Source organism: Peromyscus californicus, unplaced genomic scaffold, assembly GCF_007827085.1.
Source record: "Peromyscus californicus insignis strain IS unplaced genomic scaffold, ASM782708v3 Scaffold_16__1_contigs__length_79575227, whole genome shotgun sequence".
Classification (NCBI taxonomy): domain Eukaryota; kingdom Metazoa; phylum Chordata; class Mammalia; order Rodentia; family Cricetidae; genus Peromyscus; species Peromyscus californicus.
This window is the reverse complement of record NW_026294458.1, coordinates 16551054-16695232: the sequence shown is the minus strand read 5'-3', so window position 1 is coordinate 16695232 and position 144179 is coordinate 16551054. Positions and strand designations below refer to the sequence as shown.

Genomic DNA, 144179 nt, shown 5'->3' with positions numbered 1-144179 from the left:
TCTCCTAAACATTCCTGAGGGCCTTCAAAAATCACACGTCCTCTGGGCCCACCTCTCACACATGCTTCCTGGTTTCTGCTGGTCCCATATTGAGTGTCTACTCTGTCGTGCCCAATTTCCCGACCTTTTCATTTCTTCCCTAACAACTGCCTGGGCCATGCGGGCGCTTCCATTTCAGGACCAGGCGCTGGCTGCCACTTTTGTTAATCAGAAATTACAGGATGGCCCCTGATTCTAACGGAGCTTCTAAACAGATCTGGCTAAATCAAAACGGAGTGGCCCATGCTAACACTGATACCACCACCCTGAGACTAACCGAGCTTCGAATCCGATCTTCCTCACAACCAAGATGACTGCAGAGATAACAGCCAGTTTCAGTCACACCGGTGTAGCGAATGTTCTTCGTCTAATTCCTTATGCGAAAGAGGGAACTTGAAACAACCGGACCAGTTGCCTGTTTTGTCTCTGTCCCGGTTTCTTAAACGGAAAGTAACTTTGAAGTGGCTAGCCTGCCGTTTGGGTTTGATTCCGGTTTGTTTGTTCTCAGCCTTTCTCTCTATTAAACCATCCTCTTGGAACTAGAGCCTGCAAGATGGCTCAGTGAGTAAAGGTACGTGTGCAAACCTGAGCTTCTGAGTTCGAACCCTGAAACCCACATAAAAGTGGAAGGAGAGAACCAACCCCAAAGAGGTGTCCTCTAGCTTCCATACGTGTTCTGTGGCAGTGCATGCGTGTACACACACACACACACACACACACACACACACACACACACACACACTATTTTCTAAATAAAAAAAAATGGTTTCTTCTGTTTCAGCCCATGCCTTACTCTCTTTTATGGAAGGAGGTGCCATCTATATCCAGGATTGAACAATAAAAGTCAATTAAGATCCCTAAACCCAGGGGCTGGAGGTTGGCTCAACTGTTAAGAGCACTTGTTGATCTTCCTGAGGGGCCTCAGTTTGGTTCCTCAGCCCCACCAGATGGCTCACAACAATCCATAACTTCAATTCTAGAGGATTCAATGCCTTCTAACTTCCACGGGCACCAGACACACACTCGGTACACATACAATACATACATAAAATAAGATAAATCTAAAAATCCATTTTTTTTTTTACTGAAGCAATTGTTAACATTTATTTAATTGAATCTTTTTATATTAAAGTAGTTTTTTTCATATAAAAATGATTTCCTAAACTCAGTAGCTGCAATTTTGGCCTTTGACACTGTCTCCGGGCTTCTAAATCCCACTACAGAGCTGACTTCACCTTCTTGAGGTCTCTGCCGGGGTGCTAGAGCCGTCAACCCTGAGGAAGTCCCTCTCAGCCAAGTCTTCACTATGCAGGCCTTACCCCCAGCCTCCTTGATCTAAGCCACTGGTTGCGTTTGCCGAAGAAGCTCCAGGCTGCACGGTAAGGCAAGGCCTGGTGTTTTCTTTACCACGTGGTCTCCATTTTATTCTCGCTCTTACTTTCTGAGAACTTAACCCATCACCCCAGATTTAACAAGCAAGCTTTGTCTCAGGCAGTTGCCTGGGAGTCCTGGGGTGTGGCCTGAGATCCAGCGACAGAGCTGTGTTCCTGACTCTTGCACTGACTGGTGTGTGCTGGGAACAAATCCATCTAGCGTAGAGATGAAAACAGAAAACCAACCTTTGTGGAAAGATATATAGCAAAGGGTTATGAAAGATAACATAAAAGCTAAACAGACATTTAGTGGGTTCAAAACCAAACACCCCTCCTCCTCCCAAATGACACACATTTTCATTGAAAACAGGTTGGGGACAGAGCTAGGGAAGCATCTCCAGGCAGCAGAGGAGAATTAAGGGGACACCAAATACTTATTTGATTCAAAATCTATGGTCCACTTTTGCTTATCTCACAGTCCATAGTGTTCCAGATTCTGCCAAGAGTGGAGGGCAGGGCAGCTGACAAACTGGTTCTGAACCACTGAACCGGCTTTAGAATTCAGAACCATACTGAAGGGAAAGAAGAAACCCCAGGCAAAGCGTACTGGCTACCACATCCAGACTTCTCAAAAGTTCCAAATCAATGGCTTTCTTCGCACACAAATTCAGTTCCACATCCTTCTAAAAATGGTTTGTCACTAAGGAAGGAGGGGCCTTGTCCTGGCGTAACTGAATATAAAGGGCTCACAATAAACACAACCAAGAAACAGAGTGGAGAAATGTTTATGACTGGGGCGAGTAACGAACACACTGGAAACACCTCTGTGAGCAGCAGGATCGAAGGGCTTTTGTTGAGGGAACTGTCACATTGTGCCTATAGAAAATCTGGTCACCATATGTAAAGGTGGGCATATCTCTGAACATGCTTTGTTCCAAGTAACACATTACCCCTCCCCCCCCCAAAAAAAGAAACAACCAACCAACAAACCAGAAAGGGGACAATAGGAACTCCTGTGCATAGGGAATCTGGTATAACAAGAAACAAAATGTATTCTAGGTCACCTAAAAAGAATGTCACAATGACCCAGAAGTTTTTGGTTCCTTGAAGGTTTCTCGGGGGGGGGGGGGGGGGGGGGGGGGGACTTAAATGGAAGGTAGGCAACTCTGAAGGAACATTGGCAATTTTAAATTCAAAGGGGCAGAAGGCCCCTCCCGACACCGGGAGACCCAGGCAGTTATCCCTAAAAGTGCCGGCATAACCACAGGGGCGAAAGCATGATCCCCGTTCCAGGAGGGGAGGAGGCAGGTCCTGTGATCACAGTGTGTGAAACATTTTTTCAAGTCTTAGTCTGTTCTAGCAAACACTGGAAAACTTGAGTTTATGACGAGGGGTTTGAATATCATTATCTCTCCCACCTTATAAGACTTTCGTGCAGTTTTAAATATCCTCCTCGTCCAATAAAACTTTTGTTTACACGAAGACCCTGCTGCCTTCTCAGAACTGAAGTGACGTAAGTGGCCCACCTCTTCCTCCTTTCCTTCAATTCCTCTGTGCTGATTCTTTTAGAACTAGTCAACTGAGAAAGACCAACAGTCATTTAAAGTGTGGCAACTTGGGCAGGCAAGGTGACTCAGTAGTTAAAGACACTTGCCACCAAACCTGGTAAGTACACACACACACACACACACACACACACACACACACACGCACGCACACGCACACGCACGCACGCACGGGCACACATTAAATTTTTTCTTTTAAGTGTGGCTTAGAGCAGGGGTGGGGTGGGGTGGGGGGTATGGAATTTGCCTCCTTGACTAAGGAAAGATGCTCAGGACAGGTGTGTGGTAGGGGTGTCCCTGCATGGAGCCCCAGTGTGAAGCTGTGAAGGTGAGGCCTGGATTGCCTTGGAGACCCCAAGATGCTGGAGACGCCAGAGCTGTGGGATACCTGCCAAGGAGAGCTGCTAGCAGGGAGTGGAATCAGCCCAAGAGAAAGAGTGTGTTGCAGTCAACAAAGCTGAAAGGAGTTGGAGATCTGAAGAGTGTTTTGTCATCAGACATGGAGATGCGGAGTTTGGAGTTTGCCTAGCTGGCTTTTGGTCTTGCTTTGGTCCAGTATTTCCTCACTATCCTCTCTTCCCTCCATTTTGAAATAGTAATGTATATCCTGTGCCATTATAGGTTGGAATTATGTGATCTGGTTTTTTAATTTTAATTTTATTCAGTTTACAGTTAAGCGCTTGCATGAATCTCAGTAGAGACTTTGAACTTTGGACTTTTAAACGTTGTTGAGACTGTGGTAGAGTATGGGGATTTTTTTTTTGTTTTTTTGTTTTTTTGTTTTTTTGTTTTTTCGAGACAGGGTTTCTCTGTGTAGCTTTGCGCCTTTCCTGGAACTCACTTGGTAGTCCAGGCTGGCCTCGAACTCACAGAGATCCGCCTGGCTCTGCCTCCCGAGTGCTGGGATTAAAGGCGTGCGCCACCACCGCCCGGCGAGTATGGGGATTTTTGAAGTTGGACTAAATGCCTTTTGCATTATGCTATGGCTACAAGCCCGGTACTTCCCAATCCTCCTGCCTCTGCCTCTCAAGCGCAGAGACCGCAGGGTCGCACCAAGGTTTTTGACTATTTTTGGTGGGTTTTAAGGAAATGCAAGTCCAACAGCCACACCTGGAAGGAAGGCAGAGGCACACCTGGAACGAAGGCGAAGCCAGGAGAACCGAGTCCTGAGTTTGCTTCTTCCTTCCAGGCCAGGCAGGGCCCTGAAAACAGCCAGAAACTGGGGTCTCACACCCGCAGAATGATAGACTCACTCTGGCAGGTAGGGCATTTGAATATCTAAGAAGTTTCTGGGCCAGGCAGTGGTGGTACAGGCCTTTAATCCAAGCACTCAGGAGGCAGAGGCAGGTGGATCTCAAGGAGTTCGAGGCCAGCCTGGTCTACAAAGCGAGTTCCAGGACAGTCCGGAGAAACCCTGTCTCGGAAAAAAACAAAACAAAACAAAACAACAACAACAAAAGAAGTTTCTGGATGAGGCTGAGGCTGTTGGCCAGTCCCCACCCTTTAAGATCCCAGGGCCTGCAGAAAAAAAAGCTGCCTTTGGTGTTGGAACTCAACTAGCCCGAAGGCCTGTGTCCCTGGAAACAGACTGGGACCAAACACAGGTGCCCTGTTCTTTCCAGTCAGGAGTGACTCCAACATCAAAGAGGCTTTGTGTTTTGCTGAAGTAAAACTATGCTAATGACTCTTGATGTCGATAACTTCAAATAACCACGTTCCTGAGCCATCTGTAAGTACCCTCACTTACTTACCAGGCCAAGGTCACCCGATATGGCCAAGGGGAGTGAAACCAGGCTCGGGTTGGAGGCTGTGACATTTTTATTGAGAGCAATTAGACTTTTTAATACCTTTATCAGAAACAGATCATAATGGTAATTGCCAGGATCAATAGAGTGGGAGTTGCCAGGATCCAGTGCAGTTTGCAGGGTACACAAGATTATTGTCTAAGACCAATTATTCTGTCAAGCTTCCATGCCCCTTACTACTGAGGGAACATACAAAGAGACACAAAGTGGCCTGAACGATTCCCTGCCTGAGGGAGTGCATTGGTTTCTCAGGAACTGGAAGGCACATTATGCCCCAGAAGCCACAGACGCTAACCTGAAAAAAACCTATGATGCATGCCTCTCAAGGCAGCTAGTCCAGGCCAACCCCATGTTTTCCTGCAAGTCCCCTTTTTAATTTTTTTTTTTAATTTAGGGTATGCAAGGCAATCTTTAAAGCAGACATGGAGCAGCAAATCAATCTTAAGGCTATAATGCATCCCAGTATAACTATCAAAAAGCTTCCCAATGACGTTCCTGTGGATAGTTTAGAAGCCCAATTGGAGACAGAAAATAATGACCAAAAAATCTTTGTCAAGTTTTGTGCAGTAATAGAAGAGGGTAATTCATCTAACTTGGAATGATGAATGGTTACTATTTAATTATGCAAGACTTGAACATCAATACTCAAACTGTCATGTGGCCATCTTCACTGTGAGGGACAGGATGATTAGCACTCAAGATGTCCGAGTCATTGACATAAGCAGGAATGTTACTCCCTTGGCAGTTAGCAAAGTGAGGTACAGGTTGGTCAGGTACAGCAGCCCCACCATGTTGCTGCAGTAACAGATGCATTCTACAGTGACAGACAGCAGAGCAAGGCACGGTCACTCCCTCCCCTGAGATTCCACCCCGTCTTTCCCTTATGGTGATACTTTATTTGCGCTGAAATGTGATTGTATTTGTATGTTAATAAATAAAGTTGCTGGGAGATCAGAGGTCAAAGCGAGCCATTTAGCAGAAGTCTGGCGATGGTAGCACATGCCCTTAATCTGATCACATGGCAGACAGAGTCGAGGAAATCATGTGGTTGGGTTAGGAGCCAATGAGAAGGCAGAACAGAAAGGCAATAAAAAGACAAGTCAGAAAGACACTCTCTGGGGAAGCGACAGCGAGAGGTGGTAAGATAAGGTAGTCAGGACTCTCTGATCTCTTTGGCTATTTACCTCTGTATTTGGCTCTATGTTTCTTATTTAATAAGACTGTTTAGAATTTCATCTACATTCCCCCAAGTCACTTCATCTGAGTCATGGTTGGTAGGCAGACTCTGCTCTTCATAGTTCGACAACTCCGTCACCCCATACCTTCCTTTTCTTCAGGTGTAGCCTCTGGAGACACTTTGGAAGCCCTTTGTCCATCTTCCACAGGTTGAGTCAGTCTTTCTGGTGTCCAAAATGGCTTTTCAGCGCCCTGAGGGAAATCACAAACACAGTCTTGGCTCCAGTGAATCCCAGGATCCGGCTGTTCCATTGACCTGAATAACATCTCTCCAAAGGACCATGACCTTGAACTTTTCCAGAGGGGCCTAAAAAAACATTCTGCAACAGTGAGGCCATCCTTACCCAAAATCTGAAAATTTAGAGTATATATAATACAAGATAAAATATTGTGAGGAGTAATCATACTACCTCACAAAAAACTGGCTGAAGGTTATATGGAATGCCTGTGATGTGGGTTATATCAGACTGTTGGCAAAATTCCTGAAAAGGCTTAGCAATGTATGTAGGAGCATTAATTTTTTAAAAAAAAAATATTTTACAGGGGCATAAAATAGTAAAAGCCAGTGAGTGCTAAGTCATCCGAAATATTTAACGAAAATTTTAATATTTTTTCTCACAAGGACTACACATTTAAATGATTAGTCCAATTTTTATTTTTGTAAACAAATTTTCTAGCACTTTATTGTTTTTAGCAGAATATCATCCATATATTGTATTAATAAAAGCAAGAGGAAATAGCTCTTTAGCTCTTTTTAAAGCAGTAGCGACACACTTTTGACACAAAGTTGGACTATTAGTCATTATTTATTCCTTTTTCCTTGTTGAATGACTGCCAATAGTTGAGGCATTGTGTGCCCTCGGAGGGCCATAGCCAGGGCTGACCCTTGAGTATATCAGCACAGAGGCAGATGTAACCATTAATGTCTCTTTTCTTTCGAAAGGAATGGATAGCAGTCTGGCATGTGGCATTAGCATTCTCATAGGCCAGTTGTTTAACCGTAACCATTTCTACCTCTTATCAATCATCAGGCAATTGACCACCTGCAAATAATGGGGAACAAAATCTTGATATGGCTTGTCAGGCCCCTGTCCAATTTTAGAAAGCTCCTCTGTCTCTTTTCCAGAATCTGATAACTTATGCTATGCCTAAAAGCCAAAGCACTGATTTGTGCATAAGCCTCAGGAGGATGTGTGATCTGTTGTTGAGCATTACTGTACATGCCTTCTACTTGTTAATGTTATCATTTCAAAAGTTATGGGCACATTATTTTGTTGCTTTCAATAGCTTGGTCCTGACAGCTTTCTGAATAACCAGTCTTTCACAGTAAATGTTCACCCCAGTAAGACAAGCCTTGGAGAAGATCCTTTAGTCAGAGGGAAGAAAAGCTTCCCCAGAAGTAGCATCAAGGAGAGACAGTGGGAAGGAGCAGTTGGTCCAGTACTGAGCACAAGCCTGCTGAAAAACCTTAAGTCTTGCTGGGCAGTGGTGGCACACGCCTTTAACCCCAGCACTCAGGAGGCTGAGGCAAAAAGTGAGTTCCAGGCCAGCCTGGGCTATAGAGTGAGTTTCGCGACGATCTCCAAAGCTACAGAAAAGCTCTGTCTCGAAAACAAACAAACAAACAAAAAGAATCTTAAGTCTTCAGTGAAAGGGGTATATAATTCCTAACTCTTTTGTCCCAGCTTATTAGGATCAGAGGGTTCACTCATCGGGGGAAAAAAGAATATCATCTCAGATCTTCTCCCGTCTCCTGGCACCATGCACAGCCCACAGCCCCTTACATCGGAGACCTGTACCCTGACTTAGAAAGAGTTAATTCTCTTATGGAGTGGGGGAGGATGAGAGATAACCTCAGTGAGAGATGAAGTAAAGCAGTGAAAAAAAAGGTGTCATGCTGTTAGCATTCAGACCCGCCCCTTGGGGACCCACCTGGCATCCTGACGTCATCTTACGTAAAGTCCCCTTTAAGAGAAAAAAACAAAACCAAAAACAACCCTCCCTTCTTCCTCCTTCCATCCTCCTTTTTCACACCATGAGGTAGTGCACAGCTCCACTTTCTCTCTCTCTCTCTCTCTCTCTCTCTCTCTCTCTCTCTCTCTCTCTCTCTCTCTCCTTCTCTCGATTCCCTCCCTATAGCGAGAAATCCAAGGGAGTCTGCTTAAGGGGTATAGAGAGTTTATTCGAACATAAATCGGAGAAAACAACTCACTAAACGGAAGAGGCAAATAGTTGCAGGGTCCCGGAAGGCTGAGGTCCTGTCCCACGCTGCTCCTGCCGCCTGAGTCCATCTGCACCATCCAAACCACGAGGGAGAGAGGGGCCGGGTGTGTGTGTGTGCCCCTCAGCCCCTCGGGGCTGGCACTTCAAGGTCATAGGTGGAGCAGGTACCCACTACACTTTCCCCTCCCCCTTTAATAATAAAACTTGCCGGGCGGTGGTGGCGCACGCCTTTAATCCCAGCACTCGGGAGGCAGAGCCAGGTGGATCTCTGTGAGTTCGAGGCCAGCCTGGACTACAGAGTGAGATCCAGGAAAGGCGCAAAGCTGCACAGAGAAACCCTGTCTCGAAAAACAAAAAAAAAAAAAAAAAAAAAAAAAAAAAACAAAAACTTTCCACAAGGATGCCGCATCTGCATGGCGTCTGTCCGTGGGGCACCTTGGATCAAGCCACCAAGGCCTCTTGAGCGCTGCTTTACAAAACATGCTGTCAGGAACTGCACTTGATGGGTAGGTTTTTAAGAGCTGAGGAGATTGGAACTGGGGGAGTGGGGACACGACAAGGAGGGAAACCCTCAACCCCATCACAGAGAGAGGAGACACTAGATCATATCTCTTCAGGTTCTGATTTTTCTTCTGTTCCCAGTGTTAGTTCTGATTTTTCCTGATCACTTTCATTTTTAATTTCGACTGTGCCATTTTTTTTTTATCTATTACTGTTTTTATTTCTTTCCAAAGACCAATTGTCCCATCAAGCGTCCATGTTTCCTTGACTACTAAGGGAACAGACAGAGGAACACCAAGTGGCCTGAATGCTTCGCTGCCTGAGGGTGTACATTGGTCTTCCAGGAACTGGAGGGGACTTTGTGCCCCAGGAGCCATGGAGTCTAACCTGCAAAACCTATGATGCGTGCCTCTCAAGGCAGCTAGGCCAGGCCAACCCCGTGGTTCCCTGGATAGCCCCCAAATCTGTCACCATGCCTGCTATGGTCCGAAGCACAGGCCTCTGGATTTTTTCTGCCTCAGCTTCCCACCTCCTTCCAGCTTTTCCGGCACCACCAGTGCCCACAGCAGGTCTCTGCAGGCAGCAATGGGAGTTCATTAACATTAAGAATTATACAGAGGTGCCCTGCCCCCCCCCCCCCCCCCCCCCACCAGCTGCGACAGAACCCAGGGCCTTACACAGAGGCAATATCTGAAGCTGAGCTTCTGGACTAAGCCCTCAGCAAGCATCTTGTGGCGTCTTTTGTAAGTAGCTGGCTGTTCCACACCCTCCCTGTCTCTCGGCTTCCTCATCAGTAAATGAGAGGTCTGAACAAGATGAGATGAGGGAAAATGATGACTGACATGTTGAGTTTTACACGTTTCTTGTCACCTGTACATGTATTATTTCTGTTAGTCCCCGTGAAATAATTTTGACTCAATCATCATTTTTTCACAGGGAAAAAGGAATGGAAAAATCAGTCACTATATATATATATATATATATATATATATATATATATATATATATATATATGTCACATAGAAGAAATTAGGAGATAACTCAATAGAATGATTGACTCACAGGCACAAGGTTTTGATCCCCAGAACCCCAGAATCTATGTAAAATGTCAGCTCTATGGTGCCCTTGAAAGCTTAGCACCAGAGAGACAGAGACAGACAGATTCCAGGGCTTGCTGACCAGCCAGCCTAGCATAATTCGTGAGCTACAGGCCAACGAGAGACCCTGTCTCAAAGGAGATGGACAGCATGCCTGAGGATACCAGAGCTTGCCCTCTGGCCTCCACACACATGCACCAGCACACACATGAACATGTGCACACACAAACATGCATATACACAAATATATACACATATGCACATACACACACACACACACAACTTTTTTTAACGGTCACTCAGAAACTTCCACAGAAACTATGGCCAGGGACACGCTCTCTTATGTTACTTAGTGTCCCTTATGTGATAGATTAAGTGAAAAATTCCTCCTAAAAGTCAGTGCCTGGTAACTGTCCCCTCAGAAGCTATAATATACGCCATTATACGAGGCAGAACTAAGTTTCCAACTCTTTACTTTTGTCCTGACTCCCAGGAACCTTGCAGCTAATTACAAGCTTATAAAAGACATTTGACACCCAGCAGTGATGGTGCAGGCCTTTAGTCCCAACACTCAGGAAGCAGAGGTAGGTGGATCTCTGTGAGTTCGAGGCTAGTCTGGTCTACAGAGCAAGTTCTGGAACAACCAGGACTACATAGAGAAACTCTGTCTTGAAAAAACAAAAAGCAAATAAATAAAAAAGAACTAGGTGGTGGTGACGCACACCTTTGATCCCAGCACTCGGGAGGCAGAGGCTGGTGGATCTCTGTGAGTTCGAGGCCAGCATGGTCTACAGAGTGAGTTCCAGGACAGCCAGGGCTACACACAGAGAAACCCTGTCTAGGACGACACGCCTACCCACCCATCCCCACTCCCATCCCCCCAAAAGAAAAGACACCTGGGCTCTTGACAGCATTCTGTTTAACCTGTGGCCCCTAAGCTTGTAGAGAGTCCTCTGAACAGAGAGACTGTGCCACCCACACTGAGTGGGACCCCTTTCGGAGGATAACGCCTTAAAGACATCAAGGTGGCAGGTGCCAACTGGGACCGTCCCAGACAAACCCTGCCTGGGACTGAAACAGGTGGCTGAGGCTGTCTCCAAGCAGCATTTGAGTAGGCCCTGTTGCTGCAGCCTTTTGGAGGGCGCATTAAACGCAGTGACTGCACAGAGTTGGAGCAAGACTGAAATTCCCAGAAAACAGTCGCTGCAAAGAATCTCCACAGTATCTGCAGACCTGGAGAAGGCAAGGGCAAAGCCTCTCCTGTCCTGCATCCGGAACCGCTTCATTTCCCAAAGACCTCATGGTCAGCAGCATTGATGCCACGTCTGGTGGCCAGGTCCCTTATAGGAGGAGGGGTCAAACAACCTTTTAAGAAAGGCATTGGTCCATAATCTCAGCACTCAGAGGTCGAGGCAGGGTGTGTGCATGTGCGTGTGCGTGCGTGTGCGTGCGTGCGTGCGTGTGTGTGTGTGTGTGTGTGTGTGTGTGCGCATGCGCATCATAAATTCTAGTCCTGTTGTGCTACATGGCAAGACCCTGACTCAAAGCGGGTGGGAGGTGGCTCAGTTGAGTTCCCAGCACCCACACTGGGAGGATCGCAGACATCTTTAACTCCAGCTCCACAGGATCCGAGGTGCTCTTCCGGCTACCTCGGACACTTCAACTCACGTGTACATAGTCAGCACAGACAGATGCTTAAGAATTAAATCTTAAGACAAAAACGGTGGTGGTGAGACAGCGTTGGCTCACACTCCGCTAAGCTCCGCCCCCAACCTGCAGAACGACTTTCTCACTTCTCCCTAGCCACGACCAGCTGAGCCGCTTCGCTCCCACTTTCTGGCAGGACAGATCTCAGAGGACCTCACAGAAGCAGGAAGAGGGGACCACGCTTCTCCCAAGAACCGACACTAGAGGTCGCCCTTCCCCAATATTAGACGAAAGGCAGCCTGGGAGGTGAGCCCTTGGCCCTTCAAAGGTGACGGGTGGGAAGTGTTGCTGTGGGTTAGATAAGGCGACCGAGTTGTCCAAGTTCCAAGGACGTTCTAAGATTGCTGACGAGTGGCAGCGATGGGCAGGACACAGAGATGGGTCAGTCCTGTCTCTCCTCAACCCCCCTGCCCCTTTCTCCTATACAGCCAGCCACCTCCGTGGAGAGCATGGGGTGCTGTGGTGTGGGGCAGGGTAGAAAAGACATCCTTTCCGTAGTGATGAGCTGGAAGGAACAAAGGCAGGCTCTTTAGAGCACACACTTGTGTGTGCAAAACTGGAGGGCGCGGTGCAGACAGCTGGACCTGCACCCATTTCTCACTAGCCTGATCGTCTCTGCAGACACAGACACTGTGTTAACGACGCTTAGGGGTCTCATGAGAGCCCCAGAGGCTGATGGAACCTGGCTTGTGTGCCAGTTTCTCTCCATTGTGCTGTTCTTGGCCAAACTTTTCTTGTGGAGGCCTGCTTGGCTGTGTAAACACAAGAGTGCTTCTAGAAGATAATACTGTAATCTTTCGTTCTCTAGCCAGATGCTATTGTCTGCTGGAAGCCGGTAGGTCTTGGTCTAGCTGAGGGTTACAGGTTAAATGCCCAGTTCAAGTCACTAGGCCTTGTAGAGTAGGAGTCAGGCTGTTCACCCTCAGCAGTGATGCCCAGCTCACATAGGAGAGCTACCTGCTTCCCTCAGCAAACCATTCGGGTTTGGAAAGAAAACTGTCACTGGCGGGTAGGGATGCAACCAGGCACGGGCCCGGCTGCCGTTTGGGTACTCAGTGTCCTTTAGAGACTGGTGGATAAAGGTGAGGTCGCTACCATGACACTGCTGAGGACTGTTGGGTGGTGTCTTGTGGAAGGTCTCAGGTCATTGTGGGTGTGCCTACCAAAGGGATTGTGGTCCCTTCTTCTGCTCCCTGGCACATGAAGTGAGCAGTTAGTTTCTCTCAGCCACACCACATGCCCAACTGATTACAGACTGATACCTTAAAAAAAAGTGAGCTAAACTAAGCCTTCCCTCATTTTCAGTTTCAAGCCTGTGGTAGTTTGAAAACGTTCCTTACAGGCTCCTATGCTTGCATGCTTGGTCCTCAGCTAGTGGAACTGTTTGGGGAGGATTAGGAGGCGTGGTCTTATTGGAGGTGGTGTGTCGCTGGGAATGATGGGATTTGGGGTTTCAGAAGCTCATGCCATGCCCAATCTCTGTCTCTGTCTCTCTCTTTCTGCCCACTGCCTGTGGATCAGAATGTAAAACTCTCAGCTACTGCTCATGTACCATGCCTATCTGTTTCCTGCCATGATGATCATGGACTAACCCTCTAAAACCGTAAGCAAGCCCCCAATTAAATGCTTTCTCTTGTAAGAGTGGCCATGGTGTCTCTTCACAGTAACAGAACAGTGACTAGGACAATACCTCGGGTATTTTGTTATAGAAACGGAAACGTGACTGGCACAGTCCAACAAAGGGAAGCATTGCTTCTGGTTGTGCGAGCCATCTCCTGGTCTCTCGGGCAGAGGTACCCACTAGCCCTTTTGCCTCGGCCTTTGGGAAGAGAACAGCACCCTGACCCTTAACACTCCGAAACTTTCAGATGTCAGGTCTCGGTGGGGCTGGTCACACCCTGGTGCTGGGTGTGACCCAAGTGTAGTGCAGTCATTTGTATCTTCAGCAGAAGGTAGAGTTTTGTCTCCATGGAAAGCCCGAGGTAGCCAGCTTGCCATGTGCTGATTCTTCTTCCCACTGGAAGGAAACAGTGCAGGAGCCGTTCCTCAGCAGACCATGAAAGCCAGACACCCCCAGGTACTGAAGGGCACAGTGGGAGCATAGATCATAAAAGCACAGCATGTCACATGTGGCCAAGTATCAGTGCTGGAAGTACTCACCCAGCTGTGCACTAGCTCTTACTGTGGCTAGAAAGACCTGGGGCAGGGGCAGGACTGTAGCCGGCCCCTCCCAGGACCCCTGTGTGGTGGTTTGAAAGAAAATGGCCCCTGAAGGGAGTGGCACTATTAGGAGGTGTGGTCTTGCTGGAGGAAGTGTGTCACTGTGGAGGAGGGTTTTGAGGTCTCATATAAACTCAAACCATGCCCAGTGAGACAGACACTTTCTGCTGCCTGCATATCAAGATGTAAAACTCTCAGCTCCTTCTCCAGCACCATGTCTGCCTGCGTGCCGACATGTCCCACCATGATGATAATGGACTGAACCTCTGAAATGGAAGCCACCCTAATTAGATGTTTTCCTTTATTAGAGTTGCTGTGGTCATGGTGTCTCTTCACAGCAATAGAAACCTTCAGATACCCACCCCAAGCCCAGGTAAGAGAGTGGTGGATGCCCTAGGAAAAGATCTGCCCATCTTACTCTCGAAGATTGACCTCTCCACTGAGCTGAGTTTAGCCATGGCGTGTTCTCTGGAACACAGGGAGGAGCCTTAGATAGTGCAAGTGGACATTTTGAAACATATTAAAGACATCTGTTTAATTCTTTGAAGGCAACTGATGCAAAGTAGGACCTTCCCCAGCAGGACCGTCTTCCCAGGAGCCCATGGTATCATCATCCTTCTTGGTTCTTACTCAAGAATGATAGCATTTTTCTAAAGGGAGTTCCTGCCTTCCATAGTGTTCTGTACCTTGGGAGGCTGGAGAGGGGGGTATAACAATGTGAGCAAGCTGGCATTGTGCTCTCCTTGACCTTGAAGACAGTCTTTAGTTTCAGGAATAAGACAAAATATTCCTGAGATGTCCATGAAGTGCCCTTGCTGGAGGATGTACGCCAGATTCCTTTTATTATCAAAATGTCCCTGAGCCCCAGTCTGCAGCTTAAGGAAGGTTCTGACCACACAGACACACATTATTTTTGGTCACCCTATTCCTACCTGCTGCTGATTCAGGATCTTGGTGTCCCCACCCGATGGCTCCCCCGACTCTGCTTGTTTCTGGGACTCCCCAAAGCATCGTAGACATGCTCTGTGTCCACTCCCTTGGCCTTCTCTCCATTCTACCACACCAAGGCAGGCCTGCACTGGAGGAAAAGGATATTTAAAATTCTCACCCCAACCTTGGCTTTTCTTTTGCTCTCTATTAGAAGTTTCTCGGGCCGGGTGGAGTTCTCCATTGTCCCCCAGGACCTCTGTTTTCTGGGAGGTTCATTTGACGGCCACATGGTAACAGCTTTGCTCGTGGCTCTTATTTCCTTGAGAGCACCTTGCTTGGGGTCACTTCCGGCATCCCGGGACCACTTAACACTGATCACTGCTACTTTTCAAAAACTCTCTTGCTGCCTTCACAATTATTTTAAAGACGTGTATATCAAGCTGAAGGATATGTGACAATTAAGCCTGCAGAGAGAGTTTAGACTTGGGATGGTTGCTGGGAGAAGCACAGCTCACCCCTGTTATTTCCACCCACTGGTCCCAAAAGGGGTGTGGTATCTCCGGGGTGGGCATGCAGGGATGGGGGTGGTCAATGTTAACCTAATCTCCCTCCTCACACACCCACCCAGGAATCCTTATATCGGGGACTAAGGGGGTCCAGCCCCTCGATAGTCCCCTCCCAGGGTCCGGGAAAAATCTACAACCAGCTGATAATTAATCTTTGATGAGGAGAAATGAATCTATGTACACGAAACTCCTTAGTCCATACACTTTATTATTCTGTGTCAGTTACAAGCTTATATTCTGCGCTCATATTTAGGTCTTCTCTTGCCTGATTTCTCTCTACACTTGTCCGCGGTCCCCTCTGGGTTCTATCTTAATTCCTTCATCTTGTTCTGCCCCTTCTAGGTTCTCATCCATCTTGTTCCTTCCCATATCATCTTTTCTCCCATCTCCTTCTCTCTCCTCATCTCGTTCTTCCTCATCTTGTTGTTCCCCATCTGGCTCTTCCTCATCTTGTTCTTCCCCATCTGGCTCTTCCTCATCTTCCATCTCATTCCTCTAGTACTCTCTTCTAGCCCTTCAATCTAGTTCTTCCCCATCTCAGTTTGTTCCTCTCAAGTTCTTACCCGTCTAGTTCTTCCATTCTCTTTTCTCTTCTCTCTTCCCCTGTGCCCTGGAAGTCCTCGTATACATACACTTACAAGCAGTATTCCCTTAGCAGTGCAAAACTAGGCTTCCAGGGTCAAATGGAAGGGTGATAAGAATCACATAGGGAGGCAATAACCGTTAATTATCATTTGCAACCCCAAAGGGAAGTGACCAATGGGGAAATGAATTAACTAAAGGCTGAATTCAGGTAATATCTAAGAAGAGGGCTCTTATGTGCTCAACTATAATCTTAAACGTGACTGGTAGAAAATGTTAAGAATCTATAAGTTGCTAGGTCAATGGGAGAAAGTAAAACTGTCTTCTTTTTTCCTGTGGCTCCTATCTGTTCAAGCTATCTGCCGTTTTTCTGCAGGGTGGGGGAAAGTGTGCTCAGTCGCTAGGCAACCTGTGTACAGCTGGATGCCTCTGGTGATAGTTAAAGGGAGATCTGGAACTGGAGGTAAGATTTGGGAAAGGAGGAAGTAACGCTTAATTGGCACATCCGCCAGGCCTTCTCAAACAGGTAGCCTGGATGGTTAAGTCTGTTCTTAGAGAATACAGAGGTATCTCTGATAAAGTACTCTCCTCCATCTGGGGATGGACCTGGCCGGATGCTGCTAATGATGATAATTACAGGGAGGCTTGAACTGGGGTTCTGGCTGAGCATAGCTGTCAGGGCAGGAGGTTATCTAAATATTCCTAGAAGTGGTTAGGTGAGGAGTTAGCGGTCTATAAAGTTAGTAAGGCTGTAAGAAAGAGGGGTCTGAGCTGAATTGTGTAAAGCTATTACTTAACGTCCACCTGACCTAGGTGGTGTCTCCTTGTGGAATTTACCTTAAATCAGGAGACTTGCATGTGGACTGTTATTACTGCTAGTCCTTGAAAGTGGCCAAGGGAGATATCTGATTCCAGAGAAAGCCTTTCCTGAGGCTGTTCTCCAAATACCTGGAATGTGAATGTCCAGAGAGTGATCAGTCTACACTGTTAGCCCTTCTTAGGGGAAAGTCAATTGGGAAAACTATGAAGGCACACATGATTTTCATAACAGAAGACAGCTGATATATAACAAGCAAAGTAACACCAAAAACTCCTTGGGATTTGGCTTCCTCTGGAGGAATTCCCTGATTCCTCCAGGTAGTGACTTTGCCATAACCAGCTGAGTTCTTATGATATATTCCTGTGGCCTGCAGCATCCTTATCTGTTGTCACAGATTGCTCAACCAAGAGACGGCTATCTCTGGTGGTATTTCTCTTCCCCAGAGTAAAAGAGGATGTGTGTGCTGTTCCAGCCGGTGTCTGAGTAGCCCCATTTTGGGGATGTAAGAGGCTTCCCTGGTGGCCTTCTGTTCTTTCTTGCTCTCAGACTGGTTGCAAACTTTCATAAGGCCGGATATGGTAGTGCACGTCTGTAACCAGTGCTCCTGTGGTGAGATGGGACCACATAGTAAAATGGACCTTGTCTTCCTCATCATTCTGACTCAAAGACTGATCCCAAGTAGCACATTCTAAGCCCCAGTGGTGGAGGCAGTAGTCATAGTGACCAGGTAACCATTTAGGAGCTGCCCCTGTGAAGGGTTTCCCCATTGTTATCAGCAAACTCTCCCCCAGCTCGTGGACTACAGTTTTCAGAGGCACCCAGAGAGCCAAGTGACTGATGGGCTCTCGGACACTCTCAAACCCTGGGCGGGACAGAGGAAAGACATTGGGCACTCAGCACCTACTGTGTGCTATAGCAAACTTTCTTGAACTGCCAGCCCCCAAATCACGACTTGGAGACTTATTATTAGTTATGAATGCTCGGCCTTAGCTTAGGCTTGTTTCTAGCTAGCTTTTTTTTTAACTTAAATTAACCCATTTCTATTAATCTATGTGCTGCCCCGAGGTTTGTTTACTTCATCTATGTACTGTCCATCCTGCTTTCCTGCTTCCTCTGTGTCTGTTTGTCTGGCCCCTGCTGGCTAGTCACCGGCTAGCTGGCTGCCCACCAGCCCTGCCTACCCCTCCTCTGTCTATTGGTCGTTCAGCTTTGTGCCTTAGGCAGGCAAGGTAAAACGGCAACACATCTTTAAATAGTTCAACAAATGAAGCATAAACAAATGCAACACATCTTTACATAGTGAAACAAATATTCTATTCCACAACAGTGTGCTTAGTGTTTAAATACAATTCAACCATTCTGGAAACACTGAGAAGTAAGTCCATGGTCATACAGTCCACCACTAGAGCCACAGAGGTCTCCAAGTAGGCAGCTAGTGGTAGGTTGGGAAAGCCCTGGCTGGAGCTGGAGCTTGGGCTCTTCTAGCCTTACATGATACAATGCTTTCCAGTCCTCTGAGCCTTGGCTCCTTCATTCCAGCAGTGGGGAGGATGACCAAGACGCTCCTCCTTGGCTCCCACGGAAGATTGTATAAAAATCGATCAGCGGCTGGGTAGAGGGCTTAGTCACAAAGTACCTGTTGGGCAAGCAAGAGGACCTGAGTCCTAGCACTGAGTGAGAAGACAGGAGTGTCCCTGGAGCTTATCAGACAGACAGCCTAGCCGAATAGATGGACTCCAGGTTCAGTGAGAGGGCCCTTCCAAAAAACCGTGACAGATCAACTGGAGACACCTGATGTCAACATCTGGTCTCCACAGGCAAGCACACACACATGTGCACTTGCACCAGCACCTGCACGCACACACACAAACAAATGCATATACCACTTATAAGAGACAGCAAGAGCGCTGGGCGGTGGTGGCCCGTGCCTTTAATCCCAGCACTGGGAAGCAGAGGCAGGCAGATCTCTGTGAGTTCGAGGCCAGCCTGATCTACAGAGTTCCAGGACAGGCACCAAAACTACATAGAGAAAGAAACCCTGTCTCAAAAACCCCCTAAATAAATAAATAAATAGATAGATAGATAGATAGATAGATAGATAGATAAATAGATAAATAAACAAATAAAATAAAGAGAGAGCAAGAGCAATGGAGAGGGAGGGAGAGGGGGGCGCACATATTCAAGTCAGGTAACGTGCGTGTGAACATTTTCTCAGTTATACACACAGGTATAAATAATGCCCAGGCTGAAGGAGGTGATCCCTGAAGGGAAGATGCTGTCTTGCCTGTAGTATACAGCCTTTTCATGTCCCACGTCCTGCTTCCTTTCCCAAGTAGCAGGGCAAGCGTCCCATGTGGGGTATTGATAAGTCACTATGGAGGATCAGCATGGACACTTATTCCCATTCTTTACCCCACCCTTCATTTGCCTTCAATCTTTACAGTCCCTCAAAGGTAAAGGACCTTTTACCTTTTTCTCTCCGGCCATGGTGCCTGGAGCCATTCCATAAGAACATACTGGCGTTTTAGAGACAGAGCCCCCTGGGGAGACCTCGTTTAAGATGGGTAGGGTAACATGAGATGATCACAGACTTTGCACGAGCCAGATTGAGATGTAAACATGCGGAGAAGACGCACCCGCTTAGGCATTGCCTGAATAGCTACTGCCCCTAGAGCAGCGGTTCTCAACCTTCCGAACGCTGTGACCCTTTAATACAGTTCCTCAGGTTGTGGTGGAGGGGGAAGTGTGGAGCATGCAGGGAGTGTGAGGGGGCTGGGGAGGAGAAGGGGGACCCTCAACTGTAACAGTTTCATTTTCTTTCAAACCTGTGGACAAATGTGGAGTCATGGCTGACTGTGCGAGCAGAGTGGATTCTTAGGGAATCATTTCACTCAGTGCGTGGTACATATTTGATGTTTCCACAAGTTTCAAAGCTCTTTCTTAACAAGGAGAAAACACCGGGCGGGGGTGGCGCACGCCTTTAATCCCAGCACTCGGGAGGCAGAGCCAGGCGGATCTCTGTGAGTTCGAGGCCAGCCTGGGCTACCGAGTGAGTCCCAGGAAAGGCGCAAAGCTACACAGAGAAACCCTGTCTCGAAAAACCAAAAAAAAAAAAAAAAGGAGAAAACATTCTCTGGAGATATGGCTAACCCGACTCAAAAATAAAATTAAATAAAATAAAAAGAATTAGAAAGCGGCATAGGAAAGCGGAGTCCTGAGAAGCCGTGACCACGATTCTGCCACGTGGTGGCGCCACATACCGCAGGGAGCCCATGGGTGGAGCAGGCGAACCGCTGGAGAGCTCTTGCCGCAGGAAGTTGGAAGAGCTTTCAGAGGGGCAAGTGAGAACATCCTTGGGACATCTAAAGTAGGGTAGTGTGGTGCCTGATAAGGAGGTGGGAGCGAGAGCAGCTGATCCAAACGCGATCATAGACCAGCTGCTCAGCACGTCTTCCAGAGAACTGAACCCGGGTCCTCTGGAAAGAGCAGCCAGTGCTCTTAACTGCTGAGCCATCTCTCCAGGCCCCTCTTTTCATTTTCTTAGTAACAATTTTAAACAGTAATTTTTTTTTAATTTGATGAGATAAAACTGATAACTTCTCTTTTATATTTTCTGATTTTTTTTTTGTATGTGTCACAAAGATTTTCTTAAAGGTGTCCTTCTAGACCTTTTAGATCTTGTATTCAGACTTCAAGTGAATTTTTATATGTGGCTTGAGATTGGGATAAAAGTTCATTATTTTCCGAGTGGATACTGATAACTTGTTAAGACTGGTAACAGCTGAGAGTGGTATAGCACAGGCTTGCAATCCCAGAATTTAGGGGACCGAGACAGGAGGATTACGAGTTGAAGACCAGCTTGGGAACATAACCTGATCCTGGTAAGAAGAGGAGGAGGAGGAGGAGGGGGAGGAGGGGGAGGAGGGGGAGGAGGAGGAGGAGGAGGAGGAGGGAGAGGAGGAGGAGGAGGAGGAGGAGGAGGAGGAGGAGGAGGAGGAGGATCATTGACTATCCTTCCCCCGTAGAGTTACCTTAGCACTTTAGTCAAAACTCATCCAGCCACGTACACATGTTTATTTTTTCCCTGATCTGCACAGCTATCCTTCATGCTACTAGCATGACTGTGGTAGCCCTAAGTATACCTGGAAGTCAGTATTAATTTTTTATAATTAAAAAAAACAAGCTAAAATACAACCTGCAACCTTTGCATTTTAATTAGTGTTTAGACGATTTATACTTAATATAATTTTCAGTAGAATAAGCCAATACAATGGAACTTTAGGAACTATTTTATCTAAAAGAAGACGCTAAGAACTCAGGCATGGGGACACACATGTCATCCCAGCATTCAGTTGACCAAGGTGGGGGAATCATGAGTTTAAGGCTAGCCCGTGCTACCTAGTAGTGAGTCGCAGGCTGGCTTAGCTACACAGTCAGGTCCTGTCTCAAAAACAAATAAATATATAAATAATAAAAAATGTAAAGATGCAATACAACAAAAAAGTAAGAAATCAGAAAGAGAGAGCAGGAGTGAGAATAGATAAGAAACAAGCGATTAGAAGATTTAAATAGAAATTAAACCTAGACATACATTTTGAAATATTATCAGTGGGTAAATAATTGTGGTTGAAAGATTTTTTTTTTCTTTAATTACAAACGTTAAAGGTTCAGCTTCCTTGTTTCTGGGCTGCAACATCCCTGATGAGAAACCTGTTGTCAACGCTACGTTTCCTCTTCTGTATTTGCTATGGTTTTTTTTCCCTGAACATACGTCTTTATATCTTTAATTTTTATTGGATTATGATGTTCCAAGAAAGTGATTCTTGCTTGTATTAATTCTTCTTCTTCTTCTTCTGGTATTGTTTTTCAGCTTGCTAAATTCTCAGGGGTTATCTCTTCAAATATTTCTTCTTCCCATTTTATGCCTCATATTCTTGGGGGGCTGGTGACATGCTGAACACTGGTCCTGTCCTAATGCTCCTGAGGAGATTTCTGTCCCCCTTCCTTCTCTTTGTGCTTCCGTTACATAACTTCTCTTCATCAACCTGTACACTCAGTGACTGTTCTCTGTGGCCCTGGCTGTCCCGGAACTCACTCTGTAGACCAGGCTGGCCTCGAACTTAGAGATATGCCTGTCCCTGCCTCCCAAGTGCTGGGATTAAAGGTGTGTGCCACCACTGCCAGGCATATTCTTATCTGTCTGTCTATCTGTCTATCTATCTATCTATCTATCTATCTATCTATCTATCTATCCATCATCTATTATCTTGGTGTTTTGTCTGCATGTATGTCTGTGTGAGGGTGCCGGATTCCCTGGAACTGGAGTTACAGACAGTTGTGAGCTGTCACGTGGGTGCTGGGAATTGAACCCAGGTCCTCTGGAAGAGCAGCCAGTGCTCTTAACTGCTGAGCCATCTCTCCAGTCCAAAATAATTCTGAATTTCTGATATTGTTTTCCATATGAAACATTTCTGATTGAATAACTTCAGCAGTTTATTTCTTTGTTTAAATTTTTCTATGCTGTACATTTTCTAATGTTTGCTTTAAACTAGTAATTATAGTAACATATTAGCTTCCTGTTGCCATTACAACAAATCACTAAAAGCTTTAATGGTTTGAAACAGCGTAAAGTCATTATCTTACAGTCCTGGTGATCAGTAAGCGGAAATAGGTCTTATGGGGCTAACACTGAAGTGTCTGCAGGGTTAGGGCCCTTTCAATTCGGGGAATAGTTGCCAGTGGTCTCTAGGAGTTCTCCTCTTCATTTACATATTCCCTTTAATCCGAATTCCAACTCTTGTTCCTGTTTCTTCCCCCATGTAAGTAATCATTCTAATGTGGTGGGGGTTTTTTGTTGTTTTTTTTTCAAGACAGGGTTTCTCTGTGTAGCTTTGCGCCTCTCCTGGAACTCACTTGGTAGCCCAGGCTGGCCTCGAACTCACAGAGATCTGCCTGGCTCTGCCTCCCGAGTGCTGGGATTAAAGGCGTGCGCCACCACCGCCCAGCTCTAATGTGTTTTATGTGATCGTTTTTGTGTTTTTTTTTTTTTTCAAATGTCTTTTGTTGCTTGACATGACACGTACTTTAACCAGATGAAGAGTATTATGGGTTATATGTCACTCATTTTCCTTCTCCTTTAACTCAGCACTGGGAGCTGAAGGGCACTTGCTGCTCTTGCAAAGCAAGAGGTTCAGTTCCCAGCATTCCACAGCTGCCTCTAACTCCAACTCCAGGGGATCGGAAACCCTCTTCGGGTCTCTGAGGACACTACCAGCCATGCATATGGAACACATATATACATGCAGGCACTCGCTCATACACACAAACTGAAAATAAACAAAGCTTGCAAAAACCAAAAACCATTTGAACTCAGCACTGTGTTTTAAAGGTCCATCCATGCCATTGTTGTTACAACTGATCTCTTGCTTCTGACTGCTACATAGCCCTTCAAGATGTGTGCCTACTGTAACTCCTCCTTTGTCCTCCAGTAATAGATGGCCTGATTACCTCCAATACCAGCAAGAATGCTGCCATGAATTCCCTGTGGATGGCCCCTCTGGGGCCTCTGTAAAATGTGCATTGAGACATACGAGGACAGAAATCACTGGATCATATGGTGTACATAATCTCACTAAATCCTTCTTCTCTCCAGAATTGCCACAACAAAACTCCATCGTACCACAGTGCAGGGCGTTTCCTGGGTCCCACAGCCCACATTTAGCATCATTTTGCTTTCTGCCCCTGCCTGCCAAACTGGTGAGCTCTTTGCCCTTTTACTGTGCGCTGCTTAATGACTGGTCCAGTCACTTCGCCTTTTATCTGGCTTTTTCCATCTACAATGTCCTTGGTTGAAAACTGTCCCCAGGCCTCCCTCGGATCTTCCCACAGGTATCATTTGTCCGTCATTGTCACTGATCCCAATCACTGGCGACTAAGGGTAACTGTTTCCTCCCTGGCCTGCATGGTGCTGTGAGCATAAAGGACCCTGAATTTTAAACAAAAACTGCTCTCAGCAAGACTTCTGGTACCATATGTTTGTTTAATTTTTAATTTCAGTCACAAATAAAACTTGGATATCCCTCTCCTTGGGACCCAGTACTCAAGGTGTGTGGGGGCGGGGGTCCATTCTCCCCTCTAGGTATTCGGAGTCTTCAAAGTTGCTGTCATCCTGTCTTTCTTGGGGAGATAAGATGGATGCAACTCGTGAATGGTCTGTGTCAGTGTGGCTGTGACTATGAACCTGTATGAAATCTGGTCGGACCTGGGCTATGGAAATCACTGGCCCCAAAGTGGAATCTGGAAAACAAAACCTCATTCAAATTCTCTCTCTCTCTCTCTCTCTCTCTCTCTCTCTCTCTCTCTCTCTCTCTCTCTCTCTCTCTCTCTCAGTAACAAACCAAAGACAAATGGCACAGCTTTCTTCTGTGACCTTTAACCTTTCTATACCAGCTGACTGCACGAGGTGAGCAGGGTCAGGATTGAGCTGCACAGCACGAGAGTGAGTTTTTCTAAGACCAGGTGTGGGATTGCGGTCTGCTTCATGCCTCCCAGTACTTTTCACACCAAGTCCCCAAAACTGTCTTTGCAAGTATGAGTCATCCCTTCCTCCAGGCTTCGGTCAAGTGCGCTTCCGTCCTGTGTTTCCTGGATTCCGCCTCCCACGGTGCAGTTCGGTCTTCTGTACAACAGGTTGTCTTTGCTGCACCGTGAGGTCCATTGGAAGGACCCTCCCCTCCCCCACCGCCACCAGTACCTCAGTTGTACATGTGCCAGAGAAGAGAGGGCTGTCCTGATTTTAGAGGAAGGAAGGGAGGGAGGGAGGGAGGGAGGGAGGGAGGAAGGGGGAGGGAGGGAGAAAAGGAAGGAAGGAAAGAAGGAAGGGAGGGAGGGAGGGAAGGAGGGAGGGAGGGAGGGAGAAAAGGAAGGAAGGAAAGAAGGAAGGAAAGAAGGAAGGAGGAAGGAAGGAAGAGAAGAGGGAAGCAGAGAGCGGGGAAGTAATGAAAAAGAGGAAAGGGAATCAGGACAGCTGTCTGGGATAAAGCACAGAGACCAAAAACAGCATGAGGAGGAAAGGGCTTATTTGGCTTCCACGTCCTGATCACAGTCCTCTATGGGGGGGAGTCAGGGCAGGAACATGGAGGCAGGAACGTAGAGGCAGGAATGTGGGTGGAGGCAGGAACTCAAGCAGAAACCATGGAGGAGTGCTGCTTATGAGCTTGCTTCCCATAGTTTCTCAGCCTGCTTCCTTATACCACTCAGGACCACTGTCCAGGGGTGGCACCACCCACAGTGGGCTGGTCCCTTCCACGTTCATTATTAATCAAGAAAATGTCCCACAGGCTTGTCCACAGGACAACCGGATGGGGGCAATTTCTCCGTTAATGTTCCCTCTTCCCTAGTGACACTAGCTTGTGTCAAGTTGACCAAATGAACCAATACACTGTCCAGCTTAAAAAAAAAAATTATACAGAACCTAACTATGTAATTGGCCTGAAACTCTCTATGTAGACCAGGCTGGCCTTGAATTCAGAGACCAACCTGCCTCTACCTCCCAAACTCTGAGATTAAAGGTGTGCACCACAAGCTGAGTGGTGGTGGCACACGCCTTTAATCCCAGCACTCGGGAGGCAGAGGCAGGCGGATCTTTGTGAGTTCGAGGCCAGCCTGGTCTACAGATCCAGGACAGGCACCAAAACTACACAGAGAAACCTTGTCTCGAAAACAAAAACAAAAACAAAAAACAACAACAAAAAACGGTGTGCACCACAATGCCTGGCTCCAGCCAAAATATTTTAACCCTTATGCCAGAGTCTAAAAATTCAGTCATAAAAATGTCAAGGGCCCTGTGCCCAGTGACCCTGTCATCTCTCCAGCCGACAGGCCAGGCACCAGCTGTAACCCATGAGCAGAAGGCGGAAGCTCTCTGTAAAACAAGCAGCTCTGGAGGGAGGAGAGGACTGAGGCCTGGGCTCTGAGGTGGGTACAGGGCAGGGAGGGAACTGCTGAGGTGTACAATGAAGAAGAATGTCCCAGCAGGGTGGGGATGCTTGGGGGAGGGGTAGTGCGCTGGAGGTGAGGACGCATGTGGGCAGCGGAAGGCAAAGACCCCGGTGAAAGGGACCGCTATGACCCTCCCGCATCCCCAGGGCAGGTTCAGACCTTGACACTGTTTCATACCGCACGCCTGAAGGATGCCGGGAGTAGCCTGTGTAACGTTTACTCACCTCTTTCAAATTCTGCTCTGTGTCATCTTCTCAGGCAGGCCCTGCTCCTTCGGGTGGGATGCTCGCACCCCCTCCCAGGTACTTATTGATGCCTAATCCCCAGTGGGACGGTTTCAAGAGGCAAGGCCTTTAGGAAGTGACCTGACCATGAGAAAAGACGGATTGCCTTAGAGAAGAGCTTAAGGAAAGCAGCTAGACCCTCTGTCTTGCCCTCTGTCCCCTCTGCCATAAGGGCACAGTGGTTGTCCCTCAGGCACCGTTTTGGAGGCAGAGAGGCAGTCCCTGGACCATACCTGCCAGCACCATGATCTTGGGCTTCTTCACCTACAGGTCTGGGAGGAATAAGCCGCCATTCTTTATCGACTACCCAGCCTCAGATGTTTTGTTACAGTAGCACGAGATAGACTAAAACACCTGTCCTGCTCACCTGCTAGGAAAATGAAAACTGGGGATGTAGCTGAGTGGTAGCCTGGTATTCGTAAAGCCCTGGGTTCGAATCCAGAAACAGCAAAAAAAAAAAAAAAAAAAAAAAAAAAAAAAGGGCAAAATTTTAACCCACTTCCTTGGCATTTTCCCCCAGGGTTGCTCACCTTGAACGTGAGTTTCTACTATAGCGTTTGGTGATCGAGTGTGGACGAATGGGTACAAAGATGACTTGAAGGGTAGGTGATTAGATGGACAGATGGATGAATGACAGATGAAGAATGACTGTGTGGTAGGCAGATGGAAAGGAGACAGAAAAAGAGATAGAATGTGGTAGTAAAAATGAGAGCAGAGCACCTAGACAGCACGTCTGTGGCTATCCGGGGTGTGGGGGCTGCAGTCGTGGCTCCCAGGAAGTGGGAAGGTAGAAGGGGAGTGACAGGTCTGCTCACAGCCGTCTGCCTTATTCCTGGAACTGTATGTAGGTTGGTGCCTTTCCATGACGGCACTAACATCCATTAAGGGGGCCAGGGAAAGCCATCTCTCTTTCCCTGCACTTCCATTTCCTCCTTAGGAAATGAGAGTGGAAGGAGTCACGTGGGAAATCTAAATGGCCCATCCCGGCAGCCTCCGAGGCCTCCGCAGAGCTGGAGTGATTGCTAAGAGGTCAACTGAAGCATAAAAGCCTTCTCCTGTAATCCCTCCAAGTCTCCAAGGATTTAGGTAACCAAGAATGATTAAGGTCCATCGTGCAATGAACCTTGAGCTCCAGGCTAAACTGCCCTCAACTCCTGTTGTACGGAGGAGCCAGGTACAGCAGTCAGGTAGCTCCTGGCCATGACCTGAGTCCACAGGAGAGTCCAGATTATGGGTTTACCTCAGTGCTGGAGACATGATCTCCAGTGGGTGTTCTGTACTGGGAATGTGGGAAGACTCATCATGTTTCCACCCAGGAAAGCCATGGGAGTGAAGATTCGACCATGCCTCCAGCTGAGAACTTTACTGCGTGATCCCAGGTTAAGCCTCCACACATACACATACACACATACACACACACACACACACACACACACACACACACACACGCATACGCACACGCACACGCACACGCACACACACCTGTTTCTCTTTTGTTTGAACCTCTGTTACTTCTGTTGTCTTCCAACCCCTAACAGGCAACTTCTTTTTTTTTTTTTTTTTTTTTTTTTAATCAGTTAAAGGCCACTAATAGCCAAAATGAATAAATTGTAACATGGTCACACCGGAGGCCGTGGCATTTCAGTCTTCACTGACTGTGACCTGATAGAAGAGTCCAGGAACGCCACTGTTAAAGACTGTGCCTTTTGCCTGGGGTCATGTGTGTGAAATCCTTCATATTTAGAAGCTATGAAATCTTGGGTACCTAGTCTCCTGTGACCATAAAAACTCTGAGCATGCTCATGCAAGGAGGGAGGGGCCCCAGGCAGCCATAATCTTTCAAAATTTCAAACTTGGATTTCTCTTCCTGTGGTTGCTTTACAACCTGTCAGCACAACAGTACGTAGCTAAGTGGACTTAAAGAAACCCGAGAAGCCAGGCGTCAATGGCGCACACCTTTAATCCCAGCACTCGGGAGGCAGAGCCAGGAGGATCTCTGTGAGTTCGAGGCCAGCCTGGTCTACAAAGTGAGATCTAGGAGAGGGCACCAAAACTACACAGAGAAACCCTGTCTTGAAAAACAAACAAACAAACAAAACAAAACAAAACAAAACAAACAAACAAAAACAAAAAAGAAACCTGAGAAGGTGATGGACACAGAGACTAAGAATCAACAATTTATGCAGGGCCAGCACCTCTCAGGAGAGAGGCTGAGATGTGTGGCTAATGTCAGACCCTAGAATGGACTTGAAGTCACTGGACCTTTTTATTTTCTCCTCTACTGAAGGTGGCCACGTTGAATAAATGTCCCCTTTCTGCTTTACCCATTACTTGACTCTTTAATTGACATGGGGATGAGTAGCTGGATCCAGCCTAAGGAGACTAACCCTGGCTTTTGCCTTTAAAACTCTGGTAACAGGGCTGGGGAGATGATTCAGTAAGGAAAGCTCTTGCTTTGCAAGCTGAGGACCTGAGTTCAGTCCCCAGGATCCACATGAAAAAGTTGCGCGTGGGGCTGGGGAGATGGCTTAATGGGCCAGAGCACTTGCTCCCTAGCGCTCATGGGAAAAAAGCCAGGCAGTCATGACTGTGATGTAACCCCAGAGCTGTAGGGAGAGAGGGAGGAAATGGTGGAAACAGGAAGGCGGGGCTTCCTGGGCAGTCAGTCCAGCCCAAACCTATGAGCTTCGGGATCATTGAGAGACTTTGTATCAGTAAGGCCGAGTATCACAGAGCAGGACACCTGACATCCTCCTCTGGCCGCTGCATCTGCTCACACACGTGCTCTCACACACACACACACACACACACACACACACGCTTACACAGCTGAGCAGAGTGGCATGTGCTTGTTTGTAAACCCGGCACTGGGGAGGTGGGGACGGACAGCTCCTTAGGGTTTGCTCGCCAATCTTGCCTACTCTGTGAGTTCCAGGTCAGTGAGAGACCCTGACTCAACAAATAAATAAATAAATAAATAAATAAATAAATAAATAAATAAATAAATAAATAAATAAATAAATAAATAAATAAATAAGATGAATGGTGCCTGAGGAACAACTCCCAAGGTTCACCTCTGGCCTCCACACTCACGTACACTCGCTCGCATGCATGCATGCATGCATGCACGCACGCACGCACGCACGCACGCACGCACGCACATAGAGCGACGCTCTTCCGGTAACACCACCAAGGTCCACTGGGAAACTCACCCTTTCACTGGCCACCTGACTCCTGCCTTAACTGAAAGGTTTCGATGGTGTTCCCTGGGGCTCCCTCTCAGATAACTCCCTCCTTTCGGTAAGAGCCAAACTGGTGATTTCTATACATTCCCTTTCAACACCAGAACAAAGCATGTCCCGGTTCTCACTGAGTGGCTGGCCCTCAGTTCCCTGGGCACAAGCACTCCTCCAGTCTCAGCCTCCTGAGGCTATGAGATTACAGGCCTGTGCCCTGGCCCACTTTGCAGAGCCGTGTCTAATTGACTCCTTTCCCCCTGAGTCCAGATCTCTCAGACTGCTAGCTTCCACCTCCTCTCGTATCTTCTTTGAAGAGATTCCCCAGGGTGCTCTCCAAAGAGAGGAACATTTCTTTGGAAAACATTACTTCTTAATGGGTCCATTAGATATTCTAATAATTAAGAATGCATGTGGAGAAGAAGGCCTCGCCTGACCAGCTACCACTCTCCACCCTTGTGGAGAGAAAATTCACTAGAATTTTCTCATGGCTCCCCTTGTCTGTTTGTTCTTTATTATTTTAAGGTGTGCATGCGTATGTGCATGCATGCGTGTGTGTGTTTGTGTGAGCACACGTGTGCTCGTGGAGGCCAGACGTGTCAGATCCCCCTGGAGCTGGAGTTTCAGATGGGTTGGTCATAAGCTGCTCGGTATGGGTGCTGGTAACTGAACTGGGAGATCCCCAGCAGGAACAGTGTGTGGCCTTAACCAGTGAGCACAATCCCCATTTGCGTTTTAAAATCTGCTTTTTATTTCTGTGTTTATCCACCTGCAGGCTTCTTTTTGGTTTCCACCTGTTCTACCCCTTCAGACTGTGAGCTCCATTTATGGAGAAAGCATGCCTACTGTGTTTTCCACGGTGGCCCCCAGCGCATAGCAGAGCTCCTGCCCCAGAGAGGCATTGTTAAACCCGTCATTGAGTGGGTGGATACAGTAGAATATTCGTGATAAGTGATGTACCGTGGTGGCCTTGGCTAGTATTAACTGAAAGGCATGGTGCAGCAGGGTGGGGCAGGTGATGCTGGACACACGACACCTGGGTTCTGGGGAGCAGAACAGAGTGGGAAGAAGCCAATGGGCATAAAAAGCATCCTTTATGATAGAAATGGTTGCCCACAGCTGGCCGGCGTGGTCTGCATCCAGAGCGGGCAGAGCAGCTTCAGGCTACTGGTTCGTGCTAACAAAGCAGACCAGCAGGCTGACGACAATGCCCGCCTTGTCCATGGGGACACCTGGCAAAGCCACTACAGCCGGCATCCACTACGGCTTAAAGAATGCATGCATGGATACGCTGGACCAACTGCAAGGATCACCTAGTCATCCAACCCCTTAAGATGGAAGGAAGCTCCATGAGTGTTGTCTGAGTTTTTGCTGGATTCCCAAGATGAAGGGTGCCTGGTGCCAAGTAGGTGTTTAATATGACTTTCATGGAATAAATACTGAGGACTCTTGTCCAAAGTCAGGAAAACCTATATGAGATAATTGGAAGATGGAGTAAAAAAGTTTCTTTTGTGCAGTGTCTGGGAAATGAAGTTAGGAGCGATTTTATACATTTAGCACAAAGGGGCTCTGCTGGTTAATCTTGATTATCAGTTAACTGGACTCAGAATGCCTAGGAGATCAGTAAGCACACCTCCAGTGCCTCTGTGAGGGCATTAGACCATGATGGTTCTAGCCTAGTGAAAGGTTTGATCCACGAATGGAGCCTAAATTTGAATATACTATTAGGAGGGGACAGAACTGTGGGAGGTGGGGCGTGGCTGAAGGAAGTAGGTCTCCAAAAGAGCCTCGGAGGACCACATCTTGCCCTGGCTCTTTCCAGTGGTTTCTCTGTATCTGGTTTGTTGTGATATGAGATGTCCCACCACCCCCTCCCAACCATTTTAAACCTCTGAAACCATGATTGAGACATATCGTTCCACGCGACAGTTGTTTCTGTAACATCCTGGGCCATAGCTATGATATGACGACGAACACAGGGCTATAAAATGGAACAAAAGCAAAACATAATTCTTTTTCTCATAATATTCCCCCCTGGCTATGGAGAGCAGTGTTTTTAGACTTGTAACTTCTAGCTGAGGGAGTAAGAGGAGAGGTCAAGGTTCAAGTTGGAAACCACAAAATGAGGTAAATCTTTAGAGGGGCGTTGACTCCTGGGACAGCTGGACAGACAAATTACTCCCGACCAGATAACCACTAGAGCCAGACTGTGTGGTTAGAAGGTCCATGTCCTGGAACTCAGTCTCTAGGCTTAGCTAGCTCAGTTGTCCCATGTCTCATCGTGTTTCTTGCAGGCACATGAAGAAACAGCTGTAGCATTTCTTGCTCATGCTGTTTACCTAGCTCTCCATAGTTTTAGGAATAGCTACTGGATTTCTCTAAATTTAGTGGTGAATTTTGGTAAATTTAATACAGTCACTCAATTTGGGACAGTTGTGGGGAGAAGGACACATAGGGAAAGTTTGATTGAAGGGTACAAAGTTGAAGTTAGGAGGAATAGGCTTACACAATCCAGCAGAGAAGTGATGACAATAAGTAATAATGTGGTTTATATTTCAAAATTGCCAAAAGGTCACATTTTAAATGTTTTATCCCAAAATTACAATTACATGGGGATAATAGATTTGGTTACTAGCTAATTTAGTTATCTCATATTGTAAACATATATCAAAATACTTTGTTGTACGCCACAAATACATTCGATTATTAGTTAACTTACCATAAACTTCTGAAGACTTGAATTTGTCTGATTAAGAAGAACCCATTTCAGCCTACTCTTTCTTGGCTACACCCCAATCTCTAACCACAATTAAATGGACTAAAGGAAAAGGTTCTTTTTCAAGATATGATTGGATTTTACATGCTTTGGTCCCAGGTCGTAGAGAATTGGGTTGGGTTAGGGTTAGGGTTAGGGTTAGGGCTATGGTTAGGGTAGGGTTAGGGTTAAGGTGGTTAGGATTAGGTTTAGACTTAGGCTCAGGGTTAGGTTTAGGGGGTTGGGTTTTGGTTAGGATTAGGGGTTAGGGTTAAGTGATAGGAGTTAGTGTTAGTGTTAGGGGTTAGTGTTAGAGTTAGGGATTAGGGCTAGCAGTTACGAATAGTGTTAATCTCATCAGACCAATCAGAATACTTGTATCTGATAATTACTTCATTCAATAAAATCATTGGATTTTTTTTGTTATCAAATGGTCAGCTGGGCTATGTGCCAGGCAAGCCCTTGAGAACAGACCCTGGAAACAACACACATTTGAAATTCTTTTGTATCAAAACAAGCTGTGAGGACAGGATGCAGTTGGAGGTCACTCTCTCTCCTCTGCCTGGACCCGGGTTACTATAGTTCACCAGGAAATAGTTTGGACCCTGAAAAAGCTCCAAGTCCTGCTTCAGGGAGCTCATGCCTCTTGGCTTCCTTGCTGCTCCTTTGTGACCAGAAGATGGCTGCACAACCACATGCTGGGCCACACTGCTCCTATTGTTCCCCTCAGAGCACAGGAGAACCCATGCTCACTGGTTCCTGATTCAGGATGAACAGCCTCCTGTGAAGACAGCCCCAGATGCCTGGCCTCCAGGGTGTGGTCCCTCTGCATCCTGAGGCTGAGGACCCGTGGAGACAGCTGCATGCAGAAGCCCCTTTCCCATGCCCTTCCTCATGCACACGCTGCCTCTCAGTCTCTCCATGTGTGGTGAGGACACCCATGGAGAAGAAGTGACAACCTGTGAGTCCTGCTGCTTTCCAGGAGTCCCCAGGGCCTGGTAGTGTGGGAGGTAAGGAGGAGTCAGGGGTCTCCTGACACTGACAGATGCCAGCTGCTGTGTGGGACCAAAGGTTTTTAATGGTGCCCAGTGTGGTTTGACCCTCCCCTCGCTTCCTTTATCATTTCTTCTGTGCTTTGGGATGTACTTGTTAATCAAGGGTTGATTCTGAAAACAGGCAGGTTGGAGGGGAGGCCAGGAGAAATCTCAGGGGAACCTTAGAAAGTCTCAAAATCATTGGCTCATCAGAGAAAGTCACTATCTAAGACTCAGGTTCCAATTCCATCCCAACCACGGCTTTGACACATAGTACCAATGTAGTGACAGTGGCAGCTGCCCAGTTCATACCCAGTGAGATGATGGTCTGACCTAAGGCATCGCCACTAGGAAAGAGTGAATGAGTAGTAATTTAGGAGCCTCAATATTTGGAGGTAGATTCTGACGATTTTCTTACGTTGAAGGAAGATGAAGAGAAAGTGGGCATATGGAGGGACCACACCTTCATCACAGGGATGCTTTAAGAAGTAAGTAGCATAGATCCCTGCTAGGTTCTTTTTTTTTTTTTTTTTAAGATTTATTTGTTTATTATCTATACAGTGTTCTGCTTGCTTGCATGTACCTGAACATCAGAAGAGGGCACCAGATCTCCTTACAGATGGTTGTGAGCCACCTTGTGCTTGCTGGGAATTGAACTCAGGACCTCTGGAAGAGCAGCCAGTGCTCTTAACCTCTGAGCCATCTCTCCAGCGCGCCCCCCCCCCCCCAACTAGGTTCTTAAAGCTCCTGTCCCCTCTCATTTTCTTTAAAGGCAGGGTAGTTCCGGCTCTACCTGCCCCACCCCATCTTTCTATGACTGACTTAGCTGTAGTGTGGCCAGGCTCCCCTAGTCCCCACAGAATAGCTGGAAATAAACATGGCCTCTCTAGTACTGCTTAGGGAAAATCCTGAAAGCCATTATCTCGTGGACAGAGTGTTTCCTTCTTCCTCTGACACAAAACTGAGAACTCTTTGGGAAATGGAAAAGACAGCCTAAATTACAGCTGAGCAGCTGCTATGGGAGAGAGACTGTCTGCAGTGGCAGCCAGGGCTGTGGCGGCTGAGTCTTCAAGTCCTTGTGGTTCTGACTGTGACAGCATGTGAGAGATCTCTTTTTTTCTAAAACACAGCGAATGAATGGACCTGCAAATGTCTGCTTCACGAGCAACCTCGTCTCTCCTCAGAAACACACAGACTGAGATTTTCCGGGATTGTTCTGAGGTCTGGAGGAGCTGGCAGGAACTAATTGTGGCCTTGTTTCTGATTCTTCGACCTGAACATATCTTCTGTGAGAATTCCTAGCCACTCCCCCAGCTCCATGACCTCCGGTGTGCTGGCAAGATGCTTAGCCATCCTAGGGCCTTGTGTCCTACGTAATCCGTGTGCTGCGTGATCTTGTAATTTGCAAACAACGTGATCACGTAATCCGTGTGCATGTGTGCTGTAGCTAGGTAAGCCGTATGTGCATGTGCGGGAGCAGGGAATCTATAAAAGCAGGTTCCACTTGTTCCTTCCCTCTCTTCCTGCATAGTCGTTCCATAGGCCGATGCACATCTTTCCTATTCCCTTCCCTTAATAAACTCTTATAGTGGGTTTTGTTGTACCTCGTGGCTTTTCTCTCACGGTAAACAGTGCCGCTTAATGAATAACACTGCGCCTCATAATAAATAACATCTTCACGCCCTTGTTTATTCCACAAACACTTACTGAGCTCCTTCGCTGTGCAAGGCCCTGTGTTGGAAGTCCCGGGGAGGGAGCAGAAAGGACATCTCAGGGCAAGTGAAACCCACTGTGTCATGGTGGGCAAGGCAGCCAACATCTGTGAGCCTGTCCTCTTGTCCACAGCTGCAGGTCGTAACCTACCTCACATCGCCCCCACCAGGCCAACATAGGTAATGCATGGGAAGTGCATCCCTAAGTAGCGTCCAGTGCCCAGCAGCTGGCTGGTCGGTCGGAGACACTGTAACCAGAGTTTTAGGGTAAAAGCCCTGGCTGCTGCAGCTCTAACAGGCTGAGACAGAGAAAACATGATGAGAACAAGAAAGGGGGTTCAGTCAGCGTGCATTTGTAAGAGGAACAGATGAAGGCTTCCCACACTCATCTTCAGGATGCCGATGTGCACGGTAGATTTAAATAGAGGAAGCACTGGGGTAGGGAACCCTAAAAGGTGTGATCCCACTCCTCTTTGTTATGGCTTTGGTGCCACAAGGTGGTCCCATCTGTCAATTCCTTTATCACACAAAGAGACCCATCTGGTCAGGAAGTTGGTTTTTATTCTAACACGATCAGATTCCTACAAGATGATCTGCTCCAGGGTGAAGTGTCTCCATCACAGAGGAAGTAGACTGTCCTGCCTGGGAGGCTTTGTTGTTTCTTGGGGATCCAGGGACAAGTCCATGCTTTTGGACAAAGGCAAGTTCTAAATGCCTGCTCAATGCATTCAGAACTCCTCCGGGTTTTTTCTAACTTCACATTTCACTGTCTGAAACTGTATCCACGTATAGAAATGCCCGAAGGACAGTCATGTAAGTCACCATCTCCACCCCCACCCTCAAGCCCTCTCACCTCCCCCCTTCTTCTCCCCATGCTCATCTCTCCTTCCCCCTCCCTTCTCAGACTCCTGCTGCCCTTCTCTCCTTCTCTGTCTCCTCTCTCTCAAGGAAGGGCACAGCTTCCAGACATCTCAGGCTGTGGGTTACTCCCACCCCTCAGGAGAGATCCCCAAATCCACAAATAAACATGAGCATGCCACAGTCTCTCTACCCAGATGGTGATAAATTCGAGACCTGAGAACCTGGGTCTCTCCTTCCACGGTCTGGGGCCACAGACCAATAGCCAAGGCTCTATCACCTTCCAGCATTGAGAAACTTCCCTTAACTCCTCCACACTCAGAGGACTTGTGTAAAAAAAAAAAAAGTTGAGGTTCTAGGGTGTGATGGAGTGAAAAGTCATAGATTGTCAGTCAAGTCAACTCTAGGACCCTAAAGATCCTCTGGCAGAGTTCCCACCCTTTCTGTACCAGGGACTTGTTTGGCATCGATGATGATGTTGATGATGATGATGATGATGATGATGATACAGGATCAAAACTATAGCTCTACCTATCTTCCTGTGGGGATCATGGGTTCCAGATTATAAATCCAAAATAACAAAACCTTTTGTAGAAATCTTAAGAGCATCTCTCAGGTCCTCCCATGTAAGTAAAAGCCAGAACAAGTCATCTCCCTATTCTTGGACAATCAGGAACTAGTTGGTTTATTATTTTAGGAAGTTTAGAAAAACAAAACTCATCTTACTGCTCCTACACTGCAAAAGCCTTCACTGGTTTCCACATGGGAAGGTGTGGAGTTACCCGGCTGGCCCTTTATGTATATACATGAGGCTGACCTTGCTTCTTGAAGGATTGCAAAACCAGACAAGTGTTATTTCCCATAAAACATCTGGAAAAGCTCCCAGCCACTCTAACTGAACTGAGGATTCAGCCAGCACACCGAAAACCAGCTGCAGGAGTCTCGGTTCTTGGAGCTGGATGGAGGGCAGGGTTGAAGAACTGAATGGACAGGTTCAAGTCTGCTGTCAAGTAAGTGACCTTTGTCAGGAAGTCTGGAACACTGGTTTCTCAGTCTGTCCCAGACAACTCAGCCTGAACGGTGAAGGGCCTGGGTATATAGCTCAGTGGTAGAGCACTTACCTAGCTTGTTGGAAGTCCTGGCTTCCATTGAAGAAGGGGTCAGGGAGGCCCAGGGAGCTATTGATGTCATCCTTACTCTGCTACAGGAGGAACAGAAAGTCTGACAGAACTCCAGCATGGAGACAGGGGGTGGGCTCAAGCTCCCACCACTAGCTGAGGAACTGTTGGCATTCGGGAGAGGTCGAGTCAGTTTTCTTTAACGATGTGACCTCTGCTAGGTCGACCACATGCCAGGGCAGGCCCCACTTCCGAGAGTAGTTGGGTGGTACAAACTGGACTCGGTGTTGAGGGGAGGGCTCAAAGTTGGGTGGGTGGGATTGTGAGGGTGGAGAAGGTGGATTTGGGAAGAACTGGGGTGATGGGGGTGATCCAAATGCATTGTAAGAAACTCTCGCCGGGCGGTGGTGGCACACGCCTTTAATCCCAGCACTCGGGAGGCAGAGCCAGGCGGATCTCTGTGAGTTCGAGGCCAGCCTGTGCTACCAAGTGAGTCCCAGGAAAGGCGCAAAGCTACACAGAGAAACCCTGTCTCGAAAAACCAAAAAAAAAAAAAAAAAAGAAAAGAAACTCTCAAAGAATTAAAATATTTAGAAAAAAAGAAACTGAGCAAATACATAACCTGAGGGCAATGACTTCCGAGCAGCTGACCTGGCCTTTCTTTCCATGCTGGGGTCACAGAACATGGCTAGATAGAGGAGTTTGGAGCAAGTTTTAGATTCTCACTTCATGACTTTAGAAAAGTGCTGTGGGATGTTCTGTATGTCAAATGTGTTGCTGATTAGTCAATAATTAAAACACTGATTGGCCATTGGCTAGGCAGGAAGTGTAGGCGGGACAAGGAGGAGAATAAAGCTGGCAAGTGGAAGGCTGAGTCAGAGAGACACTGCCAACCACCACGATGAGAAACAGCATGTGAAGATGCCGGTAAGCCACGAGCCATGTGGCAAGGTATAGATTTATAAAAATGGATTAATTTAAGCTGAAAGAACAGTTAGCAAGAAGCCTGCCATGGCCATACAGTTTGAAACCAATACAAGTCTCTGTGTTTACTTGGTCGGGTCTGACGGCTGTGGGACTGGCAGGTGAGAGAGATTTGCCCTGACTGTGGGCCAGGCAGGAAAACTCAAGCTACAAATGGCGCCCAACGTGGGGCAAGAGTTTCCACCTAAAAACTGAGAAAAAAAGATTCTAAAACGGAGCTAAAAACAGCTTCCTAATTGTCTCTCTCAAATGAGCGGCAGCTGCCGGTTTGAGCTACTTGTGGGTTTCTGTTGTGCGTGCTCGACCTGCAGTTTGGCGGGAATGAGGCCTCTGCAAGTGGCACATTAAGCTGCATGGTGGATTTAGCCTTTGCAGGTACAAAACAAAAAAAAGAGGTTTCTGGGCTACACGCTGCTTGGATAAAAGCATAGAGACCCACGATAGCTCCCAGAGCTGGTGGAAAATGCCATGTTGGGAAGCTAAGGTGGGTGGAGCCAGCAGCCACAGCTGCTGCAGTTTAAGGCAATAGATTCACAATAAGACAGATTCAGATGTAATAGTTTACAATATGTGTAAAATATACGTAGGCTTAAAAGAGACAAAAAAGGTGATATATAGAGTTATAGAAACAAATACATAGTTTTAAAAAATAAAGTCTTTAAAGAGACAGGAAAGGTAGTATAAAATATAAGCCATGTAAAAATGGATATTACACAGAGAATCTGCATTGTGTTGTCTTTGGGACTTGTAACTGCAGAAAAACATTTGATTGTAAAAGCTGTTGAGTTATGCCAAAATGTATATTTTAAAGGTATCTTGACTTCAAAATTTGAATATAAGGATATGTTACTTTGGAAAGGAGACTCTGCTTTTGTTCCCACAGAAAGCCAGAGGCTATGGATTTGTTCAAGATTAAGATACATCAGGTTTGACCAGCCAAGACCCCCTGAAAGGTCTCCGATGATACCATGGCCCAGATGATCCAACATCCAGAATGGTTTCAAGGCAACTGGCTCAGACGATACAGCCTCACGGACTACTCCATGATCCTAAAATTTTCTTTGTTTCCCCATAAGATACAGCGCCCCCCTCCAGCAGGAAGTAGTAAGAGAAGCTACGCCCAAATTCCCAAATTATATGTAATTTTACTTTGTTAAGGTTAAAACCTTCCTTTTTTAAAAAAAAAGGGGGGGAAGTGCTGTGGGATGTTCTGTATGTCAAATGTGTTGCTGATTAGTCAATAATTAAAACACTGATTGGCCATTGGCTAGGCAGGAAGTGTAGGCGGGACAAGGAGGAGAATAAAGCTGGCAAGTGGAAGGCTGAGTCAGAGAGACACTGCCAGCTGCCACGATGAGAAACAGCATGTGAAGATGCCGGTAAGCCACGAGCCATGTGGCAAGGTATAGATTTATAAAAATGGATTAATTTAAGCTGAAAGAACAGTTAGCAAGAAGCCTGCCATGGCCATACAGTTTGAAACCAATACAAGTCTCTGTGTTTACTTGGTCGGGTCTGACGGCTGTGGGACTGGCAGGTGAGAGAGATTTGCCCTGACTGTGGGCCAGGCAAGAAAACTCTAGCTACAGAAAAGTCACGTGAGCAAGCCCCCTGGCCTGCTTCTCCATTGTTCACCCCTCTCAGGGGGTAGTAGTCACACCTGCTTTCAGGATGTGACATGCTTAGAGACAACACTCAGAAGGCACTGACCCAGCACCTGGAATGCAGCGTCCTGTAGTCAAGGGCTATTACTCGAATTAGTTCAAGCCTCCTGGGGCATGTGTGCGGGCAGGTGGAATCAGCCAAGTGGAGGTGTTCAAAGCAGCCATCTATCATGAGCTGCGTAGACAAAATACCCCGCAGAAGCCATGGAGGGAAGGTTTGTTTTCTTTCATAGTTCTAGAAGCTTCAGTCCATTGAGTTGGGAAGGCTTGGTGGAGGAGCTCCATCTACAGCTCTGGGAACATAGTAGTCAGGGTTCTCTCAAGAACTTGACAGAATGAATAAGTTATTAGACTGGATCATTGCGTGGTAGTCTGGGAGTCTAGCAATGGCTGTCTTGGGACAGAAAAGCCAAGAATTCATTAATTGTTGGGTCTCCGAGACTGGACTTATTCTGGAGCCATTTTGAGTGACCATGGCCCCTGGACCACAGCCTTAGGTCATTGTAAATTCCATGTTCCAATGCGGAAGCAGCTCCAATGACGTTTTTATGGTGTCACAGGACAAAGAAAGTCATCAATCAAGGCACGTCGTTGTTTCTTTACTCTTTTGGGGGCCCTGACACCCAGCTCCCAAATAAATCACACAAGGGAGGCTTATTCTTACTTATGAATGCCCAGCCTTAGCTTGGCTTATTTCTAGCCAGCTTTTTTTTTTAACTTAAATTGTCCCATCTACCTTTTGCCTCTGGGCTTTTACCTTTTTCTGTATATCTTTCTTTCCTTCTTACTCCATGGCTCGCTGTGTAGCTGGGTGGCTGGCCCCTGATGCCCTCCTCTCTTCTTTTCTTGCTCCTTGATCTCATCTCCCAGAGTTCGCCTATTTATCCTCTCTGCCTGCCAGCCCCGCCTGTTTCTCTCTCCTGCCTCGCTATTGGCCGTTCAGCTCTTTATTAGACCATCAGGTGTTTTAGACAGGCACAGTAACACAGCTTCACAGAGTTAAACAAATGCAACATAAAAAGAATGCAACACATCTTTGCATCATTAAACAAATGTCCCACAGCATAAACAAATGTAACACATCTTAAAATATGTTCTACAACAAAGGCAAGTATAAAATACATTGGTGGGTACATACACTGAGAGGAGGGGAACTTTTCAATAGGCCCAAGTTGCTATCTGATGATGGGTTGGTGGAAGCTAGTAGTCTGCTAAGTTAGTAGGACCCAAAAGGTTTCTATTAGTCATAGGACATTAGTTCAGATACTGAGGTCAGCAAGGAACGGCAGTTCTAAGGGCTGGAACTGGCCCAATGTAAGATAATAAATAACCTCTGGACCTGCAACTGTCCAACCTCTTCACAGCACTGAGATTCTTTATATAAAATTTATTTTTATTTTATGTGCATTGGTGTTTTACCTGTGTGTACGTCTGTGTAAGGGTGCTGGGTCCCCTGGAACTGAAGTTACAGACAGTTGTGAGCTGCCATGTGGGTGCTGGGGAATTGAACCCAGGTCCTCTGGAAGAGCAGTCAGGGCTCTTAACCCCTGAGCCATCTCTCCAGCCCTCAGCACTGAGATTCTAATCATTCTGCAGACACAGCTTCTAAGACCTTTTTTGTTCCCAGTGTCATTGACGCCAAACTGATCTCAGCTCTTTGCCGTAAGAGAAATGACCACAAGGGGTTGGGAGAGGAAAGAGGCATCTGAACAAATCATGAAGTGTATGATGTTATCTAAAGAAAGCATACAGACGGGCGGTGGTGGCGCACGCCTTTAATCCCAGCACTCGGGAGGCAGAGCCAGGCGGATCTCTGTGAGTTCGAGGCCAGCCTGGGCTACCAAGTGAGTCCCAGGAAAGGCGCAAAGCTACACAGAGAAACCCTGTCTCGAAAAACCAAAAAAAAAAAAAAAAGAAAGCATACTACCAAACACAAGATTGACACCATCAAATGATGTAACACGCATCTGGGAGGCAGAGAACTACGATTTGAATTCACTGAGTCAGGGCAGCCCTGACAGTGAACTACCTTGAGCGTGGCAAACACTGGGGCGGATTTTGTAGGACATTCACACAGTGGTTGTTTTGGAGGCAGATCATTGGCTGTGAAGAAATCCTAAATTGTAAACCTGTTTTTATTACTGTATTCATAATTATAATCGATGGAGTAGAGAAACTATGGAACCAGACCTCTGTGTGGGCAGAAAGATTTATTGGGGACCAAACTGCACAGGGCACCTCTTGGGGGAGGGGGTATTGTGCAGAGAGAAGAGCAAAAAGGCATAAAAAAAAAAAAAAAAAAAAAAAACCCAAGGGGATTTTATATGCCAGTCAGCAGGGTGGGGGTGTGAGTGGACACAGGCTATCTAGGTTGAACTGGAACTAGGTGCCCTTGCCAGAGGTATTGACATCTGGGGGGAGGTTAAGAGGGGTTCCTGGGTGATAAAGGGGGTTTCCTGGCACACAGAAACCACCTTAGAGGTCTACTTTTCCAGTAACCAGAAATCCTAAGGCTTGATCACTCCATGCCAAGCCTTCAATGTCCCCGGCCAGACATTGGACAATGTCACCAGCTGCCATTTTGGGGGAAGAGGGGCCTTGGACCTGGCAGTAATGACACCCCAGTCAAGAGATGCTGAAGCAGAGGACACTCACTGGCTTTAACTGTCTGTGAAAGTGTACTGGAACATTCTTCAGTTTAACCATTAACAGGTATGAGCATCATCTTCCAACTTTCCAACTTCCCTTGGAAAGACTTGGCCATTATATCTTCTTTTTCTTCCTCTCCTCCTCCCCCATCTCCCTCTTCTTTTTAAGACCAGACTATATTTCTCATGCCAATCTTGAACTCTGGGATCCAAGGGATCCTCCCGCCTCAGCTTCCTGAGTAGCTAGATGTATATCATCATATCTGGCTTGTTCATTTTCTTTCCTAAAAACAAGCCCAACAAGTACTGAGAATTATGTCTTTTTAACAAAATCTCAATTGCTTGATTTTACCAAAAAAAAGGAGTCAGGAGCCAGATGCTGGGGTGAAAGCCTGCTAGCTCAGAGAGGCAGAGAAAGCACCCAACTGACCTTCCTCCTCCTCTGATGTCCCAGAAAAAGACCTTTCTCCTATGCTGTCTCAAAAAAACAAAAACAAAAACAAAAACAAAAAACCAACTCTTTTCAAACTCCTCCCTTCTCCTTCCTGTGCGGCTCTCTCTCCATCCTCCGGACTCCCTCTTACTCTCTATGGTTTGTTCTTGTTCATTTCCAGTCAACTGGTTGCTTACTCCACCTCTTGACCTATGGTTGACCTTATTTAATCCTGTTCACAGTAGTCAAGCAGAAAGCTCTTGGACTAAAGATGTACGCTAGGACTGAGCCACATCACAACTAGAAACAGGTTTTTCCAGTAAATAACGCAATCTCGGGGTTCACAGTGTGATTAAATATCCCACAACAGAATTTAAGCGTTCCATTACTTATTTTATTGTCTATGCAGTAACACTTAGTATACACTGTGCATATGCCAGGTGCCCCCGTTTGAGGGACAGGACGCACTTTAGGGGCCAGAGGGTGATGCCTGACATGGTGTGAGGGCACAGTAAGATGTGCTTCGGAAACACAAAGCAGAAAGTGACACTGTGTGGGGCGGGCTGGGATCCAGAAAGACAAAACAACCTCTCAGACTGGTTTTCACACGAACAGTGCCACTATGCCTTCCCTTTAACCGAGGAAAGAACAGTCAGTGTAGCAGGACAAACAGGGAGACTCTGGGGATCGAGAGAACAACTTACCTACTTTTTTTGTTTGTTTGTTTTGTTTTTCGAGACAGGGTTTCTCTGTGTAGCTTTGCGCCTTTCCTGGATCTCGCTCTGTAGACCAGGCTGGCCTCGAACTCACAGAAATCTGCCTGCCTCTGCCTCCCGAGTGCTGGGATCAAAGGCGTGCGCCACCACCGCCCGGTGATTTATCCACTTATTAAGAAACGGAGATATTTTCAGTTGGGAGACAATCTTTTCGAGAGAGAAGATAGTTCTTTGTTTCTTGCCACAAAGCGTTCACGGACCGCAATTTCATCTTCGCTGTGGGTTTTGTAGTGGAAGCACTCAGGCAGTCACCTGTGAGATGAAAGATCACCCAGTCCGAGAAATTCTCCTTTAAAACCACAGTCTGGCCGGGCGGTGGTGGCGCACGCCTTTAATCCCAGCACTCGGGAGGCAGAGGCAGGCGGATCTCTGTGAGTTCGAGGCCAGCCTGGTCTACAGCGCGAGATCCAGGAAAGGCGCAAAGCTACACAGAGAAACCCTGTCTCGAAAAACCAAAAAAAAAAAAAAAAAAAAAAAAAAAAAAAAAAAAAAAAAAAAAACCACAGTCTGTGTCTGTAAAGAAATGTGCTGGGGCGGGAAACCAGCAGGTGAGTGAGGCAGATCTTCATGCGTTAATGGAGAGATGTGCTGTGACCTTAACAAAGTGCGTTTCCGAACACCAGGTAGCGTGGGTCTGGACAGTAGGCTTTACACAGGTCGGCCTAGAAGAATAAATGATCACATAGCAATGCTCAGGTCCTAGCTGTGGGGTTAGGAGGCACTTAGGAGGGACTGTGAGTTAGATTCCCTGCCACGCAGACAGATAGGGAAGAGGGCCCTGACTAGGTAATAGAGATGGCTGGATTCTCCCTCAGCCTCCTGACCAGAGACAAAAGCCTGGTGTCTAACATCTCCCATGGCATACTTGCCCAGCCCAAATTGAAGGTGTTGGAGGTTTTAGCCACTGTGAGTCAGATGAAGTCATCTCTAATCCCTAAAACAAACAAACAAACAAACAAACAAACACAAACATAAAAGCTTATTCATTACCAAAGCCAGCACAGAACACAGAACAATGATGATATTTGTAGCCAAGCTAGCAGAGGTTTGTCCATTCACTGTTCAATGAAATTACTCCCCAAACCAGTTTATTCTGGTTTCCTCAGGGTTTCAAAAGAAAGCATTCTTCAAGACCGAGACTGATGACATTTCACCTCGGGCTGGCGAGGGACAAGGCTCAGGAAGCCCCCACCCATCCCTGGGGAGCTCTAGGCAGTTGATGGTGACGGGGAGAATGAGTGTCCTTTAGTGGTGTAGCCGATGGAAAGTTGCCCTCATTCAAGTGAATGACCTCCCGGCCATGCTCATGCAGGCAGCCCTGATTAAACTTAGAGGAAGAAGGCGGTCAGGAGGGAGAGGGCAGGCAGGAAGGTCTGGTGGGAGTCGGAAGTGGGAAAGGGAGGATAATGCAGGGAGAATATGACCAAAGTACATTACATATTATATATATATATGGAATTGTGAATTAATATATCTATTATATATATGGAATCGCGAATGAATATATCTACTATATATATGGAATTGTGAGTGAATATATATATTATATATATGGAATTGTGAATGAATTTATATATTATTTATATGGAATTGTGAATGAATGCATTTAAAATTTTTAAATATATATCAAAAAGAATGTGTCTTTTGGCTCTAAAATGTTTAACTATTGGGGGAGAATGGCTCGAGACTGTGTACAGGAGAAAATATTCATTGTGATGACTCAGTTACTTTAGACTAGTATCTTTACCTCCCTTGTTACTGACCCAATGCTCAGGGATAAAGTGGAGAGATACATTGACGATCAACTTACACATTTAGAAAGTTCAGCAGAATTGCTTTGTTGGAAACTTCCAGGTTATCAAAATAAGATTTATGGCTTAGACTGAGCTTCTGCATGAGGCCGGACAAGCTAAACCAAGATGGAGTCACTTGTGGTCAGATTCCAGGCACCAAGACAAACTAAGCTGCTTATCTGAAGTTCCTAACTTTCCCAGGAGAACCAGAGCCAGGGCAAGAGAGCCTTGGAGAGCGAGAATTAGAGTGAAACAGAATTCCCCTCCCCCTGCCCCCCACCCCATAGAGCCAGTTTTACTTGAGGATATCCCTCAGCTTCAGCTTTGAGGGAAAGTGCCACAGCAGCAGGAGATGCAATTCTGAGCTGTTAACTGTGTACCCTGAAGCATCTCTTGCCTACTCAGGTGAAGCTGTGTTCTTATCACAGAGGAAAGAACTTCAGGATGTCAGTACAAAGCAAAGTTAGAATTTATTAAGCAAGGGGCAGACTTACAGAGACAGGGTGGGTGGAAAGCAAGACGTGCACCCAGCAGCAGCTACACGTGTGATTTGTAGCTTCTGAAATTGTAATATTCTAAGGGCGTCACTTATAACTAAGTTTAAGGATCAAGCCAAGTTTTAAAGTTAAGTGAAGAATTATCTGGCTTGCTTATTTCTCTTTTTAGAGAATTCCCTTTTGTGAATTTCAAGGTGGTCAATGAGAGCACCTTGTTCAGATTTGTAGATGAGAAAGTGCTAGCAAGACCCAAAGGTCAAAGGTCATGAGGTTAAAACACACCCCTTGACCTCAAGCATGGCCTATCAGCTGTTTGAATACTTTTTCAAGGGATATTTCTCAGAGAATGGAGTAGACTTCTTTGCAGGCAGTCGCGCAATGGTTTGGTCAAGTGTGTTGAAACTTTTTGACTCTCAGCCAGTGAGAGACCTAAACTGGACTCTTTCTCATGTCTGCTTAATTTCCCCTGTGTTTTTAATTTCCCCTCAGAAAGTGGCTTTGAAACCGCATCTTTGTGGTATGTTTCTGCTTCTCTCCACTATTCTGTGAAGAAAGCTGGCCTCTCTCCCGCCCAGCGTCCTGAAACCTTTTCCTATACGGTAGAATTGCAACTAAAACCCAGCTGAGGTCTCTGGGCCTGATACAGTTTTGAGTTGAAGGAAGTATTCTTTCTGTGAGGTTGAAGAGAAGCTAATTATTTCAATGACCAGCAATTCCTAGAAAAAAAATAAGATTTCGATGAAAAAGATACAGACTGAGAGGTCAGTGCTTTTCTAGCAAATTAATTCCAACAGAAGCTTCTAGAATATTACCTCTAGCTCTTTGCTTTATATCTTTGAATACCCATTAAAGTCTAGGAATAGTATCCATTCAATCAAGTTCTTATGAGCCCCTCACTATGTGCTGAGTAGTCATGGGAAGCAGAGCAGAGGCCCGTCAGACATTTGCCATATACTTGCAAAGCCCACGTATTCTCAGAGAAACACGATAAGCAAGAAAAAATGAGTGTGGTTACAGTGTGAGGTGAGGATTTAGTAAGGCCAGTGGCCTGAGTGTGCTATTTGAAAGATCAGGACGGCATTTCAAAGAAAAGTGGCCTCTGAGCAAGGGCATGGAGGGAGGGAAGGGACGGGGACATCGTGACAGGGGTGTTGCAGGAGAAGGCCCTGAGCAAGAAAGAGAATGCCTCATTGTTCCGAGAAAAAAACAAAAAAGATCTCTCAGCCTCTGGTCCGTGTTAAGATTCCCTGCGGTTCTGGGGCAGTTCCACTGTTTATATAAAGTGTCATGTTATCAGTTTCACTCTTTTGGTGGCAAGTTGGGCTTTTATTTAGGACTCTGAGTCTACTATGGAGGTACTACCTCGTCTGTAAGGATGGAGGATGGTCCACCAGCCACAGGAATGAAGAGGTTGTTATGACGGGAAGCAGGAAGGAAGGGACGTGGAGTAAGAGGCATGTTCACGTCTGTTCCCCATTACAGCCCTGGCTTTCCTCTGCCTGTCTATTCCAGGCTGTTTTCCTCATTTATCTTTTTTTAGTTCAGCTGCTTTAGCCAGCGAAGCCTACCTTCCTTACCCTACCTGTGATGGAGGAGACTCCGTGTGGGGACCGTTCCCTCACTGCCCTCTCATTCTGCGTATCCAGGCAACAGTGGGACAGCCTTGTGGAGGAGAGAGAGGTGACAGAGGAAGTTGGGAAGGGAACAAGGGCTGCCCGGACACAGGAGGACATAAAGCACCAATATTCTGCCAGGAAAGAGTTCCCTAGCCATTGTGGACAATATCTGAGTCCTGAGTCTGCCTTGAGCTTCAAGGAAAGGCTCATCCTCTTAACACACTAAGCAGCCTGCCCAGAATCACCAGGCCCTTCTCTCTTCCTTCTTCTAACTGGCTCAGGACTTGAATTTTACTGAAATTCAAGGCTACTCTGACCAAGTCACTAAAAACTCATTACAGCCAGGTGGTGGTGGCGCATGCCTTTAATCCCAGCACTCGGGAGGCAGAGCCAGGCAGATCTCTGTGAGTTCAAGCCCAGCCTGGGCTACCAAGTGAGTTCCAGGAAAGGTGCAAAGCTACACAGAGAAACCCTGTCTCGAAAGAAAAACAAACAAACAAACAAACAAAAACCTCATTACAAAAGGATGATGCTTCTCTTCTGAAGCTTAGAGGTTTCAGCTCTCAGCTGACCAATAGGGGCCTCTCCAACACACACACACACAAACACACACACACACACACTGATGCACACACAGACACAGAGAGGCACAGACACACACACACACACACAGGCATACACACGAGAGCGGGGAGGAGAAGGGGGAGAGAGAGGGGAAATGGGGAAAGAGAGAGGAGACAGAGAGAGAGAGAGAGAGAGAGAGAGAGAGAGAGAGAGAGAGAGAGAGAGAGAGAGAGAGAGAGAGAGAGAGAGAGAGAGAGAGAGCGCAAATGCAGTAAGGCAGTTTGTTGGAAGACTCAACAGACAGCTTGAATCGGGCAATTAAACTGCCATGGAAAACTCCCCAACGTTCTTTTCTAAACTGGTAACCTGACGCTGGGAGACAGCTTTCCTAGTTACTAAGTGTCCACTAGGTTGAGCCCTGGGCAAGCCCTTGAGAACAGACCCTGGAAACAACAACACACATTTGAAATTCTTTTGTATCAAAACAAGCTGTGAGGACAGGATGCAGTTGGAGGTCACTCTCTCTCCTCTGCCTGGACCCGGGTTACTATAGTTCACCAGGAAATAGTTTGGACCCTGAAAAAGCTCCAAGTCCTGCTTCGGGGAGCTCATGCTTCTTGGCTTCCTTGCTGCTCCTTTGTGACCAGAAGATGGCTGCACAACCACATGCTGGGCCACACTGCTTCTATTGTTCCCCTCAGAGCACAGGAGAACCCATGCTCACTGGTTCCTGATTCAGGATGAACAGCCTCCTGTGAAGACAGCCCCAGATGCCTGGCCTCCAGGGTGTGGTCCCTCTGCATCCTGAGGCTGAGGACCCGTGGAGACAGCTGCATGCAGAAGCCCCTTTCCCATGCCCTTTCTCATGCACACGCTGCCTCTCAGTCTCTCCATGTGTGGTGAGGACACCCATGGAGAAGAAGTGACAACCTGTGAGTCCTGCTGCTTTCCAGGAGTCCCCAGGGCCTGGTAATGTGGAAGGTAAGGAGGAGTCAGGGGTCTTCTGACACTGACAGATGCCAGCTGCTGTGTGGGACCCCAGGGATTTAATGGTGCCCAAAGTGGTATGACCCTCCCCTAGCTTAATCATTTCCATCTTGCTGGGTCCTGTCTTTTCCTTCAGTAGGAGGAACCCTGTCGTGACCACAGGATGCTAACACGGAAGGAGAGTGCAGCTGGGACCAGGTGCAGGAAGAGCATTGTGAGGGGCGGTGGCAAGGTGGTCACAACGCTTGGCCTGGACCCCCTTGTCTTGGTTCACAGCCCTGTGCTCTTTCACGGATGCCAAGCTTCACTCCTTAGTGGCACAGATTCAGTCCCCAGATGTGACTAGTAATGACCTCTCAACACCAGAGATTGGACATGTCCTGCTTAGATGTGACATCATAGGAACCACTATGAGGTCTTAGGTGGTCCGGACAGCGTGTAGGAACCTGTGGATTTGTCCAGTCCCTGAAGCTCTTCCTTCTACTATCCACCCTCACCATCTACAGTAAGATGTGTCTCTAGCACCCTTTGGCTGAAAAGTATTATAAAATTATAGATATGCAGGACAGAAAGGTCCTTACAGAGCAGGCAGTCCCCATCAACACTATACATTAAAAGCAGAGGCCGGGTTGAGTCAGCCTCCATAGCTCTGTCCACAGACCACTTGGAAGCCTGAAGATCTGAGTAGTGAATTTGAATAGTTAGCAGTTAAACTGTATAGTTTAAGCTGGAATGTTCAGCGTGCCTCTTCATTCACTCTCCACCCTGCAGAGGCTTGATTAGAAACTACTCTCCATTCACCAAGTTTCCAAGTCTGTAGCCATCTGGGTGTATCTGGTTTGTGGCAGGCCCTAATGTGACTGAACCAAAAGATCCCGTTTAAAGCATACCCCACTCTCCAGCTCTAAGGCATGCAAGGGAGGTGGGTGTGTTGTAAAGGGTGCAGAGAGAGGGGCTACAGAAGAGACATTGATGCTCTCAATTTTGAGCCCACCAGGTATAGATTGACAGGTCCCTTACATGTCCATTTCTAGTGAAGACCATACTGTCTTTCTCAGCCTCACAATGGAGAAACCGGCACTCACTGCAGTAGGGGTCCACCCTGGGACCTCACTGCAAGCCAACTCAGATCCTCAACCCTGGCCCTGGTACCTGAGTCACATTCCTGGCCAGGACTACATGGGATGCAGTATTCCTGTATTTCAGGAAATGAAATCGTTGATTTTTCATTTACACAAAAATGAAAAATAAATACCAGATGTTTGGAAACAGTATAAACTCATCTTGCTGGAACTTACAAGGGCATTTGGACCGAAAAGATGTCAAGTTAGAAAATCCACAAAGCAAAACAGATGTTTTGAATGAAAATGCACTCTCTCTCACTCTCTCTCTCTCTCTCTCTCTCTCTCTCTCTCTCTCTCTCTCTCTCACACACACACACACACACACACACACACACACACACACACATACATACACACACAAACAGTATCTCATTGTTTCTTCCTCAGGGAGCAGCTGTGAAGGAAATTAAGGAGGCGACAGACACAGCATCCCATCTTTGTGCCTCATACAGAGCTCAGCTTTGAGGCCAGCCTTCCTGAGCTTTGGGGGTGTGGCATGCATGACCCTCAAAGGGCAATGGCCTGATGGGGAGCTTATAAAGTGACTTGGGAGAAGCCAGGCACCAAAACAGGCACCTCACTTGGAGGCTTCTGTGTGGAAACTATCATCTTAATAAGAAAAGGTAAGTGCGGAGTTGTAACTTTCACTAGGATAAATGAGTTCAAGATAGAGAATGAATGCCTTGACTTCCCATTGCCCCCTTTCAGCTCTCCCGGTAAGTATGGACGGAGGGCTTTCACACTAGCTCTGCAGGAGCCATCTCCTCTTCCTTAAGCAAACTTGTAAGGTAGGTACTATTGGTACGTTTTCTGGTGACAGGTCGGAGGGGTAGGTAAGCCTGCGCTTGCCCTGATGGCTTCTCTTATTCCCCACCCTCCCCCTACCCAAAGGAGACCATGGGAAAATTGCCTGTGTGCCAAGACGGCACCAGTAGAATTCCCTAGAGCGATTCAACTGCACCTGATGGTAAGATCAACTGAAAACTGGCATTGATTGTGTGAACAGAGTATGGTACATTTGAACACAAAAACGTTTTGTTTAGATATGTGATTTGCTGGGTGTAGTGGTGTAACCTTTAGCCCTCACACTAGGAAATCAGGCATCACAAACTGTAGGACGGCCTGAGTTACAGAGGACAGCCTGGACTATGTAGAAAAAAAAAATAGAAAAGAAAAGGAAAGGGGGAAAAACGCAATTCTTGTTCGATTTGAAGGCTACATGGGTTTGTTTGTTTTTAAGGACTATTTACCCATGGAAATATTTTATTGTAACATGTGAAATCTCAGAATCTATTTCTAGAAGTAAACTCACCAAGACGATCTTCCTGTGATACTAGACAATGAGAAAATATGCACCGTAAATCATGCAACTTTTATCCAGAGCTATACATGCATGCCAATAGCATGACCTCTCTATCAGTGTTAAGTGAATCCAAACAGAAGGGACATGGAAAAATCAGCCTCTCCCCTCTCAAGGACTTTTGGCTGTAGGAAGAAAACTCAAACAACCAGACGCCATCGGCACCTCTGGAAACCATGTAGTCAATGGGAGTTAGCCTTGTTCTGAATCCTCCCACAGAACCGAAGGGTATGTTTCAGCCCACGTGAGAACATCTTGTAATAAGACATTTGTCAGAGTTAGACATGGGGGGGCTCACTTGTTATTGCTGTTGCATGGTGACGCAGGCCTCCTCGGGTCTCACAGGCAGGCATTCATTGAAAGGCACAAAGTTGGACGCAGAAGGGAACATGGCCTAGAGGCTATGGTTGGAGAGCTGGCCCTGTCATAGTCCTATTTCCTTCCCAGCCTCAGTTTCCCCATCTGCACACCTGGCCGGGGTAAGGGGGAGCTGGGTAGGTATCCTCTAAGGTCCTATCCAATTGGAAACACAGTAGAGTGTACATACTATGTGCCACATGCAAAGCCTAGTCCTTGGGAAAGCTCATTGACTTAGGCCTGTTGGGTAGAGCTACAAAGATTCCAAGAGCCCCTGAGAAAGGCTGCAAAGTTTTCTGAGTTTAGGTTGGACTTTTAAAACACAGCTGTAGTTTATATAGCAATGAGAAAGGGGGCCTGTAGGACTAAAGATGGTGGTCCCTCCACCGATTTGCTCAAGAGAACTTCAGCAGCCGCCCCCTCCCCAGCCCGCCCCAGCTGGCAGCTCCCACTCCTTACATAACTGTTCTTTTGAAAACCAGGCAACAAAACCTTCAGAAGAAAAAGCTATTGATTATTAAAGTTATTTGGAGGTTCAAAGACTCGTAATGAAGTGGTTATAATTATTCCTGTTATGACACATCCTTTTCAATGCTTGGAGCTGAGAACATTTGGTGTGCATTGACTCAGTCACCTTCATCTCGGAGAGAAAAGGCAGCGAGCTGGAAATAGCTCATGTGCGGGGAGAGGCAAGGAGTCACAGAACGGGAACAGAGGGAAGGCAAGTCAGGGGAAAGGGGCAGAGAGGAGCCCAAAGTGTCCGTCCATAGCCTGCACGGACGGCCATCACACTCCCCCGTCTATCCATGGTCCCTCCCCAGAGCCCGTTGTGACCACCAGAGGCCTTCCGTATGGAACTGACGTTGCTCTCTTCCGTATCAGCTGACCGGCCTTCTCTGGTTGAACGCACATCCTCTACAAAAACCACTCCAGTGGTCAGTGCAAACACTTGGGAAATACAATCCTGTTTCTGCCTTTCATAATAACAGTGCTAGTATTTAACTGGGCAAGGCGACACATGTCTTTAATTCCCAGCACTCACAAGGCAGAGGCAGGAAGATCTCTGTGAGTTCCAGACCAGCCCGGTCTACAAAGCAAGTTCCAGTTTAGCCAGGGCTAATAGTGAGATGCTGACTCAAAAATAAATAAGTAAATAAATTTTTAAAAAGCTAGTATTTACTGAGCACCTGCTTGGTGTCAGACACTACTATGAATATTCATATTCTCTCTCTCTCTCTCTCCCTTTCCAGGGGGTGTGTCTTTTCATGTCATTGGAGCTGGTCTTGAATTGGTGGACTCCAGAGTTGTCCCACCTAAGTCTCTCTAGTAGCCCCCTTTACCACCACACCTGGCTTTATTTCATCCCATTTTATTTTTGCAAAGATTCATGAGCTAGGCCTGACTGTTAGTCTTACTTTATTATTTTTATTTATTTATTTTTTTTTTTGGTTTTTCGAGACAGGGTTTCTCTGTGTAGCTTTGCACCTTTCCTGGAACTCACTTGGTAGCCCAGGCTGGCCTCGAACTCACAGAGATCCGTCGGCCTCTGCCTCCCGAGTGCCGGGATTAAAGGCGTACGCCACCACCGCCCGGCATAGTCTCACTTTATAAACCAAGAAACAAAGGCCTAACTTGCACAGTTACACTCAGTAGGTTGCAGAGGCAGAATTGGAACCCCATCTGAGTAACGCTGGGTTCCCCACATGCTGCTCTTGGTCAAGGTTCCTGGACCAAGCTTGGGTTGATAGGACAGCCCAGCAAGACGTTGGCAAAGATGAAGTGTGGGGGTCTGAGGGAGCATTCCCTTATGAATCTCACAGGACACTTGATGCCATACATGATTTGGATTTGAGCTTGATTTCTTCATTTACAGACCCTTGGACCTTTCGGAGCACTTCTTTGTCTAGCCCCTGTATACATATTATTTTTGTTCCAGAAACAAACCTCCGAACCTGACATTTCCAAGATTCTGGGAGTGTTCTGAGGAGAACTGGACAGGCGCCCACCCTAGGGAAATATTCAGTGAAGTGTGGGAGGGTGTGGGTTCACAGAGGAGGCTAATCCAGCAAGAGATGCTCTAAAAGAGGTGCTCAGTGCTCTGGGGTGATGGACTCACTGTGGCTGGATGGCCAGGCTGGCAGCAGCTGCGAGATGCAGCTCCTCAGTGCTGAGGAGAATGCCAGCTGAGGGACCAGGGCTGCCCACAAGGACTCTCCATCACTGTGTGTCCTAGGAGATCCAGACACCTCCAGCTGCATTATTTCTCCCTAGGCCTCTCCTGAAGCCACCCAGACCCAAGATGGTGACCATGCTGTTGCTCCTGGGCACACTGGCAGGCCTCTTCACTGCAGCCGAGGGACAAAGTTTCCATCTTGGGAAATGCCCAACTCCTTCAGTGCAAGAGAATTTTGACGTGCTAAAGGTGTGGTAACTCAAACCTCCCGTTTGTTTTGAGCATGCTGAGAGGTTCATTGTATTCTTTAATCTCCAAAGCAAGTCTTGGGGAAGTGTGGAGGTCTCTGCAGACACAGGCCAGCAGAGTAACAATCCATGTGAGGCAAGAAGGAAATTCGGTTCAACACGACTTAGCAGCCGGTGTTGATTCAAACTTCTAAAGTCTGACACCGGGCAGTTTATTTTAGTCATATTGAAGTACAGAGCAACTTGGAAACATTTTTTTCTTGGTGTAACACAATCCTGAGTGCACAAAGATGCATAACTACATTGAAACTTGCTCAAAGCACATGTCAGGTCTTCTATGAAGATGGGCTCTGTACATAGGCTACATGTATTATCTTAAGGGACTAGAGGAGGATCTGGTGTGGTCTCCATCATACAGATAGCACAGAAATCATCTAGTCTATTAGCCGCCTCTGGTTCTGGTTATGGGAACTTGCAGGGAGACTCTGGTCACACAGATAGTGCAAAGGTTATCTAGACTACTCATCATCTCTGGTCCTGGTTGAGGGATCTTAGGGGAGTGAGGTATGGCTTGGTCCTACAGACAGCACAGGGGTTACCTAGGCTATCAGCCACCTCCATCCCCAGCCTTCTGGGTGGAAAACAGGTTATACCTCTTTTCCTTGAAGAGTCAACCCTGTGTGTTTAACATTCCTGGCTTCTCTAGTGCTATCTGTACTCATAAGGACCTTTGTGCTCCCAACAGGCAAGGCACTTACCTTAATTTTGGGGTTTCCCTGAAGCAGTCTCTGAGGCCAGAAAGGGGACAGGGGGAGTCTTTGGTACCTCAGCTTGCCCCCTAGATGGATGCCAACAGGCTCTAGGCGCTCCCATGGCCCTGGCTGGGGAGAGCAGGGGGTGGCAAGCATGAGCTGTCAGTGTATGGGAATTGTCCCCCACCACTATGGGGAGGTGGGGGTGAGGGTATAGTGTGAACAGGGGCACTGACTATGGCTATTTCACTACTATTGTCCTACAGAGAGAGAAGCTGAGTGTCCTTCTCAAGTGACACAGGTAGTTAGTTCATGCCCATAGGGCTCAAAACTAGGCTTCCTGTCTTATAACTCGAGACAGGACCTAGGAAAGGCCAGCAGTCCCCCAGGGTCTTTTCTTGTTACCTACAAGACAACTAGCTCCCCATAAATGCTTCTTCTTCCTGGAATGAGGCAGAGGGAGCAGCCGAAAGGAGCAGCTATTAGATGACAGAATTCAGCGGCTCCCACGACTGTGGACGGCCTGAGTTCTAACCGTAAGGCCCTTCTCCTTAAAAGGTTTTGGTTGCTTTTAGGGAGCAGCACACTTGGTTTGAGAAACACTGAGATTATCAGTCACTGGAACTTTGGGGTGAGTGCTGGGAATGTTAGAGGGGGGGCTGGACAGAGCTGGGACGAAAGAGCTTAGTCATTCGAAGGGCGGAATAAGACGGCAGAGAATGCCCACGGTAAGAAAGGAAAAGCCACACGCTAAGGTCTGCACTGATGTTCTCCATTAAGATTTTAAGGATTCCCTTTAATTGAGTCAACCTGGAAAACCACACACACACACACACAACCTTTGTGATAATATCCAGGGAATTTGAGTCAGATTTTAGTCTGGGAGTAAAAATTCCAAAATATCCTGGAAATTATAGCTGATATCTTCACTTACAGAAGTCCTTTGAGAACTGAAGCGAAATGTTTTTAAAAGATTTAAAAAAAAAAATGTATGTGTATGTGTGTGCATCTGTGTGTGAATGTGCGTAAGTGTGCAGGTGCCCGTGGAGAGAGTGTTGGATCCCCTGGAGCTGGAGTTACAGGCAGTTGTGAGCTGTCCAATGTGTATGCTGGGACTTGAACTCCAGTCCTCTTTAAGAGCAGCAAGCGCTCTTAACTGCAGAGCCCCAAAGCAGAATTATTTTAAGGCAAAAATTGTATTAAGATTGGTTTATATCGCATATTACTGGCTTGTTCAAAAAGGTTTTTATTTCAAGGATTTTTAATACATTCGCTGTTATGCAACCATCATTAAATCAATTTTAGAACACTTTCATTATCCTAAGAAGAAAGCACAAACCCCCTGACAGTCTCTCTAGCTGGATTACTTAGACTTTTCATCTCCCTGACAAATACCTGAGAGAAACAACTTGAGAGAGGGAAGATCTCTTGTGGCTCCTGGTTTCAGTGTTTTCAGGCCATGGTTCATGTGGCCCACAGGCTTATGGTGAGGCAGAACATCATCGGATGCATAGGCAGAAGGCTGCTTAGCTTACGGTGGCCAGTAAGCAGAGAGAGCAAACAAGAGCCATCTCTCCCAGGCATGAACTCAGTAACCTGCTTCGCCTAACTAGATCCCTCCCACTTACCACCTACCAAGATTGCAAATCCATCAAGGGACTAATCCATTGATTAGGTCGGAGCTCTCAGCATCCAGTCACTTCCTCAAAAGTCCCACCGCTGAGCTCTGCTCACATCAGGACCAAACCTCCTAATGCTCGACCCTGAGGAGAAGCTTTACATCCAAACCAGAACAATCCTTTTCTTCCCAGCGCTGCCATAGCCACATGACCAATGCTTTCCTTTCTGTCAATATGAATTTGTCTACGGAATATACAAGGCTAGCTTTTTGTGACTGAAGGAGATGTTTTCAAGGTTCACCTGTGTCGCAGCTGCGCATCAATACTTCATTCCTTTTGTTGCCAAATGATGTGTGGGGTGATGCTACAGTGTATTTATCCTTATGGCTTGAGTTGTTTTACTTTTTTGTTTGTTTGGTTTGGTTTGGTTTGGTATATTCCAAGACAGGGTTTCTCTGTGTAGTTCTGGAGCCTGTTCCAAGACAGGGTTTCTCTGTGTAGCTCTGGAGCCTGTCCTGGATCTTACTCTATAGATCAGGCTGGCCTTGAACTCACAGAGATCTGCCTGGTTCTGCCTCCTGAGGGCTGAGATTAAAGGCGTGAGCCACTGCCCCCCTTTTACTTTTTTGTTGTTGTTGTTATAGAAATGCTGCTGCTGTGGACATTCAGGCTTGGGGACTTTTTGGAAGAGAGGGGCCTATGTTTTCAGTTCTTTGGGGTATACATGAAGTCGAATTGCTGACGTGGTAATCCGTGTTTGGCTTTTTGACAAGCTGATGGATTGTTTTAGAAGAGTTGCACCATTGTACATTCTTACAAACAGCCTCTAGCACTGATTCCCTTACCTCTTCGCCAGCAGTTGTACCAATGCCCTCTTTTCTTATAGGTGCTGTGGGGGTATTAAGCTGTATCATCTCCGTTTCCTAAGGCCTAATGGTGTTGGGTATCTTTTCATGTACTTATGAGCCATGTGGAAATCTTCCATCCGAATCTTTTGCCCTTAAAAAAAAAAAAAAAGGTAGGGGGTAAAAAAAAGCTGGGCATGGTGGTGCACTTGGGAGGCAGAGACAGGCGGATCTCTGAGTTTGAGGCCAGCCTGGTCTACAGAGTGAGTTCCAGGACAGACACAGAGAAACGCTGTCTTGAAACGCGCCCCCCAAAAGTCTTTTAATTCTTGATACTCAAATGCTCTTCCTCTATGCTAGATGAAAATCTCTTCTGAGATATGTTAAAATAGTTTATCCCATTTGATGGAACATTTCCCTTTATCGATATGCCCTTTGAAGCATGAGGTTTTTTTTATACCGGTAAAGTCCAATTTGTTCATGGGTTTTTTTTTTTGTTGTGTTTTGTTTTGTTTTTGTTGTTGTTGTTGCTTGTACTTGTGGGGTCAGACCTACAAACTTAAGTACCTAATTAGTAAGCATCTCATTAGTTCAATAGGTAGCACTAGGTCCCTAGAGAAGCCTTGCCCAATCCAAGGCTGTAAAGATTTACCCTTGTATGTTCTTCTCAGGGTTTTGAAGTTTAAGCCCTTGCATTTAAGCCTTTGACCCATTTTAAGTTACATTTGTGTCATAGAAGTATCCAATTCCATCTGCGTGTCTTTCCAGTATTTGTTAAAAAGACCAATTCTCCATTGGTAGTCTTGATATCCATAGTGAAAATCAGTTGACTGTGGATATGAAGTTTTATTTTCAAAACCTCAATTCTATTCTAGCTATGTCTATACTTACTCCAATTTTAATTACTACAGATTTGTCATAAGTTTCTAATCAAAATACAGGAGTCCTTCAACTTTATTCTTCTAACTATTCTTTGTCCCTTGTTTTTCCATGAGTTTTATGATCAGCTTGTCAATTTTTGCAGAGAATATAAAGAAGAGTATAGATAGAGTATTGCCATCCTAACACTCTCAGTTTATGAGCATAAGCTATCTTTCTATTTATAATTTTTTGTTTTTTTTGTGTTTTTGTTTTTGTTTTTCTAGACAAGATTTTTCTGTGTAGCCCTGGCTGTCCTGGAACTCACTCTGTAGACCAGGCTGGCCTCGAACTCAAAGATCCACCTGCCTCCCAAGTGCTGGGATTAAAGGTGTGTGCCACCACTGCCCGGCATCTATTTACCTTTTTGTCTTACCAATATTTTGCAGTTTTCAAAATACAAGTTCCTACATTTCTTTAGTTAAATTTATTTCTAAATATTTTCATTCTTTTTATGTTATTATAAATGGAGTTTTTTAAATTTCATCGGCAGATTTTTCATCACGTGTAGAAACACTTTTGTATATTGATCTTGCATTTTTGTTGGTTTGTTTGTTTGGTTGTTTTTCTGAGGCAAACTTTCTCTATCAGTCCTGGCTATCCTGGAACTTGCTCTGTACCAGGCTGGCCTCGAACGCACAGAGATCCGCCTGCCTCTGCCTCTGGAGTGCTGGGATTAAAGGCGTGTGCCACCACCACCTGACAATCTTGCATCTTTTAAATTTGCAGAACTCATTCTTTCAATAGTGTGTGCCTGTGGATTTTTTATTGTTGTTTGTTTGTATTTAAGACTTCTTAGGGAGGCTGGAAATATAGCTCAGTTGCACAAAATCAAGTCTGACTACCATTACCAAGTAAATTAAGCTTGGTCACACACATCCATAGATGAAGGCAAGAGGAACATTCAAAATCACTCAAAAGCAGTTCCCCTGGACTTTGTGTACACAGTAATAGATCATCTACAAAGAAAGGTGATTTTGCATCTTTTCCAGTTTTCTTTTTTAGACATCAAATTGTCCTCATATAGAAACTGCAATGAGAAAAATTTACAGAGGAATACAGGATCATGAGGGAACATGACATGACAATCTCTCACCTCTGAGTTTCCTTGTTTCTGGAAAGTCATATTTCCTTGCTCTTAACTGTAGATCACTCAAGTCACTTGAGTAGTTAAGAACTGTTAAAGGTATCATAAGATGGAAATTTTTCTGAGGGTGCTTATGAAACCCCTCGCCTCATTTTTTTGGTACTCCCAATGAAGGTCAACTTCAATGGGGTGGTTTTGTTTCGTTAGGTTTCTGTTGTTGCGGTTTGTGTGTTTGTTTGAGACAGGCTGGCCTTGAACTCTCCATGTATCTATCTGGTGCTGACCTTGGATTCCTAATTTCCCACTCGGTGTACCTCCCAGGTTCTGGGATTAGAGGCCTCTGCTAAATTTCAATGCTTTTAACTGACTGTTGGGGCTTACTAAAGGAGTTCGAAAAGTAGGGTCGAAGATGTGGGTGTGCCCTTGTGCAGAGCCACGTGACTGAAGCCTTGTGTCACGTGACTGAAACCATGTCAGTCGTTCTAAGGACGCTTCTGAATGTTTGAAGGTGAATGCATGCTCAACTTGCTCTGTTGAGTGACAGATTTTTAAATTTGCAGAACGATCATAATTAGTATTTTTTTTTTTTTTTTTTTGGTTTTTCGAGACAGGGTTTCTCTGTGTAGCTTTGCGCCTTTCCTGGAACTCGCTTTGGAGACCAGGCTGGCCTCGAACTCACAGAGATCCGCCTGGCTCTGCCTCCCGAGTGCTGGGATTAAAGGCGTGCGCCACCACCGCCCGGCTCATAATTAGTATTTTGACTAGGCAAATATGCTCAAGTAGTTCGAAATGCTGAATGTGCAAAAGGGAGCCGGGCTCATAGCTCAGTGACAGTATATCTGGCTAGTATAAAGTCTATGTTTTGTTCCGTCCCCAGAAGCACGGAGGGCTGGGGTGCGGAGGACACAACCAACCCAGACCCCAAAGGTCCAAAGGAGCATTCGATGAAGTTCCCCTTAGTTTCCTCAGTTTCCCCACCCGCCAAGGAGCAACCAGTAAAGCCAGCCTAATGTGTACCTTTTTTTAGACAATGTGTACATATACAAGCGAATATGTATAAGACTGTGGTAGCCAAAATAACAGCTTCCAGAAGTCCTTGGCCTGTTTTCTAACCTGTGAACACCCTACCTCCCATGGAATAAAGGGGTTCTACCGAGGTGACCTGAGATGGCCAGATTGGTTATCCAGGTGGACTCAACTTAATCACATAAATTATTAGAAGCAGAACACCCTTCCTAGCTGTGTTAGAGAGGTTTGATGAAGAAGTGAGATCTCGTCAGGGAAGCACAGTGAAGGTCGGCTGAACTTGAATATGGGGGACTTCCAGGTCCAGAAAACAGGCAGCCTATGTAACATGGAGAAAGCAAAGACTCCCACTCTCTCTCTCAGAGCCTCCGGGAGGGGAGGAAGCCCACATCTCAATTTTAGCCTAGTGAGGTTAGGATCAGAGTCTGGCTTACAGAACCACAAGTCAATAAATCTTTGCTGGTTAGAGTTTGTAGCTCGTCACCACCAAAATAGAACCCCTTACGATAAGCTTTTATTGTTATACGAAAGGCCGTTTAAATACACCCCACCTCAAACCTGGCTCTTTGCTCCTTCTTCTTTGGATACCTTCAAGATAATTGCATAGACCTTTTTAAAAGGGGGGTGTTTAAAGTGTCATCAGATAGATGCACCATCTGTTATTTCCCCAGCCCCTCACTGGACTGTTTCCTGCCTTTTACTGTGACAGACAGAGATACAACAGATAACCTTATACACACACATCATTTTTTTTTTTACAGCAGGAGATACAGTCCCAGAAGTTCAATTGCTAGGCTGCAGAGCATGTGCTTTTAGTTTTGCTCAATAGTACCAAGCTGCCCTCTGCAGAGGTTTCAGTAAACCAACACCAAGCGGTTGCTACAGCCAGCATGTCTGAGTTACACCCAATTCAAAGATGCCTTGTAGAATTATCAGCTGTTGGAGGTGGAAGGTGTTTTCCAGCCACCAGATAATCCCTTCCTTTCACAGAGGCTGGAATTTCACACAGGTTTTGACTGAAGAGACTCTGAGGACATATCTAAATAAAGAGCCCCTTGAGGAATAGAATGTGGCATACAACCAGTACCCGCATACCCATTCACTTCTTCTCATTTGAAACACTAGCTTGCCCAGCTGGCTGGGAATGATGCAGCCCATTTGGCCCGGTTTCCCCTGGAAAGGGCTCTGCTTCTAAGAGGACAATGGGAGAGAGCCAGCAGGTCCCCAGAGAGCCCCTGGGTTTTGCCCTGCTTCTTCTTCTTGTCTGTGCAGTATCTTGGAAGGTGGTATGAAATCGAGAAGATCCCATCGAGCTTTGAGAGAGGGGACTGCAATCAAGCCAACTACTTGCTGATGGAGAATGGCAACATCAAAATGGTAAACCAGGAGAGGAGGTGAGTGAGCGACCGCGTGTCCTCCTGGGACGGCCTTGTTCTGTGCTCAGGGGCGGGGAGAGGGCGCGTGTGTGTTACTCAGGCTAGGCAGGGTGGTCGGGACTGGAGTGCCTGTGTTCTCTGCTTTAACCGCTCCTGAGCACCTGCCGAATACCAGATGCTGAGAGAGACAGCGGGGAGTCAACAGTAATTCAGCCAGCACCCCTGACGTCATCGCCAAACGGGGACTCTGGTAGCAGAGGACGTTAGGCTGCCTTGTCTGGCCTCCAAACCAAGAGAGAGGCCCTTTCTGTCCATTTACTCACTGAGGCCATCAAGTTTTGTTGAACACTTCTGGGAACTTGCGGCTCATTTTATCCCATGGCCGTTTATCCCACTTCCAGTCCGCTTCCCTGCTAGGGACCTCCCCACCCTTTGCTCTCAGTTTTCTCTCTTTCCTTCTTTTGAGTCAGGATCTTATGTAGCCCAGGCTGGTCTCCAACTCACTGTGTAGCCGAGGATGTTCCGGAATTTCTGATCCTTCTTAGCGCTGGGATTACAAGTGTGCTCCGCCAAGCCTTGTTGGTGCAGTGCTAATGTTCACCCAGGGCCTTTTGTATGCTAAGAAGCACCCTACTGAATGAGACGCATCTCCAGTCCCAGGCACCTCCTTTTCTTGCTAAGCCAGCATCAGATACATGTACTCTCTAGCTGATGTCAACAGGATGCCTTTTAGAAGTATGGACTTCTATCACTAAGTGCACTGGACATGGATATTCAATCTAAAACTTTTCGCTCTGGAGAGCAGACATGAAGAGACCCAGGATGAGGTCCTTCTTGCTTACCCTCCACCAACAAACGTTACATCACCAACAAATACATTTAAGTATTTCCTGTATGCAAGGCACTCCCTCTGCCCCTGAAAATATATTTATTTAATCCCCATGACATAGCAAAAATAGATACTGTTACAAACCTCACGGATGAGACAATTTAGGTCCAGAGAAGTTAAGCACCTTGTTCAGGGATCATACAACTGACACATGATGAAGCTTAGGTTTGGACCCAGGAGACGGGACCCAAGAGACCAAGTGTAAAAAGGCTGGTGGGTGAAGGGGTGTTCTTTCTGTTCCATACAAGATCTGAGGACGGTATTCAACTCCAAAAAAACAACCACCCACAGCCCTCAAGTCACTGGGTCCACAGAGGCTCTCTGTGTCCCCCATACCATCCACTCAATTCCCTGTGGGCCAGAGCCCAGCCAGTGACTCCCATCCTGCGGAAACCAGAGGGAGGAGGGAAGGAAGGAAGGAAGGGAAGAAGGCAGGCAGGCAGGCAGGCAGGCAGGCGCTTGAGGGCCTCTGACAGAACTCCAGCTCCTTTTGGAGCCCCAGGGGAGGGCTGCATGAAGGGTTGACTGCAGGGATTGAAATGCCTTTGCTGGGAATCTCCCAGGAATTTTACAGGCCCTGTATTAGTAAGTGCCTTCTCCTCACAGTGGAATTCCAGAGAAAAGGGTTATTTGGGCCATCGTTCAGGAGGTTCCATCTGGAACCAAGGAGCCTTATTCCTTGAGCTTCTGGTGAAGTGGGCACAGCATGGTGGGAACATGGGGTAGAAAAAAAACAATTCACCCCAGGAGGGAGGAAAGAGAAACAGGGTCCCACAATCCTCTTTGAAGGCACACCCCCAGGGATGTAAGGATCTCTTCCCAGTCTCAACTCCACCGTAACAGCACCACCCTGGGGACCAAATCTTTACCCGGTCCTTTGGGGGGACATATATCCAGACTATAGCAGGCAGGAGAGTTCTAATGACCTCTTTTCTTTGTATTTTATTTTGGTTTTTTAAGACAGGGTTTCTCAGTGTAGCCCTGGCTGTACTGGAACTCACTCTGTAGACCTGGCTGGCCTCAGACTCAGACTCAGAGATCCACCTGCCTCTGCCTGCTGAGTGCTGAGATGAAAGGTGTGTGCCACCTCCACCTGGCAGTGAAATATCATGTCCCATTAGGTACCAAACCCATGAAGTCCACACATAGGGAGCTGGGATTCTCAGCCCGTGTTCAAGGACTTGGGGCCCAGAAGAGCTGGCCTTGTGCTGGAAGAGTGAAGGGATAAGGCCTTGCCACTTGGCTGCCTGGTTCTAGGTTAGCTAGTCTGTAGCCAGCAGCAACAGAAGAACCATCCCTGAGGCTGTCCGGGCATCAAAGGAGGTAAAAGGTGTAAAGCTGTTACAGCAGTGTTTGGCATGTGGCAATCATCGAATAAGCATGACCTTTCAATGGCTGAACTCCCGCCACTTGAAAACGCAGATTGGAGCCGGTGGGATGCCTCAGTAGGCAAAGGCGCCTGCCGCCAAGCCGGGTCCCCCGAGTACCCTCTGACCTACACACTAGTGTCATGATAGAAGTATGCGCCACAGACACTAAACAAATGGAACAAAAATAATATTTTAAAGAAAATACAAATGCATTTTTCCCATGAGCACGTTGCGCCTTTATGATCAGAGACTGGCGTTCAGAGAACTATTCTGGAACAAGACACAAGTGATGGTGGAGAGGAGAAGAGCCTGGTTTGTTGCTAAGTTACCATTTGCAGATGGAAGCAAACCGTCTTCTAGGGGAGGCGGCAGGGCATGGTGCCTGGCCCTGCATGGTGACAGCCGATGCAGTCAGGAATAGGAGAGCACCTTTTCCAACCTCCCTTACCTGCAGCTTTGGCTCTGGTTTCAGAGCAGCACCCCTGTAAGAGGATTTTCCTGTCCCTCCTGCCAGCTCCCAAATCACGACATAGATGGAGACTTACTATTATCAAAGCTCGGCCGATAGCTTAGGCTTGTTTTTAACTAGCTCTTATAACTTAAATTAACCCGTGTTTTTAGTAACCTACATTCTACCATGTGACTTTTACCTCTCCCCCATTTTGGGTGTCTGACCAGTTCAGCCTCTGGCTGGCTTCTCCGCCCTTCTTCTTCTTCCTGGCGTTCTCTGTGCCTGGAAATCCTGCATAGCTATTGGCTCTTTGGCTTTTTGTTAAACCAGTCTGAGTGATACATATTCACACTGTACAAAAAGATTATCCCACAACACGTCCCTCACTGCTAACTATAGCGCTAACCTGCTGACTTCCTCACACATACTTAGCTCTCACGGTTGCCCTTCTTGAGGACTGACAGGCAGGCAGCCACTTTGCCCTCTCCTGAAGAGGAACAGTCATGTCTAGGCACCCCCCCCCTTCTCTGGCCTCTTCCTCAAGGCTTTGCCCTGGCCTCTGGGTTCCTGAGGTCATTGGGAGTTAGTCCGAAATGGGCCAGGTCCTTGGGAAGGGTCTGAGTACTTCCTTGGTTCTGAGACCAGCACATTTAAGATATGCCACCATTTTATATACCACTAAGAGAGAACGGCTCTGCCACCACTAAGTGTTGGGGGACCAATTATAAGATGTGTGTTTTTCCACAATAATGTCTCTGAGAACGGGACTTGTCTCGGAAGCACAATGGCCAGGTCTCCTCCTGGCCTCTGTGACAACCGGCTCAGTTTCAAAATCTCCCACGCTCACTTGGACACTAGCTGAACTGGAGGGGTTTTCAGACCTCAGGCCCCTCGATGGGACAAATCGGAAGATGTTGCTACATTTGTCCCTGCAACAAAGGGGTGATGGGAAGTGCCTCCAGACCCCTTCCCCGCTTTGCATTATTTTCAGTGATCTAGTTCCTCCTTCCTCCATTTCTTCGTCATCCTCTCCTCTGTAAAGAGATGAGTCTCGTAGGGGGTTGTTTTCTCTAATTTCTCATCCCCCTTTATGCCCTCTCTTTGAAGCCTGGGAGCAGGAAGTGCCTGAAAGGCAAACAGCAAACATAAAAAACCAGTGTGGAATTGCAAGGGCCTAGCGTAGAACCCAAACCCTAGGCATTGTCAAAGTGGCTTCTCGTTCACAAACGCTGCCGCCGTCTTCCTCCACTGAATCTCAGACAGTCACAGAGGGAAGGGCAGGGTCTGGAACCAGGTCTGGCCGGCCTTTCAAGAGCCTCTTAGACCAGACGCCACTGCCACCCCGCTGGCGGTCAGAGCCCTTTGGGCACAAAGCTTGACTTTCATTGGTTTGGAGTTTTCAATGAGTTGTTTTTCCTTCCTTTCCCATATCTGTTTTCCTTTCCTTGTTTCTTTTCTCTCTCTCTCTCTTTTTTTTTCCCTCTCACTTTAGACCCGACGGAACCATGAACCAAGTCGAAGGGGAAGCCAAACACACCAACCTCTCCGAGCCAGCCAAGCTCCTAGTCAAGTTTTTTGAGTGTAAGTATCCACTTCCCTCTGGAGATGTGTAGCTAGAAAGCCGGAGCCCTGTGTTCACACGCCTCTGAGTGCTGTCATCCGGGTTCAAGTCAATGCACAATTATTCAGTGCACACCTACTATGTTCCCTGGGCTAGGCACCGGGATGCACAGGGGTGCGGTGATGGGCAAGACAGAGCTGGCCCCGTCCTTCCAGGCTGGCATCCCAGGTGGACCCTGAGGCGGTGCCAGGAAACTCCCTCGGCGTTCCAGGGGGCGAGGCCCGCAGAGAGACATACAAGGCATGAGTAGGAGGCGGGATCCAGTCTGATCTCATGGGAAACAGAAGCCCCCAAATCACCAGATGTTAGGAGAACAATCCACCTGTGCAGAAGCTCGCAGGCAGGAGGCGACAAGCGAGAGGAAGGCAAGCCGGACTCTGCAGCTCTCCGGTCTCTCTGTTCTGCCCTCTGAGTTCCGGTCTAACTTAGCAAGGTGCACGCACGGCAGCCGAGAGAGAGAGAGGAGTTCGTTTGGTTGTCTCTGTAGATGCACTGGAGAACTCAGCTCAGACCTCTGAGGTTTTCTCATGCTGGAAACGCTTGGGAGGCCCCTCTCCCTACCAGTAGGGCAGATGCTGACAGTCACTCCCCCCTCCCCTCTCCCCTCTCTCCCACCCCCATCCTCCTCCCTGCCACATCCCCCTCCACCTCCCACCCCATCCCCCAGTCCCACAACCAGTCAAGTCCCTAAAGTGGGTCAGAGAGGAAGTTCTTCGTAGCCCTGACTGTTCTAGAACTAGCTATGTAGACCAAGGTGGCCTCGAACTCACAAAGACCTGCCTGCCTCTGCCTCTCGAGTACAGGTTTAAAGACGTGCGCCACCGCCACCACCACCACCACTGGGCACCATGTCACATTCTTAAAGCTGAAGGTTTTGTTAAGATTATCCAGGAAGGAAAACCCAAACACATTCGCCTCTGCTTCTTCACTCGGGGTGGTGGACTTGAACCTTGGGCCCTCGCCATGCATTCCTGACCCTCCTTGCTAAATGCATCTCCATGCGTCAGCGTCACCTAAGGAGGCTGTCTGAATCCCCAGTCATCCTGTGTGCCTTTTCCATGATGCTGTCAGAGCGGGGAGGACATAATAATGGTTCCTGACTATGGCCACACACTAGAGTCACTGGGGAATTTTGTTGGTGTTCTTTTTAAATACCAAGCATGGTGGTACATTCCTATAATCCCAGCACCGAGGAGGCCAAGGAAGGAGGAATACTAGTTATAGGTCAGCCTGAGCTTTATGATTAGAGTCTATCTCAAGATTAAGAGGTGGCCGGTGACATGGCTCGGTGGATAAAGCGTTTGCCGTTGGAGCCTGAGGATCTGAGTTGGATCCCTGGAACCCACCTAAAGCTAGAGAGAACTAACTCCACAAATGTCCTCTGACCTCCACATGTAAGTCATGACATGTGCCCCCTGTCCCCATCACACACACACACACACACACACACACACACACACACACACACACACACTAAAAATAATTTTTTTTAAAGAAGTCCAGCCACTTGAAGGTCCGAAGCTGGAGAAGGGTGGGCTTAATAGCTCTCACAACCCCCATGTTTCCCATGTGAAGCACCAACTCAGTGGGTCCCCAGAGCCCCAGAGAGGACGCTTCCCTTGCCCTGGTCCTTCCTCATGCTCTGCCTCTGGTTCTCAGTGACGCCAGCCACACCGTACTGGATCCTGATCACTGATTATGTGAACTACGCTCTTGTGTACTCCTGTACCACCATCATCTGGCTCTTCCACGTGGATTATATTTGGATCCTGGGAAGAAACCCTTATCTTCCTCCAGAAACAGTAACCTACCTGAAAGATATCCTTATTTCTAACGGTATCGACACCCAAAAAATGATAAGCACTGATCAAACGAACTGCCCTGAATTCCCGTAAAGGGAGGGACAGGCACTCTGGGTTACTTCTATGCTTTGCGTCCCCTGGCTCCACCCCAGCTCCTCATGAAGACAAACCAAGCAACTGTGACAAGTACCAGAGGGAAAGTTTGGCTATAGAAGCCAGTGGAGGGGCCTCAGGGGAAGTTGATCCAAACCCAGCCAGATCTCAAACTGTCACCCCGCCACCGCTAGCCCAGTAATAAACATTTTGCTGATCAGCTGTGTTCACAGTGGATTCTGAGTTAGGGTTATTGTGGGAGATTCATTAGAAGCAGATGGTGGGAAACCCTTCAGCAGCTGTGTTTAGGAAAACAGTTCTGAACTGTCCTAATTTAAAGGTAGGAGAACGCTGATGGCAAAGTCAGAGTCTGCTGACCGACTCAGGGTCCCACTGCACAGCAGATACCCCTCTGGAGGGAATCCTGGGAGGCTTTCATTTCTGTCTGGAGGCTTCCTTGAAGTTACTTTCTCATGGGGAAGTCTTCGGAGTGGAGCTGAAGAATGAGAGTCCTGGGAGGGTCTATGAGACGAGGAGACTCTGTGAGGGGAAGACAAAGAGATTTTAAAAACGATGCAAAATTTTCTCTTTCATTCCGTTGGTGTTTACTGAGGTCCAATTGCATTCCAGTCACTGAAAAATCCAGATTTCCCTGCCCCTCCACCCCAGAAGCTTCAGACCTGTGAGACAGACATCACGACAGAGGGCACCATGGGAAATCTGAGAACATCCCACCCCCTTCAAGACACAGGGTCAAGCTTACACAGTCTGTCTAAAAGCCTCGAGGGCATTCCCATGCCCTGGCTCCACTAGGAAGTCAGGAACCACCTGGTGGTGTGTGTTCTGACCACGTGACTTTTAAAATCAACTGACCTCAGATTTATCACTCTGCAAGTTCACTTAGTTCTTGTGTAGAATAGATATTGTATATGTTAATATATACAATTCTCGTTTAATTAAGGAAAAATAAACTCAAAATGTAGCTTCCAATTCACAATTCAAAAAGCCTGAAAACCACTGGGCAAAAAGATAATAAGGGGGTTGAGTGTAGTCAGCTGCTTTTCCTCCAGCACTGCCTGCGGTGTCCTGGGTATGGCACCGCACTGTGCGCCCAAGGCACTCGGCTACTCTTCTAGAATACAGTGATTCCTCAGAGGGCTAAGCTTGCGGTCACCTGCTATCTCATCATAAAAACTAGATTGTGTAGCCAGTGAGATGGCTCAGCTGGCCAAGGCACCCGCCACCAAGCCCACGGACCTGAGTGTGATCCCTGGGACCCACTTGGTAGAAGGAAAGCACCAACTCCAGCAAGTTGCCCTCTGACCACACACCCGTTGAGGAATGCACGTGCCTACATACAAACAGACACACACATAATAAATAAATGAGAATGTCAAAAGCAGCTGTGATTTTTTTTCTTCTTAGAAGTGCCCTGGCAGTATCTGCCTGAGCGGGGGGGGGGGGGGGGGGGGGGGGGGGGGGGGGGGGGGGGAGGAGGCCTGTAAGAAACACAGAGCAAAATAAAGACGACAGTACACACACTAAGCCCAGCACAGCCATCATTAGCTCTAACCTTCGTCAAGGTATCACCAGTCTAGTTCAGACTCAGTTCAGAGATGATTCTATGACACATTATCCCCCCCCCCCCTCCACCCTGGAGTGTTTATAAAGCAAACCCCAGTTATCACAGCTCATCACTTGGCCTAAAACTACCTACGCGTACATCTCTGGTGGATATATGCACGTGTAAAACAAAAATATTGCAAGTATGGCTTATGGCCTGGAGGTATTCCGAGAATGTAATCTCTACGTAGTCTTAAGAATATTTGACATACTTTAGGTGAAAGGGAAGATGTGTGAACAGAAATGTTCATGGTTTTATTTGTGTCAGCCCCAGATGGAAAGCGATGATACTAAGACAGCAAGGGATCCTGGGTTATAGAACAGCTGTTCGATATCAGCCACATGTTCGTGAAAATGTGAGAACTACATAGTCACACGGGGAGTTGCTGCTCTATGTGTGGGGATTTGGGAGGTCCCTGCTGGTGGCCTTGCAGCTGTGCAGGCACAGAGCAAGTGACTCTACCTCAGTAGCCACAGCCAGCTGAGCCGAGGGGTGTCTACCTGAGCTAGGGGCCACCAGTCTACAGTCTGCTCAGCCTAGCTAACTGCATGGAAGAGACATGAAGAGATCTGGAGGCAGAGCTCAGTGGTACAGTGTAAGGACCTGGATTCAGTTCTCAGCTTCTGAAAATAAATAAAGAAAAGCCCGAGAGGTTTGGAATGCTGGAGAGCTGTAAGATCTCATAGTTGGCAGGGATGGTTACTGGTGATAGGCAGTGGAAGTTGTGAGAGTACAGAGCACAGACACGGCTGTCAGAGGAGACCTTCCGCTCACCCAGGCTCCTCACAGCAGCTTCAGTTGCCCGTGGTTTTCCACGTCCCAGCCCAATTCCTGTGAAGCTTGGCTGACTTAGTTCCTTACTTCCTGCCCTTGGATTTCTGCAGGATTAGGCATGTCTGCACACACACACACACACACACACACACACACACACACACACACACACACACGGTGAGACAGAGCACATACTTACACACATAGCACACACACATACACACACATACACACACACACGGCTGGGGGTGAGGGGGGGGTAGAGCACATGCACACAGCACACAGACACACACACACACACACACACACACACACACACACACACACACAGACACACACACACACACACACACACTGCCTTACCTTTTTATTCTGAGATAATTTGACTTGACTGAGTAAATGTTCCCTGCAACCAAAATAGCCTCAAGACAAAAGAGTTAATAATATAATGTTGCGTGGAAAAAAGAAAGCAGCAGTTTAACTATGTAGTATTTATAGCCACATGGAATAATGTCATTAAATCAAGTACTAAGAGTGAACAAAGAAAATGAAAGCAATTAAGTGTTAGGATGGTAGAATTATGGGTAGTTCTTATTTTTTGTGGCTGCTATTTGTAGCATAAGCTCTAAGATACATACAAACCCTAAGACTTTGTTTTAGTCTAACCCGATCCTCTGGAAAGTATAATGTCAAAGCCCCAAATGAGCCTCCCCTTCCCAGAACTGCCTCAGATGCGAAGGCCTTCCAGAACTATACTCATGTTCGAAGGTAAGGGCATCATTTGTAAATATAAGGTATGTTATATTTAAAATTTTTCACTTACTAAAGCAATTACTATTTACTAACAGTGAGGACCCTTACTCATTTCCAGAAGACATAAAGGGAGATATCAAGTAATTTAGACAGTTTTTATTTCCACTAATTAGCTAAACACTGTTTTCTTTTATGACAGACTTTCCCCCAAAGAAACCATCTTAGCTTGATAATTATAAGTAACTGGAGGCTTCCAGTATTCGTTAAATATGGTCAGTTTTTGTGCTAAAATTCAATATTTCACTGAGTTATGACAGTAAAGTAGATTCAAGAGCTACGTAATGTTTTCCCACAGGAAAGGTGATGTGAGCTCATTAGAAATGGCCAGGAGCAGGGAGACGGGAAGCCCGGGGTGGGTGGGATGGGGGCTAGCCTTGACTCCTCGGTCCAGCAGATTCGCTCAGGATTCTTCTACAGTATTATGGTGTTGGACAATAAGCAAATTGTTGCTGAGAGAGTACCTCTATTTTTTTTGGGGAAAAGAATCCCAATGTATTTATAAAATGACTGCCAGGCATATGCCTATAATCCCAGCACTGAGTAGGCTGAGGCAGGTGGATCAGAATATTCAAGGCTAGCCTAGGCTACATAGTGAGAACTTGTATTGGAAAGCAACATCAAACAACTAAAAGACTAAACTTTTGCATTGCTTTGCATTGTCTTCAAGGCCTTATCCACATATATGGTTTACCAAATCATTGTGCAGTGTGCTGATGTATGTATTTCTTATAGGAGTAAATAACTTTATTCCTGCTACATGTTATATTCTATAGACTGCAAACTTTGCATTGTTCTCTTCCAAGGTTTCTTAGTCTGTTAACAGTAAGTGAAGTATAAAAATGTAAGCCTTCAGCCAACTCTTTTTATTTTGTTTCGTTTTGTTTTTTTGAAACATGGTCTCTCCATGTAGCTTTGGCTGTCCTGGAACTTGCCTTGTAGACCAAGGCTAGCCCTGAATTCACAGGGATCTGCCTGCCTCTGCCAACCAAATACTTGGATTAAAAATGTGTGCCACCACACCTGGCTAAACCAATTCTTTTTTAAATGCTTATTTATTTGTGTGTGTGTGTGTGTGTGTGTGTGTGTGTGTGTGTGTGTGTGTGTGTGTGTGGTCTGTGTGCACATGTGTGTGCCTGTGAGTACACATGGGGGCCAGAAGAGGGTATTGGGTGCCCTCCTCTAGTATTCCCCACTTTATTCCTTTGAGGCAGGGTCTCTCCCTGTGACTGACACTCACAGTTTTTGGCTAGGCTGGCAGTCTGCAGCCATCCTCTTGTCTCCATCATCCCCGGTACTGGGTTTGCAGTGTGTACATGAGACCAGTAATTGCGTGGGTGACAGGATCTGAACTCAAGTCCTCACGATTGCACGGGAAAGACACTTGACAACTGAGCAGTCTTCTCCTCTCTAAGCCCCATCAACCCAATTCTTTAGCATCTTCAGTATACCCGGAAACTCAGAGATAGCAATGGCGCACACCTTCAATCCCAGGAGGCAGAGGCCATCGGATCTCTGTGAGTTCAAGGCCAGCCTGGTCTACAAAGTGAGTTCCAGGACAGCCAGTGCTCCACAGAGAAATCCTGTCTCAAAGAAAAAGGCAGGCCAGGCGGTGGTGGTGCACGCCTTTAATCCCAGCACTCGGGAGGCAGAGGCAGGCGGATCTTTGTGAGTTCAAGGCCAGCCTGGTCTACAGAGCGAGATCCAGGAAAGGTGCAAAGCTACACAGAGAAACCCTGTCTGGAAAAACCAAAAGAAAAAAAAGAAGAAAAAGAAAAAAGAAAAAGGCAGGGAGGGCGGAAGGGACTTGAGATAAGAGCTGCCAGATGCTGGAGTTCAATGATGTGGTGTAGTCAAGAATGGAAACTTTATCCACAAATATCTTAGGTCAAAAGAAGGGGAACCAGGGAGGTGGTGACCCAACAGTACACCATCAACATTCGTCAAGATATGCATGCAGTGGGCTTCAAGAAGCATGCCCCTGGGAACATTTCCACAAATACCTAGGGTATCCAGATGTATGCAAACATACCAGGCTCAATAGAGCTAGCTGGGCTAAAAGGAATAAAAAAAATGTCCCATACTATATTCATGTGTGCTTGTCCAGAAAACATAATAAGGATGAAGATTCTCCAAGCAGGCACTATGCATTGATTACATAGCTATCTGAGACCGTTCAAAAGAAGTAACCCATTTGTCTATGTCAGCATTAACTGTCAATTTGGCACAGCCTAGAGTCCTCTGAGAGGACACTCTCAATTAAAGAACTCCTTAGAGCAGATTGGGCTGTGGGTATGTGCGGGGGAGTGTGTCTTGATTATTAATTGGTACAGAAGGACTCAGCGCTCTCGGGGCACCACAGTTCCCCAGGGAGGCCGTCCCAGACTGTATAAGAGTACTAGCTAAGCGTGACCCTTGGAGTAACCTAGCAAGCCACAAGCCTCCATTGTTTCTGCTTCAGGTTTCTTTGGAGTTCCTGCCCTGACTTCCTCCATGATGGATGGTGACCTGGAACTGTATGCCAAATAAAATCTTTCCTCCCCTAAGACGCTTTGGGTCATAGTGTTTGTCAAAGCAAGAGAGTGAAACTAGAACACCACTGATTATTGAATAGCTATTAAATTATGTGTGTGCATGTACGTGTGCATATGCACACACACACACACACACACACACACGAGAGAGAGAGAGAGAGAGAGAGAGAGAGAGAAGAGAGAGAGAGAGAGAGAGAGAGAGAGAGCGTTTTACACTTCTGTTGTACTGTCTTACATCCTTTTGGATGTGGGGCATTTCTATAAGGTTCGGTCCAAGCCTGACTCTCGCTATTTTAAAGTTCCTGTGAGTAGTTTGTTTGTTTTGTTTTGATTTGATTTGATTTATTTTTGAGACAGGGTCCCACTCTCTAGTCTAGGCTGGTGTAGAACTCACTATGTACCCATGCTGACCTCGAACTTACAGAAATCCTCCTGTCCTATCCACCCAAGCGCTAGGGCTGAAGGTGCCACCACACCCAGCTTGTGAGTCTGTTTTTGGACTATATATAAAATATATAATAATAGTTACAGTGTTAAATGAGTGGTCTCTTCCAAAACTGTACACTAATGGAAGACCAAAGTGCCCACCCCCATCAAAAAGAAAACACAGAAGGAATTTAAAGACCACATGATTGGATGCTAACTTCTAGCAGCTCCCAGCATTGTGAACTCGTCAGTAGGGAAAAATTCCAAACATCTTACGCAGCCAGTCACCAGCTCCACCTGCTTGCCATCCAAGTCTTCTGCTTCCCACCCCTCCCAGGTCAAAGTCACTGCCAGTGGTCTGAGTCAGCTCCATCTCCACGAGGTGACAGGTGGGCTCAAGCTCCCTGGCCAGCTTGAGCAGAACTGGAAGAAGCAGGCGGCTACTCCTTTGCCAGGGCGTTATAGCTGTGACTAAGTGGGTGTTTCTTCCTTGCCTGCAGCCTGGTCTCAGTGTACAAACCACAGAGTCAGGGAACTTGCCTGCATCCTCTCTCCAAATTGAGGGAGTGGTTGGTAATGCCCAGGACCAAGCCATTGCCAGATGCTGTGGGAATCTACCAAGCTGAGGCTGACATAATGCATTTTTCTGAGAGGCGTTTTGTCAACAGATGGTAATATGCACTGGAGGGCACCTAGCTGAGTCATTTTTGCACCTACAAATTACTAATAATTACCTTGGTAGGCTGGAAGCTGCGTTGTTGGCATTTTGTTAAGTCTCAGCTTGGATGACAGACACCTCAGGAAGCATCTACCTAAAAGTGGTTGCCCTAGGAACTTTCTAGCACTTCCTCCTTTTGATTTCTTTATCACTTCTCATAAGCCTTAGTTATCAAATTACTATTTGCTTATATAGTTATTGTTCATGTCGTCTACTAGAACGCAGCTTCCCAAAGCAGCAACCCTACTTTTCTGTGCTCTTATAATCTCAGAGCCTTGGACTGAGACACTCGATAAATGTTTATGGAATGAATAAATGAATGAATGAATGAATGAGAGAACAAATGGATGAGTAAATGCAGAGGCTTAAGACATGTCCCATGCCGGGCGGTGGTGGCGCACGCCTTTAATCCCAGCACTCGGGAGGCAGAGCCAGGCGGATCTCTGTGAGTTCGAGGCCAGCCTGGGCTACCAAGTGAGTCCCAGGAAAGGCGCAAAGCTACACAGAGAAACCCTGTCTCGAAAAAACCAAAAAAAAAAAAAAAAAAAAAAAAAAAAAAGACATGTCCCATGACCCAGAAAAAAAAAAAATCCATGACAGGAGTGAAAACAGAGCCTACATATAAAACGGCTATGTCCATGTGCCCAAGCACATTCGGCTGAGATAGCTGCCCTGTTACTATTCCTGGTCTGTTCTCACAACCGAGCACTGGAAAATCACCAGCTCCCTCCCATGCATTCCCTTTCTGAAAGTTCAGCCAAATGCAGTGACTTGAACCAAACTATGTTGCTCGTCGTAGTTTACAACTTGAACTTGGAGCCTGGCTTCTGCTAAGGAAGTGTTTTCCTCGTAGGATGATATTAATTTTCTTTTATAAAAAGTAATCGTTCTGGCCGGGCGGTGGTGGCGCACGCCTTTAATCCCAGCACTCGGGAGGCAGAGCCAGGTGGATCTCTGTGAGTTTGAGGCCAGCCTGGGCTACCAAGTGAGTTCCAGGAAAAGGCGCAAAGCTACACAGAGAAACCCTGTCTCGAAAAACCAAAAAAAAAAAAAAAAAAAAAAAAAAAAGTAATCGTTCTGGCCGGGCAGTGGTGGCGCATGCCTTTAATCCCAGCACTCGGAAGGCAGAGCCAGGCGGATCTCTGTGAGTTCGAGGCCAACCTGGGCTACAGAGTGAGTTCCAGGAAAGGCTCCAAAGCTACATAGAGAAACCCTGTCTCAAAAAAAAAAAAAAATTACTCCACAAACAAAACAAAATGTAAAATATAATTAAAAGTGATTTGTCTTCATGAGACAAAAACCAACCCTATAGTATAAGGTCAGTGTTATACTTGACAACTCAGGGATCACGACACAGTTTGTTCAAGGAATAACTGCTGAAGAGTGGTTGGTAATGCCCAGGACCAACCATTGCCAGATGCTATGGGAATCTACAGAACTGAGGCTGACGTAATGCATTTTTCTGAGAGGCGTTTTGTCAACAGATGATAATATGAACTGGAAGCATATTATCTCAAGGTCTCTATTGCTGTGATAGATCACCTTGACCAAAAGCAACTTCTGAAACCTGTTTTGAAATCTAAGAGAGAGTCGAACGAGGTGGCACATGTGTTTACTGACCGCATTAATCCCAGGGAGGCAGAGGCAGGTCGATCTCTGAGTTTGAGGCCAGCCTGGTCTACAGAGAGAGTTCCAGGACAGCCAGAGCTGCATAGACATACTTATATATGAGAAAGGGTGTGGTTCATTGGTGAAAGAAGAAAACTTTTTTTCCCCGTTTCTAACAAATAAAAACTGCAAAGTATCGTTTTTTGTCATAATTAATTTCACTGCCTTCTGAGAGGGAAATTGGTGATGGATCATGACCTCATTCTATGAGATGAATGAGTGATCACAAACAAGGCTATCTCAGGGACTTGTCCCAGACCTCCAACAAGCCTTTTCACCATTCCATATCATTCATTTACTGTAGCTGCAGCCACTATTACAGCATGTTAAAGATAGTAAATCCCCAGAGTGAGTGCTACTGCTCACACAGTATAATCCTAGCACTCAGGGGCTGAGGCGAGGGAATGGGGAATTCTGGGCTGTTCAGGAAGACCTCATCTCAAAACAAAAAAACAACCAAACCAAACCAAACCAAACAAAAACACCAACCAAACAAGAACCTAAAACAAGACACAGACTCAACCACTAGGAGGCACCCTAAGAGGTGTGTCAACACAACAATGGCATTACCAAAGCGTTAAAAGCCAAACAGAGCCGGGCGGTGGTGGCGCACGCCTTTAATCCCAGCACTCGGGAGGCAGAGGCAGGCGGATCTCTGTGAGTTCGAGGCCAGCCTGGGCTACCAAGTGAGTCCCAGGAAAGGCGCAAAGCTACACAGAGAAACCCTGTCTCGAAAAACCAAAAAAAAAAAAAAAAGTCAAACAGAAGAAATCACAGGGGAAATCAATTAGAATGAAGAATGATGATCATGTACGGATAACACACACACAAAAAAAAGCAAAGGAAACTAACACAACTTTCTAAAAACAGAATCTATAGTGCAGTCCAGAAAACACCGCATTAAACTTCTCGGTTCAACACAATCAAATGTGAGGTTTTCTGCCTAAGGGACGATGGTTTTAGTTTTCTGCTCTGAGACTCGGTTTGACTCATGTTGTCTACAAACCCTGATGCCCATGTTAAGTTGGCAGGAAGGCAGGTGGTTCTTGTTTTTAGAATTATGATGTCCAAAAATAAATCCACGTGTGTGCAGTCAATGCCAAGTTATTTACCTAAATTAGCTAGGGATGTAGCTCAGTGGTAGAGTGCTTTTGTAGCACACACAAGGCCTGAGGTTGGATCTCCAGCACTGGGAGGGGATGTCACTTTGGGCCGGGGACATAAATTAATGGTAGAGTGTAGCTAGAGTTTTCCTGCCTGGCCCACAGTCAGGACAAATCTCTGACACCTGCCAGTCCCACAGCCATTCAGACCCAACCAAATAAACACAGAGACTTATATTGGTTACAAACTGTATGGCCGTGGCAGGCCTCTTGCTAACTGTTCTTACAGCTTAAATTAATCCATTTCTATTAATCTATACCTTGCCATGTGGCTTGTGGCTTACCAGTACTTTACATCTTCCTTGTCCTGATGGCGGTTGGCAGTGTCTCTCTGACTCAGCCTTCCACTTCCCAGCTCTATTCTCCTCCTTGTCCCGCCTATACTTCCTGCCTGGCCATGGGCCAATCAGTGATTTATTTATTGACCAATCAGCAACACATTTGACATACAGACCATCCCACAGCACTTCCCCTTTTATTTTCTTAAAAAGGAAGGTTTTAACCTTTACACATCTCCAAAGTCAGCTTGGTATATTTGGGAATTTGGGCATAGCTTATCTTACTACTTCCTGCTGGAGGGGGGCACTGTATCTTATGGGGACACAAAGAATATTTTAGGATTATGGAGTAGTCCATGAGGGTGTATCGTCTGAGCCAGTTGCTTTGAAACGGTTCTGGATGTTGGATCATCTGGGCCATGGTGTCATCGGAGACCTTTCAGGGGGTCTTGGCTGGTCAAACCTGATGTATTTTAATCTGGAACAAATCCATAGCCTCTGGCTTTCTGTGGAAACAAAAGCAGAGCCTCCTTTCCAAAGCAACATATCCTTACATCCAAATTTTGAAGTCAAGGTACCTTTAAAATATACATTTTGGCATAACTCAACAGCTTTTGTAATCAAATGTTTTTTTTCAGTTACGAATATCAAAGAGAACATAATCCAGATTCTCTGTGTGGAGTGCTTTTGTAGCACACACAAGGCCCGAGGTTGGATCTCCAGCACTGGGAGGGGATGTCACTTTGGGCCGGGGACATAAATTAATGGTAGAGGACTTACTTGCCCACAGTGTGTGAGGCCTGGATTCCTTTACCTCAAATGACTTATCTCCTTGATTCTTTTTTGAATAATAATAGATGTTTTCATACAAATTTGATCTATATGCTTAAGGCTTTTTTTCCCAGTAAAGATGGAGCTTCTTGAGTGTCTTGGCTTTTGGAGATGTATTCAGATACCATGCTAATATTTTTAACTTGGGGACTTTTGGGAGAAAAAATAAAATTTATTTCAGTATCTCGTTTCTAAGTGAAATAATTTATATTTTCTTATTTCCAATTTTGTTATTGTTTTTGACAATTTCACACATGCACATAATACTTTTTTTGTTTTGTTTTGTTTTGTTTTTGTTTTTCAAGACAGGGTTTCTCTGTGTAGTTTTGGTGCCTGTCCCAGATCTCACTCTGTAGCCCAGGCTGGCCTCGAACTCACAGAGCTCCACCTGCCTCTGCCTCCCGAGTGCTTGGATTAAAGGCGAGTGCCAACGCCGCCCGGCCGCACATAATACATTCTATTCACTATCACTGTCTTCCGTTTCCCTATCACCCCTGTCTCCCCTCCCTCTCTTCTCTACAAATCCCTTTCTTACATACACATTTAGGTAGCAGTTAGACCTATGTTAACCAAGAGCAGGAAGTCTCTCCACACACCACTGGGCTTACAACCTCCCCCGGCATGGATTGTTAAACAGGCTTACAGTACCCAGGAAGCCAGCTTCAAACTCCATCAAAGGATGGTTGGCTGTCCCACGACCGTCATGGCAGTATTGTACAGGCAGCACAACTTCCTCTCTAGGTTGATTTTGTAGTTTGTAGGGTTCACAGTTGGGTAAAACCATCGTTGTCTTTACTCCCCCGGCAGCCTTCACAGCACCTTCAAACATTTTGAAAGCTAATCAGCAAGGAAGAAGTTTCCAGTTCACTCAGTCAGTATGCTCTTTACCTTGAAACAGAGGTGCGTGGTATCTTCAGCAACAGGGTCTTACCGTCTAGTTCTGGTAGAAAAGCAAGAGGACCAACAAGAGTCTAGATTGTTTTTTTTTTTGTTTTTTTTTTTTTTTTTGGTTTTTCGAGACAGGGTTTCTCTGTGTAGCTTTGCGCCTTTCCTGGGACTCACTTGGTAGTCCAGGCTGGCCTCGAACTCACAGAGATCCGCCTGACTCTGCCTCCCGAGTGCTGGGATTAAAGGCGTGCGCCACCACCGCCCGGCTGAGTTTGGATTGTTTTGAGGACCCCTGGAGCCTCCTGGGCTAACTCCTACAGAGGTAGCCTATTCCTGTGACTAGACTTAATTCAGTAGCCTATTGCTTCTAGAAGAGGCGTTGTCTATCCATGGAGAGTAACTCCCTTCAATCTCTCTTTTGTGGGTTTTGTTTCTTCTTCTTCTTCTTTTTTTTTTTCAAGACAGGGTTTCTCTGTGTAACAGCCTTGGCTGTTCTGGAACTCACTCTGTAGACCAGGCCTGGAACTCACAGAGATCCACCTGTCTCTGCTTCCCAAGTGCTGGGATTAAAGGCATGCGCCACGATCACCAAGCATCTCTTTTGTGTTTTTCATTTGGGCTACAAGATAGTCGATTTCTATATAACTTTTTCATATACTCTTTATTTCTGATTAATCCTCCACCCCCTTTTAATCCCTAGCTCCTTGATTAAAAAAAAAAAGATTTACTTGTTACTTATTTGTGTATATGTATGTGTGACTTCTATGCAGGTGTCTGTGGAGGCCAGCAAGGGGCATCCAAGTCCCTGGATCTTTTGTGAGTTGCCCAACATGGTGCTGGGAATCAAACTCTGGTCCTTTGCAAGAACAGCAAGTGCACTTACTGCTGAGCCTCTCCAGCTCCATCTCAGTTCTTAACTGCAGACATGGCGGCCTGTTTCTCTTGCTCCATAATATTAAGGCAGGGATTCTGAGACATCTTCGGATGTCTTGCTTCTAGTTCAAAGGACTGGAGTTAACACACCGTTAGACATGGAACCTCTCCTAAATGTCAATCATTTTACCAGGTGTGGTGGTACATGCCCTTAACCCCAGCATCTGGTAAGCAGAGGCAGGAAGATCTCTGTGAGTTCAAGGCCAGCCTGGTCTTCATAGTGAATTTCAGGTCAGTCAGAGCTGCATGGTAAGAATCTGTCTAAAAAAAAAAAAAAAAAATTAGTGTTTTTTTAAAATGTTCTTTTGTTGTTGCCGTCTTTAATCTTTTTTGGCATTTTAAGTAAGGACTTTAAAAAAATATTGTGATGCAAAACATCTTGTGTCAAAGGTCTATTTCAAATGAATTCAGAAGAGATTTGTAACATTTTATGAATGATAGAATTTTTTCATTCTAGTAGCTATTATTTTTCTGTTCTTTGTTACTAATCAAATCTCAGGCCAGGTGTGCTGACCCACAGCTATAATCCTGGAGAGGCAGTCAAGGAAACTGAGTTTGAGGCTAATCCAGGCTGTATAGTAAAACCTGGGTCCAAGAAACAAACTTAGAACCACAAAACCACATGCTGCAATATAATTTATCAGGAGAATATAATTAAAAGTTTAATAATTAGCTCATCAGTGGTGGCACATACCTTTAATCCCAGCACTCGGGAGGCAGAGGCCAGTGGATCTGTGAGTTTGAGGCCAGCCTGGGCTACAGAGTGAGTTCGAGGACAGCCAGAGCTACACACACACACACACACACACACACACACACACACACACACACACACACACACACAAAGTATAATAATTAGTGTTTTTAGCCGGGCGGTGGTGGCAGACGCACACCTCTAATCTCAGCACTCGGGAGGCAGAGCCAGGCGGATCTCTGTGAGTTGGAGACCAGCCTGGTCTACAGAGCAAGATCCAGAACAGGCACCAAACTACACAGAGAAACCCTGTGTTGAAAAACCAAAAAAAAAACCTGTAAATGCTATAAAATGTAATACTAATTGTACCAGGTATTATGGGGAACTGAAAGTTATTTCAATCATTTTCAGCTGAGAACCACCCACAGCAATACTTTTCAGTCTCCAATTAATGTTAATATTTCATCCACAGCGACACTCTCCGCTGCCAGCTAAGTGTTCCTTTCCTACCTCAGCATCTAGCGTGGACAACTGTAAACATGCATTGTTCTTTTTAAAGAGACAGGCGTGCAAAATGTTCATGTCTAATGTCTGTGGAGATCCAGCAATTTTGTCCAGAAAGCAAAATACAAATGCCCCAAATTAATAAAGTAAAGGGGGGAAAAGGGAGAGCTGGAAGGAGGAAGGAAAGAGGAAGGAAGGGAAGGAGAGAGAGAGGAAGAGAAAGCTTGAATACCACGTAGATGCTAAAAACAGCAGTGTTTCTGATATACTGCTTTTAGTAGAACTGATCTGGACCTGGCTGGATTTGTTCATTATCTAAAGGAAAAGGCAAACAAGAAAACCAGTGTTGGAGAATCTTCTTTTAAGGTGTGTTACTTTTGTTTATGTTGCATTTGTTTAACTCTGTGAAGCTGTGTTACTGTGCCTGTCTAAAACACCTAATGGTCTAATAAAGAACTGCACAGCCAATGGCGAGACTGGAGAAAGGATAGGCAGGGCTAGCAGGCAGAAAAAATTAATAGAAGGAGAGATACTGGGGAGAAAGAAGTAGCCAGAGAAGGAGGAGGACATCAGGGGCCAGCCACCCAGCTACACAATAAGCCATGGAGTAAGAAATAATGAAAGGCAAAAGAAATAAAGAAGGGTAAAAGCCCAAAGGCAAAAGCTAGATGGGATAATTTAAAGTTAAGTAAAGCTGGCTAGCAACAAGCCAAGCTAAGGCTGGGCATTTATAAGTAAGAATAAGCCTCTGTGTGTGATTTGTTTGGGAGCTGGGTGGCAGGCCCCCCAAAAGAGAAAAAAAAAACCAACAACAAACCAACCATTACAATTTAGGATTTGGAAATCACATATGATTAGAAGGCTGTAATCAGGGCAGAACAGGGCATGTGGGATGAGGTGGGCAAGGCTTCATCCAGAAATAGATCCCAAACTGTATTTAGAAGAGCAGGGAAAAGATTGCCCCAGGAAAGGACTCAAGTGTGTGGGAGACAAAGGGAAAGCAGGTGGCCAAGGGTCAGATTGTGAACAGACAGACAGATGGATGTATAGGTAGATAGATGATAGGTAGATAGATAGATAGATAGATAGATAGATAGATAGATAGATAGATAGATAGACGATAGATAGGTAGGTGAGATGTAGGTAGATAGATAGATAGATAGATAGATAGATAGATAGATAGATAGATGATAGGTAGGCAGATTGATAGATAGAGATGGATGGATGGATAGATAGGCAGACAGATATGCTGGGGGATGTCTTTCTGTAAGCTGTGAATGTATGTTGTTCCCTTGGTTAATAAATAAGCTGCTTTTGCCTATGTCAAGGCAGCTTAGAGCCAGACAAGAAATCCAAGGAGAGAGAAAGGAAGGAGAAAGGTGGAGTCTGGGGAGACATCAGCACCGCCAGAGATGTGAAGCAAGATGTGAAAGTACCAGTAAGCCACGGCCACGTGACAACATATAGATTAGTAGAAATGGGTTGAGTTAAGTTATCAGAGCTAGCTAGCAAGAAGCCTGATCCATAGGCCATACAGTTTATAAGTAATATAAACCTCTGTGCGTTTACTTTGGTCCAAGCGGCTGTAGGACATGAGTGGGAGAGACTGGTCCTGACTGTGGGGCCGGGCAGGACCAGAGAAACTTCCGGCTACACAGATAGAATCACCACAGACCACATCGAGGAGCTCAGGTTTCAATCTGAAGGTAGAGAGTGGTTAAAGGATTTAAATCTTGGGGGAAAAAATTAACTAGGATTTAAAAACTTGAAATACTAATTTATGAATTCACATTGAAAAATTTAAAAAAAAAATCTATTCCTACTCAGCAAGTCAAGAGTCTAGTGTCCTCTGGGAAGCAAACACTTGCCCTCAGGGATGGATGCTTTGAAGAGGAAAGGCTGTTTGGTGCTCAGCAGACCAAGAAGCCACCTCATTCGTCACACACTGAGGAGCCACTCACCACTTGGCCAGACGTCTCCCCCGGGGAAGACAGTTCTGAACGGATAACATTGAGCGACCGCAGCAGAAAGGGATGCAGGAGGGACGGGAAACGATGGGACGTAAAGCTGGGAGGACTCGAGAGGAGGCCAGGACACTGATGTGCTACAGTGCGGAGCAGAAAAAGCGAAGGCGGGAGCTAGGAGATGTTCGGGAGACAGAGCTATGTGGATTTAGTGATGGGGATCAGGAGTCTAAAATGACCACTTGGGCGCTCAAGAATGAGATTCCAAGGAATGCAGGCATTTGTGTGGGGAGGTGGCTAGCTTAGGACCTGGCTCTGGACATGGTTTATTGCTGTTGAACATAGATCCTGTATACCCACCAAGCTGAGACGCCACCATCTCAGTCATCACTAATTCAGCTGCATGTGTGACTCTAGATGACATGGCTCCTCGATATACACCATGGTTTCCATTTGCCTGCTCTTCACATCCTAGCCAACTGTTAGGGGATGAACAGTGTCTTCCTAAAAGGTATATTGCAGCCCTCATCCCAGGCGCCTGTGAATGTGACCTTCCTGGGGTCTTGGTACACTGAATCAGGTTGAGATGAGGCTATTAGAACAGGCCCTAACTTAGTCTTACTGATGTCCTCACCAAAGGGGAAACACCACACGAAGGCAGAAACACACAGGGAGAATTTTACACAACGATAAAGGCAGAGATCACAACAAGGCAGAAGTGACGGGGATCTGTGGTCACCCCCAGGAGAAGCTGGGAAGAAACAACAAAGAACTATACCCAGCCAGTCACGGTGACACCCATCCCAGCACTTGAGGCAGAAAGATTTCCAAAGGTTCAAGGCCAACCTGATCTATGTAGTGAGTTCCAGACCAGCTAGGGCTATACAGTAAGACCCCTTTTCAAAAACCAAAAATAAAACAAAATAATAATAATAATAAACCATCCAGGAGTGTGGCCCACCTGCACTGTTGTGGAATAACTGTTTTGTACACTGTGATGGGAGCTGGCTGGCAGGACAGAGTATTCTGCCTACACTACAACCTTGATTTCAGGAAAGCCTTCAGAATTATGAGGGATGGTGTTTATGTTTTTAAAATAACATTTGCATTTTTATATCATTTATATCATTTCCCCTTTCTCTTTCCTTCCCCGCAAAGCCTCCCATGTACCCTATCTTGCTCTCTTTCAAATTCATGGCTTCTTTTGCTTTGTGTGTGTGTGTGTGCGTGCGTGCTCAGGGCTGAGCATTTGCTAGTGAACAACCAGCTGACGTGGTCTTCTGCTCTCAGCCTTCCTTAGTTGCCTGCAGTTCTTTGTATAAGGTTGAGGCCTTTTGAGCCCCTCCCATCCTTTAGCACGTCTGTCACTGTCCTTGTTTAGCTCATGTTTAGACATCCATGTTGCTGAGACTTCACAGGTATAGCTTCTGATTTTTTTTAATCAGAACGTGTGCATCTTTTTTTTTTTAAAGATTTTATTTATTATGTACACAGAAGAGGATGCCAGATCTCGTTACAGATGGTTGTGAGCCACCATGTGGGTGCTGGGAATTGAACTCAGGACCTCTGAAAGAGCAGTTGGTGCTCTTAACCTCTGAGCCATCTCTCCAGCCCAGAACGTGTGCTTCTTAACCTGTAATAAAGTTTGTTAGCTGTTACTGCCTGTTGTGCCTGAGATCTTTCCTGTCTTTTAAATCTTTAATTGTTGGAGAAAGCAGACTGGGTCAAGACCCCTAGACAAAAACAATACCTCACACATCTTGTAGGAAATCACTGGACACAGTGGATAGTCATAAGTGTTTCTTAAAAGGGGGAAAATAAAACAAAACAAAACAAAAACAAAAACCTGAACCAAAGTTCTTTTGGGGCACTGGAGGGTTGAGACAGGGTTTCTTTGTGCAGTCCTGGCTGTCCTGGAACTCAACTCTGTAGACCAGGCTGGCCTCTGTGTATGTGTGTGTGTGTGTGTGTGTGTGTGTGTGTGTGTGTGTGTGTGTGTGTCTGTCTGTCTGTCTGCCTGTCTGTCTGTGTCTGAGTGCGAATGGACATATGCATGTAGGTGCCAGAGGAGGCTAGAAGATGGCATCAGATCCTCTGGAGTTGAAGTTATATGCTATTGCGAGCCACCTAATGAGGGGCTGGGAACTGGATTCTGGTCCTCTGGAAGAGCAGCAAGTGCTCTTAGCAACTGAGCCGTCTCTCCAGCCCTGGAATTCACTCTTCTGCTGCCTTCTAAATGTTCTCCATCATTCAACCACCCCAGGATCTCCCAGAAAATCCCCCCAAATAAAAGACTAATACTCGGTACAGACCTACATGAATCGCACAACCCCATATTTATACAATGGCTACTCTCTGATTGGTTGGTGCCAGCCCATACCACATTTATTACCATGTATTCTGCACAGTGTCCCCGTAGAAGTAGTCTAGTGTCGAGGAATGGAGCCAGAATGTGCAGCAGAAAGGGCAGAGGAACATGGAGATGCCTGAGGATAATGGTAAGGACAGAGGCTGCAGTCCAAGGTGGGCTGGGGGTGACAGGATGGGATGTCTAGTAAGTGAATCCTGCTTTAGGAGTGAAAGGACTTCTCTGCCACATCACCTGACTCCTAAGAGCTAGCCAGGCTGGTCTAATCGCTCCCCAAGGCAGTTGTCTTAGGAAGTGCTTGGCTGGGTCCCAGAGCCTGGAAAGATTGAAAGAAGAGTTCAGTGAGTGTGGTGGGGGCGCCAGAAACACTTGTGGTTACACTCTGCCTCAAGCTCTCACAGCATTGATTTAATTGAATTATATTCTAATTCATCAAGAAATGTAATTTCACACTTAAGGATGCTAACTCGATCCTCGGTTCTTCTGAACCATGCATGGCCAATGGAATTGCCACTAACCAGCACAGCTGAACAGTGTGTCAAGAATTCAGAACAGAGGCATGTTAGCAAAGTGTCTTCTACACGAGTATGAGGACCTGAGTTTGGATCCCCAGTATCCACGTAATTCTGTAACCCAGTGTTCAGGTGGTGAGCAAAGACGGGCAGATTCCAGGAGCTCATTGGCCAGGCAGCCTAGCACAATCAACGAGCTCCAGGATCAGTGAGCGGCCATGTCCTAGTTAGGGTTACTATTAGTAACTATTAGGTAACTATTAGTTAGGGTTACTATTGCTATGATGAAGCACCACGACCAAAAACCACTTGGGGAGGAAAAGGTTTATTTAGCTCACATATCCCAAGTCACACAGTTTGTTCAGGGAAGCCAAGGCAGGGATCATGGATGCAGAGCCATGGAGGGGTGCTGCTTACTGCCTTGTTCCTCATGGCTTGCTCAACCTGCTTTCTTATAGAACCCAGGACCACCAGCCCAGGGTGGCACCACCCATGATGGGCTGAGCCCTCCCAAGTCAATCATTAATTAAGAAAATGCCCTGCAGGCTTGCCTACAAATCTGATCTTATGGAGGCATTTTCTCAGTTGAGATTCCCTCCTCTTGGGGGACTTCAGATTGAATCAAGTTGACATAACACTAGCCAGGACAGACCTTGTCTCCAAAGATAAGGTAGAGAGTGATTGAGGAAGACAACCAGTGTCAACCTCTGGCCTCTACAGGCATCATACGTATGTGTACTTACATGTTCATACATACTGACATGAGCAGGTACTATACCATATACCTACACACACATGCACACAAAAAGTTTGCCAGAGTATTAGGGGTGTGGTAGACTTTCACAAAGTTAAGGCAAAATTAATGTTGACTACAGGTCTATCTTGGACAGAGTTAGGCTCCCAAGTAGGGAATCTGTTAATGACAGGAGGAATAATCTGATTGCCTCTGAGACGGTAGTACAGGTGCCACGTTATTTCACATGGGTTTCTTTTTCAGGGAAGGTACTGGATATTAAACCCGGAGCCTTGTGCATGCTGAGCATGCATTCTACTACCAGGACACACCCTCAGTCTCCTTTGGCCTCAGTTTTCATTCAAGACACCGGAAAACTTCCAAGTATGAGAGACAGAAAGGTCAGTTCTTCTGTGCCCTGGAATGTTCTGGAGATATGAAAAAGATGTATTGGAAGCCATTATGGAGAGGGGCTGTTGAGATAATTTATTCATTTATTCCCCCAATTCCCTAATACTTATTGAGAACTTCTGTGGCAGACATCACGTTCATGAAGTTTGTCTGTTGGAGAATAATGGAAGACAAAAAGGCCACTGTGAGAGAAATGGACTCCAACAGAACGCTAACAAGAAAGACGGAGAAATGCAGATAGTTCCTGGGGATCTCATGGAGGCAGAACCAACCTGGCTCCTGTGGAGTCAGAAGGAAGTGACCCTTGAATGGAGTAACCCTAAGGTGGGAGCTGGGGACACTAATTCATATAAACTAACAAGTGTGCTCCTTCACGGAGGAGGTGATGGACAGGGGGCTTCCGTTCTCTTCCTTTTAGGTTCGGAACCCTCTCTATAAGGGCACATTTGACAGACAGCACAGACCACTCACTTTTGTGTATCTCTCCTACCTTTGTTTACTACGTTTACAAGTGTCTTTTCTCATGTCAGCCAGGTGGGGGCTTTGTTCTGTGTTCTTTGTTTTGAGAAGTGAGGTCTTACTATGTAAGTCAGGCTGGCCTTGCACTCCCTGGATTAAGCGGTCCTAATACCTCGGTTTCCCTCCTGCTTAGGCCTGTAAGCGTACACTATCACATCTGGCTCAGTCAGGCGTTACTGAGATTGTTACGTGCTCTATACTGGATTCAAGACCTTCTGTGTTTTGGGGGACACTGGCACCTTTTGAAGGAGAGCACACCAGTGCAGAGAACACAGGGAAAGGAAGTGTGCACTGAAAGAAAAGAGTCTGGGATGGTTAAAAACAAAGGAGAGAGAAAGAGGGGAAAAAAAACCCCAGGAAGTTGGGAGGGTCGGGAGGTGGGGGTGGATCTGGAAGGAGTCGGGGGAGAGAGGGAGGGATGAATATGCTCAAAATACATTGCATAACATTCTCAAAAATTAATAAAACTATTGTTTTAGAGAAGAAGAGAGGAGCCTGGAGAAACGCATGAGGCCGGGTTGGGGGGGCCCATGGAGTTTTGACTTTAGCCCATGTGATGAGCAGCCGCTAGAAGCCTGGTCCTTGAGCAAACAGAGGAGAGAGGCACTGGTCGCCCTGACCTTTAACATGTGTATGGGGAAGCAGTTAATTTATAAAAATCCTTTTGTAACCCAGTTTCTTGAAAAAATACGAGAGTAGCATAGACACAAATGAACCAAAAGGCGGAGTGTCCGGACCTCACAAATGATCAAATAAAAGAATAAAATTACATATTTGAGAAATTTCAAAGCAGGACAAATGCAAGCAGCGTAGCTTTCCTTCTAGAAACAATGACCACATGGACTTCAAAGCATTTAATGTTCTCCCTGAATCCTTTAGACCCACATCCCATGGATTCTGGGGGTTGCTGGTGTTAATTTGATTGTGTGTGCACACGTGTGCTCTCGTGCACACACACATGTATGTCATAGCACGCATGCGGAGGTCCGAGAACAGCCGGTGGGAGTCAGTTCTCTCCTTCCACCATGTGGGTCTCTGGAGTCAACTCAGGCTTGGTGGCAAGTGTCGTAACTCACCGGGCCCCTCACCCAGCCCTGTGACTTTCATGTGAGGAGGCGGGAAGGGTGCCGGGGATGTGTTCAGAACACGCCCCCCCCCCCCCCCAGAAACACCCCAGCCTCTGTGTTTGGAGTCAGAGTCTACTCCTTATCCCATCATGAGTTGATAGAATGATAAAATGCAACTGGATCTGGCCAAATTGACGCAAAGAAACTTTGCTTACTTTTTTCAGGAATTTACAAATCAAACCAGTGAACAAGTATGGAAAATTTTCAATTACAGAAAAACAAAATCAAGCCAAAAAGAAACAAAACAAAACAAAACAAAAAACCAGACCGGAGTGATTTCCAGCCAGCACAAGATAAATTCAGTGTTGCCAAAGCAAAGATTCCCATCTCTTGCTAACCACTCCCCAAGTCGCCGTGGCTTGTTCTTCCTCTTCCAGTTTTACTCTCATGGGCCTTGAAAAAGACTGCTTGTCCCGATTCTGGGGACTTGGCTCCTTTTTGAAGGGTCAGGAAGCACCTAGAGATTCCTGAAAGCTGTGTCCTGAAAAGGCCGTGTGCTGTGTCCTGGCCACTCCCAAGCTTCTGCGGCATTCTGTCTTTGAAGGGCAGCAAGCAGGGTCTCACAGAAGCGCACCAAAGCTATTCTTCAGGCAGAGAGTAATTAATCTTTGTTCTTGGCACCCTTTGGGACTCTGTCTCCCTTTCTAATACTTTTTGTATTTTGATCAGATAATGTTGCCCCTGCAAAATCTGTGATCTTCCAGCCCAGGGAGGAATTACCTGAAGAGAAAAAGGACACTATGCTGTTCCTGGCAAAGAGCCACTACTGATTCAGTGGTCATTAAGTCATAACCTCTGGTATTTTTCAGAGGCTGGGGTGGGGCACTCTCGTGGACCTGGGGTAGATGGCTTAGGCTGTCAGGATGGAACCAGCAGCCACTGAGCCATTTCCAGCTTTGGATTTTAGGATTTAGGATTCTGCTCTCCATGGCAACTCCAGTGCTGTTGACCTTAGCAGTCCATTCCAAGACAGAAAGCCGACCGACTCAGCCACGTGCTAAGGGGGTTATTAAAGTTAGAGCTCTTCCCCTCCCATGAACTACCTCGGGTCAAGCAACCACCATAAAATCTTCAAACAAGAGCAAAAATGACGGGCAGACAATCCTGTCCAATGTTTATTTTTTAAATTACATTTCATTGTGTGTGTGTGTGTGTGTGTGTGTGTGTGTAGGTCAGAGGACAATTTGTAGGAGTTGGTTCTCTCTTTACCATGTGGGTCCTTGGGGATCAAGCTCAGGTCAGGTTTGGCAGCAGGCACCTTACTGGCTGAACTGGCCCTATTTTTTTCTAAAATGGTGTTTGTGATTTGCCTTGAGCTTAAAACAAGAAACAGAATCCAAACTGGGAGATTCCATCTCGTGGCCATCCGGCAGGAAATGGAACACAGCTACTATCAAATGTGGCACTTGTGTTGTTTGGTCCAGGTGACCTCCTCCAGGATCCACCTCCACAGGAGGGGCAGGGAGGGAGATCTTTTGGCTACATTGAGGAATAAACTCAGTCAACTGAAGAACCAAAGCACCCCCATTTCAAGCAAGCCCCTCATCCCACCTTGAAACAGGCCTGAGTTTCAAGATTCTCAGAGCGGCTGACATAAGTCCCAGGACAAAGTCAGGATGTTTGAAGAGCCATCTGGTAGCAACTGACTAACCATAGAATGCCCCAATGCCGGAGATGGTCAAAAGTACCAAGTCAGGATGTTTGAGAGACTATCTGGTAACAATTGAATAACCACAGAATGCATCGATGCCAGAGGTAGTCTACAAAGTTTGACAAACAACCGGTTAAAACTGCAAAGTAAGATAACACAGAAATTCTGAAAAGCCCCTAAAACTTGAGCCAATCAGAATTGTACCTGTACTCGTACCCCTAAATGATGTAGCCTTGTGGTTTTTGCCTTTAAAAACTGAGCTTGCAGAGGGGCTGGCACCTCCTCAAGCCTCCACTGTGTCAGAGTGCTTGACCGAGGTCCCTGCTGAGGCTTGAATTGAGGTAAACCTTGCTTTTGCATTTCGGTGAGTTTGTGTCTCTGGTGGTCTCTTTGGGGGTCTTGCGCCCAGGGCACAACATCAACCATTCTAAAATACAAAGAAAATATGCACGGGTGCTCATCATCTTGTAGCCAAGTTTCCATGCTGTTTTCCGGTTAAGGAACTTTCATCTGTATTCACTTTCGGTGGAATCAAGCATAGAACAGAATAAAGCAAAAGTCTAACTTTGATGAGGGGAGGATTTTCCAAGACTCCACAGAGAACTCGCCTTCCAGTTCAGTGGCTTTTAGCTTACTGTAATAAAACGCATTATGTCTAGCTGTGGTAGCCCTGTTCATTAAAGGGCTTCCTTTCTCCAAGCCAGGCAATGCTTAATTATGAGCCCAGTCAGTTCAGTTTGGTCAAGCAGGAACAAAGCGAATGACCCAATAATTATGAACACGAAGAAAAGTTTTGTGTCTTCTCTTGAAAACAAGATCATCAGTGCTGAGCTAGGCTCTGACAGACAGGAGGGGCCATGAAAGAGCCAGAAGGGGAAGACACAGTATGCTGCCTCCCAGGCTGGAAACACTCTTGCTCCTCCCTGGTTTAGACCCAGCTGGCAGGCTCTAACACGAGATCTACTGGGCGATCTCAGTCTAGGAGGGAGGAGGGAAGCAGGAACCATTGGACTGGGAACAGAGGTGGGCCCCAAGCCAAGGACTGCCACCATAGCTTTGCCTCAGAAACCCCAGGACACACTCAGCTCTGTGACCAGCAAAGCCACTTCCCTCCTGACCTGCCTGCACACTTCCCTTCCATTATCTCCATCTGCATCCCTTCCTTTACTGAGGCCTTCCCCTGGCAGGAACTCAGCTGGGGCCAGCCTGGAAAATCTGAACCATTTCAGGAAACCTGACCCTGTTGTCAGGAACAGAGTCCCAGAGACAGCAAGCTGAGTATTGTCTCCCGGACGCCAAAGCTGGTCTCATTCTGACATTATTACTTAAAGTAGAACCCTGCCTCTCCCTCCTCAGCAGACAGAAGTTTCAGGAATCCCCTCTGTCTAGGCTTCCTGAGTCAGAGTTGGGGGCAGGGAGAGAGTTCTGGCTTCTCCAGTGGCTGGATAACCATGTCATGGTATGGGCATCCCCGTGACAAAGTCCCTACAAGACACCTCGTAGTCTCTGAAGGTCCCATGGGGTGGGGTGAACCTGATGAGGTGGCACTTCCATGTGCCTGGGTCTGCTCTGGCCTGTCACAGGTCAAGGTCTGATCAGCAGAGAGTAGGTGAAAAACAGCTGGATGGTGATGGAGGTGGAGAGTGGAGGAGGTGGGACAATGTGTCACCCTGAGAAGCTTTTAGTAACAGCTGTGTACTGGGGGCCTGAATTCCCAAACTAAGTGCAGGAGACTGGGGTCCCTGAGGACACTGAGAGTTTGAATCTGGGGCAAATGGCTCCTCTGACTTCTGGCACCCTGTTGCTCCTTGTCTTCCATTACCCTTCTTGTGTTCTTCATGTCCTACAGACAGGCTGTGTGGAAGCGGCAGTGTTTATTTCTTCTCTCTGTCCATCAGCTTCTCCAATGGTAGAGAGGGGTCAGGTCATTCCAATGTAGGCGTTCTATGATGCCTTAAAAGTGACTATTCTGGCCGGGCGGTGGTGGCGCACGCCTTTAATCCCAGCACTCGGGAGGCAGAGCCAGGCGGATCTCTGTGAGTTCGAGGCCAGCCTGGGCTACCAAGTGAGTCCCAGGAAAGGCACAAAGCTGCACAGAGAAACCCTGTCTCGAAAAACAAACAAACAAACAAAAAAAAAAGTGACTATTCTGTGGTTTCATAATAGGTCTCTGAGGACCATTCCAATACTGATATTCCATGATTTTATAATACGGAGTTGAATTATTATGAAGAACTGGGTGTGGTGGCACAGGTCTTTAGCACTCAGGAGACAGAGAGAGAGAGAGGCAGGTGGATCTCTATAGGTTCGAGACCTGCCTGGTCTACATAGAAAGACCCTGTCTCCTTAAAAGAAAAAAAAGAAAAAGGAAAAGAAAAGAAAGTATTACGAAGGTTAAACATAAATGGGAGCTACATCGTTCACAGTCAGCTAACGACTCTTATCTTTGGGGAGTGAGTCAGCGTTGAGTCTCAGTTTTCTGGCATAAAACAGAAATAGCAACAAGGCCTCATTCGGCGATGGCGATGGGAGAGAGTGCCTGACCGCCCTGCAAATCTGTGCAGCAGCCAGTGGGACGCTTTGCTGAGGATTTACACACTCGCTGTGCACTGTGTGCTGGCAACCGAGCCCAGCGAGCACAGAGGAGCGGCGGGGCGGGGCGGGGCGGGGCGAGAAGGGGCGGGGCCGGGGGGCTGGCTTTGTTCTCGCCCCGCCCCGCTCTAGATATCGCGAGAGGGCCGGCCGAGCTCGGCTTGGGCGTCCGCGTCGCTGCCGCGCTGGGGCACTCGTCCGGCCTCGTCCGCCGGCCGCGGTCTGCTGTGCCGGCGGCTGAGGGCCGCCCGCCGCGCGGCGTCGGCTGTGGCGTTGCGGTCATTGTGTCGTGACGGTGACGCCCGGTAGTGGTTTTCCGCGACAGCGGGTGGCGGCTGCTTTAGCCCGGCCTGGGCTCCGCGGCCGCCTGGAGGGTCTCTGCAGCGCCCACCCCCTTCTCCTCCAGGACCCCACGCCAGCAGCGACCCTGAGCCAACAGCCGGAGCGACCGGCAATGGCGGCCTCTTCGGCCTCGCACCGGCCCATCAAGGGAATCCTGAAGAACAAGACCTCTGCGGCTTCCCCGGTGGTGGCCTCGGCCGAACAGCCCCGCCGGACCGTCGAAGAGGAGCTGAGGTGAGAGCCGGGAGCCGGTCTCGGCCCTGCCCCTCGGGCCGCGGGGTGGCGGGGGAGAGGCCGGAGCCGGCAGAGGCTCGGTCGGCGGAGGTGGCGTTTGTCGTGTTTTTATTTGTTAAGTACATGGGCACGTTGTAAACCTGGCTTTTGAACTTTGTGCCCCTGGGGACACTAAAGAAGCAAATTGAAGTTTCAGAGCGTTAGCTGTTAAGCTTTTATGATTCGGTACCCTAAGCCCAAGGGAGCTAAAATTCTGCGGCAGAGGAGTTACTTTCTTGACCCTAAATTTCAGTCTAGTGAGGCTAATGTGCTCAAAACAAAATTAAAAAAAAAAAAAACAAACAAACCATAAACACAAACCCCACTAAGCATCTTCTCGCATTCGACTTCCCAGTTCCTGGTTTATAATCTCCGCACTAAGTGAAACCAAAAATTTAAAAGTCACTGATGTAGATTTAATGGAAAGTTATTACTGCGAAGGATTTTTGTACCTGAAGTTAGAGTTTTGGTGCTAGATTCTAGTTTTGGGTCCAGTCCGGCGTGTCTAAACTCTGAACTGTTTCGGAGAGAAGCAACTTAGGATGTTGACGGAAAGCATTGTGTGTTATAGTAAATACCTGGAAACCACCCAAGGTCCATTAGTGAGAACTGGTGAAATATTAATTATGGTACATTTGTATAATGAAACAATATACCAGCCTGAAAAAAGGTGTTTTGGCTACAGAGGAAACTACCCAGGCTTCAGTGCTCAATGAAAATACTGTTAGAGTACAGTGTCTAGGTATAACTATACCCCTGGGGTCAGCCGGTAAGGGGACTTGGATAGTATGTATGAGTTACTAAAAATGTAAGTAAGAACTCTTGCATTCGGAAATAAAGTTTTAGAAAAGTTACTGAAATTTGTAGTAGTAGCGTCCTAAAATGAGGATGCTGATGAAATCTTAAGTCTATTAGAACTAGGGCATTTCTGTAATAAGGATCTAATTTAGACTCTTAAGAGTGAGTAGCTGGGAACAGATTTTAGAAGTTCAGTTTAGGATTGTGGCCTGCAGAAACTAGGAAGGGCCTCTGCCTTGCCCGGCAACGCCCCCACCTCCGTTCTTGTGGTTTGACTCTTAACTTTCTTTCACGTGCAACTCCCAACCTCTGCTTGGAGTAAGCTGCTTTAACGGGATTTGACAGTGGTTGTAGGTCATTGGAGAAACAGAATGCCCGAAACATAACAATAGCAAGAAGATCAAGATGTTTAAAAATAGCCACAGCTTGAATATTAAGCAGGAGGAATGGGGTTCTCCTTGACTTTCATATTATCCAGGTGAGCTTTTTTCCAACTACCAAGTATCTTTTTTTTCTGCCCACTTGACTTCCATGCATTCTTAAATGTGATGTATTGTAATCTAGAGCACCGTGCTATAGATTAGCCTCCCCTGACTCCCATGGTTGCCCGGGATTTGCATTCAGATCCCCCCCCCCCATTCCACTAAATGAGACTGATTCCATTAGATAAATTGCTTCTGCTGAAAGAGTTCCTGGCAAGGCAGGATCACTTAAAAAGGATTTTATAAGCTAGTTGATTGCCTTGACTGTAGTTGTAGCCATATCTTCAGCAGGCGCTATCAAACTCTAATTCATTGAAGTTTATGGTATATGGTTCCAGCTGGTAAAAGATAAGCCTTTTAATAAGCACTGTTGGAAGATTGTAAAGCAAAAAAAAAAACAAACAAATTATAGAATTGTGTTATTGTCATAATTCATGCAAGCAATATTAATAGAGCCTCTTAACAGAAATAATACTATAATTTGAAACAAACTTTTTATGTTTATGCTTAATTTAGTTAAAATCAATACCCCCAGTCTGATATTTAAAAAGAATTACAACAAGTGGCTCTTGCAATTGTGATATACTTAGAATCAAGAAACATAAAGGTAGCATATCAGTCTAACTGGAAATGTTAGAGCAGTGTATAACACAGATGGCCATCATATTAATGTGGAAATAGCCAGAGATCTAAGTTGATTGCTGTTACTCTAGTAATTTGTATTGTCCCACAGATGCTAAGCATTGTTGCAAGCATTGAGTCTTTGATCCTAAGGAAAATAAGGGATTATGTTCTCTCAAGCCTCTGGTCATAAATTGTCATCATCTGATCATTACTTAACCTTGTTTTATGTGTTTCTACCTAAAGACACCTTATTTAATATATAGTGTTTCTTAGCTTTGAATTCATGGCCAGTAGCACCCATGCCCAGATGAAGTTTATCCATTGTAAGTGACAGCATGGCCTTCTTGCACTTAGGGACACTGGGCAACACTTCACATTTGGGAGCCACTCACCAGCAGAAACAGTGAAGTTTATAGTACTAGGTAGACCACAAAATGCATACTTGTGGATAGGATGTAGCTCAGTGGTAGAGTGTGCCTCACATATGCAAGACTCTAGGTTTGAGCCCCAACATGGAAAGAGAAGGGAAAAGAAGATACACACTTGGATGAAGTATGAGCAAAGCATGTGATATACGTGTATCCAAAGGTCAGTGAAACCCATCCTTTTGTACAGGGAGTTGAGGAATGTATGTTAGTAATTAAAAAAGCAAATAACACTTACAGAATGAGAACTGACAGCAGCAAGCAGAGCCTTTCCATATTTGGCCACAGCTGGCAACATGTTCTTTGGACAATTCAAGTTTTTCCTACTCTGCCGATGTCTGTGAGCATCCAGGAAACCACCTTCAGTATTGTTCAGATTATATATAGATGGGTTCCAGTAAGGAAATTCCCAATTAGAGAGCCTGCAAGTAAGAGGGAAGCCTGCCTTTTGACATGCTTGTATCATGTAAAATGCAATTGCTTCATGAGTATCCCTCTCACCTGCCCCCAGTTACTGAAGGATATTATTTTATATAGCAGTTAATTATTGAGAGCATAATTCATACTCACATGCATACTATTATAATTCTTAAAATGAATATAGGGGTTGAGGAAGATGGCTTAGTGGGTAAAGCATTTGCTGTGCCAGTGTGAGGACCTGACTTTGAATCCCCAGCACCCATGTAAGAGCAGACAGGAGAGCATGCTCATTTGTAATCCCAGTGCTTATGTAGGGAGATGGGAAGCAGAGGAAGGAGAACCCTGGGGTCCCTAGAAGCTTGAGTTTCAGCCAGCCTGGCGTACTCTGGGAAAAAAGGGTGCCATCTCAAACAAGGAAGGCCAGGACTGACACCCTGGTTGTCTTCTGACCTTCACACACAAACACACCACCCATACTCAACAGCTACAAAGTTTTGTTAAAAGGACAATGTATAAGTAAAGTGAGGTTTGTAAATTTTACATTGGGATTTCAGAAATTTGGCAAATTCAACTTTTAAAATAGTCTTTAGTATTTTGATTGTTTTTATTCAGTTCTTTTCAAGACTGATCAAATCATTATTTGGAAATTTGTTTGTTTTTAAATGATTTATTGCATTGTTTTTAAAATAAGATCTCACTATATAAACCCCAGGCTACCCTTGGAATTGCAGTTCTCCTGCCTTAACCCCCAGAGATATAGGATAACAGGTACACATCAACATATCTGACAGGTGTTTTTATTTTCTAATTAATTAATAACTTCTTTCCTGTGAGTGGTGACATTTGTCAAGTATTAGTTAATTAAAAATGGATGCACTCTACAGTTCCACATATTTAGGCAAGTTAAGTACAAGCACATTGCAACATGGCACCACACTGCTCAACTGTTTTGAAAGCCGCTGTCCTCTCCTATGATTGTGGAGTTCCCATAGTTGTTTCAGGATACTTACAATGTAGTGCACAAAGGCCTAACCTAACATCTAGAGCAAATGTATATGCAGTTCATTGAAAACATTGCCCCATTGAGTCCAAGAAACTATCACCAGGAAAAGAAAAAAGTCTCTAACTGTGATTATAAGATGCTATTCATTGTAAGGTATATTTTTCAGATATGAGTGAAAATGTTTGTTCATAGTTATTAAAAGTGTGTTAAATGTTACTATATCCTGTCTTAGGGAGAAATTGTAGTTTTATGCCTAATCTGAATCCTGTCTGCTACTATTCATTGATTTTATTAGTTCTGGCTATCAATGAATTACACATTTTATCTGTACATTAGTATAAGTCTTAAATTAGTTAAAATACTGAGCCCAGGACCTTAGTCCTGTCTTATTATAGAAATGTAGAATCTGATTTTTCATGCCTTTTGGGTTCTTTTACATAGTCTGCTTCAGAGTTTGCTAGCCAGCTCAATCCAGACTCTATTGTAGATCTGGTAAATTCAACTTTTCAAAATTGTGCTTGAGGGAGGGATAATGACCCATACACATAATCTCAGTACTTGGTGGGGGGTGTGAAGAATGAGAGTTCAGGGTCATCCTTAGCTACATATCCATTCAAGGCCAGTCTAGGCTATGTGAACCCCCTACTCCCCAAGGTACTGGAATTCCATTGCTGTAATTTAAGATACAATTATGTCCTGACATTGTCTTTCTGTCTATTCAAGTATGTGGAGTGTTAAAGTCAAAGCTTAAAATTAAAAGGTTGTTTCCTAAAAGTTACCTTTTGTTTGCTTCTGCTTGCTTTATTGTTAAGTCCTAGTATAATTTCAGTTGTGATATCAGGCTTCAAAATCTTGAATCTTTTCTAAAAACACCACCAGCAAAATCAAACAAACAAAAACCTGTTTATTAAAATTTGAAATTAAAGTTTAATACTTTGAAGCAAAACCTGGCTTGCCACTCTGAGCAGAGCCAAAAGTATCCAACAATCGAGCAGAAACAAGGAGTTCTGGGAGGCCTTTGAGATGGCAACATTTGAAGTAACAAAGGAAAGAAGTGGCTGTTCCAGGATAAGATTTCAACAGTCTGCAAACTGGTCACCCAAGGGGAAGGGCACGGAAACCAGCAAGTTTAGCTACCACAGCAGATCTGCCATGGCCTGGTACCCCGGTTTTTATCTGGAATTTCTGACAGAAAGTGTCCTATAGTTGAGGATGATATTTTACCTGAATCCAGGTTTGCTCCTTAGGTTTTTATATTCTGCCACTAACATTAATTCCACTGAAACCTTAGTAATGCTAATTTCCATGCCCATTGTCTCTATTGACAGTTTCTTCTCTTCATTTGCTTTCTACCTAAGAATTCTTAGCAATTTTGAGCTTGTTTTACAGTCTTAATTTTAGTGTGCCCCCCCCCCCCCTTTAATTTCAAGATAGGCTTTCTTGGACTTGAATTTGAGCATTTAAGATTTTTTCCTCCTAATTTTGTACTGAGGAAATAAAGATGAGTACAGCTTTAAATATATAAGACTTTCAATTCCTTTTGCAATAGAACATGATAAATGGAGACAGATAAGAAAAAGTTGGGATTCAGATTTATTATAATTGTAGGTCAGGTAAATTCAACTTTCATGTGTAATGTGCTTTTGTTAATGTGAAGAACTTGGAGTTGCTGTACAAAGGATGTAAACAATTCATACAAGTAAAGTAAGCATTTGTTGTTAGATAATAAGTGATAAGTACAAAACAGCTTTTTTTTTTTTTTTTTTTTTTTTTTTTTTTTTTTTTTTTTTTTTTGGTTTTTCGAGACAGGGTCTCTCTGTGTAGCTTTGCGCCTTTCCTGGAACTCACTTGGTAGTCCAGGCTGGCCTCGAACTCACAGAGATCCGCCTGGCTCTGCCTCCCGAGTGCTGGGATCAAAGGCGTGCGCCACCACTGCCCGGCCCAAAACAGCTTTTAAATACTACTTTTTTGGTTTTTCGAGACAGGGTTTTTCAGTGTAGTTTTGGTGCCTGTCCTGGATCTCATTCTGTAGACCAGGTTGGCCTCAAACTCACAGAGATCCGCCTGGCTCTGCCTCGAGAGTGCTGGGATTAAAGGGGTACTCCATCACTGCCTGTCTAAACACTACTTTATACTCAGTAAAGTTAGAAAAGTACAAATACCCAGTCTTCGAAATGTTTTGGTAATGATTGGTGACATCATAAATGGTTGGGTTTTTTTATTTGTTGGTTGATTTTGGGTTTTTTTTTGGGGGGGGTTGTTTTGTTTTGTTTTGAGACAGGGTTTCTCTGTGTAGCTCTGGCTCTCCTGGAACTCTTTGTAGACCAGGCTGGCCTTGAACTCAGATCCACCTGCCACTCCCTCCCAAGTGCTGGGATTAAAGGCATATACTGCCACAACCTGACATAAGTGATCTTAAAAAAAAATTTTTTTTAACTTTTTTAGATGCCAAATACAATGGCTCATACCTAGAATTGTGACTATTTAGAAGGCTGACATAGGAGGGTCACTTGAATCTGTCAGTTTAAGACTAATGTGGATAGCACAGTAAGAACCCATGTAAGAGCCGGGCGGTGGTGGCACACGCCTTTAATCCCAGCACTGAAGGCAGAGCCAGGCGGATCTCCATGAGTTTGAGGCCAGCCTGGTCTACAGAGCGACATCCAGGACAGGCTCCAAAGCTATTCAGAGAAACCCTGTCTACAGAAACAAAAACAAAACAAACAAACAAAAAGAACCCATCTAAAGAGAAAAAGACTATTTTAAATCATCAGCAAGTAGAATGTATGAAAATATATCTGTTTTTGTCTGTTTTAAATAAGAAAGTGTTAGATTACATCTAAATACCTAACAGCTAGCTTACATCAAATATTACTCAGTTATTAAAGGCAAAAAATTAGCTTATTATAACACAATATATATAGTTTATATATTAGTATATATGTGTTTTTAAATATATATTATACTAATTTGTATTTATATATTATTTAATATATAGAATGGCAAGAAAATGCAAAAATCCAAATTATTAATGGCTTAGGGTACTGAGATTATACTTACTAATTTTATTCTAAAATTTAAATATAATTTCTTCTTGTATTCTATATTTTTCTTTATATCATCATACAAAACAAATTTACAGGGTGTTGGTATCTCTTCCCTTAGATTAGATACACCCTTTAAATGCCAAATATCCATCTAAGTTGTATCTTCCTTTAAAAAAAAAATGTGTGAGAGTATTTGTGTGTGTTTGTGAGAAAGAGAGAGAGAATGCATACCCACGCTTGAGCATGCATGTGCAAATATCACAGTTTGCAGGGGTTCATTCTTGCCTTCCACCTTTTTGAAGTGCAGGGTCAGTTGCTCTTGCTTCTACAGGCTCGTTTAGGAGATTCTCCTGTCTACATCCCTTCTTGTCTTAACGTAATGCTGGGATTACAGATACCTGCCACTGTCTCTTTTTACATAGTTCCAGCATTGAATTCAGGTAGCTAGGCTCCAGAGGGCTAGTGTTTTACCTACAGAACCATTTCCTTGCCTCCTTTCTCTTTCTCCCCATGTAAGATGACGTTATATTTAGTTCAGCATTGTTAACATCATTTAGGAATACCTTGTTTTGTTTTGAGATTAGAAAGCACCCAGCTAAATTGTTAATGTTTTGTAAAAATACTTTTTAAATATATTTAATCATAATTCACATCCAGAAAACTGTATTAAATGTAAACTTAGAGCTTAAGAAAGTACTGTACATACTGGCAGTAATCACACAGGCCTTTGATTCCAGCACTCAGGAGTCAGAAGCAGGCGGATCTTGTGAGTTTGAGGCCAGCCTGGTCCACAGAACTAGTTCCAGGACAGCTCCCATGAAAAGGACAGAGTAGTTAGTATGTGTCTGTTTTCATGGTGTTGAAGTGGAGGCGGAATGGATCCCTTGAGCTTGCTCTTCAAGTGTAACTCAATTATTTTTCATTATTAGTAATCAGGAGCTACTCAATTGTTTTTCTGTCTTAAATCTTTTTAATTAAATTTATTTTAGATTTATTTTTGTTTTTCAAGTGTATGGGTGTTTTGCCTGAGTGTTTATCTGTGCCATGTGTATGCCTGATGTCTTTGGAGGTCAGAAGAGGGGATTGGATTCCCTGAAACTGGAGTTACAGTTGAGCTACCATGCTAGGAATAGAACCTGGGCCCTCTGGAAGAGCAGAAAGTCATCTCTCCAGTCCCTCTGTGTAGCAGGCTTTGTTGGACTGCCAACCACCTCCCAAATAAGACATGGGGACTTATTATCAATTATGAATGCTCAGCCTTATCTTATGCTTGTCCCACTAGCTCTTTTAACTTAATTTAACCTGTTTCTCTTCATCTGCATTTTGCCTCAGGGTTTTTTACCTTTCCTTCTGTATGTCCTACTTTTTTACTGCTTCCTCTGAGACTGGCTGACTGGCCCGGGCATCTCTCTTTCTCCCTCCTTCTCTCTCTCCTGAGCCTATATTCCTCTTCCTACTTATTCTCTCTGTCCACCAACCCTGCCTATCCCTCTACTGCCTAGCTATTGGCTGGCTGTACAGCTTTTTTTTTTTTTTTTTTTTTTTTTTTTTTTTTTTTTTGGTTTTTTGAGACAGGGTTTCTCTGTGTAGCTTTGCGCCTCTCCTGGAACTCGCTTTGGAGACCAGGCTGGCCTCGAACTCACAGAGATCCGCCTGGCTCTGCCTCCCGAGTGCTGGGATTAAAGGCGTGCGCCACCACCGCCCGGCTTTTTTTTTTTTTTGGTCAGCTTTTTATTAGACCGATGAGGTGCCTTAGGCAGGCAAGGTGAAACAAATGCAACACATCTTTACATAATTATCAAATACAGCGTAAACAAATTTAACACACCTGTACATAGTTAAAGTAATATTCCACAACTCTGTCTTAATTCTTTAAAAATATGTTTCTTTTCACTGTGAGCTTCCTTGGAATGTGTCCATGAACAGACTGGATTATTTGCTTCCTAAGCAAATAATATTTAATGATTTCTAAACAGAAATTTGTAGGTGGTAGATCTATTTAGCAAAATAAAATTTCTGGAAATGCAGATTTACCTAGAAATAGAAAGCCAGTGCAATTGCTTCAAAAGTATTTATTCTTGAACTGGAGATGGCTCAGAGTGAAAGCAGTTGCCATGCAACCCTGACAGCCCGAGTTTCCCAAGTTTCATCCCTTAAGCCCACATAAAAGATGGAAGGAGAGGACTGACTTCTTCAGCTTGTCCTCTGACCCCTCACTTTGCCCCCCCCCATTACATATGCACACAGTAATAATAATACAGTTCTTTTTGTTGTTCTTGTTGTTGTTTTCAAGACAGGGTTTCTCTGTGTAGCTCTGACTGTCCTGGAAATCCCTCTGTAGACCAGGCTGGTCTCAAACTCAGAAGATCCTCCTGCCTCTGCCTCCTGAGTGCTGGGATTAAACGCGTGTGCCAGATACTCAGCTCCAGCCAAATATTTTTGAAAATTGAGTCCTGTTATAGGACAAGAGTGGATGAAACTGAGCATGAACACAATTGACACTTCCTTTCTAAACTCATTCTCTACTATCTTGTTTTAGAATTCTCAACCAAAGATTTTAGATTTTAAAATCATAAACATTGTTTTTATTTTCTGTGTGTGTTTGCTTCCATGTATGTGTACTGCATGCATGCCCTTGGAGGTTTTCTTTATTTGTTAAAAATTTTAGGGGTTGGGGATTTAGCTCAGTAGCCCTGGGTTCAGTCCTCAGCTCTGGGGGGGAAAAAAAAAAAAAGACAAAAAATTTTAGCCAGGCAGTAGTGGTGCATGCCTTTAATCCCTGCACTTGGGGGGCAGAGGCAGGTAGATCTCTGTGAGTTCGAGGCCAGCCTGGTCTACAGAGCGAGATCCAGGACAGGCTCCAAAGTTACACAGAGAAACCCTGTCTTGAAAAACAACAACATCAACAAAAAAAAAAAAAAAAAGAAAGAAAAAAATTTTTATAGCAGGGTATAGTGTCATAAGTCTCTTATTCCAGCAGAGGCAGACAGCTCTCTGTGAGTTGAAGGCCAAACTGCTATACATAGCAAGTCCCAGGAACACTCCTACATAATTAGACCTTGTATCCAAACGCACATACACTCATGTGTATATGTGTATGGTGTATGTATATAAGCACTTAACTACTAAGATAGGACAGTGAGGAGGCTTTTATTTCAGTTGTTACTTTTTATTTCTATAGGCCAGTTAAAGACTAAGTATGCCATAGTATAATAGTATTTGGAGTGCCTGATATAAATTATGAAACTTATTTTTAATATGGACACTAAATGCTTTTTTTCCTTTTTAATTTCAGTAAAAAGTCCCAGAAGTGGGATGAAATGAACATCCTGGCAACATATCACCCAGCTGACAAAGACTATGGTTTGATGAAAATAGATGAGCCAAACACTCCTTACCACAAGTAATGTGACATAGACATCCTTTCTTTCGTGGCTTGTTTCCAGTTTGCCTTGATACAATTTCTAAATAACAGAAACTGTAAATCTGTTTTAGTTGTTGCCAGAGTGCTAGCTAACGGTCTACCTGAATACATTTTTGTTAATAATGTGTAACTGCACACTATTGTAGTAGTGAATATTATTGCACCTGGATGGTGGTTAGCTGCTAACACACACACACATTAGTGAGTTTTTTTTTTTTTTTTTTTTTTTTTTTTTTTTTTTTTTTTTGGTTTTTCGAGACAGGGTTTCTCTGTGTAGCTTTGCGCCTTTCCTGGAACTCGCTTTGGAGACAAGGCTGGCCTCGAACTCACAGAGATCCGCCTGGCTCTGCCTCCCGAGTGCTGGGATTAAAGGCGTGCGCCACCACCGCCCGGCCACATTAGTGAGTTTTGAGTTCTCTTTTCATTACTGTTATTTATGTGGACCTGGAGCTGGAGTAGAGGTGGTGTGAGCAACTTGATATGAGTACTGAGACTTAATCTCAGGTCCTGGTGAGCAGCAGATGCTTTTGACTGCTGACCCATCTCCAGCTCCAAAGTTTGTCCTCTTTGAAAGGAAGATGAGATTTGAGGGTTTTTTGCTCCCCAAGTCGAAATCAGAGGTTTTCTTTGCAAAAAGGGGAAAACTACATAGACAGATAGTTTTGTATAAGTCTCAGAATTTTTATTTTTTATATATTTCAGGCTGGCCTGGAATTTACCATATATCTCAAGCTGGCCTTGAAGTCAGAATAGTCCTCCTGCATCAGCCTCTTGAATGCTGAGATTACAGGGGGTGAACCACCAGGTCTAGTTAGAATTGTAAACTACAATTGTAAAGTGATGTTGTATATCAATATCCAAAAAGAGACAAAAATAATGTAACCTAGAATTTTCTGTTGAACATTGCTATAAGTCAACAAAGTATATTTCTTTATCCTACTCTACTTAAATCCTAAATGTTCATGGGTTTATTTTACGTTTCCTTGGATAAATATATAAGCCAGCAGGTTTTTATTAATAGGTCTTTAGGGTCTGCATAAGTTTGCTTTCTCTTTGCTGTGACCAAGTACCTGGTAGAAAAAAACTTGAGAGGAAGGATTTCCATTTCTCTTGATTCATGGTTTCAAAGGGTCATAGTGTCTGTCCATGGTTGCTTGACCCTATGCACTCTGGCCAGAACATCATCACAGAGAGAATGTGTGGTAGAGAATTTTAAAAATGTTACTTCGGTTTTTGAGAATTCCTTATGATGTATTTCGATCATATTCTTTTCCCTCCTTAATTTCTCCCACTTCCCTACTCACCAACTTCATATTCTTTCTTAAAAAAAAAAAAGAACAATGAAATCCAGTGACCTTTTTCCTCAACTAGGTCCTGCCTCCTGCCTTGCACAGATTTCTAATAATGCCATCCTGAATCTTTCAAGGGACTAATCTGTCATTTGATCAGAGCCTTCATGATCTGATATTCTCTGGGAATGTAATCACAAACATACCTAGAGCTGTGCTTTCCTAATTCCCTGGGCATTTTGTTTGTTTTTCTCCCATAGATCGTTCGTGTATCAGCTATTCAGTGAGACAGTTGAAGGGATAGGAACAAGCTACAGATGAGCCCACTAAAAATCTCAAAGTAGAAGCTTGTGTGCACTGGGCACTCTTGATTCTGTCACACTGTACAAGAGGGATAAATCCTGCATCCTGCTCTGGAAGCTCTTTGGGAGCCTTTCCACAAAGGAGAGGCCACTTGGCTCTGTTTCTGTGCATTTCTTAATCCAGTGAAGTAGGCAGTCAGAATTAGCCACCAACAGGAACTGTTTATTTTTCCTAGTCTTATGTCTGTGTAGACCATTTCTTCCTTAATGGTGAGATATAAACACAAATTCTAAAACGAGCTCAGCATTTTCAGTGCCTAATTGTAATTCCAGTAATCACAAATTTAAGACCAGCTGGGCTACACTGCAAAAAAGTTCCCTCTCAAAATACTAAAACCAACAAGTGGGTTATTTTGCATTATTTGTCCATCTGCCTCATTGGATAGAAAAATTGACCTTTTTTTTAGGGTTCCCCCTTCCCCGATAATTTGAGTTTTTAGTATTTTATGGTTGCTTTGTTCTTTTCTTGTTAAGCTTACTTTATCATCTTTTATTTCTGAGAATTGAACTAGGGCCTTATACATGTCTGGCAAAGACTACCACTGAGTTACAGTCCCAGCCCAGTGCTCTGTGTATGTATGTCTCTAACTACATGTATTGAGTAGAAACTATTTTAAAGGTAAATTTCAAAGATGACAACAAAAATAAGTTATTATTTTAATTAAATAATAAAATTGTGTTTTCAGTCTCGGTTTTCTAGCTATACAATTTTATTTCATGTGTCAGTTTTAATAATGTGCTTATTAATAGAAACGTGCTTGTCATCCTAGTATGGTAGGTGATGATGAAGATGCCTTTAGTGATTCGGAAGGCAACGAAGTTATGACTCCAGATATCTTAGCTAAGAAGTAAGTACTAAAGCATTTCCTACAGGGAGTTTTAACTGTGCTGAGTCAAAGACATTTGCTGTGTCCTGCTTGTATATTTGTAAATGAAAGGCTATGCTTACCTATGTTTGGGGGTTTATTGACAGTTGAACCCAGGACTAAGTGTTAAATACTTGCTGAGTAAGATTCCTGGCCCCTAACTAGATTTGTATAGCAATTATTACATTCTTGTTTCTTAATTAATATCAATCTAAGCAGGAGGTGGCAAGGTTAGAATGCCTGAACCTGGGGATACTTCTGTCTGTTTTTCTCTTGTGGTGATGTTTTTAAACACCCTGACACCCACATGGTAAAGATGTGAGAAAGGCAAAAATAAGTTCCTGTGTGCACTGATTTCTAACAGCCACGCTGCTGTCCTTGTTGCTTACCGGTCTCTACATCCATCCTACATTCTCTTGTTTTCTTTATCACTTACAGCTAGAATATTCGTTGATTATTTTGGGTTGTTTTCATGACTCAAGTTGAATGAGACGTTTAAATAGTACAAGTACGTCACAGTTACTAATTTCTTCTCTTTATAAATATGGTGTAGATTAGCTGCTGCTGAAGGCTCGGAGCCAAAGTACCGGGCTCGGGAACAAGAAAGCAGTGGAGAGGAGGATGAGGACCTCTCCCCTGAAGAGCGAGGTAGGCTCTTCCTTCAGCACGGCGCTCATCATTTTTATTTATTTATTTTTATTTTATTGTGGTTTTTGAGACAGAGTTTATCGGTGTAGCCTTGACTGTCCTGGAACTCACTCTGTAGACCAGGCTGGCCTCGAATTCACAGAGATCCACCTGCCTCTGCCTCCGAGTGCTGGGATTAAAGGTGTGCGCCACCACTGCTCATCAATGCTAATAAGTTTTGTTAAAATAAACCTGTTTGAAAGGTTGGAAGATTACTTTCATATTTGGGAAGTGGTGGGCGGGGAATAGAAAGCAATAGAAAAAGAATCTAATTCAGATTCTACATATGTGAGTTTTTCATATAATAGTTTTCCCCCCTGATTAGAAGAAGTTGGAAGAAATACTACAATTTTTCAAATACTTGCAAATATTCCTTTCTTTGAATAAAAAGAAGGTATTTATTAACTACTTATGAAACTAATGCTTTTAGTGTCATTGAGTATTTGAATGATCTTCAGGTGGATAGATTGATTGCCTTGTTGTTTGTGCCTTTTTTGTTTTAAGACAGTAATGCAGGGCTGGGGACATAGTTCAGTTGGGAGAGTGCACGGAGTCCTGAGTGTGAGCCCCGGCATCAAATAAACTATGTTGTCTGTAATCACAATACTAGAGAGATAAAGGCAGGAAGATTAAAAAAAAAAGACAGTGAAATTGGTGCAGAAAACGAAGATGATAAACTATAGAATGAAAATCTGTATAGGTCTCGTGAAGCACAGAGTAGTGATGTCTTAGAAGAGAAGCTGGAGAAGCACTCATTGCAGGATGGAAGAGGTTCTTGTGCTCCAGACAGAACATGCCTAGTTAAGGCATTACTGCCTTTGTGTGTTTTTGTTTGCATGCAACACTGGTCAGATAAGAATATGTTTTATCTTGCTGTTTTTTATACTTTTTGAGCCATATGAATGTATCCTCTTTTCAAGATAAAATTGGGCTGGAGAGATGGCTCAGTGTTAAGAGTGTACTGCTTTTCCAGGGGACCCGAGTTCAGATCCCAGCACCCATGTCACATGGGTTACAACTGCTGTTAACTCCATCCTTGGGCACACAAACCCAATTTAAAAAATAAATCTTTTTAGTTTTTCAAGACAGGGTTTCTTTGTATAGCTCTGGCTGTCCTGAAACTCACTCTGTAGACCAGACTGGCCTCAGACTCAGAGATCCTCCTGCCTGTTAACTGGGATTAAAGGTGTGTGCCACCAACACCCAGCTAAAATATAAATATTTAAAATAATATAATATACCCAGTTGGCCATTGGTGCTGCAGGTTCAACACCTGCAGATTTAACCAACGATGATTCAGAAACATTTGAGGGAAGAAAAATGAGCCCATATTGAACAAGGATAGACATGTCTTTCTTGTCATTATTCCCTAACAGTATAGCACAGCAACTATTTACATAGCATTTAACCTAGAAATGACTGAACATAGAAAGTATGTGTGAAGGTTATATGCAAATATTACACCATTGTACAGGAAGCATTTGAACATCCATAGATTCTGGTGTCCTTAGTGTCCAGGATCCAATCCTTCAGGTACTGAGGAACAACTTATACATAGTTGTCCCATTCTCTCTCTTTTGGAGGGTTGGGGGGTTCTAGACAGGATTTTTCACCCTGACTATCCTGGAACTCACTTGTAGACCAGGCTGGTCTAGTGTGCCACCATCGCCCTGTGTGTCCTCTTCTCTTTGAAAAGAAAATAATCAAAAGCTGGGGCTGTAGTTCGGTGGTAGAGCCCTTGGGTAGCACTAGTGAAGCCTGTTTGGCGGACTCTCAGCCCAAGCCCATTATCAACATTAATGCAAGTCTGACAATAAATAGCACCATGGGCCCTTGAAGAGATTTCAAATAAAAATTGTTTTTAGGTTTTTCCATATTATTCTCCCAAAACTTTTATCTATTAAGGGTGGGGGTTCTATTAACCTACATTATCAGTCTCATTTAGAGTAATTATCCATCAGTTTGTAATTCCCTGAGTCAACCTGCAGGGGGTACCATTTGACCTATTAATATAATTTTATTAAGTGATTTCCTACTGGTAGAATTATTAAATTATAGATGTTTTTCACTTTAAATAATTACATGTCTGAAAAATATTTTGAATTTATAGATCTTTTTGTTTGTTTTCTGAGACAAGGTCTTACACAGTAGCATAGTCTGGCCTTGAACTTAAAGTAATCCTCTGCCTGGGCCTCTCCAGTACTGGGCTTATAGCAGACAATAAACACTACTTTTTACACACATATTTGCTATTTATGTGTATGTGTGGGCACTTGAGCCAGCACATGGGAATGTCAGAAGACAGCTAATAGGAATCAGTTCTCCATCATGTGGGATCTGGGGCTTGAATTCAGGTCATTAGGCTTGGCAGCAAGCACCTTCACCTGCTGAGCTATTTAACCAGCCCAGATATTCTTTTTTATTGTTGTTGTTTTGTTTTGTTTTTAAGGCAGGATCTCACTAGGTAGCACTGGCTGTCCTGTAGACCAGGCTGACCTCAAACTCACAGAGATCTGCCTGCCTCTGCCTCCTGAGTGATGGGATCAAAGTGCGCCACTACACTTGACTAGCCCAGATAGTCTTAAGATAAATAAATCATTAATGTATAACACAGTAATTCAGATTATTAGCTGTGGAGTCTGAGAAATACAGTTTTATGCTCCAAGTCTGATACTGTTTAAGTTGCCTAATTTCCCAGAGCCTCTAGTTTTTATTTCCTAAATTGGGAAATATTAAAAAAAATTTTTTTGTTTTTAGTTCTGTGTTTGGCAGTATACGCCTATGGTACTAGAGACTCAAGAGGCTAGGGCATGATGATCTGTTGAGCCCTCAAGTTCAGGACCAACTTGGGAAATTTAGTAAGACACCCCTCCCTCCTTGCCCATTTCAAACAAACAAACTTTAAGCTGTTAGTGATTCTTAAATGAAGTATTTAATGGACTTAGCACTGGTCATTTTGTATTCTAATTGGTCAGTAAATAATAACTCTTAATAAAGTGAAATACACAAGATAGTCATAAAAGTAGATATAAAAACAATAATAGCCTTGTTGAGTTCATATAGTTCATAAGACCTAAATGTGCTTTTATTTTTTGTATTGTATTGCTTTGCCTTATAGAATTGCAAAACTAATATTAATAATCAAATGAGAATTAAGGGATTCAGTCCCCAGTACTGCATAAACTGGCCGTGGTGGCACAGGCCTGTAATGCCCAGCTCTAGGGAGGTAGAGGAAAGAGTATCAGAAGCTCAAGGTCATTTTTGCTTCCTCATGTATTTGAGGCCAGTCTGTCAAATAAAGAAGAAAAAAAAGGATTGAGACCACTTATTGTTAACTTTCTGTGAAATGAGATTTTATAGATTGTGTGTGCATATGGGTGTCTGGGGAGAATGTCACTCTTCAGGAGCTACCCACCTTATTTTTTGAGAGGATTTCTTACTGGGACTGGAACTCACTAATTAGGCTGAGCCATATGACCAGATTCTGCCTATCATAGCCGCCCAGAAGTGGGTTACGAATGTACAACACCATGCCTAGTTTACTTGGGTGCTGGGGATCAGACTCCTGCTTCTCTGGTGAACAGTTTACCTATTCACGTGACTTCTCAGTTCCTATTTTACAGAGGTCTTTGTTTGTTTTTCATGTGCTTTGCCTATATTTATGTATGTGCACCATGTAGAAGGCATTAGATGCACTGGAAATGGATTACAGACAGTTATGAGCCACCGTGTGGGCTCTGCAAGAATAGTAAAATGCTAAAAACCAAGATATCTCTCCAGCCCCTGTACAGATTTTTAAATTACATAACTTAGAATAACAAATTTCTTTGACTGTATATAGTTCACAAATAAAATACTACAATATTCGCCTAGGAATAACAACCTAGGAATTAAACATATAAGCATTATGGAAGCTGAGCGTGGTGGTGAACCTTTAATTCACAGGATTAGGGATAATCCCCAACACTTGGGAGGCAAAAGCAGACTGATCACTGTAAGTTCAAGGCCATGCTGGTCCAAATGGCGTTCTAGGCCTGCCAGGGCCACATAATGTGAGACTTTGTCTCAAAAAAAACAGACCAAGCAAAATACCATTATGAAACGTTCTCTTCCTGGTCACTCACTGTTAAGACTGTTTGCCTGATGTACTTGAGCCCAGAAGTCAATCCCCAGTACTACAGAGGTGGGGGAGGATAATTTTATTTTTAGTGTGAATATGAAAAAGTAGGCTACTCATATTCTCTGGATGGTCTGAGAACTGTTTCAGGCATTTAAACGTATTACCAGGGCCTACTTAGTATATATGTACATAAAATTACAAAAGTAAAAATATCACAACACATTACTTGCCTTTAATGTTTGATGATCATTATAACTTATACTATGTATTTCATCTTTTTAAATATTTTGTGTCTTATAAAGAGTAATATGCATTTGTAAAACATAAATTCTATTATTGAAAAAATAATAGAATACACAAAAACTATATATAAATTAAATCATAAAAAAGTTGACAAGATAGTGAGAAATCAGAAACCTTTGGCTCAGAGTAGATAATTATATCTCACTACCTTGAAACTAAATTTTTTACAAAGTTGAAATGATCACTGAGTCTGTCCTGGATGAACTTGGATATATGATCATGTTAACAACATAGGAAGTGCAGAAACAAGCTTACTTTAAATGCGATTCAGTTTTGCAAAAATATATTTTAAAAAAAGTCTAGCTAAAAAATGTTAGTAATCTCTGGCTGTCTTGCTTTGTTTTATTGTGGTCTGAGGATTAGATTAATGAGTACTAGGCAAGAAACCTTGCTACCTCTGTCTCCCATTTTTGAATGAGAAAATTGGAGGTAATTTTCTTTTAAAATTTCTGAGTATGTATTACTTTGATGAGTAAAGGTGTGGGTGAGTATTAGCGTTGTCTTCACATCATCTGGATAGTTAAAGATGTCTAACTGCTCTGGTAAATGCCTGCATACCTAACTACTAAGAAAGCTGAGATAGGACCAGTGGGCCTACGGTTTCCAGATCAGTCTGAGCAATATGGGGAGATGACCCCCATCTCAAAAGTGGTTTGTTGCCGGGTGGTGGGGGCGCACGCCTTTAATCCCAGCACTGGGAGGCAGAGCCAGGCAGATCTCTGTGAGTTCGAGGCCAGCCTGGTCTACAGAGTGAGATCCAGGAAAGGCGCAAAGCTACACAGAGAAACCCTGTCTCAAAAAACCGGATTTTAAAAAAAAAAGTGGTTTGTTGGTTTTGGGGTTTTTTTTGGGGGGGGGGGGGTTGGGTTTTTTTTTTTTTTTTTTTGCTGTTGTTGTTGTTTTTGAGATAGGATTTCTTTGTGTAGCCCTGGCTGTCCTGAAACTATTCACTCTGTAGCTCAAACTAGCCTTGAACTCAGATCTGTCTGCCTCTGCCTCCCGAGTCCTGGGATTAAAGGTGTTATGCCACCACCACCTGGCTCAGAAGTATTTTATAAGTAGAGAAAAAGAACTAATGATGTGACAAGATCTTGGTAATAACACTTGGAGGAATTGAATCATAAGAATTTTGAATGTTCTTATTCTGGTGATAGCTGTGCCATTTTGAGATTAAAATTGTTAAAGCAAGGATGATGGAATTTTAAGTCTTTTCATTAACAGCTTTATTAATTCATTTTAAAGTTACTTTTACATGTATGAGTATTTGCCTACATTTTATATGTGTACTACATGTGTGTCTGGTGCCCAAAGAGGCCAGGAGAGGGCACTGGCTCCCCTGGAACTGTGAAGTTACTGCTGGTGTGAGCGCACATGGTGGGTGCTGGGGACTGAACCTGTCCTCTGTAAGAGGGAGCAAATGCTTCTAACCATGGAGCCATCTCTCCAGCCCCTTTAGCTATTTTTTATATTTGTGTTTCAGTGTAAATTTATGCATGTGCCTACTTAAAGATGTTTGACTTTTTATATGGGTGCTTTAGTTCAAATCTTCTTATTTCTTTTTTTCTTCATGAACAGTTCAGTGAAATTCTGTTAGTAAAATGTGGCAGTTGTGTTGAATTGCCACTAATTATGTTTCTAAAGTCATAGGAGTTTTTTAAACAGATAAGGACTTATAAAAGGATTTTTTTTCTTAGTGAAAGTAGAAGTCATAATCAGGTATGGTGTGTGCCTATTTTGTTTGTATTGGTTTGTTTACACATTTTATTTCTTCTGTGCTCAAGTGTGTGCTTGCTCAAGTGGAGGGCAGAGGACAACTCCCTTTGCCATGTGGACCAGATGTGCTGCTGTCTCTCCAGCCCTGGTGCAGGCCTATAATAATAGCATTTGGGAGGCAGAAGAATTAGGAGATGTAGGGCATCCTGGGCTGAATAGAGAAACCTGGGGGTTTGTGCATTCTTTGTACTTGGGATTATAGTTTGCCTTTTGCCTCCCATTCACCTATTGCTACAGAGTTTTCTTATGTCTTTAAATTTTCTTCACAGAATTTCTAATGACTTTTCCATTCCTATTCATCAATTGAGGTGTATACTTGAATCATAAAGTAAATATTTTAGATTTTGTGGGCTGTATAGTCTTAGTACAGACTGCCTGACTCTGCCCTTGAGCACACAATTTAAGTGAATATAACTTAAGTTATATTGGGTCTTGCAATAAGACCCATTGACACAACAGGCCTGGACCAGTCCCAAAGTCGAGACCTTCTAAGCTCACAGAGCACTTTCAAATCTTTTCTAGAAAAGAAACGACAGTTTGAAATGAAAAGGAAGCTTCACTACAACGAAGGACTGAATATTAAATTAGCTAGACAGTTAATTTCAAGAGACCTGCATGATGATGAGGACGAAGATGAAGAAATGTCAGAGACTGCAGATGGAGACAGCATGACTATTGAAGAGCCAAATCAAGGTCAGATGCCTTAAACGTGTCACTCTCACTGGAACTGCTTCTCTGGGCCTAAGATAGTGAGTGGGCTTCATTTGTCGAAACTTCTGGAAAATTCTTCAGAACATTTTGCTGATTTACTTTATAATGTCAGTGTTTCTACAATTTCAATCCTTGGACCAATTTCAAAATAAATTTTATGCATAAAATTAATTTGATAAAACCATATATTTTTTTTTCTTATTTACTTGGCTTTAAGTAAGGATATTTTGCTTGACTGTATGAAGTCATGTTTAGTTTAACAAGAAAATCTCAATTAAAGCTTAAAACTTCTTACCTGTTTTTGTTGTTTTGTTTTATGGTGTTGAGAATTGAATCCAGAGCCTCACACACACTTTTAGAACTCATTTAAAGAAAGCAGTTTTTGTTTTGTTTTGTTTTCTGTTGAGTGCTGTTTATGGGTATTTTATGTGGGTTTTGGAGTTTTGCTTTGGGTGAGATGGTCTTGTCCTGTGACACAGGCTGGCCTTGAAATCACGGCAGTCTTCCTGTCTCAGTCCCCGAGTCCTGGCTGACAGGACTTTTGTTTCCCCTTAAGTTTAAATTGAGATAGAGCCAAGAGCTGTGAAGCCCACAAGAACTCCACTCCACCTCCCTTGGCCCCCAAGCACTGGGTCCAGGTGTCCACCATCACATCCAACTTTTCCTTTTTTCTCTCTTTTTCTTAAGTCTTAGACTACTTTCTGCAACCTAGCAATAACAGTCATAGGAAATATATTTTATTTCATTTGTCTTTGAGGTATAGGATCAAACCCAGGGTCTTGTGTATATCTACCACTGAAGTATCCCCAGGCCCTAGTTCTCATCAGCTATTCTATGGACAAAGGAGAGCCCGGTATGGCAGTGCACATGTGTAATCCAGCACTGACATTGGCTCCAGGATTGCTGAGAGTTCAGGCCAGCCTGGATTATAGAGCGTGGCTGGTCTCAAAAGTGCAGTGACTCTTCTACCCCATTACTGAAGATATTATGTGTATTCACTTCCTTTTCTTCGTACTGAGAAGCTGGTGAGTTTTTTGTGGCAAAATAGGAGTAATTCTGTGATAAGAGATGGTAAGTCATTGTCTCGTTATAGTGTCAGGATTGCAGTATTTAACTTGAACAAACTTTATCCTAGTAACTGTTAAATTTTTCTATTATCTATTTTTAATTGAGCAAATAATAGGGGCTAGGGTGTACTTCAGTGGTAGAGCACTTACAAGCATATGATGTCTCCTAATTGCCATAAAGTCTTTGTTTCCTGCCCAGTCCATCAAGTACTCTGGTAACTTCTCATCGACTTCATTCAGACATTCACTTTTGCTGTCAGCTCTCAGTGTGTGGTCACAAGTTAGGAATACTCATTTGCTGCTGAAATTCTCTACCCAACTCAACACAGTAAAGACAAGTCAATCTCAATCTCTCTCTCTCTCTCTCTCTCTCTCTCTCTCTCTCTCTCTCTCTCTCTCTCTCCCTCTCTCCCTCTCTCTCTCTCTCTCTTTCTCCTTCTCCCTCTCTCCATAGCTTTTTTTCTTCAGAAACATTTTTAATTTATTCTTTGAGAATTTTACATGTATTTTGGTCACATCAGCTCCCCAAGTCTTCTAACTCCTCCCAGACTACCTCCAGCCACATCCCCTCCCAACTTAATGTCCTCTCAACCCACTGAACCCAGTTAGTGCTGCCTACGTGTGCATAAGTGTAGGGTCATCTCTTGGAACATGGACAACGTGTGAGATCCCACATCTCTGAAGAAAACTGACTCCCCCAGCAGCCATCAACTGCCAGTTACTCCTCTGTTGGGGTGGGGGGGTCTTATGACCCTCCTCCATCCACACTGGAATGTTGACTGGCTTGATATTGCGCAGACATCCACAGCCGCTCGAGTGCCTAAGTCTGATGGCCCTGTCAAGTCCAGAAGAGACTATTCACAGCAGTCCTCCTCAGCTTTTAGTTCTGGCCAGTCTTCTGTGTTCCCTGAGCCTTGAGGCAACAAGATGTCCCTTTTAGGACTGAGCACTCCGTGGTCACTTACTCTGTGTACTTGTACAGTTGTGAGTCTTTGTATTGAGCACTCTCTCCTACATAAGGAGGCTTCTCTGATGAGGGTTGAGGGCTGCAATAACCTGTCTAATGGCTTTGAGAATTAACTGCTCTTTTGTTTATCTCTGCTTAGAAGACATTAAACTTCATAGGTTATATATGTAGATTATTTTCCCAGGTAAGTATACCAGAATATAAAGTTTTGTGTTGGTTCCTGAGTTTTCTGAAGTAGTAACTAAAGTACCCTCACATGGGAGTGTAACTTTATGGCATCGTAGAAGTACACAAGGATGGGGAAAACTGTAGTAAGGCTCAGTGAGACAAGGTTCTTCTCTTCTCCTCTTTGGCTCTTAACGCTTCTTAACCAACCGTTAGAGCCTCCATGTTCTGTAAAAGGTACTCCTTTTTAAACGTGGGCAGCTGCCTTCATCTTCCCCTCCCTCCTCCTTTTCCCTCTTCTTCCTTTTTGCTTTGTCCCTCCATTTATGTTTCCATAAAGAGAGAACTGTGTCGACTCTGACGTTACTAGTTTATAGTTAGCAGGTTATGTGAATTTTTTTAGTATCAGGTAGTTAGTTGGAGCTATAAAACTTAACTTTCTTCCTGTGATTACACACCAGTGTCCGTTCTGAAGCCTATCTGTCCTGCCTCCACATATATTCCTACTTTTATAATATTTAATGGTATGTTTAGATTCTTCCAGATCAGTCTCATTTAGCCTACATGAAACACACCTTACTGAGCTGTTAAAGTTTTTATATTTGCGCAAGGTGGCAGTGGTGGTGCACACCTTCAATCCCAGCACTCGGGAGGTAGAGCCAGGTGGATCTCTATGAGATCCAGGACAGGCACCAAAACTACACGGAGAAACCCTGTCTCGAACAACAAAAATAAAAATAAAGTTTTTATCCTTGTTTATTACCCATGCCAGGGGAAGAGTTTCAAATCGGGTAGTTAATTTCAGAATTTGTCATAGTTTTTCTTTGCTTTGATAAAAACCTGAGGAAACAGCCTAAGAGGATTGCAGGGAGGGGCCCACAGTCTGCGTTTTCAGTGCATGGGAGGAGACTGTCCCATGGGCCTCTGGTGAGGCAGAGCGCATCACGGTGACCAGGAGCAAGGCGGGCCAGGGCACAATGTAGCTACTGGGATAGTGTCCTGCTCCTCTAGCTTAAGCTCGGCCTCCTTTCTAGTCCCTCTCAAAGTAGACTCGATCCTTCAGCACATGAGCCTGTAGACAGTTCATTTTCAAACCATAATAGCAAATTATACTGATTTTTTTTCTCCTTTTATCTTTGCAGGATCTACCACAAGTGACCATCTGCAAAACAAATCACAAAGTTCATAAAAGAAATGTGTTCAGCAATGCAGTCGTTTGTCCAATACAAACCTTGTTACTATACTACACTGCTTCTTGTTCTCTACAATTCATAACTTATGTACCAAAATACACACCAGTTACATATTGCCAAGAATTAAGTGATAACCATAGAGACTGATTAGATGGAAAATGCCTAATTAATGCATATATTCTTGTGCCTCATACTTCACCAGAAATACAGTGTAATGTCATTAGTCCAAAACTGCTTTACTTTTGTAAGAACACTGGTTAATTTGTATATGATATTATATAGCTTTTTATGCTTTAGAGATTAAATAATGTCATTGGGGGAAGCTAATTTATTTTTGTCACTTCTAGATGAAGGTACCTCTTATAAAATGTTTGAAGGTTAGTTTGATGTTTTTTCTTCTTTCAATCAAAAGCCTATTGGTACAGTGGGATATATTGGTAGATAAATATTTAGGCAGAAAGATATTTTTTGACATTTATCTTTAGCTTGTTTTGGCTAATTGAGAAGGAGTCTTAAGAGTTACTGTTCATTTTCTGATTGATGACCTTTAAAATTCCTGTTGATTTTCTTTGTTCTCCAAAGCAATGAACTTCTTTTCATCCAAACTGGTTTCCCCCACTCCCAACCTCACTCAAATAAATGACCAGGTTCAAGTTGCACTGACATCTGCTCTGCTTGTTTGGGTGCGCTGGGCAGACTTCAGATGAGGTTTTTATACCATGTGCTATCCTAGCCGTCCCTTTATGTATAGACCTGTCTTAACCTGCTCTTGTTCCCTACGCCCTTCTGCCTGTGCACAGACAGTTGTAAAGATTGTATTCTGGGATGGCAAAGGCTGTTGGACATGAGAAACTCTTCTCTCACATAGTCTGTCATTGGCTGCAATAATGAAGTCTCACTTGGACACCTGCTAGTTCTAAACATGAAGGAATAGATGAAGTAGCCATACCATGGCAGGAAGGACAGCTAAGCAGCCTGGTCTCTCTGGACCTCTCTGACAGCTTGGTCAGGAAATTGTTAATATTAGTTCATTTGACTTTAGACCTTAGAAAACAATTAACTGAGGCTCTTTTGCACGATGAAAGAATTATATGTAATCAGAATATGATTGTTCCTGAATGTACAAACAGAATTATGCCTGAACGTTTTTAAATTTAAAGGTTCTGGGAAGTCCCTGCTTTAAGGGACTACGATAATGCACACTGACAGATGAACTTGGTTCCTCTAACATGGTAGAAATTATTTGGATTTTTTTTCCCCTGAAAGGATAAGTGTAGTTCCTGTGTGTCTTGGTTTAGTGATGATTTCCTTTGTAGTCATTTATTTGTATCGCGAGTTTTGGTAGCACCAAATGAATCTGTTGTATGACAGACTTTTAAAATAACTTCTGTATATTATATATATGAAATGGCTTTTATTGAACAGCTATCTTCCATTTTAAATTTATGGAACTATCATGACGTCAAAATTAAAAAGTGGGAAGAGTCTTTGCTGTTAGAAGATATGCTTATTTGGAATGTCTTTTTTCTTTTTTTAATGGAATCGAACAAGAGTAGCTCTGAAATGTTAGTACAATATTCTGACCTCACATTTTAGCTAGTAAACTACTGATGTACACACTAAGAAATGTATACCTCTTCTTTGTAAATTAAGCCTGTTTGTGGGGTGTGGAAATTCAGTCTGTATATATGTATGTGAATATGTTCATGTACCCAGACCTCTGCTTTTAGTTTGATCTTTTTGTGTTCCTTTCAGCTTGTTTTTATTATTGGGGGGGAGGGGCTGTGCCTACAATGTAAGTCTGTGCACCACTTGCAGTCAGTGCCTCTGGGAGCCAAAGGAAGGTGTCTGTCAGATCCCCTGTCACTGGAGTTAGAGACAGTTATGATCTCTCAGATGGGTGCAGGGAATTGAACCCGGGTCCTCTGGAAGAGCAACCAGTGTTCTTGATTGCTGAGCCATCCCTCCAGCCTCTCCCTCTTATTGTGCACTTAGAAAGTATCCACCTACTCTTTATATCTGTAGAAATGGCCTATTGCACAGTGAAGAAAAGGTGAGAAGGCTTAAACATCTGATTCTTCGTGTTTTCTTAACTTAAAGTTTTTTCCGTAACTTAAAGTAAGATTTCTGGTTTCCAAAGATAATTACTCAGAGGAGTATGATAGGCCTAATAGCATGTCTGTAAGATTTTAGGTAGTCAAATGCAACTAAATAAAAAATGTTTCTCCAGGAAATTAGAGAGATGGATCACTCAGAGTGCTTGGACCTGAGTTTGGATTCCCCAGCACCCAAAAAGCTGCATATGGTCGTACATGTCTAATTCCAGAGCTAGGGAGGCGGAGATTGCTTCATCCCTGGAGCATGCTAGCCAGCCAGCCTAGCTGACTTAGAGAGCTCCAGTTTCAGTAAGAGACCCTGTCTCAGAAGATAGGATTGAGGGTGATTGAAGGGACACCTAGAATCCATCTGTGGACTCCATGAGCATGAACACAAGAGCATGCAGACACACACCACAGAATACTTAAATCAGGTCATTAGTTCTAGTTGACACTGTGCTGGACTGCTGAAAACATGAGTTTTCATAGGCTAAAGGTAGTGCTGAAGGGGTGAGTATCTGCCCAGTGTGTTTAAAGTCATGGCTTTGATTCCCCATCACCAGTGCAGTGGGGGTAGGGGCCGGCCTGTAAGATAGTTTCAGTGGGTCAGAAAGCTTGCACATAAGCCAGATAACCTGAGTTTTATCCCCAGAGCCATGGTTGGAGGAGAGAACCAACTCCCAAAAATTGTCCTCTGACTTCTACACATGTGCCCATGTGCCATGGCATGCAGCCTGCTTGCTGGGTCACAAAGAGTGCACATACATGTACTCACTTGCTACTGGGTGTGTAGTTTCGTAAATTTTTTTAAACTTTATTTTTACTTCCTCTGCTTAACACTTTTTTAAATCACCTCAGTGTAATTGTTAACCCATCACAAAATCAGTTGGGACAATAGTTTAAAACATGAGCCATAGTAGTGTAAATGGATTGTTAATTTAAGAGTAACTCTTAAGTTGAAGGTATAGCAAAATGCTATTTCCCCCTAAACTTTCATTTTTAAATATTTCCTCTTTGTTGGAATGCACTATACATATTTTAATGGCAATAATATGAGACTGGCCTGTGTGTAGATTTTTTTGTTTTTGATGCAGGGTTTCTCTGTGTAGCCCTGGCTGTCCTGGAACTTACTCTGTAGACCAGGCTGGCCTCTAATTCTCAGATCTGCCTGCCCAGTGCTGGCATTAAAGGCATGTACCACCACCACCACCGGCACCCACCCTGACTAGATTTTCTTTTCTTTTTAGCCAGCTATCTTGATATCATAGTCCCTTAACCAAGTTTAGTAGATACGAGGGTAGATCTTGGATAGTGGTGTAGTTGAGTTTGTTCAGTTGTAGAAATACCAGGAGTTGGGTATGGCGTTACTCCCAGCTACTTGGGAGGTTGAGGTGGAGGATCACAAGTTCAAGCATAACCTGGGCAACACAGACTATGTCTCATGAAGAAAAAAAGTTTGAAATTTTTTAAGAACTACCAATTATATGAGAACCTGTTTACTCTTGCCCACCATTGCATTAGGCCCCTTATTTCTTTTCTTTTTTTTTTTTTTTTGGTTTTTCAAGATAGGGTTTTTCTGTATAGCCCTGGCTGTACTTGAACTCACAGAAATCTGCCTGCCTCTGCCTCCTGAGTGCTGGGATTAAAGGCATGTGCCACTACTGCCTGGCTAGGCCCCTTATTTCTAATCCTCAAAACCACAGGATGCAGGCATTCTACCCTTTGCAAGTGAGGACAATGTTCTCATTAAAACTATTCAGTTTCTGACTCTTGTCCCTGCCAAATGGCAGGTATCAAATCCAGAGCTAACCAAATTTTATGATCTCTGGGATTGCTTGCGCCTTACAAATAACCTTAGGTCATTGGTGCAAGCTGTCTCCTTTGGGAGGAATGTTTCTCAAGTAGTTTTGAGTGTCTGTTTTTGTTTGGGTGGGTGAGTATATGTTCCTGTGAGTCTAGATGCTTGTTCACTTGGGCATGTGTGCGTGTAGAGACCAGAGGTCAGTTATGAGTGCCATTCTTCAGGAGCCATCCAGGTTACTGAACTGGATCTCACAGAGTAGGTGTCTTGGCCAGTGAGCCCCAGGGGATTTGCAGGCTCTCTGTTAGTGCTGGGCTTAAATAGTGTATGCCTAGCACTTGGGCTCTCTCTCGCTCTCTCTGCTTCCCTCCCTAATAATGGGTTCTATAGCTCAAACTCAGGTTCTTGTGATTGCAAGTTAAGTATTTCACCCACTGAGCTATCTCCCTGATGGTTTTTTAAATCTGAAAAATAGAAAATTTCTTTAGTAGGTGTATATATAGGAATATTTAGGACAATTGGAAGCATGTATGTGTGATGGCTGACATGCCTGAAATGCACTTACTGTTGTTGTAGTCCACATACTTTTTAACCATCCTGTTTCAGATCACTCAGAACCATGACTTCTTTTTCCATAGAACCAGTATTTTAAATTCAGGTACCATGTTGGCTTACAAAAATTAGCATACAGGGCTGGAGAGATGGCTCAGAGGTTAAGAGCACTGGCTTTTTTTCCAGAGGTCCTGAGTTCAATTCCCAGCAGCCACATGGTGGCTCACAGCCATCTGTAATAAGATCTGGTGCCCTCTTCTGGCCTGCGGGGATACATGGAGACAACACTGTACACATAATAAATCTTTTTTAAAAATTAATGTAGTGCTTTTCAAGTGTATTTTACAAAAGCCATATCCTGCCTTGTCTATCAGGTAACATCCCAAGCAAAGGGCTGGGCTCTGCTGGGCTTCATAGAAGATGAAGTGAACTTCAGAGGGAGGGTGGTTGGCTTACATGTGGTTTGCCAAATGTAAGACTTTCATTTTCTGTAACTTAGGCAAGAAACTGTAAAGTGAGTTTCTAGGAAGGAAGGGTGGTCACGGGCTGGTTACAGCCATTGTAGTTTAGTGCTGGGGGACTATGTGCTGCTCGCTGGGAGATCATGAAATGGCCAGGTTCGCTGCGGGTGATACTCCTAAGCCTGGTTAGTTGGACTTTCAGCTCCCATATTTTAAAATTGGGTTTGACTCATCTTGGTTTTTATTTGAGGCATTATTGGGGGAGGTAATGATGAGACTAGGTAAGTGAGGGTGGATTTGGCAACTGTTCAGGCATGATTTTATTACAGCTGCCCAACCTGAGATTATTTTCAGTGTGAGTCTGCCAAGCATTTCAGTTGTTAGCAATGGGAGTTACTGAAATTAGAAAGAGGACTTCAGTAAATTATTATTCCCCTATTTAAGTCTTTCTGGATTGATGACAGTGTTGACTAGAAATAGATTGTGCACGCTGATTTCTTTTTTTGTATCTTTATGTCACTTGACCTCATCTTTAAGAAAAAAAAATATCAAAAGCTTTGCGGTATGTTCTATTTAAATAAAATAGTTCAATGAGAAGTGTGTTACTAGGAAAGAACTAACAAACATGAAAGCAAGTTGCCTTCATTACACTCTGAAGTATTCCTTGCATAAGCAATTACATAAAGTATTCTCGTGTCTCTATGTAGAAGGGACACTGAGTTGAAAGCTAAGCACTTTTCCTGTTGTGGTGCACCGTGTCAAGCTAAGTGGAGAACTCGTGTTTAAGAGTCGTCTTAAAGGTTCTCAAGCTTAAATGTGCATCCCTGGCAAAGGGAGGTGTGAGCGCTTGCTCACTCTTGCAGCCTTTTCAGGCTGCTTTTCCGACTTGGTCGTCACTGTTTGGGGTTTTCTGTTGTTGTTTTGTTAAGACAGTCTCTTAGCCTTAGCTGCCCTAGAGCTTGCTATGTAGACCAAGTTAGTCTCACTCATTGAGATCCCCCTGCCTCTGCATTCTGAGTGCTAGGATTAAAGGCCTGTGCCGCCACACTCCAGCAAGATGGGTATTTTATAATTAGCAAGACTGCTACTTAGCAGGTTTTCATGCAGATTTCCTTAAAACTAAATTAAGATATCTTTAGTCACCTACCACAAAATTGTTACTAAGCAAAAGAGAACATTACCATAAAAATCAAAAATTGCAAGTCATTTGTTAGTACCACTGCCTTATGTAAAATGTTAGATCTCAGCAGTTAAAGTACATTTTGGATTGTTGCCCATAAATTTTCTGTCTGTCTAATCTCTAGGTTGGGTTATTGAGGGCCAGGAGGCTAAGAAAGGGGGGGGGGGGGGTCTTGGTCAGGGCCACAACATGGAAGTCCATTCTAGTTTAGAACAAACTTTTCTAAGATAATTTGGAGAGGGCTGGAGAGATGGCTCAGAGGTTAAGAGCACTGGCTGCTCTTCCAGAGGTCCTGAGTTCAATTCCCAGCAACCACATGGTGGCTCACAACCATCTATAATGAGATCTGGTGCCCTCTTCTGGTGTATAGGGATACATGCAGACAGAACACTGTATACATAATAAATAAATAAATCTTTAAAAAAAAAAAAGATAATTTGGAGAAACAGTACCACTCCCCAATGAAATGACTGTTTTTCCTGGCAAATTGTAATGTCTGTAATCAAGTATCAGAAGTTGTCATCCTGCTTTTTCTTCTTGTTTTTCTTTCCCCTTCCTGAGATAGGATTTCTCTGTGTAGCTCTGGCTGTCCTGGAACTCGCTCTGTAGACTAGGCTGTCCTCGAACTCAGAGATCCACCTGCCTCTGAGATTAAAGGTGTGCACTACTACACTGGCTTGTTATCCTACTTTTAATGTAAAAGTATCCAGGGGTGGTGGGGGTGACAGGTGACTGAATTGTAGCGTGAATGGATCTAAAGTAGTACGTACAGGTTTTTATTTTTAGTCATGTGTCTGTGTGTGTGCCAGTGAGTGCAAGTATGTGCCCTTGGAGGACGAAGGAGTCTCCTGGAGCTGGAGTTAACAGGCAGTTGTGAGCAGCCCACAGGTGCTGGGAACTGAACTGGGGTCCTCTGCAAGAACAATACAAGCTCCTAACCACTGAGCTGTCTGTCCAGCCTCATTTTTATTCTAAACTTTAAACTTAGAGCTAAACCAGAGTTATGTAGAAATTTATGTTTTGAAATAACGACACAGGCATAAAGCTCTGAAGAGAAAGGATTTTAGTTTGGTTTTTCCCTTTTGCTACATTTATTTGGAGGCAGACATCCAGTGCATTGTGAAGATCAGGGAACAGTTTGGTTCTCTCCTTTCCACCATATGGGCCCTGGGTATCAAACTCAGGTAAGCAGGATTTGGTGGCATACACTTTAGCTGCTAGGTCATTGCACCCAACCCCATTTTGTTCATTTTTGAACAGTCACTGTATATAAGTCAGGCTGGCCTCAGACTCACTTTCCCACCTTAGCACCCTGAAATAATACATGTGAGCCACCATGCCCAACTAGGAAGTTTGTTTTTGAGAACATTTAAAAATGTTTATTGAAGTACAGAATATGTGCTGGGAATTTTACTAGGCTGTGTGTGTACCGTGGTTTAAAAAAGCAAAAAGTTGGTTCTTAGAAAAACATACACACACACACATACATACATAAACACATAATTACTGTGAGCAAAGGCAAAGTACTACATAAAGTACACTATAGATAGTATATATACAGTGTGTATACTATAAAAGGCTATATAGGATGGAGGGCTAGGGTAGCTGTTGCTTCCATAAGTCATTCACTCCCATCACCGGCACCAGGTCTCAAAATAAGCTTTCAAATTATTGACTGCCTTGTCCTTCTGTACCATTGTCCCAAAATTAGTAACTTGGCACTACTAATTAATATTCTCAGCCTTGACTCATTTTCCCTCAAATATGCAAGTGAAATTCATGAGTAAGCCTTAGTAATTCTCCTGCCATCATATATCCAGGTTTCTCCTCCCATCTGCCGTGGAGTTTTCAGTCAAGCTGCCGTCATACTTGTCTCCATTCCCATGATAACTTTCTGATTCCCCCCGCTTTCTATTCCTCTAGTCCACAGAGCAGGTGTTGCCAAACTTAATCCCTTCATAACTGGTGGAGACTTAAGACAACAAACTACCACCCCCTCTTAGGTGTTCAAGACTCCTGTCCTACTTAGTAATGATTTCTGCTTTTTGTCGTTAGTTTCTCCAGGTCCCCAAGCTTTCACTGTTTCAGGACCTTTTAAGGTCCCTTGCCTGAAATAGTCTCTATTTCCTCCTTAATACTTCCTGAGGTTTAAATATAACTTTCCCAGAGGGGGACATGCCCTATTACCCACCTCCCACCTAGAAATATCTTTCCTACTGATCTGCTTGGTTGTTGCCTGTCTTCCTTACCAGTTAGAAAGTCCCCCAAAAGCAAGGATTTTGGTTGTTTGATTTGGGAAATGACTGATCAGATTCCCTGACCCTTTACAGGCGGCACCTCAGGTAAAAGGCCTACCCTGCTGGTTGCTGGCAGAAGAGAGACTGGAATCCAGGCACCCAGACTCAGATATTGAGCCACTGCGGCCCTGTCCATGCTTGTTGGTTCTATTTTATTCAGATGAGAGAATTAGCAATAATTGCGTGTACCTGAAATTCTAGTACTCTAGAAGTAGAAGATCAGAAGTTCAAGGCCAACCTGGATGACATCACACAGCCCTATTTCAGTAAGAATTGACTCATTCAAGCTAATTCCACCCAGGGAAAATTTCTCAGAACAACTGAGACCTAGAACTAAAACTTGATCGTCAGACGTGAGAGAGCGGCGTTTCTCAGTGTCTGCAAGCCGAAGGCCTGCAGACACGGCTTTTCTTGTCGACTCTGGTTTATTCTGAAGAGCACTATTTTCTATATGAGATGCAGACTTGATCTCAAGAGCCCGTGGAAGAGATTTCTCAGATGCAAGTGCTGAGGATACTCACTGGTTTCTATCTGTGGGCTTTGTGAATATTTTTCTTGGTGCCAAGAGGCTTTTCTTCCATTTCTTTTGTTTCTGGCTCTTAAAATTGCCAAACCTCACACGTGTGAAAGATTGTTACGCACATGTAGCATCCCTTGAATTTTGTTCAGTCTACCTGTCTTTGGAAGGCCCTTAGCACTTTTTAAAATTTGTGTGTGTGATGTGTGTATGAGTTTGGGTGTATCACACGTGCTGCAGCTGCACATGCACACATATGCACATCCTTGTGGAGACCAGAGATCTGTGCCAGATGTCTTCCTCAGTTGCTCTCTACCTTTTTATTTTATTTTGAGACCAGGTCTCTCACTGAGCCTGGCACTTACCAGTTCAGCTCATCTGACTAGCCAGTGAGCTCCAAGGTGCTTGTCTCCACACCCACCATAGTACTGTAGTTATAGCTGCCCAGCTTTTACATGGGTACTCAGGGAAAATACTAAGTACTATATAGTCCCAATAGAGCATTCTAGGAAAAACAAAATTAGGCAAGCAGTTAAAGGTTGGTGGTCGCAAGGATTCAGGGGAGGATGAGTTAGTGGTGTGTAGAGGATTTCTAGGGCCGTGAGATCATGCTGTGTGATTCTGTGGTGGTAGATACATGTTGTTTTGTGTTCCTCCGAAGACCATTGTTTTGTCTATTCAAGTTTGCTGTGGGGCTAACGTCTATTCAAATCATAAATGCCCCCCGCCCCATACTCACTGGTACTCTGGACCACAGAGCTAGAAACTGGTCTTTTCTAAAAAAATGCTAGGGGCTATTGGATGCTCGTTTCTTAGTGTGTGCTGTGTGCCTGTCTTTCATGGCATGGTAGCTCACTTCTTTTCAGTGCTGAATATTTCATTGGATGATGGACCAGAGTTTATTAATTTATCTGCTAATGGCATCTTGGCTGCTTCCAGGTTTAGATGCTTAGGAGTGAAGCTGCTCATAAGCATCTCTGTACAGGGTTGTGTGGCATTTAGGTTTTGAACTCCTTTGGGTCAGTGCCAAGGGGCAGTTACTGGATCTCCCCACCAGCCTTGCATGGTCATTACAGTGGCCCCACGTCCTTGCCAGGTTTGGTGTTGGCAGTGTTCTGGATTTTGACTGTTCTGTGGATGTATAGTGATGTTTCGTAGTTTGTGTTTCTGTGATGACATCCTGTGGACCATCTTGTTATATTTGGTTTTGTTTTTAAGCATGAAGATTCCATATAGGAATTGTTGGTGAGATGAGTGTCTTCATGTTTTGGGCCAATCTTTAAAATCAGATTTTCTTATTGATAAATTTTAAGAATTCTTTATAGATTTTGAGTAACTTGTTTTCCAGATAGGTCTTTTTCCAGATGTATTCTCCTAGTCCACAGTTAGTCTTTAATTCCTCTTGAATGAACTTTGAGAACCATTAGCACAAACACTGGCTTTCTCTTTTGCCCAGTACCTGAACATAGATAGCATCACATGTATTCATGATTCTGCAGAAACAGTAAAGACAGGAGGTAACGTGTTGAGGTGATGCAAAGAAATGGAACTATGTACAAACTGTTGGTGGGAGTGCAAATCAGCATAGCCATTATGGAAAACACTAGTTTCTTTCAGAATTTAAAAAGTACTGCCATGTAATTCAATGGTTCTATATATCCAAAGGGAATGGAATCTGTGTGGTGAAGAAAAATGTGCCTCTGGGCCAGCGAAATGGCTCAGTAGGTAAAGGGGCTTGCTGCCAGGCCTAACATCCTAGGTTTGAGCCCCAAGACCCATATGATGGAAGGAGAGGACCAACTCCCCCACCTTGTCCTCTGACCTCCACTGGTTTAAGTGGAGGTGCATGCCTACACACACACAAAAGAATAAATGTAAATTAAAAATTAAAAGAGAACCTGCCCTCTGGTGTTCATGATAGCATTTTTCACAATAGTCAAGATATGGAATCAACCCACGAGTCCATGTACAGAAGAATAGATAAAGTGGTGTGTGTATAAAATGGAATACTAAGCCGGGCGGTGGTGGCGCACGCCTTTAATCCCAGCACTTGGGAGGCAGAGCCAGGCGGATCTCTGTGAGTTCGAGGCCAGCCTGGGCTACCAAGTGAGTTCCAGGAGAGGCGCAAAGCTACACAGAGAAACCCTGCCTCGAAAAACCAAAAAAAAAAAAAAAAAAAAAAAATGGAATACTATTCATTCAGCCTTTTAAAAGAGATATAGAACTGGGAGTGTAGCTGGAAGTAAAGTATGGGGTCCTGAGTTCTGTCTCCACTGCTGGGGTTGGTGGGGGCAACACCATGAATTAACCTGAAGTGTGCTAAGTGAAATAAGCCAAGACAGACAAATAATAGGTGATCTCATGTCTATAAAAATGTCAAAGAGAGAGTAGGTAGAATGGTAGTTACAAGAACCAAAGAATACAATGGAATCTTCACCTCCTTCTTCCTTTCCCTCTTTAAAGGTTTTTTGGTACTTTTTTTTTTAAGATCCATATATACAGTTCTGCATGTATGTATGCCTGCATGCCAAAAGAGGGCACCAGATCTCATTATAGATGATTGTGTGCCACCATGTGGGTGCTGGGAATTTAACTCAGGACCTCTGGAAGAGCAGGCAGTGTTCTTAACCCTTGAGCCATCTCTCCAGCCCCTTTTGGTACTTTTATTCTACATGTGTGCATATGTGTACACCACAGACATGTGTGGAGGTCGGAGGACAACTTAGGGCCATTAGTTCTCCCTATCCATTGTATGGGTTCTTGGGGCTTGAACTTAGGTCATCAGGCTCAGTCACAAGCACCTCTACCTGCTAAGCCACCTTGTCACCTCCACCCCACCCCCGTTTAGAACAGGTTCTGGCTGTTTTCCCAGGGTTCCTGGAACAGCAGTTGCATCCCATTCCACCTGGCTTTCATACAGATTTTAATTAGATGGAGGAATATGTTCAGGGGATCTATTGTACAACATAGCTAACATTAATAATATTTTGTATGCTTGAAATTGCCAAGAGATTATAGCAGTGTTCTCAGTGCACACACGGACACACACACACACACACACACACACAAGATACATGCAGTAATGGCTATATCAATCAGCTTGATTTCACTCCACACTGTATACATATATAAAAATCATGTATATCATAATCATAAATACATATGGTTTTCTTAAAGAACATTTTACTCATTCTTTTAGATTGTCTTCTGGATTTGTTACGTGAAAGCAAAGGAATAATAAAAAACACATTGGCTTTGCAATTACTTTAAATAAGATCCTTTGGCAGCACTCGGGAGGCAGAGGCAGTGAGTTCGAGGCCAGCCTGGGCTACAGAGCGAGTTCCAGGACAGGCACCAAAACTACACAGAGAAACCCTGTCTCGAAAAACCAAAAACAAACAAACAAAGATCCTTTGGTGGATTTCTAGCCAGAGGATGTACTTAGGCCAACGAAAGATGTAAATTGGGAACATAGCTCAGACATCCGGAGTCTTTGCTGAGTGTTGGGTAAAGCAGGTTAACTGCCCTAACAATAGGGCCACCGAAAGTCCTCAGCACCCTTGGGATGACCCAGGCCGCCTGTGACCTTGCTGAGAAGGACTTCACTGGCATTGAAAGTAAAAAAGCCAAATTGCAGGACAAGAGGAAGCATGTAGAATGTGAACACAAAGATTGCAAGGGTGGACAGCTTTTCAAGAAATTCAGTTATAAAAGCCAAGATGGGAACAGTAGATGGGGGGGGGGGGTTGTACATTTTTAATTATATTTTAGAATACCCTTGGGAAGTGGCTCCTCTACTTTTGTATGACTACTTATGTAGTTATAAGATAGTGTTTAAATATTAATCACCAATAATAAGCATTTGAAAGGAGACCTATGGAAGTGCCTAATCAATAATCCAGCCCTCCCATCCTTTGAAGTAGCTACTTAGTGAATATCTCATTGAGGCATCGATCATTTAAGCATATTCTTCCATCTAAATTCAGTACCTAAAACATCATTGTTTTCTATAGAGTGGGCTTATGAGATTTATATTAATATTTTCCATTATTTCCATGTTATTTACCTTCAAAAGATCATCTATTTTTAAACCTTTAATTAGTCTCCAGGCAGATGGCACAATGGCTAAGAAATCTCTCTCAGTCACAGGCTTTGGTGTGTATTATGTTCTTTGTTCACACATCTTAACAAGTTCCTGCATTCTAATTTTAGTTGCAATACAAATTAAAATGTCTACTGTTGTCAAAAAAAAAAAGCTTTTTAGAAAAACATTCAAAATTACCCCCCTTTTTGTTAAGTTTTGGACAGTAAGATGGCAAGGCTCACAGAAAGTGGGTATCCCAGGGCTGCCTCACGGAACATTTGAGCACAGAACTAGACAGCTCAGGCCTAATTTTGGAGCACAGCAGTCAAAGCAAACTCGTTCAAAGGCTGTCTGAGAAAAAGCAGGTCTCGAGTTCACATTCTTCTGTTTACCAGTGTGTCCAAAACTCCAGCTTTCCACACCAAACAGTGCCACCATCCCGTAGAAGAGTGACTCCCTGACTCCCTGCCAGCATGCTGCATAACATGTCCTTGATGCTCTCCCTTGACCCCTCTGCTTACAGCCCCTGATAAACTGTCAGTCCCCTTCAAAATCTCACCCCAGAGCCCAGCAAAATGCCCGTGAAGTAAAGATGCCTGCTGCCAAGCTAGCGGCCCTCTCACCTCCACGTGCGTACTTTCGCACATCACACACACACACACACACACACACACACACACACACACACACAGTTTTTATTTTAGAGTCTCTCGAATCTCCTTGTATGGCTTCTCTGTAGCTCCCCTCCCTCCAAGCCTTCCACCTTCCATTACTCTATCCCTCCATCTCTCCTCTGCTAATCTTTACCATCTATTCCTGGATGGTAATGACCCTGTTAGAGCAGATACGATCATACAGTCAAACATTCCCAGGTTCAAAGCTCCTGGCTCCCTTAGCCGGCAGAGTACAATAGAAGTCCCTGGCTCTGGTCCATCTTTCTAGTCCCTTTTTTCTCCTCTCTGTGTGTCCTCTGAGTTGGAGAAAGCTCAGCTGTTCTTCTTTTCTCTAGCATAGCCCAAGCCTTCTGTGTCTGAACATCAACCCTCTAACATTCTGGTCTTGTAAGTCAGATTCCACCTCCTACATTCAGCCTTTCCATATGTGAATCTTGGTTCCTTTCAGTTCCTGCTACATTATGCTTGCTTCTCCCATTTCATGTCGTTCTGTGCTGCTTGTGTTCCTGCCGTCTCTTTCCTGAGTCTGTCTTATACTTTTAACACATGGAAAGGTAGACAGGGAGTGTTGATATTCTCAAGTTGAGGTATATTCATGATTAAAGCATTAATAAGTGGTTCTGATCTATAAATGATGGAGCCTCGTTAGCGGTTTACAACTGCATGTAGAGGGTCAAGAAAAAATTTTGCCAAGATTATTGTGCCTTAGACCTATTTCTGGACTACATGTAAGAAGACATTCTAGGGGCTGGAAAGATTGCTCAGTGGTTAAGGGCACTGGCTGCTCTTACAAAGGACCCAGGGTGCAGAGTACCAAGTACCCATGTATCAGTTCACAACCATCTGTAACTCCAGTTCCAGAAGATCTGATACCCCTCTTCTGGCCTCTGTGGGCACTAGACATGCACATGGTGCACATACATGCATTCAGGCAAAAATACCCATACACATAAAAATATTTGGAGGAAAAAAAAGAAGACAATATTGTTCTTCTTTCTCTAGTCTCTAGAGCTGGGCACCAGGCAAAATTGATGTATTGTCGAGCTATGCCAAGCTGCTTCAGATCCAACAGAAGCACCCATTCAGTTCTATTCCAGCTGAGTTTTTCCTCCTGGGGCAAGGCCTTACAGTATTCAGAGGAGGACAGGGCCTAGTGATGCATGGCTCTTCGCTCAAGGAGGACTGGAGTAGGTTTGGCTTGAAGAGCTGACTGCTTCCAAATGCTGGTCAGCAAAAACACAATGGTATTTTTCTGTTGCTCAGTGACATGTGGGCCCATGGAGATGAAAATGTTCATTTCAGTAGATGTGTGGAGTTTTCAGAAAGAAAGGTGTCAGAACACTGTATCTTCACTCAAAATAGCTTTCTGGAGGCACTGAGTGCCTGAATTTAGAAAGGTTAAAAATAAAAAAACAAAACATTTTTACATCTTTTCAAACAGTGGTTAAAATAGACTACGCTTTGGGGCTTGGCACAGTAGCTCAGGCCTATATTCTCAGAGTTGGGGAGGCAGAGGCAAGAAGATTACCTACAAGATCCAGGCCAGCCAGAGCTACAGAGTGAGACCCTGCCAAAGAGAGACCCTGCTTGTCACGAGGACTTGGCACACTGTTCGAGATAGTTTCTTTGTAACCCAGAACATCAGTGTGTCTTGTCCTCCGTTTGCATAAATTCCTGGGAATTTTTCACCTCCCTTTCTCGATTGATTGATTGATTGATATTGGAAGGCTTATTCAGCAGTATTTTGTTATCCACATGCATCTTGAGCTGGTTCTGAAGAGAATTTGGTTTTGGCTGGTATTCAAAGAGAAAAGGCTGGGATGTGGGGCACACGCCTGTAATCCCATCACTCGGAAAGCAGAGGCAGGCAGATCTCCAAGTTCAAGGCCAGCCTGGTCTACAGAGTGAGTTCTAGGACAGCCAGGGCTACACAGAGAAATGTGTGTCAAAAAAGCCCAAAAGAAAACAAACTAACAAAAAAATTCTAAGAAGAAATAAGAAAGAAAGGTGAGTGAGTGTCCAGGCTTTAGAAGGGCTTTGTTCTGCTCTGTTTCCTGCTCTTTTTGAACAATTTTATTTATTTCACGTGCATTGGTGTTTTGTCTGCATGCACGTCTACAGTTGTGAGCTGCCATGCGGATGCCGGGAATTGAACCCAGGTCCTCTGGAAGAGCAGCCAGTACTCTTAACCGCTGAGCCATCTCCCTAACCCTGGTTCTTGCTCTTACACATTAATTTCCTTATTATATTCAAATAGCAACAATAATGCTCTGCTAGCTAATGTGAGAGAGAAAACATCAGCATACGGAATGGAGTGGATGGCAGGGATGTACTCACTTGTGAAGACAGTGGTAACAAGTGGGGCCACCATGTTACCACATGAAACAGGCTCCAGTGCTGAAATCATCTTCCATGAAAACTAGCACAGTAAAAGTGAAATATGCACAGGCCCTTTCGAGGAAGCCAATAGGCATGGAACCCCCCCCCCCTTCACTTCTTACCCAAACTCCATGAATTAAGAGTGAAAGGGAGGAACTTCGTCCCTAGGGAAGAGAAGAGGGGCAGTTCACTCACTTTCCATGTGAGCACCTTGGTGTCTGAAACTCTGGGGAGGCTGTGTTTACTATTTGAATTCCACGACATGACGTAAAACTATTCCTTAGCCTTTCCGTTTAAAGAGCATTGCTCTGGGCCAGGCATGGTGGCACACACCTTTATTCCCAGTACTCCAGAGGGAGAGGCAGGTGAAGTTCTTAAGTCTGCGGCGGTGAGCCAAAGCGACATAGTGCTAACTGAGGAGGGCTGGAGAGATGTTTCAGTGATCCTAGGAGCACTTACTCTTCCGAGGGCCTCGGCTCAGTTCCCATCACCCACATGGCAGCTCACAAGTGTCCCTAAGTCCAGTCCCAGGGGATCTGATGCTCTCTTCTGACTTCCGTGGGCACCAGACCCACACATGGTGCACAGACATACATCCTAGCAAAACACTCTTATACATGAAGTAAATATAAACAAATAAGGGCCCCGCGCGATGGCTCAGTTGGTAGGAGCACTGGCTGCTCTTCCAGGGAATCTGGGTTCAGTTCTCAGCACCCACATGGCAGCTGAAAGAGATAAATAAAAACATTGTTCTTTTCTTTATATTGCTATATAAATTTTACATTTAAAAGTGAATTGCATGCTCTGAAATAAGCCCACATTAATGAATTCAGTTCACTGAACAGTTACTAATAGTAAATGGCTAACACTAAGCACTTTTTTTTTTTTTGGTTTTTCGAGACAGGGTTTCTCTGTGTAGCTTTGCGCCTTTCCTGGAACTCACTTGGTAGCCCAGGCTGGCCTCGAACTCACAGAGATCCGCCTGGCTCTGCCTCCCAAGTGCTGGGATTAAAGGTGTGCACCACCACCGCCCTGGCTAACACTGAGCACTTTTGTTCCAGAATTTGTCCTAAAGGAGATCACACACACACACACACACACACACACACACACACACACACACTCATGCTCCAAAATAACCGGAATAGAGTAGGTTCTATTATCACCACTATTTTACAAACAGGGAAGCTGAAAATGTATAAATAACCTGTCAAGGCCACGCACGGTAAGTAGCATATCCACTGCTCCAGCCCAGAGAGTGTTCCGGGGGCTGTGATCTTGGCACAGGTGGACCATATTACTGCCCAAGGCATCACCGTTACAGCCGCCCATTCTCCATGGCTGCCTGTGTTTGTTCCCACTGTGTTCTCACAGAGAGCACACGCCACCCCTCTGCTTGATATGCCCACCAGCGGCATCTGCTGGTGCTGCCACCCACCATGCTTTCTTCTGCTCACTTCCTCTTCTCCTCCTCCTCCTCCTCCTCAGATATCCCAAGCTCATCCCCTCCTCGGCAGTAGAAACACCCCATCTGGGCTGCCCTTTTCTCCAGTTACTGTCTAATCTGCTCCCTCATTCACTGTTACCTCCTTTGTCGCTTAATCTCATGCCTCCTGCTTTATTTTCCTATGTAGTATATTATTATTATTATTATTATTATTATTATTATTTTATTATTTTATTATTATTTTGAGGAAGGGCTTCATGTAGCCTCAGTTGGTCTTGAACTCATCATGTAGCCAAGGCTGAGCTTGAACTTAGGGATCCGTGTCCAGTTTCTGCAGCGCTGAGGATCAAAGGCCAGCGCTCTACCAGCCAAGCTGTATCCTATTCTTGAAATGACTTACTGTTTGTTTTTGCCACTTTCTGCGAGAAGGCAAACCAGGCAGGTGTGTGGAGCGGGGGTTGGAGGGGAGGGTGGGGGGGTGGGGGGGTGTGGGGGGGTGTTCCTCATGTGACTAGAGCTAAAAGCAGCTCACAGATGTCAATCAGATGAATAAATTTTGCTTTTTTTTTTTTTTTTAGGAATCCAGAAGTAGACAAAACAGTGTTGTATACTTTTTATAGTTGAGCTAGTCTCTGAAAGATGAAATCAATACCTCAAATGTATTGACTGATAGATGGTTGGGACTAAAAGGGAAGCGCAAGCCCCTCCCCCTCAGCCCCAGGCCTGGCCTGGCTTGCCTGATGTCATCTGTTTATTTCTTCCTTGCCTTCGGGGTGGTTACAGACTCTCTCTGAAACTGCCCTCTGCTTCAGTCTAGCAGCCAAGCCACAGTGACGCTGGATCTTAGAGTTTGGAATTTTTAGATTAGTGTGGCTCTAACTTTTTTGTTGTTTCAGAGCCCAACATGTTCTTATCTATGGCTAAAACCTTGAAATATACAAGCCCGTCATTTTCTCATTCCCTGTGTGCCTAGAATATTTAGCTAAACCCAAATGTTCATTTCATCTGAATGAATTCATTTTTCAGTATGGGATGGAGTTCTGAACGAGTTCATCTTTCTGGGCCTCGGCTTCCTGATTTTGTGAGGATACTAATAGTCACTACTTTAGAAGACCGTTCTGATGGGTGAATGAGATTGTGGAAGCACCTGATACATACAGAAGACGCAACACAGTGCCTCTGAGCTGACTGTCTCTCCACTTGTGCCGACACCGGGTCAAGGCCTTGACCCACTCCCACCCGGGGCTACCCTTATCTCTAAACTGGTCTCCCCATGAATACCGCTTATTCCCCACAAAGGAGCAATAGTAGACCCCTTAAAACTTAAGTCAGGGAGCTGTGGTCTCAGGTACTGTTAAGCCAGGATGCTGAAGTGGGAGAATCTCAAGTTTGAGGCTAGCCTGGGCTACATAGCTTTTAGCTCAGAAACAAAGATCATTCCTCCTGGTTACAGGCAAAGGATTTGAACCCGGATCCCAAAGGTGCCATGCCCTAATCTCTGGAAGCTACAAATGTATTATTATCAGTGTATACTAGACATCACTTGACCACTGAGCGTTATCCCGGCCTCTGAGAGTATAACCTCATATAACAGAAGCACTTTACAGATGTGAATGAGAGTCGTGGGGTAGGGAGACTATTGCAGTTCATTCAAGAGGTTCTTCTAAGTGGATGAGCCTTCCTGACCATGGTTAGGAGGAGCTGTAACCGAGCTCCACTGTGACTACCTCTAAAGATGGAGGGAGGGGACCCCTGGAAGCTGAAAAAGCAAGGAGGCAGATCTTCCCCTTGGAGTCCAGAAGAAACATGGCCCTGTCAATGTGCTGATTTTATCTCCGTTAACTTCTGACCTCTAGAATTGGAGAATAAGTCTGTGCTGTTTTAATTCACTAAATCTGTGCTAACAGCAGGAACAAACACCTCATGTCCCTGTCTCCTTCAGAGTCCTCCGATGGCTTGCCGGATCACATCGGCTTTTAAAACTGTAACCTACAGTGCCCCAAGTCCCTGGCTTCATTTTCACCGGGGCATCCTTGTTTCCTCTGCTCCAGCCACACTGGCCCCTGGCTGCTCTCTTAGAGGTTTCCACTCGGGCTCTGTGCACTGGCTTCCTCTTCCTGGACTGATTCAGCCCTGGGAATCCCAATGCTTCCCTTGATTCCTGCTGGAATGTCACTTCTATGAGCCTGTTCCCTGCCTTACAATACAAAGTAGCCACTTGTGCCTTGTTCTGTGACGTGTCCTGCTCACCGCCCCCCTTGTGACCGCGCCATCATTTAGTTCTCTCCGCCTCCCCCTGTACAGTCCCCAAGCTTTTCGAAGCAGAGATCTTGTTTCCTGTGCTACTCTATCGCCTTGTATCCTAAGTGCTCAGTAAATAATTTATTAAGGGGATTGAATGGGTGGATGAGAGAGACAGGAAGAAAGGGAAGAGCATTGTGGGAACACAGGACAGCTTGAGGGAGGGGTGAGAGACCCAGGAGGAAGACCAAAAGAGCCCAAGTGGGACTTAGCTGAGTGAAATGAAGACAGTAACACCCCAGACAGAGGGAACTGCGTGTGTGAGGCCATTTCAGTGTCCAGAAGGCCGGAGTACACAGGGAGCAGTATGATGAGGCTGTGACACTATTTTTAAAAGCTGGAGTATGGATGGAAGAGTGACTTCCTGGCCACCAGGGCAGGCTGTGGATCTGGACCGCTGCTTGGGCTCAACCCTGTCCCTGCCCCTTCCATGCTGTGGGGCCTTCAGTACTTACCTGCCATCTCCGTCAGGTGGGGATGCTGGTGACCCTGAATGAGTAACGCATGAAGTCTTAGGTGCATGCTGAGAGAGTGCTATAGTGTGAATTTACCATCATGGTTATTGGCAACAGAGATGTTGATGAAGTTAATGGTTAGGGTGACCTGATAGGACCTAAGGGGTTGATTTTGTTTCTTGTTTGTGTTGTTTTGTTTTTCGAGACAGGGTTACTTTGTGTAGCCCTGGCTGTCCTGAAACGAGGTAGACCAGGCTGGCCTCAAACTCACAGAGATCCGCCTGCCTCTGCCTCCCGAGTGCTGGGATGAAAGGCGTGTGCCACCACCTCTGGTGTTTTTGTTTCTGGTGTGTATGTATCTATGTGTCTGTATATCTGTGTGTGTGTCTGTATGTGTGTGTATGGTTTTTGTTTGTTGTTGTTGCTGCTACACAGCCCAGGCTGACTTCACACTCACAATCCTGCCTCCAGATCCAAAGTGCTGAGACTCCAGTTTTAAAGGCTTAATAGAGCTTCAGAATGGGGAATGGCAAGGGGGGGAACGTAATTGGCGTCTGAAAAGAGCTTTGCGAGGACTATGAGTTCATCTTTGAATAAAGAATGATGAGTTCCGTTTTCAGAAAGTCTCCCTACAGAGCTGGAGGTTTGATGGTGCCGTGTGAAAGAGGACCCGAGCCTTTCTGATGTGGATGGTGCTTGAAAACCACAGGTTGTGACTCAGTAATGGGCCACAGACCAACTCGATGGGTCAAAAGCAGCTTGGCAAGAGCAATAACAGAAAACAGAGCATGGGGTTTGGAAAGAAAGTCCTGTGTCTGGCATCTCTCTGTCCATCTGCATGCCTGCATTTCTCCTTATGTATGCATATATTGCACCTGCTCTCGTGGGTCACCGGGATGTGCATTTCTGGCCAGAAGCCGAGGTTTCACAAGTGTGAGAAACACTGCTCAAGGGAACCTGTTCTGCTTCTTGTCCTGCAAGCTGGCTGCGTCACCAGAGTCTTTTCCGGGATCTCTGACATTCTTGCCATTCTGTGAAATGACGGTGGAGCTGCAGGAAATCTTCCCTCCTTGGGCCAGATGTCTTGCCAGGGCCACAGTGAGTTAAGAGACAGAAACCAATCGCTCCTCGAGGGTTGGCCGTGGGGACGCACCAGCAGAGCACAAGCCTCACAGCACAGCAGCTGAGGGAGGCAACTCCAGATTCCAAAGTACTCTGTGTTTCCAGAGCAGGGAGTAGGAGGAAGGATGGGGAGGTGTGAATCGCTTATCTCCATAGTGCCACCCACCCCACTGCCTTGGAGAGTCACGCAGTTGACAAGCTGCCCACCACTCGTTGGCAATGTCCCTGTCTACCTTGCCCCGCTTCAGCTGCCAAGCATGGAATCACCTGGGATGGAAAGCCTGGGAAGGAGTTGCAAGGTCCATCAGAGAGGGGAGTTCCCCACATACTGTAGTCACCTCTGTGGAACTTCCCTTCCTGAACCCAGCATGGAGGGAGGGGTGACTCTGCCTAGTCCTTTGAAGCGCAGTCCCAGTGCCTCCCACACCTGTTTATTTAGGAAAACACACCACTGGCACTACCTCGCCTATTTATTTCACTCTGATACATCTTCTAGTGCCCTGAGAAAGGCAAGAGAGCCAAGCCTCAGGATTATGAAGGACCAGAGCCATTGGTAGCTGGGACCAGAGGAGCCGGCAAATTTGTTATTTGAATCTAGTATTTTCCTTGTGGTGTCTGGTCAAATACCTGTCAGAAACTATTTAAGAGAGAAGGGGTTGATTTTAGCTCATCACTTAAAATGACGCTGTGCATCATGGTTGGGAAGACATGACAGTTCACAGAGGCGGGAACTCGATGTAGAGCAGGAGTCCAAGAGCTCACTGGAACCAGGGCTGGGTCATAACCTTCAAAGCCCTACCCTTAGTGCCCTGCTTCCAACAGCCAGGCTTCACCTCTTACGGGTTCCACTGCCTCCCAAACCACAGCCACCAGATAGGGACCAAGTTTTCAAAACATGAGCCTGTAGGGGACATTCCAGGTTGAAGTGATGTGACCACAGGCAACTTGGAGACATGGAGGTGTCTAGGGTGACTCCTATACCTCTGGTCATGTTTTCCCTGACAGTTTATCCCGTGTGCTCACTGTTTTTACTAACTGGAAACATCTCCCTTCCCATTGCATCCCAGAGCCCACACATCTGCTCTTCCAGATGTGCAGTTTTGGGCTCAAAGTATTTTGGCAAGTATGCATTTTGGTAATGTCAGCATTTGAAATGTCAGCATTAGACTGTTTTTAACCGAGTACGGGTTTCTGCTTCAGTGTCAAGGCATACACCCCTACCCCCAACACACACCAAAAACAAAAGAGTCAACATAAAGAAAATAGAGTGTGGGGTCTGGAGATGTAGCTCAGTGCGATAGCATTTGCTCAGCAGACATAAAAAGCCTTGCATCCCATCCCCAGCCCCACAAAGGAAAGCAAGTAAATAATTAAATAAATAAATGCATTTGGTATTTACTCAAAAGAAATACCCAAATGTCCCCGTGACCATGCTCCAAGGTCTTGCACAAACATGCTCCAGGCCACGGATTCAGCATAAACACTGGGTTTCTGCAGAATTGCAGGCTAGCTGAAGAAGAGTTACTCAAGAAAGTGTTTTCTTCCTTCCTGACAGGCTGCTAGGAGGTTTTCCCTCAGTTAAGTTGAGTCATTGCACACCTTGTCTTCTCTTTGTCCAAAATGAGAGCAGAAAACAAGCCAAGGGTCTTGATATAACTTTTAACCATTTCTCCGCGTCATTGTTGTAAACGCTTATTATATTTGATTTTTAGTTTTTTAAAATTTGTTTTATCGCCGGGCGGTGGTGGCGTACGCCTTTAATCCCAGCACTCGGGAGGCAGAGCCAGGCGGATCTCTGTGAGTTTGAGGCCAGCCTGGGCTACCAAGTGAGTTCCAGGAAAAGGCGCAAAGCTACACAGAGAAACCCTGTCTCGAAAAACCAAAAAAAAAAAAAAAATTTGTTTTATCTATTTTTTGTTTGTTTTTTGTTTGAGACAGAGTCTTTCTATGTAGCCCTGGCTATCCTAGAACTCACTATGTAGACCAGGCTGGTCTTGAATTCACACAGATCCATCTGCCTTTGTCTCCTGAGTGCACCACCACACCAAGCCCTTTTAAATTTTTTTTTTTTTGGTTTTTTGAGACAGGGTTTCTCTGTGTAGCTTTGCGCCTTTCCTGGGACTTACTCTGTAGACCAGGCTGGCCTCGAACTCACAGAGATCCGCCTGCCTCTGCCTCCCGAGTGCTGGGATTATAGGCGTGCGCCACCACCGCCCGGCCCCCTTTTAAATTTTTTAAAGACTTATTTATTTTAGTTTATGTGTTTGAGTGTTTTACATGCATGTATGTATGCACAACATGTACATGTCTGGTGCCTTCAGAGGCCAGAAGAAATCATTGAATGCTGTGGTGGTTTGAATAAGAATGGCCCCCATAGGCTCGTGTAGTTGAATGCTTAGTCACCAGGGCTCCTGTAGTTGAATGCTTGGTCACCAGGGAGTGGCACTATTTAAAAGGATTGGGAGGTGTGGCCTTTTTGGAGGAAATGTGTCACTGAGGGTGGGCTTTGGGGTTTCAAAAGCCCATGCCTACAGATCAGGATGTAGCTCTCAGCTACTGCTCCAGCACCTGCCTGCATGCTACCATGCTCCCTGCCATGATGATCATGATCTAAACCTCTGAAACTGTAAGCAAGCTTCCAAGTAAATGTTTTCTTTTATAAGAGTTGCCTTGGTCATGATGTCTCTTCGCAGCAATAGAGCACTGACCAAGACAAATGTCCTGGGACTAGAGTTAAGGGTTGTTGTGAGCTGCCTTGTGGGTGCTGAGAACTGAACCTGGGACCTCTGGAAGAGCAGTTAGTGCCCTGAACTGTCAGACCTTCTTTACTTCATATTTAAAAATTCATGACATATGCAGAATATAAATGGTGAAAATAGATTAACTTAAAAACTCTGTGATCCGCCAGGCGGCTGTGGCACACGCCTTTAATCCCAGCACTCGGGAGGCAGAGGCAGGCAGATCTCTGTGAGTTCAAGGCCAGCCTGGTCTACAGAGCAAGTCTAGGACAGGCACCAAAACTAAACAGAGAAACCCTGTCTCTAAAAAACAAAACAAAACTCTGTGATCCATATTTATTGGAGTAATAGTTTTAAAAACTTTATCAGTTGAAAATATTTGCTCTTATTATAAAAAGTATGTGTATGCAAAAACAAAACAAAAAACAAACAAACAAACAAAAACCCAAAGAGACATGCTAGGCATAGTGTAGCATGAATCCTAATTGGTCTTAATAAAAACCCAGAGCCAGATATCGGGGTAAATGCTGAAAGATCAGAGAGACAAAGGAACAAGCCGCAGCCACCTCTCACCTCACCAACTCCTCAGCTGAAAAAGCAAGAGCTCCTGTCTCCTCCCACCTTATCTTCCTTTTCCCACCCAGCCATATCACTTCCTGTCTCAACCTCCCTAGTGCTGGGATGAAAGGTGTGTATGCCTCCCAAGTACTGGGAGCAAAGGCATGAGATCCTAAGTGCTGGGATTAAAGGTGTGTGCCACCACTGCCTGGCCTCTATGGCTAACTAGTGCCTGGCTTTGCCCTCTGATCTTCAGGCAAGATTTATTTGTTAGCACATACACAAAATATCACCAAGGCATAGCAGCTCATGCCTGTAATCTTGGTCTTCTGTAGGAAGAGGCAGGCAGATCGTGAATTTGAGGCCAGCCTGCGCTACATAACAAGATCCTTAATAAGTGTTAACACTGCTCCCTAGATGGACAGATAACACAAAGTAATATAGTAACAAAAACGAAGTGACATGTCATTCCTAACATTGAATTTATTTCCTTCTCATTTCTTTTCTAGAAATAATAATAGGCCACAGGCCACTCTATGGCTGTGCTGTGATTGTCTTTAAGGCTGAATCTAAGGCCTTGTGCTTGTGGTCTCTAGCACTCCACTAGTCCTACCCTGAGAGACTGGATTAGTCACTATATTAGAAATTTAGCATATACCCCTTTTCTCCTCTGTTAACACCACGGTAGCATACACTCATGTATGTTTGTATATCCTTTTCTTAGGATAAATTCAAAAGACATATATACATTGCTGGGGAATGTCTTTCTGTACACTGTGAATAATTGTTGTTCCCACTGATTAATAAATAAGCTGCTTTGGCTTATGGCAAGGCAGCTTAGAGGCAGGTGGGAAATCCAAGGAAAGAGAAAGGCAGAGTCTAGAAAGACACCAGCCTGCCATTCAAAGAGCAACATGCCAACAGAAGGGTAAAGCCATGGAACACATGGCAAAACATAGATGAATAGAAATGGGATAATTTAAGATAGAAGAGCTAGCTAGCAAGAGGCCTGTCATAGGCCATGCAGTTTGTAAATAATATTAAGCCTCTGAGTGATTATTTTATTTTTATAAGTGGTTGTGGGACCACAGGGCTGGGCGGGACTGGAGAAAACTTTCAACTACAGTACATATTCTTTTTTTTTTTTTTTTTTGGTTTTTCGAGACAGGGTTTCTCTGTGTAGCTTTGCGCCTTTCCTGGAACTCACTTGGTAGCCAGGCTGGCCTCGAACTCACAGAGATCCACCTGGCTCTGCCTCCCGAGTGCTGGGAGGTTTTGACATATATCGCCAATTTGTTCTTAGGGTCCTGTGCTGCCCAAGCCTCGACCTCACCAGTGTTTGATGTTTTTGCCTGTGGTGTGTCCTAGAATACAATCTATCTTCTCATGTCTTAAAACTTTCAGGACTGCCTAGGAGTCAGGCTCCTCTTCCCAAGCCAAGCCCTTCTTCACCTCTTTGCTCTGTGTGTGAGAAGGAAGTCTAGGGGCTTGCATTGCCTGCCCTGCTTTGCAAGAAGGAAAGCATGTATGTGGCCGAGGTGCCAGTTGGTGGCTAAATGTGATACAGTAAAAATGGAACTGTCTGCCACACCCTGTGCCATGTGGTAGGGACAGTGGTGAGTAAAATAGTCCCTGGCCTCAGGAACCTGATAGTCTCATGAATTCCAGTTTGTCATTTTTTTAAAGTGCTTTTCCCATATCATGTACAAGAATCAATTCT

The 144179-nt window shown here is 44.9% G+C and overlaps 2 protein-coding genes and 2 long non-coding RNA genes across 4 annotated transcripts; all 4 read left to right on the top strand.

Annotated features, from left to right (window-relative positions):
- The first annotated feature begins 29018 nt into the window (after positions 1-29018).
- On the top strand, positions 29019-34566 carry LOC128111963 (uncharacterized). The gene is made up of 2 exons (XR_008218792.1): positions 29019-33461; positions 34104-34566. It is a non-coding gene; the product is annotated as an uncharacterized LOC128111963 (long non-coding RNA).
- Positions 34567-50195: 15629 nt separating this feature from the next.
- On the top strand, positions 50196-67954 carry Apod (apolipoprotein D). The gene is made up of 5 exons (XM_052740544.1): positions 50196-50370; positions 53736-53886; positions 61405-61526; positions 65711-65799; positions 67499-67954. Exons 2-5 carry the CDS (start codon positions 53764-53766, stop codon positions 67732-67734), a joined length of 570 nt encoding a protein of 189 aa, XP_052596504.1. The 5' UTR covers positions 50196-50370; positions 53736-53763; the 3' UTR covers positions 67735-67954.
- Positions 67955-69225: 1271 nt separating this feature from the next.
- LOC128111961 (uncharacterized) lies at positions 69226-88444 on the top strand. Its single transcript, XR_008218791.1, has 3 exons — positions 69226-70900; positions 87421-87557; positions 87696-88444. It is a non-coding gene; the product is annotated as an uncharacterized LOC128111961 (long non-coding RNA).
- Positions 88445-93643: 5199 nt separating this feature from the next.
- Positions 93644-119514, top strand: Ppp1r2 (protein phosphatase 1 regulatory inhibitor subunit 2). Its single transcript, XM_052740543.1, has 6 exons — positions 93644-94032; positions 104166-104273; positions 106716-106793; positions 107365-107459; positions 114217-114387; positions 117747-119514. Exons 1-6 carry the CDS (start codon positions 93911-93913, stop codon positions 117791-117793), a joined length of 621 nt encoding a protein of 206 aa, XP_052596503.1. The 5' UTR covers positions 93644-93910; the 3' UTR covers positions 117794-119514.
- Positions 119515-144179: the final 24665 nt, after the last annotated feature.

Coding starts and splice junctions, on each gene's coding strand:
- Ppp1r2 (XM_052740543.1), top strand. CDS start 93,911: ATGGCGGCCTCTTCGGCCTCGCACCGGCCCATCAAGGGAATCCTGAAG. Junction 94,033..104,165: donor ACCGTCGAAGAGGAGCTGAG/GTGAGAGCCGGG, acceptor TTTTAATTTCAG/TAAAAAGTCCCAGAAGTGGG. Junction 106,794..107,364: donor CCAGATATCTTAGCTAAGAA/GTAAGTACTAAA, acceptor AATATGGTGTAG/ATTAGCTGCTGCTGAAGGCT.
- Apod (XM_052740544.1), top strand. CDS start 53,764: ATGGTGACCATGCTGTTGCTCCTGGGCACACTGGCAGGCCTCTTCACT. Junction 53,887..61,404: donor AGAATTTTGACGTGCTAAAG/GTGTGGTAACTC, acceptor TTGTCTGTGCAG/TATCTTGGAAGGTGGTATGA. Junction 65,800..67,498: donor CCTAGTCAAGTTTTTTGAGT/GTAAGTATCCAC, acceptor TCTGGTTCTCAG/TGACGCCAGCCACACCGTAC.